General features: G+C 39.8%; 10 protein-coding genes and 1 pseudogene across 15 annotated transcripts; 6 read left to right on the top strand and 5 right to left on the bottom strand.

Moving 5' to 3' along the window:
* Positions 1–44,966: 44,966 nt before the first annotated feature.
* LOC122028035 (BAG family molecular chaperone regulator 1-like) lies at positions 44,967–46,658 on the bottom strand. Its single transcript, XM_042587059.1, has 4 exons — positions 46,182–46,658; positions 45,840–46,096; positions 45,622–45,768; positions 44,967–45,539 (listed from the first exon to the last, which is right to left on the bottom strand). Exons 1-4 carry the CDS (start codon positions 46,390–46,392, stop codon positions 45,261–45,263), a joined length of 894 nt encoding a protein of 297 aa, XP_042442993.1. The 5' UTR covers positions 46,393–46,658; the 3' UTR covers positions 44,967–45,260.
* Positions 46,659–53,295: 6,637 nt separating this feature from the next.
* Positions 53,296–62,273, bottom strand: LOC122026411 (annotated as a pseudogene).
* A 4,023-nt stretch (positions 62,274–66,296) lies between these two features.
* Positions 66,297–68,704, bottom strand: LOC122027429 (F-box protein PP2-A13-like). Of its 2 annotated transcripts, XM_042586384.1 has the most exons (4): positions 68,083–68,704; positions 67,773–67,891; positions 66,873–67,081; positions 66,297–66,750 (listed from the first exon to the last, which is right to left on the bottom strand). In XM_042586384.1, exons 1-4 carry the CDS (start codon positions 68,386–68,388, stop codon positions 66,656–66,658), a joined length of 729 nt encoding a protein of 242 aa, XP_042442318.1. In that variant the 5' UTR covers positions 68,389–68,704; the 3' UTR covers positions 66,297–66,655. The 2 variants fall into 2 exon arrangements, with proteins under 2 accessions (XP_042442318.1, XP_042442317.1); XM_042586383.1 differs by having other exon boundaries at positions 66,297–67,081; positions 68,083–68,703.
* A 4,104-nt stretch (positions 68,705–72,808) lies between these two features.
* Positions 72,809–79,438, bottom strand: LOC122027509 (protein HAPLESS 2-like). The gene is made up of 18 exons (XM_042586502.1): positions 79,178–79,438; positions 78,934–79,077; positions 78,068–78,156; positions 77,910–77,949; positions 77,719–77,776; positions 77,582–77,642; positions 77,317–77,395; positions 76,958–77,092; positions 76,262–76,456; positions 76,071–76,151; positions 75,895–75,995; positions 75,161–75,278; positions 75,011–75,043; positions 74,655–74,748; positions 74,461–74,549; positions 74,214–74,332; positions 73,425–73,525; positions 72,809–73,352 (listed from the first exon to the last, which is right to left on the bottom strand). Exons 1-18 carry the CDS (start codon positions 79,385–79,387, stop codon positions 72,931–72,933), a joined length of 2,169 nt encoding a protein of 722 aa, XP_042442436.1. The 5' UTR covers positions 79,388–79,438; the 3' UTR covers positions 72,809–72,930.
* Positions 79,439–91,107: 11,669 nt separating this feature from the next.
* On the top strand, positions 91,108–92,880 carry LOC122027722 (protein TILLER ANGLE CONTROL 1-like). Its single transcript, XM_042586728.1, has 5 exons — positions 91,108–91,245; positions 91,346–91,418; positions 91,503–92,011; positions 92,114–92,238; positions 92,749–92,880. Coding segments are annotated over exons 1-5 (714 nt in total). The 5' UTR covers positions 91,108–91,239; the 3' UTR covers positions 92,750–92,880.
* Positions 92,881–93,033: 153 nt separating this feature from the next.
* Positions 93,034–97,637, bottom strand: LOC122027721 (histone deacetylase complex subunit SAP18-like). 2 transcript variants are annotated; one of them, XM_042586726.1, is made up of 10 exons: positions 97,475–97,637; positions 97,023–97,143; positions 96,156–96,188; positions 95,864–95,974; positions 95,669–95,764; positions 95,511–95,585; positions 94,284–95,422; positions 94,080–94,224; positions 93,688–93,986; positions 93,034–93,586 (listed from the first exon to the last, which is right to left on the bottom strand). In XM_042586726.1, the coding sequence occupies exons 7-10, from the start codon at positions 94,358–94,360 to the stop codon at positions 93,055–93,057; spliced, it is 1,053 nt and encodes a 350-aa protein (XP_042442660.1). In that variant the 5' UTR covers positions 94,361–95,422; positions 95,511–95,585; positions 95,669–95,764; positions 95,864–95,974; positions 96,156–96,188; positions 97,023–97,143; positions 97,475–97,637; the 3' UTR covers positions 93,034–93,054. The 2 variants fall into 2 exon arrangements, with proteins under 2 accessions (XP_042442660.1, XP_042442661.1); XM_042586727.1 differs by lacking the exons at positions 93,034–93,586; positions 93,688–93,986; positions 94,080–94,224 and having other exon boundaries at positions 95,188–95,422; positions 97,023–97,146.
* An 8,895-nt stretch (positions 97,638–106,532) lies between these two features.
* LOC122027439 (probable inactive purple acid phosphatase 29) lies at positions 106,533–109,995 on the top strand. The gene is made up of 4 exons (XM_042586399.1): positions 106,533–106,925; positions 108,573–108,964; positions 109,198–109,651; positions 109,736–109,995. Exons 1-4 carry the CDS (start codon positions 106,571–106,573, stop codon positions 109,759–109,761), a joined length of 1,227 nt encoding a protein of 408 aa, XP_042442333.1. The 5' UTR covers positions 106,533–106,570; the 3' UTR covers positions 109,762–109,995.
* Positions 109,996–113,795: 3,800 nt separating this feature from the next.
* On the top strand, positions 113,796–116,635 carry LOC122027715. Its single transcript, XM_042586713.1, has 3 exons — positions 113,796–113,934; positions 114,196–114,989; positions 116,232–116,635. The coding sequence occupies exons 2-3, from the start codon at positions 114,199–114,201 to the stop codon at positions 116,404–116,406; spliced, it is 966 nt and encodes a 321-aa protein (XP_042442647.1). The 5' UTR covers positions 113,796–113,934; positions 114,196–114,198; the 3' UTR covers positions 116,407–116,635.
* A 4,473-nt stretch (positions 116,636–121,108) lies between these two features.
* On the top strand, positions 121,109–121,902 carry LOC122028170 (peptidyl-prolyl cis-trans isomerase-like). The gene has a single exon (XM_042587201.1). It carries the CDS (start codon positions 121,167–121,169, stop codon positions 121,683–121,685), a length of 519 nt encoding a protein of 172 aa, XP_042443135.1. The 5' UTR covers positions 121,109–121,166; the 3' UTR covers positions 121,686–121,902.
* A 1,570-nt stretch (positions 121,903–123,472) lies between these two features.
* On the top strand, positions 123,473–125,428 carry LOC122028169 (chaperone protein dnaJ 11, chloroplastic-like). Of its 2 annotated transcripts, none has more exons than XM_042587199.1 (2): positions 123,473–123,994; positions 125,130–125,428. In XM_042587199.1, exon 1 carries the CDS (start codon positions 123,532–123,534, stop codon positions 123,973–123,975), a length of 444 nt encoding a protein of 147 aa, XP_042443133.1. In that variant the 5' UTR covers positions 123,473–123,531; the 3' UTR covers positions 123,976–123,994; positions 125,130–125,428. The 2 variants fall into 2 exon arrangements, with proteins under 2 accessions (XP_042443133.1, XP_042443134.1); XM_042587200.1 differs by lacking the exon at positions 125,130–125,428 and adding an exon at positions 124,557–125,106.
* A 9,874-nt stretch (positions 125,429–135,302) lies between these two features.
* Positions 135,303–141,296, top strand: LOC122026891 (probable pre-mRNA-splicing factor ATP-dependent RNA helicase DEAH2). 3 transcript variants are annotated; one of them, XM_042585618.1, is made up of 7 exons: positions 135,303–135,736; positions 137,318–137,505; positions 138,175–139,259; positions 139,828–139,953; positions 140,032–140,270; positions 140,361–140,479; positions 140,928–141,296. In XM_042585618.1, exons 1-7 carry the CDS (start codon positions 135,449–135,451, stop codon positions 141,052–141,054), a joined length of 2,172 nt encoding a protein of 723 aa, XP_042441552.1. In that variant the 5' UTR covers positions 135,303–135,448; the 3' UTR covers positions 141,055–141,296. The 3 variants fall into 3 exon arrangements, with proteins under 3 accessions (XP_042441552.1, XP_042441553.1, XP_042441554.1); XM_042585619.1 differs by lacking the exons at positions 140,032–140,270; positions 140,361–140,479; positions 140,928–141,296 and having other exon boundaries at positions 139,793–139,857; XM_042585620.1 differs by lacking the exons at positions 140,032–140,270; positions 140,361–140,479; positions 140,928–141,296 and having other exon boundaries at positions 139,758–139,857.
* The last annotated feature ends 1,827 nt before the right edge of the window (positions 141,297–143,123 follow it).

Raw genomic sequence — 143,123 nt, 5'->3', positions numbered from 1 at the left:
GATCGGCTATAAACATCCGCGCCGACAAGCACCGTCGTTAAAAATCGAGAGCCGCGCCGATCGGCTATAAACATCCGCGCAGACGAGCACCGTCGTTAAAAATTGAGAGCCGCGCCGGCGTCTATAAACGTCCGAGCGGAAGGCCGACGAGCCCCGTCGTTAAAGATCGAGAGCCGCGCCGATCGGCTATAAATATCCGCGCCGTCGAGCTCCGACGTTAAAGATCGAGAGACGAGCCGGCGTCTATAAACGTCCGAGCGGAAGGCCGACGAGCCCCGTCGTTAAAGATCGAGAGCCGCGCCGATCGACTATAAATATCCGCGCCGTCGAGCTCCGACGTTAAAGATCGAGAGACGAGCCGGCGTCTATAAACGTCCGAGCGGAAGGCCGACGAGCCCCATCGTTAAAGATCGAGAGCCGCGCCGATCGGCTATAAATATCCGCGCCGTCGAGCTCCGACGTTAAAGATCGAGAGACGAGCCGGCGTCTATAAACGTCCGAGCGGAAGGCCGACGAGCCCCGTCGTTAAAGATCGAGAGTCGAACCCGCGACTGGGAGCTTACTGGACGAAACTAAGTACGCCAAATAACAAGCGTTCGCAAGTACTAAATTGATTAAGTCCGATCGGCCATCAGCTTGCCAATACTTCGCATTCACTGAATGCAAACAGCATAGCCAAGCGCTAAACGATGTCGAGGAAAACAAGTGAACTGATTGACCCGATCGGTCGTCTAGTGGGGAACACGTCGAGCTTAACTGACTCTACGAATAAGCACCAAATAGACAAAAGACGGCAATGAAGGGGGCAAACAAAAATACAAGGAACACAATTGTGCCGAACGGCCCGTACAAAAGTTTTACATTCGCAAAGCGGATGAATTATAGACAGTACTTAAAAGAGCTCGCCTCACTCCGGGTCCTCAAAATTAAAAAAGGCGTCCGGGATATCATCTATCATGGCCGCCAGGTCGGAAGCGGGAATGTGCATCCCTGCGGGAAGGTGGCCACCCTTCTTCAAGTACGCCATGGTGACCTTGACCGCCTCGGCAAAAGTTGAGGAAACGTTGCCGCCAAATTTTGCGCCGAACCGTTCCGAGTGGAGATATTCTTGGCGCGCTGCTGCTAGGCGACTCGACTCTCCCTCCTTATACTGTCTGAGCGCCGCCCGGGAGGCAATCAGTGAATCTTGAAGAACTTTCTGGTCCACCTCCGCTTTAGTACGTTCAGCGGAGCGCCCATCCCGTTCGGCAGCTAATTGGGCTTCCAGATTCTTAGACTGCTGATCTAGGGCTCGGACTTCGACTTTCATCTTGTCCAGATCAGCAATCGCCCGCTTCTTCCGGCTGCTGGCGCGCTTCACGTCTGCGTCGCGTGTCTTCACCAGGCCTTCAAGTCGAGTCACCTCTGTAGCCAGGTTGGCGGCCTTCTTCTGTTCGGCCTCGAGGGCTTGTTTCTCCCGCTCGGCCGTGGGACCTCCCGACACTTGGAGTTTTTCCAGGAGATCCTCCAACTCGGCTAGCCGATGGCTAGTGGCGATTTGTTCAGCCCAACGCTATAAAGAAATAATAAAATCAGGAGCCGAACGGTAACATGGCACGGGAAGAAAAATGAACGTACCTGAGTGGCTTGCTGCATGTTGTTATCGCCGAGCTGCTTGGGCGTCATGAGGGCCACTTGAATCTACGCATCCTCAAAAAGCTTGGAGAGCGGACCCGTCAAGATTATTTCGTGAACGGGGCTCGATGGCCGATCGGCGGACAGTAAATATTCCTCCGATGGGAATCGGAGGGTAGTCTTGATGGTCGGGTGGCCGGCCGGCACTTCTTCAGCTGTAGCCGCCTGGCCCGAGGACTCCCCATAGGTGAAAGTTTCGCCCAACCGTCGCAGGCGATGACGAGTCCGGGTAGGAGAGCCGGAGGGTTGTGCGGTGGGCGAAGCCACAGGGGTCCCGATCTATGATGGCGTGTGAGCAGGCGAAGTTACGCCGATCGACGCCTGTGGTTCCCCCTCTTGGGTCGGCGGAAGGCTGGAGTCTCTTCGACGTTTTCGCCGAACCTCCAATGGTGGATCCTCGACCTGGGGGACGTCCAGCTCGGCGGGGGCTGAGGAAACAGGATCCGCCTCAACCTCCGTTGAAGCGGATGGGACACTGCTTGTGGGCGATCGCGCCCCTCTCCTGCATCTGCCGGGCGGCTGGGGATGAGACCCCTCTCGGCGAGCTCTTTTTTGGTGGCCGCTTCAATTTCCACGGACTTTAATTTCAAATGAGCGGTAGCCTTGGAGCGCCACATGACTTCAGCTGCAGTAAAAGAAATTAAAATCAATTAGACAAAAAAGACTAAGAGAGTAAAGAATCCTTACTCATGCGGAAGGGGATATTTGCCCGAACGGGAGACAATCCGAAAATATACAACACCCCCTTGAGAAGCAACTGGTCGATCTTGTATCACGACCGACAACCGGCCGCATGAAGATAGGCCGGATTGTTTCCGAACTTGCCGAGCTCCTACTGAGCGCAATGGACGCGTCCGCCATTTGTTCAAATGCCGCCGCCGAAGTCGGATATAGAAGAAAAACTCCTTCCGGTGTTGAGGTCGGCATATTATCAAAAATTTAAAGCCTATTCTACTTGAAGATAAAATATCCCTCCGGTTGTTTGGGGTAGAAGAAGAAGTGGAATATTTTGGGGTCAAGAGGGATACTGTGCAGCTTGAAGAGGACGACCACCCCGCTCAGCAGCCTAAAGGAATTCGGCACAAGTTGGCCGAGTGGGATGCGAAAATAGTTACAAACCTCTAAAATAAAGGGATGGGTAGGAAATCTAAGGCCGCCCTGGAATTGGTCTAGAAAAAAACAGATGGTGCCGATCGGGGGTCATGGGGCCGATCAGACGGGTCGGCTATAACCCATACATCCGAACAAGGCGCCGAGCGCCCTCCTCATCAAATCGACTCTCCATGGTCAGGTACCAAGGACCATGAACACCAACAGCGGGTTCGGAGGAGCTTGCCATCTCGGAGAAGCAAAAAGATAGCAAGAAATCGAAGGAATGGGAACAAAAGAGGCAAAACAAGATGGGATGACCTTGTAAACGAAGGGAGAAGACTCACGGAGAAGGAAACGGACGGAAAGGATCACCGGTGAGATGGTAGCCGCCGAAAAACAGGAACTGGATCGTCAGAGGTCACAGCAGAGAAAGAGACAGAAGGACAACGCGCAAGCGAATAGGCGGCGAAGGAAGGAGACGGACGCTTTATACGGCTGAGGTCGGTCGGCCTCCGCCGTCGGATGCAGCTCACGGGAGACGAGGTCATCATCTGACAGTCCATTTCAAAGCAATCGGCGTCCCATCGTACGGATCATCATCGCCACGCAAGAGGAGCCACGTGGCGCTCTGTCACCAGGCGCAATTAAGGCGCCCATACCGCGCATGCTTCGGCTTAATGAAGAGGATTTGCGTGATTTTCGAGAAGATTTAGACAAGCAAGCATCCACGTTGAGCGACAAGACAACCAAAATGAAGGGCCGAGCGGCTAAGTTTGGCATAAGGGCCGAATGACTCAAGGGATATTATAAGCAATGGTAAGGCGGCGACCGCCCGCTCGGACACATAGTCCAGTCAGTCGGACTGATCCGGCGGTAAGAATGGGGGATCCACTTCCTGAAGGGTCTCAGCTTGAGGACAGATGGAGGGCTGACTAAGCGGTTAATGGCCGCGCCGAGCAGCTGAGTAGGTCCGAGCGGAACCAAAGATAACCCAGTCATGGACCGGGGTTTCCGACGCCAAGGCAGGAGAACCGAATGGCCGATCGGGGCGTCTGCCCGGTTGGGACCGAAGGGCCGAGTGGGTGGTCCGTTCGGCCAGGCTAAGGGCGAGGGTATGAAGGTTAGCCGAGCGGCCTATTCGTTCGGCTCAGGATATGGGGTGTCAGCAAGGGTATGTTTGATGATTACGCCGTACACAAGAGTGTACGATGGAGGATCTCGCCGTCACATCATGGAGAGGTTGATATAGTGGCGGTATGGCCTTATGGGCGTCTTTCTGACAGACCCATACCTGGACATGATCCTTCTGACAGACCCTTACCTGGGCATGGTCGAAAGCAGGTGATTGCTTTGATTGGCGTGCCCAGGCTCCTTCGAGAGGTCTATATAAGGTCTCCATTTTTTCACCGGAGGTACGCAAGTCTTCATCTGGAGGCCACCTTCTTGTTATTTCTCGCCTGACTTGAGCATCGGAGGGCCGTCGCCGGGACACCCCTCCCGGCTCGGTTTTGCTGCAGGTTCGCCGGAGCACTCGAGGATCCAGTAGGGAGCGCCACGTGCCCAGTGTCCGTTGACTCCTGGTTCGGACAGGATCACATGTTATCCACATAAGACAAATTTTAAAAAATAAAAATCCTTTTTATTTTAATTTGGGCCTGCCACACCAAGCTTGAACCCAAGCTAGGGTCGGCCACCTTGAAGCACCCATGAACCAAACTTTGGCTGGCCCTAGCTTGGTCTCCAAGCTAGCTTGGCCGGCCCCTTATGGGATGGGTAAGAAGGTGGGTATAGGTGGGTATAGTATTCTATAATTAAGAGGCTACGATAGGGACCGAGAGGAGGAATTGATTTTGGTCTCCCGATAAAATTAAGCATCCCGTGTTCGCCCCGAACACACAACTTAATTTTATCAATAATAATTCATTCCACTAAAGAACTATTATTGAACTACCGCACCAATCCCAAATTACATTTTTTTGGGCTCCTTCTTATTATGAATGTGTTAGTCTCCCTGTGTTTAAGATATCGAATGCCCACTAATTAAGTGAGTTACTGACAACTCACTTAATTAATATCTAGCTCCAAGAGTAGTACCACTCAACTTCATCGTCATGTCGGACTAAGTCCACCTGCAGGGTTTAACATGACAATCCTTATGAGCTCCTCTTGGGGACATTCTCAACCTAGATTACTAGGACACAGTTTCCTTCTATAATCAATAACACACACTATAAGTGATATCATTTCCCAACTTATCGGGCTTATTGATTCATCGAACTAAATCTCACCCATTGATAAATTAAGGAAATAAATATCAAATATATGTGCTTGTTATTATATTAGAATTAAGAGCACACACTTCCATAATAACTGAGGTCTTTGTTCCTTTATAAAGTCAGTATAAAAGAAAACGACCTCTAATGGTCCTACTCAATACACTCTTAGTGTACTAGTGTAATTATATAGTTAAAATAAACTAACACCTAATTACACTACGACCTTCCAATGGTTTGTTCCTTTCCATCATGGTCGTGAGCTACTGTTTATAATTTATAAGGTACTGATAACATGATCCTCTGTGTGTGACACTACACACCATATTATCTACAATATAAATTCCTTGAACAACTACATTTATCATAAATGTAGTCATTTGACCAATGTGATTCTTATTTCTAGATAAATGTTTATATCAAAAGTTAGGCTTTTAGTATGATATTATCTTGGTTGTCGATGGGATTGAGTCTAATATGGGGGGCTAAAACTTAAAAGAACCCTAATGATAAGCTTGTGAGTTAGAAGAAGCCGACAAGCTTCCACAAGTGTGGGGCTGAAACACAAGAAGGTATTGGAGTCCAGCTTGCAATTTAATGTCTGAAAGTCATGCAACAACAATAGGAGAATAAAGTCTCCACCAACTCCATTAGATCGTAAGACAAGCTTGTTGGGCTTGTTATAGGAATATCAATATCACAAAATGAATCATCAAAATCAGTAAAGTTGGACCACTGATGAGCTGACCTAGAATATTAATCGGAATGAAAGTTCAAAGGGGGAAGGCTTGCAAACACACAGAGAAGGGAGGGAGGCGAGTGTCAGTAAATAAGCCAGGGGCCTATGGCGTAGCCATTCCAACATTTAAGTTAGTGAGATTGAAGAGAAAAAAGATAAATGAGCAATGTAGGAATGTTGAGTTTGTTTGGATGAAAACATACCTGTGTCTGTGAGGAAGGGATCTTTTATAATACTTTATAAATTATAATCCTCGCATTAATTAGATGTTACATTTGTGATAAAAAATATATCACGTCAAAGATATCAAAGGCCTATGTCGCTCATGTCTTATACTATAAAGATCTTGTGGGGATCACACTGTGTCTGGCTGTTCACCGACCGCCGTTCTAATAATTATGATGTCGGTCAGGCGAAGGCGATCGGCGGCGATAGTTCCTTGGCTTAGTGACCGGGGCGAGACCCCGTATGTCCTCAGCGTCTCAAAGGTTTCCTCTATATCTGCACAAAGGTTGACTACTCGAACTGATTTAATAAGTATATCATCAACGTATACCTCCAGGTTTCGCCCGATCTGCTTCCGGAACACTTTGTTCATGAGCCTCTGGTATGTAGCACCCGCGTTCTTCAATTCGAACGGCATCACGTTGTAGCAATAAGTGTCGTCCGCAATTATGAAGCTTACTTTCTCATGATCATCACGGGCGAGTGGCACTTGATAGTACCCCTGATATACGTCCAGCATGCATATCAGCTCGCACCCAGCCGTCGAATCCACCATTTGATCAATCCGGAGCAGAGGGTAAAAATCCTTATAGCATGCCTTGTTCAGATCTCGGAAGTCGATGCAGACTCTCCACTTGTTACCCAGCTTGGAGACCAGCACCACATTTGCGAGTCAGCTCGGGAATTGCATTTCCCGTATATGGCCGGCTTCCAGAAGCTTCTCGACTTCCGCTCGGATGATGACATTCTGCTCCGCGCTGAAGTCCCTCTTCCTCTGCTTTACGGGCCGAGCGTCCTGTTGGACATGCAGCTCGTGCTGTGCGACGCTCGGCGAGATGCCCGGTAGCTCGTGTGTTGACCATACGAAGACGTCATTGTTGCGCTGTAGGGATCTGATCAACTCCTCCTTCGGGCCGTCTTCCAGGTCGGAAGCAACGAAGGTGGTGGCCTCCAGTCGACCCTCCTAGATCTGCACTTCTTCCTTTTCTTCATAAACTAAAGTGGGAGACTTTTCAGTTAAAGCATTTACCTAGATCCGGGGAGCCGTCTGAGCAGACCTGGACTCGGCTCAGACCATTTCCACATAGCAGCGCCGCGCTGCCTGTTGGTGCAATATCCCCTATGTCAAGGTTGACCTGGTTGACTGAGCTTAAATTGGGTCAAGCTCGAGTATTGATGTTTGGATTTCGATGTTTGACAATACATGGAGACAAGACATGGAGATTGCAGGTGCAATTGTTCATGTGGAGAGATTGTGAAGAAAAGTCAAGAGGTCAAGGTTGACTAGATACTTGACTAGAAAATCCTGGTGAGTGAAGTCAGGTGAAAAGTCCTAGTGAGTGAAGCTAGGCAGAAGGAAAATCCTGGTGAGTGAAGCCAGGTGAAAAGTCCTAGTGAGTGAAGCTAGGCCGAAGGAAAGTCCTGGTGAGTGAAGCTAGGCAGTTGTGGAAAGTCCTGGTGAGTGAAGTCAGGCAGTTGTGGAAAGTCCTAGTGAGTGAAGCTAGGCAGAAGGGAAATCCTGGTGAGTGAAGCCAGGTGAAAGTCCTAGTGAGTAAAGCTAGGCAGAAGGGAAGTTCTGGTGAGTGAATCCAGACACGGAAAAATCCAGATGGGTTAAGGTTGACCAAACATCTGATGAAAGTCCAAGTAGATCAAAGGGATTGACCGGATACTTGGCACGAGAAGAGAAAGTCCAAGTGGGTCAAAGGGATTGACCGGACACTTGGTGAGGAAGTCTTAGCAGGTCAAGGGTGACCAGACGCTAGGCATGATGGACCAACAAGTCATGGATGACCGAATGTTGGTCCAGGGGGCTTTGGACTTGATTTTGGGCGAAATCATGAGCTGGATCGATCAGCCGATCGATTGGCTCATGCTCAATCTGATCGATTGGGCGAGTCTTTGCGACAAGCCCCCTCCCAATCGATCAGTGGATCGATTGGGAGAATCGCGCGATCGTACAGAACAGTTCTGGATCGATCGGCCGATCGATCTAGAGCCTCCAATCGATCAGGTGATTGATTGGGAGGATCTGTTTCCTCGCGATAAGGGTTGGATCGATTAACCGATCGATCCAGGCATTTCTCAAGAGCACAGAGGCGCTCTGGATCGATTGGTCGATCGATCCAAACCCTCCCTGATCGATTGGGAGTAATCCAATCGATTGGGATCCGACCGTTGGCGCAGAATATAGCTGTTGGCGTGCGTTCGTCTTCGGTAGAGCTCACGATTTTCATCTCAGATCTTCACAGCGCTTCCACAGCTGCTCGATAGAGTTCTCACCATCGGTTCTTGAAGTTCTTGGAGGTTTTTCCAAGTCAAGAGGCGGATCTACAGTAAGAAGAAGAAAGTTAGGGTTAGGGTTTTTCTTGTGCAATCTTGTAAGCTTTTGCTTATATTTTGTTTCCTTTCCCTTTCTTCTTGTAGTGTGAACTTGTAGGGCTTCTCCGCCTTTGGTAGTTACCGTAAAGGAGTGTTTTATTAGTGGAGGATGTGTGAGTGTGTGGATCCTTGGATTAGTCACCTCTTCTTGAGGTGGATACCAAGTAAATCCCTAGTGTTAGCGTTGTGTATTTGTTTCTCTATATTTTCCGCTGCATTTCATCACAAGAAGCAAGCAATAACGAGCACGAGATCGCGCTGAGCTATTCACCCTGCCCCCCCCCCCCCCTCTAGCTACATTTCGGTCCCAACAAGTGGTATCAGAGCAAGGTCGCTCTTTACCGGAATCATCGCCGGAATGGGCAACAAGCTAGAGGGTGAAGAAGTTGAAGCAAATTCATCAAGTCAAAGAATTCAAAAAGGTTCAACTTCAAGATGGAATTCCAAGATGGACTTGGGTTCGATACAAGGGTGCCTCCACCATTCGCAATGATGAGTTTCGATCTTTGGAGATCAAGGATCGAGAATTTCTTAATGGTGAAGATAGAGCAATGGTTTGCTCTCATGGAAGGTTTTGAGGCTCCAAAAAATTCAAAGGGAAAAACTCTCAAGAGAAGCAAGTGGAGCCAAGATCAAATTCAAAGGAGCGAGGTAAATGACAAAGTGAAATGCTATTGGTCAATTTATTGCCAAGCAATATTTTGGCTCAAGTCGGTGAGTTCAAAGATGTCAAGGAGCTTTGGAGCAAATTAGCAACGATTCATGAGATCCCCTCCACTGTATTAATTCAAGAAGAATCCAAAGAGGGTGACTCTGTGGGTCAAGATCAAGAGGAAGTGGACTCCGAAGTTGAGAGATGCTCAACTTCCGAAGAAGAAGTCCAAGAAGCCTCATCTTCAAAGGAATGCAATGAAAAGAGCAAAGAGGGAGCATACTCTTTGTTCCATGTACAAGATGAAGATGATGAAGCTTCCACCTCTAGGATTGAGGGGGAGTGATTTTCATTGACACCGGATCAAGAAGAAAAAGAAGTCTCCACATCCGGGTCAAGAGAAGAAGAGGATGAAGAAGCTTCCACCTCCACAAGTCGAGTCAAGTCTATTGGAGGAGCATCATTGTCAAATCAAGAGGAAGCATCTTCCTCCGGATCAAAAGGAGGATCAAGTGTCATCCCTACACATGAAGGTATAACTAGTTCAATTAAAAATAAAAATCACATTATATGTTTCGAGTGTAGGGAACATGGACACTACAAGAGCAAATGCCCAAAATTGGCCAAGAAGAAGGGCCAAGTGGCACCAAAGGGCAAGGAGAAGCCCAAAGAGACTGCTCCCGGAACAAAGAAGAGCAAGGAGCACAATGTGTGCTTCTCTTGCAATCAAAAGGGACATTATCGGAGTCAATGTCCCAAGGGGAAGAAAGCGGTCAAGACTCAAGGAGAAAGCATGAGTCAAGGGGGAGCCTCCAAGGTAAAACGAAAGGTATCATTTATTGAGCCTACCCCTTTAAATAATGGTAAAAAGCATGTTAGTTCTAATTTTTATCATTTTAATGCTATTTACCATAAAAATAGAAAGCATGGTGACATTAAGAAAAAATATGTGGCTTTTCATGCTAAGACTACCACACCTAGGATTAGGAAAGTAGATAAAAATTTAGGCAAGGATTTTGTTTACAAGCCTAAAAATAAAAATGCTCAAGGAATCAATGAAAAATCAAAATCTAAGGATTTAATGATAGAAAATCAAGTTTTGACGTCAAGACTTGATAAAATGGAAAAGATCCTAAGAAGGATGGAAAATATCCTAAAAGGGCAAAATGAGCATAGTATAGGTCTAGGAGTACAAAGGTCATCCAATGGCCATAGATGTATGGGATACAAACCTAAGACTAAGAAAGATGTAATTTTTTACCATAGGGTTCCATATAGCTATGGAACCGAGTCTAGGCCTAATGGTTAAGTCAAAAATACAAGGGAAGTTATCCCTAAAAGTATTTTTGCAACAACCAATGTGACTAAGACTTCTAAGAAGTCCAAGAAAGTCATAAACAAGGTCACAAGGGAAGCTATCCCTAGGGTTGACCTAGAAAATGTGACCAAAGTTTCTAAGAAGCTTAACAAGGTCATTAAGAATGTATCCAGGGAAGTTATCCCTAGTGAATACCTAGAGCATCCAAGGAGCACCAATAGATTTTGGGTTCCTAGGAGCATTTTCTCTACCCCTTAGATGGGTTAGAGAGTATCAACTCCGATTAAAAGGGTAGTTAACCCAACTTTGATGAAGTTGACACTCGGAGAACATTTTCAAGGTTATTGTTAACCTTTGAAAAAGAAAAGGATTCTGATTTACTCTTGAAATGAGTAAAATGTGCCATGAGTTGAGAAAATTGATTTTAAAATTAAATTGACACATTTGGGAAAATCATAAGAACTACACATGTGCCAAGTTGGGATTGTGGTATGTTCTTAGGAAATTAAAGGCAGCTTAAGTTTTAACTTAAACTGGTTACTCTTGGAAGGGTAAACTGTGTCAAAATTTAAGGAATATGCTTAATTTAAATTTGTTAGCTAGAGCCCTAGAGCCAATCATTTGATGATTGTATTTTGGACTTATTATATCATATTCTATATAAATAAAGGCATTTGGTTTTTGGTTATTATACTTACTTGTATTGGTGCCAAATAAACTAAGTATAATAACGTCTTTGAGTAGACGGTTCTCACCTATATCAATCGGTTAGTTGAACCGATAGTGAGATGATATAGGGAACACTACTCTTAATCATTCCTAGTCGAGTATTAACATTCAGGGACAATGTTAATGCAATAAGACTAGCATGTAGGTCAACTCGATGACTTGATCTCACAAGTCATGGATATAGAGATATCAAGTTGACACATGGGTATGCATTGGAGAATGTATACTGAATGATCCGCCATGAGAAAGTATCATGGATCGTTATATGAGTGTCATATACTTTCTCATGTGGCTATTAGTATGACTACTAGTCCTTAGACCTGAAGTCACCATGGTTCCCTACATAAGGAGTTATGTACTTTGGTTTCGTCAAACGTCACCCGTAACTGGGTGGACTATAAAGGCGATTACTGGGTATGTAACAAATTATGCGGTGGGATGTGAGTGATGTAGATGTGATCTATCCCTCCTATATGACGGGAGAGACATCGGTATTCTTGATAGAGTGAGACCACGAAGTGCATGGCCATGCCCAAATGAGTCAATATGAGATATTGAGCTCATTTGATTGAGTGAGTCTACTTGGAGTTCAAGATTTAGATTGATTAGAGGATGACACGGTCTATGCCTCACATTGATCAATCTAGATGTCTAGGATAGAAGGACACTTGTCATATATTGTGAGGAGTCACAATTAGTAGTCACAAGGTGATGTTGGATCTCAACATTCTTATAACTTGGGTAGTAATGATGTATTGCTAGATACGGCTTGATCCGGCGGTAAGAATGGGGGATCCACTTCCTGAAGGGTCTCAGCTTGAGGACAGATGGAGGGCTGACTAAGCGGTTAATGGCCGCGCCGAGCAGCTGAGTAGGTCCGAGCGGAACCAAAGATAACTCAGTCATGGACCGGGGTTTCCGACGCCAAGGCAGGAGAACCGAATGGCCGATCGGGGCGTCTGCCCGGCTGGGACCGAAGGGCCGAGTGGGTGGTCCGTTCGGCCAGGCTAAGGGCGAGGGTATGAAGGTTAGCCGAGCGGCCTATTCGTTCGGCTCAGGATATGGGGTGTCAGCAAGGGTATGTTTGATGATTACGCCGTACACAAGAGTGTACGATGGAGGATCTCGCCGTCCCATCATGGAGAGGTTGATACAGTGGCGGTATGGCCTTATGGGCGTCTTTCTGACAGACCCATACCTGGACATGATCCTTCTGATAGACCTTTACCTGGGCATGGTCGAAAGCAGGTGATTGCTTTGATTGGCGCGCCTAGGCTCCTTCGAGAGGTCTATATAAGGTCTCCATTTCTTCACCGGAGGTACGCAAGTCTTCATCCGGAGGCCACCTTTTTGTTATTCCTCGCCTGACTTGAGCGTCGGAGGGCCGTCGCCGGGACACCCCTCCCGGCTTGGTTTTGCTGCAGGTTCGCCGGAGCACTCGAGGATTCAGTAGGGAGCGTCACGTGCCCAGTGTCCATTGACTCCTGGTTCGGACAGGATCAAATTGGCGCCGTCTGTGGGAACGCACCTTCATCCGAACAAGAACGATGGACGAGGCTGGACGACAACACACGGTGGCGCTTTCAACAGAAGAACTCGACGCTCTGGTCGAGATGAGGACCGCCAAACTTGTGGAGCAAAAACAGAAAGCAGCAGCCAAGCGGCCTGAGCAACAAGCAACATCTGCGTCAGGTGGCCAAGCGGAAGCACCTCCAGCCACCATCGCATTCCATCGAGCCTTGTTTCGCACCCCTGAAGTCGTACCAGCTCGAAGAGATAGGGGATCTTCTTCAGACGAGATGCCTAGGCGAGATGACTGAAAGGGGAAAACCCCCCGAGCGGATGCATCCCCCGAGCGGATCAATCGCCAATTCTCGGAGGCTATTCTACGAGACCCTCTGCCCAAGCACTACGTGCCTCCGACGATCGGCGAGTATAATGGAACAACAGACCCGGATGATCATCTAGGTAAGTTTGATAACACGGCTATACTCCATCAATACACAGATGGAGTAAAGTGCCGAGTCTTCCTTACCACTCTCTCGGGATCGACTCAACGGTGGTTTCGGAGGCTGCCGGACGGATCCATCACAAGTTTCAAAGACTTCCGAACGGCCTTCCTCCACCACTTCGCCAGCAGTCGGCGTTATCAGAAGGCCACCTTCGAGAGGTCTATATAAGGTCTCCAATTCTTCACCGGAGGTACGCAAGTCTTCATCTGGAGGCCACCTTCTTGTTATTCCTCGCCTGACTTGAGCGTCGGAGGGCCGTCGCCGGGACACCCCTCCCGGCTCGGTTTTGCTGCAGGTTCGCCGGAGCACTCGAGGATCCAGCAGGGAGCGCCACGTGCCCAGTGTCCGTTGACTCCTGGTTCGGACAGGATCAATTTGGCGCCGTCTGTGGGAACGCTCCTGCATCCGAACGGGAACGATGGACGAGGCTGGACGACAACATACGGTGGCGCTTTCAACAGAAGAACTCGACGCTCTGGTCGAAATGAGGGCCGCCAAACTTGTGGAGCAAAAACAGAAAGCAGCGGCCGAGCGGCCGGAGCAACAGGCAACATCTGCGTCGGGTGGCCGAGCGGAAGCACCTCAGGCCACCGTCGCATTCCATCGGGCCTTATTTCGCACCCCTGAAGCCGCATCAGCTCGAAGAGATAGAGGATCTTCTTCAGACGAGATGCCTAGGCGAGACGACAGAAAGGGAAAAGCTCCCCGGGCGGACTCATCTCCCGAGCGGATCAATCGCCAATTCTCGGAGGCTATTCTACGAGACCCTCTGCCCAAGCACTACGTGCCTCCGACGATCGGCGAGTATAATGGAACAACAGACCCGGATGATCATCTAGGTAAGTTTGATAACACGGCTACACTCCATCAATACACAGATGGAGTAAAGTGCCGAGTCTTCCTTACCACTCTCTCGGGATCGGCTCAACGGTGGTTTCGGAGGCTGCCGGACGGATCCATCACAAGTTTCAAAGACTTCCGAACGGCCTTCCTCCACCACTTCGCCAGCAATCGGCGTTATCAGAAGACAAGTGTCAGCTTGTTCGCCATCAAGCAGGAGCCGAGAGAATCACTTCGAACTTACATCCAGCAGTTCAACAAGGTGGCAATGGATATTCCAACGGCCACATCAGAGACCATGATGAATGCCTTCACACAAGGCCTAGTGGATGGGGACTTCTTCCGGTCGCTCATCCGAAAGCCGCCCCGAGATTATGATCACATGCTACACCGAGCCAATGAATACATCAACGTAGAAGAAGCGCAAGCCGCCCGGAGAAAGGAAACTCCAACCGAGAGGACGCCTATTCAGGCCGAACGGAGACAGCAGGCCGCTCATCAGCCGCCTAGAGGACCAAGGGCCGAAGCAATCCGCTCCCCTCGTGTGAGGACCCAAGTTCAAGAAGTAGCTGCCGCTCGGATCAAGCCAAAGAAGAAATTGACCCCTATGTTCTGCTCCTTCCACCAGACGGATACGCACAACACGAGGGATTGTCGAAGTCTTCCCTTCGTGGCTAATCCCGTGCCCAGGAAGGCTGAACGACGGTCTCCTTCCGTCGACCGAAGACAAAGGACCCATGAAGCCGACCGGATTCACACCGAGAGGCGACATCAGCAGACGCCCGATCGGCATCGATCTCCAAGACAGGAGAATCGCCAAGCGTCCAGAGAGCGGTCCCGGCCGTCCGCTCAGGAAGAGGAAAATAGGAGCAACACTTCCCGAGGCGAGATCAACGTTATTGCTGGTGGGCCGACCGGAGGAGACTCCAACCGAGCCAGAAAGGCGGGCGTCCGGCAGCTCCAGATCCACGCGGTCGGTTGCAGCCAGGAGCGGGCAAGTGGACCGGAAATCACCTTCGGACCCGGGGACTTAGAAGGAGTTGAAGTGCCCCACGACGATGCTCTGCTCATTAAAGCGGTAATAGCAAATTACACTATCCACCGCACATTCGTTGACACAGGGAGCTCGGTCAGCATCATATTCAAGAAGGCGTTCGATCAGCTGCAAATTGATCGAGCCGAGCTGCTACCCATGACAACCCCGCTCTATGGGTTTACGGGCAACGAAGTTCAGCCGGTCGGACAGATACGGCTGGCTACTTCGCTGGGAGAGGAGCCGCTCAGGAGGACTAGGACCATAAATTTCATGGTGGTCGACTCTCCCTCATCCTACAACGTCATTTTGGGACGACCGGCGCTCAGCGAATTCCGAGCGCTCGTCTCAACCTTCCATCAGAAGATCAAGTTCCCCGTGGAGGACAAAGTGGGAGAAGCAAGAGGAGATCAGCTAGCAGCTCGGCGATGTTACATCGAAATGGTCAGAGCAGAAGCTAATTCTGCTCGGAAAACGCCTCGGATCGAGGTAAACGCCATCACCGAAAAGCCACCCACTTTAATTTATGAGGAAAAAGAAGAAGTGCAGATTCATCCAATCCGATCAGAGGCTACAACTTTTATTGCCTCTGATCTGGATGAGAAGCAAAAGGAGGAGCTGATCCAATGCCTCCGACGAAATCATGATGTATTCATCTGGTCGACACATGAGTTGCCCGTGATTTCACCAAGCATAGCGCAGCATGAGTTGCATGTCCGACCGGACGCTCGGCCAGTGAAGCAGAGAAAAAGGGATTTCAGTGCCGAGCAGAATGCCATCATCCGGGCGGAAGTAGAGAAACTTCTGGAGGCCGGCCATATACGCGAGGTGCAGTTCCCGAGCTGGCTGGCTAACGTAGTATTGGTCTCCAAGCCGGGCGGCAAGTGGAGAGTCTGCATCGACTTTCGGGACTTAAACAAAGCATGCCCCAAAGATTTTTATCCCCTGCCCCGGATAGATCAGCTGGTGGACTCTACGGCCGGCTGCGAATTAATTTGCATGCTTGACGCCTACCAAGGATATCATCAAGTGCCGCTCTCCCGGGAAGAGCTTCGTAACGGCTGACGGCACATACTGCTATAATGTGATGCCATTCAGATTGAAGAACGCCGGGGCCACCTATCAGCGCTTGATGAACAAAGTATTCAGGGAGCAGATCGGGCGGAATCTGGAAGTCTATGTGGACGACATTCTTATCAAATCCGTCCGAGCGGCCGAGCTTTTCAAGGACATGGAAGAAACCTTCCGAACGCTGCACAAATATGGAGTCAAGCTAAATCCCCAGAAGTGCTTGTTCGGAGCGAAAGGAGGGTGTTTCTTGGGGTACATAGTGACCGAGCGGGGAATCGAAGCAAATTCCAGCAAGGTGAAAGCTCTACAAGACATGACGCCTCCAAGAAATACAAGGGAAGTACAGCGGTTGACCGGTCGGATAACCGCTTTGTCCAGATTCATCTCCAAAACTGCCGACCGGAGCCTCCCTTTTTTCAAAATTTTGCGCAAGGCTACTAAATTTCACTGGGACGAGGAGTGCGACCGGGCGTTCGAAGAATTGAAGACGTATCTTAATTCCCTGCCTATACGAGCCAAGCCGGTCGGGGGTGAGTCACTTTATGTTTACCTGTCTTCAACCGAGCATGCTGTAGGCTCAGCACTTGTGAGGGCAAGCGGCGAGGAGCAGCCAATGTATTTTCTAAGCCACATTTTAAAAGATGCTGAATCTCGTTACACCGGGCTCGAGAAGTTGACCTTTGCTTTGGTTCTAGCCGCTTGGCGACTTCGACCATATTTCTTGGCTCACACTATCATTGTCCGGACGAACAGTCCACTAGGAAGAGTACTGTTGAATCCAGAAGCGTCCGGACGGCTCATCAAGTGGACGGCAGAACTCAGTGAGTTTGACATCCAATATCAGCCCCGCTCGGCGATTAAAGCGCAATCCTTGGCTGATTTTGTGACCGAAGTGCAAAGGCCAGAGCCAGAAGCTACGTGGAGAATATATGTGGATGGTCCTCCGCTCGGCTCGGAAGTGGGATGGGAATATTGCTGATCTCACCTGAAGAAGAGAAGGTGCACCTATCCGTCCGGCTGGATTACAAAGCTACCAACAACGAAGCAGAGTATGAGGCCCTCATAGCCGGATTGCAGGCAGCCCGGCATGTGGGAGCCGGTCGGGTGACACGTTATTAACTTTCTGGCACCTTTGAAATCAACAGCGTTCGGCTTAAACTCTACGCTGAGGCCTTTGAAAAACTCAAAGCTACTTTCCGAGAGGTTCTTATACAGAAGATCCCCCGAACGGAGAACCAAGCAGCAGACGAGTTAGCCAAACTCGCGAGTTCAATAACGCAAGTTGCCATTCAGCAACCAATAGAAAAAGTACTGCTGGTGGCGCACGTCGATCGGATGCAAGGCCTCACGTTTTCAAGTGACAGGAGGGCACCTATTATAGAATTTCTCCATTCGGGCACCGCACCCTCCGATGAATATGCAGCCCGGCTCCTCAGAAGAAGAGCCGGTCGGTTTACACTCATCGGAGATCAGCTTTAGAAATGTGTAAGCTCGGAGGACTCAGCTTACATCCTCCAGGAAGTACATCAAGGATCATGCGGTGGTCATCCGGGCGGGCGCTCGTTGGCCAAGAAGATCCTCTTGGCCGGATACTTTTGGCCAACTTTACAAATAGATGTCGCTCGGACAGTATCTACCTGCCTTTCATGTCAGAAGTATCACAACTTCTCCCACCGACCGGCCGAAGAAATGAAGGCGTCAAGCGTTTCATGCCCGTTCGACCAATGGGGAATGGATATTGTCGGTCCATTTCCGATGGCGGCCGGGCAGAGGAAATCCTTACTAGTGGCGGTAGACTATTTCTCCAAGTGGGTGGAGGCCGAACCGCTAGCAAAGATCACTGAACAAATGGTTAAAAAATTCATCTGGCAACACATCATTTGTCGGTTCGGCATCCCTCGCCGACTAGTGTACGACAACGGGCGGCAGTTCACAGGGAAGATGTTAGAGGATTGGTGCAAGAGCTACGGCATTGAGCAACATTTCACGTCCGTGGCCTATCCTTAGAGCAACGGTCAAGCTGAAGTGGCCAACCGGGAAATTCTCCGTATTCTGCGCACTCGGCTCGACCATTTGGGAGGAAGTTGGCCGGATGAAGTGCCGGGCGTTTTATGGGCCATCCGGACGACTCCTAAGGAAGCAACGGGCGTCACACCTTTTCATCTGGTATACGGCGGCGAAGCAGTTATTCCGGTTGAAGTCGGCGTCGAGTCCATCCGGGTCCAATTGTATGATGAAGGCAATGCCGATCGGAGGAATGTGGAGCTGGATTTGATTGACGAGGAGCGGGCCAAGGCATCCGTTCGGCTGATGGCGTACCGTCAGCGGATGAAGCAAAACTACAACCGGCGTGTCATTCCCAGATCATTCCAGGCTGGCGATCTTGTCTGGAAGAAAGTCAAGCCGGTCGGCGACGTCGGCGACGTCGGCAAGCTTGAAGCTCCGTGGGCAGGTCCCTTCAAAATCATCGAGAAGCTCCGCTCGGGTGCGTATTATTTGGAGGATGAGGAGGGTCGGCAGCTAGATAGGCCGTGGAGTGCGAACCACCTCCAGCCTTACCGGGCAGGGTGAAAGGTGTGCCTATGTAAATCATCTTGTGTACTTTTTTCGACTGAATACTTGAAATGCAGAAACGAAAAATCAAAAGAACAAATAAGGCACCGCCAACAAAAGAACGAAGGCCCCGAGCCGCTCGACCGGAGGTAAATGGGTCGAGCCAAGCGCTCGAAAATTGAAGGCCCCGTACCATTCGGACGGAGGTATATTATCCTGGCCAAAATGCTCGACGAAGCAGACCCTGAGTCGTTCGGCCAGGAGTACGTTCTCCAAGCTAGGGAGCAAAAAGATGAAAACACATGGAGCATTCTCCGCTGAACGGCGTATGCATTTAGATTCGTAAGCAAATGACCCGTGCCGGTCGGATGGGCATAAAATTTGTTCGAGCACGGGATAAGTTATGAAGGCCAAGGTCGCTTGACCTGGTAAGGAGTTAGCCTGGAAGGCCGACGAGCACCGTCGTTAAAGATCGAGAGCCGTGCCGATCGGCTATAAATATCCGCGCCGTCGAGCTCCGACGTTAAAGATCGAGAGACGAGCCAGCGTCTATAAACGTCCGAGCGGAAGGCCGACGAGCACCGTCGTTAAAGATCGAGAGCCGCGCCGATCGGCTATAAATATCCGCGCCGTCGAGCTCCGACGTTAAAGATCGAGAGACGAGCCGACGTCTATAAACGTCCGAGCGGAAGGCCGACGAGCACCGTCGTTAAAGATCGAGAGCCGCGCCGATCGGCTATAAATATCCGCGCCGTCGAGCTCCGACGTTAAAGATCGAGAGACGAGCCGGCGTCTATAAACGTCCGAGCGGAAGGCCGACGAGCACCGTCGTTAAAGATCGAGAGCCGTGCCAATCGGCTATAAATATCCGCGCCGACGAGCACCGTCGTTAAAGATCGAGAGCCGTGCCGATCGGCTATAAATATCCGCGCCGTCGAGCTCCGACGTTAAAGATCGAGAGACGAGACGACGTCTATAAATGTCCGGGCGGAAGGCCGACGAGCACCGTCGTTAAAAATCGAGAGCCGCGCCGATCGGCTATAAATATCCGCGCCGTCGAGCTCCGACGTTAAAGATCGAGAGACGAGCCGGCGTCTATAAACGTCCGAGCGGAAGGCCGACGAGCACCATCGTTAAAGATCGAGAGCCGCGCCGATCGGCTATAAATATCCGCGCCGTCGAGCTCCGACGTTAAAGATCGAGAGACGAGCCGGCGTCTATAAACGTCCGAGCGGAAGGCCGACGAGCACCGTCGTTAAAGATCGAGAGCCGTGCCGATCGGCTATAAATATCCGCGCCGTCGAGCTCCGACGTTAAAGATCGAGAGCCGCGCCGATCGGCTATAAATATCCGCGCCGTCGAGCTCCGACGTTAAAGATCGAGAGACGAGCCGGCGTCTATAAACGTCCGAGCGGAAGGCCGTCGAGCTCCGACGTTAAAGATCGAGAGCCGCGCCGATCGGCTATAAATATCCGCGCCGTCGAGCTCCGACGTTAAAGATCGAGAGACGAGCCGGCGTCTATAAACGTCCGAGCGGAAGGCCGACGAGCACCGTCGTTAAAGATCGAGAGCCGTGCCGATCGGCTATAAATATCCGCGCCGTCGAGCTCCGACGTTAAAGATCGAGAGCCGTGCCGATCGGCTATAAATATCCGCGCCGACGAGCACCGTCGTTAAAGATCGAGAGCCGCGTCGATCGGCTATAAACATCCGGGCCGACGAGCACCGTCGTTAAAGATCGAGAGCCGCGCCGATCGGCTATAAACATCCGCGCCGACGAGCACCGTCGTTAAAGATCGAGAGCCGCGCCGATCGGCTATAAACATCCGGGCCGACGAGCACCATCGTTAAAGATCGAGAGCCGCGCCTATCGGCTATAAACATCCGGGCCGACGAGCACCGTCGTTAAAGATTGAGAGCCGCGCCGATCGGCTATAAACATCCGGGCCGACGAGCACCGTCGTTAAAGATCGAGAGCCGCGCCGATCAGCTATAAACATCCGAGCGGAAGGCCGACGAGCACCGTCGTTAAACCGTAGAGCCGCGCCGAACGGCTATAAACATCCGGGCCGACGAGCACCGTCGTTAAAAATCGAGAGCCGCGCCGATCGGCTATAAACATCCGGGCCGACGAGCACCGTCGTTTAAGATCGAGAGCCGCGCCGATCGGCTATAAACATCCGGGCCGACGAGCACCGTCGTTAAAAATCGAGAGCCGCGCCGATCGGCTATAAACATCCGCGCCGACGAGCACCGTCGTTAAAGATCGAGAGCCTCGCCGATCGGCTATCAACATCCGGGCCGACGAGCACCGTCGTTAAAAATCGAGAGCCGCGCCGATCGGCTATAAACATCCGGGCCGACGAGCACCGTCGTTAAAGATCGAGAGCCGCATTGATCGGCTATAAACATCCGGGCCGACGAGCACCGTCGTTAAAGATCGAGAGCCGCGCCGATCGGGCTATAAACATGCGTCGTTAAAGATCGAGGCTATAAACATCCGACGAGCACCGCTCGAGCGATCGGCTATAAACCGACGAGCCGCGCCGATCGGCTATAAATATCCGCGCCGGGGAGCGCCGGCGAGCACCGTCGTTAAAAATCGAGAGACGCACCGATCCGCTATAAACATCCGCGCCGACGAGCACCGCCGTTAAGATCGAGAGCCGCGCCGATCGGCTATAAATATCCGCCCCGACCGCGTCGATCGGCTATAAATATCCGAGCGGAAGACCGAAAAGATCGAGAGCCGTGCCGATCGGCTATAAATATCCGCGCCGTCGAGCTCCGACGTTAAAGATCGAGAGCCGTGCCGATCGGCTATAAATATCCACGCCGACGAGCACCGTCGTTAAAGATCGAGAGCCGCGCCGATCGGCTATAAACATCCGGGCCGACGAGCACCGTCGTTAAAGATCGAGAGTCGCGCCGATCGGCTATAAACATCTGGGCCGACGAGCACCGTCGTTAAAGATCGAGAGCCGCGCCTATCGGCTATAAACATCCGGGCCGACGAGCACCGTCGTTAAAGATTAAGAGCCGCGCCGATCGGCTATAAACATCCGGGCCGACGAGCACCGTCGTTAAAGATCGAGAGCCGCGCCGATCAGCTATAAACATCCGAGCGGAAGGCCGACGAGCACCGTCGTTAAACCGTAGAGCCGCGCCGAACGGCTATAAACATCCGGGCCGACGAGCACCGTCGTTAAAAATCGAGAGCCGCGCCGATCGGCTATAAACATCCGGGCCGACGAGCACCGTCGTTTAAGATCGAGAGCCGCGCCGATCGGCTATAAACATTCGGGCCGACGAGCACCGTCGTTAAAAATCGAGAGCCGCGCCGATCGGCTATAAACATCCGCGCCGACGCGCACCGTCGTTAAAGATCGAGAGCCTCGCCGATCGGCTATCAACATCCGCGCCGACGAGCACCGTCGTTAAAGATCGAGAGCCGCGCCGATCGGCTATAAACATCCGGGCCGACGAGCACCGTCGTTAAAGATCGAGAGCCGCATTGATCGGCTATAAACATCCGGGCCGACGAGCACCGTCGTTAAAGATCGAGAGCCGCGCCAATCGGCTATAAACATCCGGGCCGACGAGCACCGTCGTTAAAGATTGAGAGCCGCGCCGATAGGCTATAAACATCCGAGCGGAAGGCCGACGAGCACCGTCGTTAAACCGTAGAGCCGCGCCGATCGGCTATAAACAACCGGGCCGACGAGCACCGTCGTTAAAAATCGAGAGCCGCGCCGATCGGCTATAAACATCCGCGCCGACGAGCACCGTCGTTAAAGATCGATAGCCGCGCCGATCGGCTATAAATATTCGCGCCGACGAGCACCGTCGTTAAAAATCGAGAGACGCACCGATCTGCTATAAACATCCGCGCCGACGAGCACCGTCGTTAAAGATCGAGAGCCGCGCTGATCGGCTATAAACATCCGCGCCAACGAGCACCGTCGTTAAAAATCGAGACGAGCCGGCGTCTATAAACGTCCGAGCACCGTCGTTAAAGATCGAGAGCTGCGCCGATCGGCTATAAATATCCGCGCCGTCGAGCTCCGACGTTAAAGATCGAGAGACGAGCCGGCGTCTATAAACGTCCGAGCGGAAGGCCGACGAGCACCGTCGTTAAAGATCGAGAGCCGCGCCGATCGGCTATAAACATCCGAGCGGAAGGCCGACGAGCACCGTCGTTAAAAATCGAGAGCCGCGCCGATCGGCTATAAACATCTGGGCCGACGAGCACCGTCGTTAAAGATCGAGAGCCGCGCCGATCCAAACTCGCGACTGTGAACCTGGACGGAACTAAGGACGCCAAGTAACGAGCGTTCGCAAGTACTAAATTAATTAGGTCCGATCGGCCATCGGCTTGCCAATACTTCGCATTCACTGGATGCAAACAGTGTAGCCAAGCGTTAAACGATTTCGAGGAAAACGAGTCTACCGATTAACCTGATCAGTCGTTTAGTAGGAAACATGGGGAGCCCAACTGATTCTACGAATAAGCAGCAACACACTAAAAGGAGACAATGAAGGGCAAACAAATACAAGCAAAGGAACATAAGGAGGCCGAACGGCATGTACAAAAAATGTTGCATCCGCCGAGCGAATGAAATACAGAAAGCACTTGAAAGAACTCGCCTCACTCCGGGTCTTCAAAATTAAAGAAGGCGTCCGGGATATCATCAATCATGGCCGCCAGGTCGGAGGCGGGAATATGCATTCCCTCGGGAAGGTGGCCACCCTTCTTCAAATACGCCATGGTGACCTTGACCGCCTCGGCGAAAGTTGAGGAAACGTTGCCGCCGAATATTGCGCCGAACCGTTCCGAGCGGAGGTATTCTTGGCGCGCTGCTGCCAGGCGACTCGGCTCTCCCTCCTTATATTGTCTGAACGCCGCCCGGGAGGCAATCAGTGAATCTTGAAGAACTTTCTGGTCCACCTCCGATTTGGTGCGTTCAGTGGAGCGCCCATCCCGTTCGGCAGCTAATTGGGCTTCCAGATTCTTAGACTGCTGATCTAGGGCTCGGACTTCGACTTTCATCTTGTCCAGATCAGCAATCGCCCGCTTCTTCCGACTGCTGGCGCGCTTCACGTCTGCGTCGCGTGTCTTCACCAGGCCTTCAAGTCGAGCCACCTCTGTAGCCAGGTCGGCGGCCTTCTTCTGTTCGGCCTCAAGGGCTTGTTTCTCCCGCTCGGCCGTGGGACCCCCCGACACTTGAAGTTTTTCTAGGAGCTCCTCCAGCTCGGCTAGCCGATGGCTAGTGGCGATTTGCTCAGCCCAGCGCTGTAAAGGAAATAATGAAATCAGGAACCAAACAGTAGCATGGCACAGGAAGAAAAATGAATTTACCTGAGTGGCCTGCTGCATGTTGTTGTCGCCGAGCTGCTTGGGCGTCATGAGGGCCACTTGAATCTGCGCGTCCTCAAAAAGCTTGGCGAGCGGACCCGTCAAGATTATTTCGTGAACAGGGCTCGATGGCCGATCGGCGGAGAGTAAATATTCCTCCGATGGGAATCGGAGGGTAGTCTTGATGGTCGGGTGGCCGGCCGGCACTTCTTCAGTTGTAGCCGCCTGGCCCGAGGACTCTCCTATGGTGAAAGTTTCGCCCAACCGTCGCAGGCGACGATGAGTCCGGGTAGGAGAGCCAGAGGGCTGTGCGGTGGGCGAAGCCACATGGGTCCCGATCTGTGATGGCGTGCGAGCAGGCGAAGTTACGCCGATCGGCGCCTGTGGTTCCCCCTCATGGGTCGGCGGAATGCTGGAGTCTCTTCGACGTTTTCGCCGAACCTCCAATGGTGGATCCTCGACCTGGGGGACGCCCAGCTCGGCGGGGGCTGAGGAAACAGGATCCGCCTCAACCTCCGTTGAAGCGGATGGGGCAGCTTCTGTTTCAGGGGCGGACTGCGCCCCCCCCTCTCCTGCATCTGCCGGGCGGCTGGGGATGAGACCCCGCTCGGCGAGCTCTTTTTTGGTGGCCGCTTCAATTTCCACGGACTTTAATTTCAAATGAGCGGTAGCCTTGGAGCGCCACATGACTTCAGCTGCAGTAAAAGAAATTAAAATCAATTAGACAAGAAAGACTAAGAGAGTAAAGAATCCTTACTCATGCGGAATGGGAGATTTGCCCGAACGGGAGACAATCCGAAAATATACAACACCCCCTTGAGCAGCAACTGGTCGATCTTGTATCGCTGACCGGACAACCAGTTCGCCGCATGAAGATAGGCTGGATTGCTTCTGAACTTGCCGAGCTCCGGCTGAGTCGGCACAGCGGTCTGCCATTTGGTTCGGAATGCTGGCCGCTCGGGAAGTCGGATATAGAAGAAAAACTCCTTCCAGTGTTTGTTGGAGGTCAGCATATTATCAAAAAATTTAAAGCCTATTCTACTTTGGAAAATAAAAGTTCCCGGCTCGGATTGTTTGGGGTAGAAGAAGAAGTGGAATATTTTGGGGTCAAGAGGGATACTGTGCAGCTTGAAGAGGACGACCACCCCGCTCAGCAGCCTAAAGGAATTCGGCACAAGTTGGCCGAGCGGGATGCGAAAATAGTTACAAACCTCTAAAATAAAGGGATGGGTAGGAAATCTAAGGCCGCCCTGGAATTGGTCTAGAAAAAAACAAATGGTGCCGATCGGGGGGTCATGGGGCCGGTCGGTCAGGTCGGCTATAACTATTTCATAGTTATCAGGAATCCCATACGTCCGAACAAGGCGCCGAGCACCCTCCTCATCAAATCGACTCTCCATGGTCAGGTACCAAGGGCCATGAACACCAACAGCGGGTTCGGAGGAGCTTGCCATCTCGAAGAAGCAAAAAGATAGCAAGAATTCGAAGGAAGGGGAGCAAAGGAGGCAAAACAAGTTGGGAAGACCTTGTAAACGAAGGGAGAAGACTCACTGAGAAGGAAACGGACGGAAAGGATCACCGGTGAGATGGTAGCCGCCGAAAAACAAGAACTGGATCGTCGGAGGTCACGGCAGAGGAAGAGGCAGAAGGCAACGCGCAAGCGAATAGGCGGCGAAGGAAGGAGACGGAGGCTTTATACGGCTGAGGTCGATCGGCCTCCGCCGTCGGATGCAGGTCACGGGAGACGAGGTCATCATCTGACCGTCCATATCAAAGCAATCGGCGTCCCATCGTACGGATCATCATCGCCACGCAAGAGGAGCCACGTGGCGCTCTGTCACCAGGTGCAATTAAGGCGCCCATACCGCGCATGCTTCGGCTTAATGAAGAGGATTTGCGTGATTTTCGAGAAGATTTAGACAAGCAAGCAGCCACGTTGAGCGACAAGACAACCAAAACGAAGAGCCGAGCGACTAGGTTTGGCATAAGGGCCGAACGGCTCAAGGGATATTATAAGCAATGGTAAGGCGGCGACCGCCCGCTCGGACACATAGTCCAGTCAGTCGGACTCGCTGCCTCCTTCGACTAGACTTGAAGGGGAGGCAATTGATCCGGCGGTAAGAATGGGGGATCCACTTCCTGAAGGGTCTCAGCTTGAGGACAGATGGAGGGCTGACTAAGCGGTTAATGGCCGCGCCGAGCAGCTGAGTAGGTCCGAGCGGAACCAAAGATAACTCAGTCATGGACCGGGGTTTCCGACGCCAAGGCAGGAGAACCGAATGGCCGATCGGGGCGTCTGCCCGGCTGGGACCGAAGGGCCGAGTGGGTGGTCCGTTCGGCCAGGCTAAGGGCGAGGGTATGAAGGTTAGCCGAGCGGCCTATTCGTTCAGCTCAGGATATGGGGTGTCAGCAAGGGTATGTTTGATGATTACGCCGTACACAAGAGTGTACGATGGAGGATCTCGCCGTCCCATCATGGAGAGGTTGATACAGTGGCGGTATGGCCTTATGGGCGTCTTTTTGACAGACCCATACCTGGACATGATCCTTCTGACAGACCCTTACCTGGGCATGGTCGAAAGCAGGTGATTGCTTTGATTGGCGCGCCCAGGCTCCTTCGAGAGGTCTATATAAGGTCTCCATTTCTTCACCGGAGGTACGCAAGTCTTCATCTGGAGGCCACCTTTTTGTTATTCCTCGCTTGACTTGAGCGTCGGAGGGCCGTCGCCGGGACACCCCTCCCGGCTCGGTTTTGCTGCAGGTTCGCCGGAGCACTCGAGGATCCAGCAGGGAGCGCCACGTGCCCAGTGTCCGTTGACTCCTGGTTCGGACAGGACAGTTCAAGATTTAGATTGATTAGAGGATGACACGGTCTATGCCTCACATTGATCAATCTAGATGTCTAGGATAGAAGAACACTTGTCATATATTGTGAGGAGTCACAATTAGTAGTCACAAGGTGATGTTGGATCTCAACATTCTTATTACTTGGGTAGTAATGATGTATTGCTAGATACCGCTCATTACTTATGTTTCTAAATGAGTTTAGGGGCATTGTCAACGTTACAAGAACCTATTGGGTCACACACAAAGAACAAGTGGATGGAGATTAGGTTCATATGATGAACCAAGAGGATTAGATTCATTTGTTGAATCAAATTGGATTAAGAGTAATCCTAATTGGGCTAATTGAGTTGGACTCAAGTTGATTCATGTGTTCAATGAGTCTAATTTAGATTATGACTCATTGAATCAATTTAATTAAATGAATTAGATTCATTATATTAAATTGGCTTAAATTAAATGGTTGGATTAGATCAACCATGAGAGAGATTAAGTCAAGTTTGACTTGACTTGAGAGGAAGATGAAGAGTCAAGTTTGACTTGACTTTATGCCACCTCATTGGTGAGTTGGCATTAAGTGGACCAATGATGATGCTCCACATCATCATGGTTACTTAAGTGAAGTGCCACCTTATGGGAGTTACCAAGAGTTGTGACTCTTGGTATCCCATGGAGGTTACAAACCACTTAATTAGATGAAAAGAGTTTCATTTTGCAAGTGTAACTCTCATTCAAGTGATCTTCCTCCTCCTAAGCTCTCTTCTTGCTCCTTCTCTTCTCTTGGTCGTGGGTTTCAAGCAAGGGAGAAGAAAGGAGAGTGAATCTAATCCAAGAAGAAAGGTTAGTGAAAGTCACATAGAGATTTTAGAGGAGTGTGTTCTCTTCTTTTCCTTTCTTCTTCTTCCAATCCTACCCGAGAGCCCTAGAGAGTGCTAGCACACTTGTGGTGCTCTCTTCTCCATCCTTGTGTGTTAGAGAACACATCTTATTCGTGTGGATATCACTAGAGAGTTGTCTACGTTGACAACTTCGAGATCCGGCGTACCGTTGGACGAGCGGGATTTGCGAGGGCACGCTTCAAAGGTATAAAATGTTTTTCCTTTGTAGATCTACTGTAGATCATAGTTTGAAACTCGTACTCGTATTTTTCAAAAGTTTTCTTCGCACGGATCCAATGGCTAGGGGGTTTCGGGGTTTCCGCGACGCTAAAAAGCGGTTTTCGCGGCCCGAAAAGCCCAACAAAATTGTCACAAATTAGGAAAAACAAAAGAAATGTCAAAATTGGGTTTTGACATTTTCTTGGGATATAGTGGGCAATCTAGGATTTAAATTTTTAAGTTAGCTAAGGTTTAAGGATACTTAGATAGTTATTTTAGGTATTTTATTTATGCTAATTTGCCATGTTTTGTTTGCCCATCATATGAAATGACATCATATTTAGCATTCATGTTTTATTATGAAAAACACAAAAATCACATGTCATGTCATATATACATCATGTAGTCATAGGAAATTTTCTTTTGAAAATTATATATCTTTGATGTATGTCATAATACATCATGCATTGGTTTTAATTCCTTGCAAAATAAGGACAAATGACATTCATTAACAAGTAACATCCTTGGTGGATGTTCCTAATCTCAAAATGCCTAGATAGATATGCATGATCCATAGATTAAGGCAAATTCAAAGTTTACATCTCACTAAGAACTATAAGGTGACTTGTATGTGGTTTCGTACACATTAAATACAAGTGAGATGTTAGGATAATGAACAAAACTCAAGATGTTGATTTAGTGCATTTTTATGAGTTTTAGGTTCATCAAAACACATAGTTATGTATTTTCCAATCATTGGGAAAGCTAATGTACAAGTAATGTGCATTGAACCCAAAAAATATGGTTGGATATTGATTTTGAAGATGATTTTAAATATATTTTGGAAAATCTTGATGAAGGCTATCTTTTGATAGTAATCATCATTGAATATTTGAGCACAAACTTGGAAGAAAACACTAAAGTTTTTACAATTTTTGAAGTTTGTGTCAATATTTGAAAATAGGAAGTATTTTCATAGAAAACTATTTTTCCTTGATAATATATGTCCTAAGGAATATCTACATGAATTTTCATGATTTTTTGATTTTTGTAGAATTTTAGGGGAGTTTCTGAAATTCACTGAAATAAATTTTCAGTTTTTCAGAGTTCTAATCGATCACCCGATCGATTGGAGTGCCTCAATCGATCGGGCGATTGATTGAGAGGAGTTTTCCCGCGAGTAGAAGCTCGCTGGATCGATCAGCCGATCGATCCATGCAGTTTGAATCGATCAGTGGATCGATTCAGCAGGGTTCAATCGATTGGGACCCAACTCCAATCGATTGGGGATGCTGATTTTAGCTGGGAAAGCGTATTTTCATCATCTTGAATCATTTTTAGTCTATAAAACCATTCCTAACCCCTTAAAACACATTTGTATACATTTAGGGAGAGTTTTCATGATGAAAACAAGAATGGATTGATTAAGGAAGACTAAGTAGAGGTTTAGGTTGAGGTTTGGTTTCAATATTGAATTTTTGAACCTCAAAACTTCTAAATTTGGGTTTCCTAAAGGTTTAGGGATTCCAAGTCATTGTTGGTGCAATGACAGAAGTTATGTGCATGTTTTTAGGGGGAGTTACTCTTTAAGGACATGAAAATCTATTTTTCATACACCTTGGAAGGTGGTTAACCTTCTTTCGCGAAAATGCTCAAGGTTGGACATTTGAATATAATGGAGAGTGGATATCTTCATTATTCAAGTGGTGTATCCTCACGGATGAGCATTTGATGACAATGAAGGGTATGGGACCTTCATTTGAATCGTGTGTGAATATACCAAGTGGTATATGCTCAAGGATGAGCGTTGAGAATAATGAAGGGTATGGAACCTTCGTTATTATGTTGTGAACAACGAGTGAAGTTGTAAACAACGTTGGGTAACTCTTCAGGGGGAGAGTTTTTGATGTGTGCCAATAGGGGGAGAATATGTGGTTAAGTTAGACCTTCATTACCTAAGAGGGAACTTGCCCTCTAGAAAAGGAGAAGAATAAAGGAAATCATCATTCTTACATTGACATGAAGGAGAGTTGAGGCTATGAGATTAGCCTAACTTAAAGGTATTGTCAAACATCAAAAAGGGGGAGATTGTTGGTGCAATATCCCCTAGGTCAAGGTTGACCTGGTTGACTGAGCTTGAATTGGGCCAAGCTCGAGTATTGATGTTTGGATTTCGATGTTTGACAATACATGGAGACAAGACATGGAGATTGCAGGTGCAATTGTTCATGTGGGGAGATTGTGAAGAAGAGTCAAGTAGGTCAAGGTTGACTGGATACTTGATTGGAAAATCCTGGTGAGTGAAGTCGGATGAAAAGTCCTAGTGAGTGAAGCTAGGCAGAAGGAAAATCCTTGTGAGTGAAGCCAGGTGAAAAGTCCTAGTGAGTGAAGCTAGGCCGAAGGAAATGTTGGTTGCTACTCGGAAAGCCTAGAGGTTCCACTGTACAAAAATTTTGTACAAAGGTCTGAACCTTTTCCTAGCTACCATGTGTTCTTTTAAATTAAATTTTGGATCGCCTGCGGAACTTAACACGTTTGATCCAAAACTTAATCTATTTGTTCTTTTAGGTTTTGACTTGGATCTCCTGCGGAACTTAACACGTTCGACCCAAATCACCTTAAGTTATTAATTCCATTAAATATTAATTTCCATAATTGGTTCCCAGTACTGACGTGGCGAGGCACATGGCCTTCTTGGATATGGGAGCAACCACCACCGACTAGACAAAACCTTTTATAGAAATCTAATATTTAATTTCCTAAAATAACTTTAGGTTAACCGAAAAGAACAATCAAATCACAAGGAAAAATAAAACAAAAGAACACAACTTCGAAAAACATATTCGAAATACTAGAACGTAAGCCTCTTGTATTTGGTATTATTTCCATAAATAACTAGTATGATGCGGAAAAGGAAAAACTACTAGTTATACCTTCTAGAAAGACCTCTTGATCTTTTACCGTATTCCTCTTCTAACCTCAGACGTTGTGTGGGCAACGATCTTTCGAGATGAGAAAACCACCAACCACCTTCTTCTCCTCTAAGCTAGGTTCGGCCACAATAAGGAAGCTTCACCAAGGAAGAAAATCAAAACACCAACCAAGCTTCAAGAGATGCTAGCTTTCTCTCCTTCTTCTTCTTCTTCTCCAAGTAGTATCCGGCCACCACGAGAGCTCCAAGGGGAGAGAAAGGTTCGGCCACCACAAGAGGAAGAGAGGGAGAGGATGATGATGGCCGGCCACACCAAGGAACAATAGAGGGAGAGAAATAATAGAGGTTGTATCTCATGAAGGCACCCCTACCCCTTCTTTTATATTCCTTGGCTTTGTCAAATAAGGAAATTTATTTATAATAAAATTTCCTTAACTTTATTTGACAATAATTAATTAAGAAAAAATAAATAAAATTTCCTAATTAATTGAATTATGGTCGGCCACCTCATGGAGAACAAATAAGCCAATTTTAATCAACAATTAAAACTTCCTTATTTGTCTTTGAAAATTTAAAAAAAAAAATTTCTTTAAAATCCCTTCATGGTTGATAAAAAGAAATTTCTATAATTTTAATTTAACAATATGTGAATAATTTTTAAAGAGAAAATAAAATATCTCATCAATCTACAAATAAGGAAAGAGATCTAATCTCTTTCTTTAATCTTTTGTAGATCTTTTTCAAGAGAGATATTTTAATTTTAATTCTCTTTAATAAATTATATCTTCCACATAATAAAAATTAAAATTAAAATCCTTTTTAATTTAATATGGCCGGCCCACCTAGCTTGGGTTCAAGCTAGGGCTGGCCACACCAATTTATGCTTAGGCCGGTCCTAGCTTGGTTCCCAAGCTAGCTTGGTCGGCCCCTATTAGGTGGGTATAGAAAGTGGATATAGGTGGGTATAGTACTCTATAAATAAGAGGCTACGATAGGGACCGAGAGGAAGAATTGATTTTGATCTCCCGATAAAATTAAGCATCTCGTGTTCGCCCCGAACACACAACTTAATTTTATCAATAATAATTCATTCCACTAGAGAACTATTATTGAACTACCGCACCAATCCCAAATTAAATTTTTGGGCTCCTTCTTATTATGAGTGTGTTAGTCTCCCTGTGTTTAAGATATCGAATGTCCACTAATTAAGTGAGTTACTGACAACTCATTTAATTAATATCTTAGTCCAAGAGTAGTACCACTCAACCTTATCGTCATATCGGACTAAGTCCACCTGCAGGGTTTAACATGACAATCCTTATGAGCTCCTCTTGGGGACATTATCAACCTAGTATCTCTAGGACACAGTTTCCTTCTATAATCAACAACACACACTATAAGTGATATCATTTCCAAACTTATCGGGTTTATTGATTCATCGAACTAAATCTCACCCATTGATAAATTAAGGAAATAAATATCAAATATATGTGCTTGTTATTATATTAGGATTAAGAGCAGACACTTCCATAATAACTGAGGTATTTGTTCCTTTATAAAGTCAGTATAAAAGAAACAACCTCAAATGGTCCTACTCAATACACTCTAAGTGTACTAGTGTAATTATATAGTCAAGATAAACTAATTCCTAATTACACTACGACCTTCCAATGGTTTGTTCCTTTCCATTTTGGTCGTGAGTTACTGTTTATAATTTATAAGGTACTGATAACATCATCTTCTATATGTGACACCACATACTATGTTATCTACAATATAAATTAATTGAACAACTACAAACAAATGTAGATAATTTGACCAAATGTGATTCTTTATTCATAATGAATGTTTACAAAGCTTAGACTTTCAGTATACACTCCAACAGGAAAGTCCTGGTGAGTGAAGCTAGGTAGTTGTGGAAAGTCCTGGTGAGTGAAGCCAGGCAGTTGCGGAAAGTCCTAGTGTCTTAGCAGGTCAAGGGTGACCGGACGCTAGGCATGATGGACCAAAAAGTCATGGATGACCGAATGTTGGTCCAGGGGGTTTTGGACTTGATTTTGGGCGAAATCATGAGCTGGATCGATCAGCCGATCGATTGGCTCATGCCCAATCGATCAGCTGATCGATTGGGCAAGTCTTTGCGACAAGCCCCCTCCTAATCGATTAGTGGATCGATTGGGAGAATCGCACGATCGCACAGAATAGCTCTGGATTGATCAACCGATCGATCCAGAGCCTCCAATCGATCGGGTGATCGATTGGGAGGTTCTGTTTCCGTACGATAAGGGTTGGATCGATCAACCGATCGATCCAGGCATTTCTCAAGAGCACAGAGGCACTCTGGATCGATCGATCGATCGATCCAAAGCCTCCCCAATTGATTGGGAGCAATCCAATCGATTGGGATCCGACCGTTGGCACAGGATATAGCTGTTGGCGTGCGTTCGTCTTTGGTAGAGCTCACGATTTTCATCTTAGATCTTCACAGCGCTTCCACAACTGCTCGATAGAGTTCTCACCGCCGGTTCTTGAAGTTCTTGGAGGTTTTTCCAAGTCAAGAGGCGGATCTACAGCAAGAAGAAGAAAGCTAGGGTTAGGGTTTTTCTTGTGCAATCTTGTAAGCTTTTGCTTATATTTTGTTTCCTTTCCCTTTCTTCTTGTAGTGTGAACTTGTAGGGCTTCTCCGCCTTTGGTAGTTACCGTAAATGAGTGTTTTATTAGTGGAGGGTGCGTGAGTGTGGGGATCCTTGGATTAGTCACCTCTTCTTGATGTGGATACCAAGTAAATCCTTAGTGTTAGCGTTGTGTATTTGTTTCTCTGTATTTTCCGCTGCATTTCATCACAAGAAGCAAGCAACGACGAGCATGAGATCGCGCTGAGCTATTCATCCCCCCCCTCTAGCTACATTTCGGTCCCAACACTGCCAACTGATCGCCTCTAACCTCTCCCACTTGGTCCTCGACAGGGAATTTGATCTTATGATAGAATGTTGAGACGACAGCCCGAAATTCGCTTAGGGCTGGTCGGCCCAAAATGACGTTGTACGCCGAGGGCGCGTCCACTACGATGAAGTTAGTGGTCCGCGTCCTTCTGAGCGGCTCTTCTCCGAGCGAAATGGCCAATTTTATCTGGCCGACCGGTTGAACCTCGTTACCCGTGAATTCGAACAGGGGTGTTGTTATAGGCGGTAGCTCAGCCCTGTCGATCTGAAGTTGGTCGAACGTCCTCTTGAAGATGATGTTGACCAAGCTCCCTATGTCAACAAAGATGCGATGAATAGTGTAGTTCGCTATTACCGCTCGGATAATGAGGGCGTCGTCGTGAGGCATTTCAACTCCCTCGAGGTTGATAGGGCTGAAGCTGATCTCAGGCCCGTTCGCCTTCTCTCGGCTGCACCCTACGACATGGACCTCCAACCGTCGGACGTACGACTTGCGGGCTCGGTTGGAGTCTCCACCGGTTGGCCCCCCGGCAATGATGTTGATTTCCCCCCGAGCGGTGTTGCTTCTATTTTCTTCCTCCCGAGCAAACGGTCTAGCCCGTTCTTGGGAGGCTCGGGGGTTGCTTCTTGGTCGGTGTGGATGTTGCTGCTCGGGTGACTATTTAGCTGTTCGCCGTCCAGCGTTTTGATGGTTATGATGTCGGTCAGGCGAAGACGATCGGCGGCGATAGTTCCTTGGCTTAGCGACCGGGACGAGACTCCGACAATCGCGGATGTTGTGGGTTGCCGACTGATGAAGTGAGCAAAACATAGGAGTCCATACCTTTCCTCGAGGCTTAGGTCGTTCGACCTCCACATGTTGGACAGCGTGCGGTCTTGATTCCTGATGCGGCCTCATCCCCTCGGCCCGTGGTCCTCTGGGTGGTTGATGAATGACTTGAGAACGCCTCTCGGTTAGTGTTGCTAACTCTGCCGGTGTGTCCTTCTTTCGGGCCACTTGCGCTTCCTCCACGTTGATGTATTCGCTCGCCTTTTTCAACATATGGTCATAATCACGTGGCATCTTTCTGATGAGCGAGCGGAAGAAGTCGTCATCCATCAGCCCCTGGGTGAAGGCGTGCATCATGGTCTCGGATAAGATTGCGGGAATATCCAGAGCGGTCTGGTTGAATCGCTGGATGTACGCTTGGAGAGTCTCTCTGGCCCCCTGCTTTATGGAGAACAGACTGACGCTGATTTTTTGGTAGCGCCTGCTGCTCGCAAAGTGGTGGAGGAAAACCGTTCGAAAATCCTTGAAACTCCGAATCGATCCGTCCGGCAGCCTCCGGAACCAACGTTGTGCAGAACCGGACAGGGTGGTGAGGAAGACCCTTCATTTTACTCTGTCGGTGTATTGATGAAGAGTAGCGGCGTTGTCGAACTTACCGAGGTGGTCGTCCGGGTCGATTGTCCCATTATATTCTCCAATCGCTAGCGGAGCGTAATGCTTTTGAAGCGGGTCTTGTAGAATCGCCTCAGAGAACTGGCGATTGATCCGCTCGGGGGATGACTTGGATCGAGGCGCCTTTCCTTTCCTAGCATCCCGCACGGGCGCTTCATCGGATGATCCCTGGTTGGCTTGGGCCAACTCGGACGGAGTCTGGAACAGGGCCCGATGGAAGGGAATAGGGGCAGCGGGTGCCTCTCCTGGCATGTCGGTCTGCCCTCTATTCTGCGCCCAAGTAGAAAATTGCTCCGGTCGGTCTTCTAGTGTCGCTCGGCCCCCTGATGCCGAGGTGGCCTACTGTGCCAACCGCTCAGCGTGAGTCTTTTGCTGCTGCTCCACTATCTTCGCTGCTCGCGCCTGGATGAGCGCATCGAGCTCCTCTTGGGAGAGTGTCACGGTAGGTTGACGTCCAGCTTCTTCCATCTTCTCCGCTCGGATTCAGGTGCGTCCCCATAGACGACGCCAATTTGATCCTGTCCGAGTGCTGAGTTGACAGACGCTGGGGACGTGGCGCTCTCATGGACGGCGTACGATCCTCCGACTTGTGTGAGCCTCCAGTGGAAACCTGCAAGCACAAAATCGGGCGGGGAATGGGTTCCCGACGACGGCCCTCCAACGCTCAAGTCAACTCCCGCTAAAAGAGATTGAAACAATGTAACGAGACCAAGAGATACAGAAGATGAGAATGCATACCTCCGTCGAAGGTTGGGGGCCCTTATATAGGGCTTCCCGGAGGCGCGTGCATGCTCTTCGAAGCATGCACGCTCCTCAAAGCATACCTAAAAATGGCCGTGTCAGAAAAGTGCGCCTGACGTCATACCTTAACTGTCCGAGCATATCTCTGACGTGACAGTGGAAACTTCCACTGTACGATTCTCTATCCGGTCCGACCGCTAACCATACTGTTTGTCGACGACTCATGTCTCGAGAGGGATATCACCGGTTGTCCCCTTTGTCCTTTTCTACTCCTTTTTGTCTGTTCCTAGCCTGACCGGGAGAGATGCAGGGACCCACTATCGTCCGGAACAGGACGTGTACTGGTATGAGCGAGAGGGTCGCTCGGACACATGCTCGGACGGGAGTCTTCGTTGATTCGCAACTCATCCAAGCGAACAGGCCGCTCGGCACCTCAACCTTCCTAGGCGGATTCATGAGCGTCGGAAACACAGCCCGCGGCCGAGCTGTTTCTGCGCCGCATTGGGCGCGGTCGTGGCCGATTAGCAAGGTGGCCTTCCGATCGGCCACACCTTTAGGTTGACTATCTTGGTTTTTGCCTCCATGTCATTGACCTTTATCCCGCACGAGACTCCACTCTTACTACCGGATCAATATCTATTGTTTATTTCAACTTCTCTAGAGTTATTAAAATGTTATTGAAAGAATCGACCAAAATCTCTCATTAGGCTTGATATGAGTTCATATCAGGCCCAACGATCCTATATTGGGCCTGATATGAGTTTATATCAAGCCCATGCTGGGTTGATATGAGTTAATATAGGGCCCAACATAGGATTTCAATCGATTTCGGTCGAAATTCACTAATTGACCTAGAAAACTTCGATTACATCCATTTCAGGTTCTCTGGATTTCAGAAGTTGTAAGAAGTCTAAATATACCTTCCATTGTTTATTTCGACTTCTCTAGTCCAACGTGAGATTTCAGTCGATTCTTTCAATAATATTTTAACACCTCCAAAGAAGCTAAAATAAACAATGGAGAACTTACTTGGACACATTGCAACCTTCGAAATCCATAGAATCTGAAATAGCTACAATTGGAGTTTTCTAGATCAATTAATGGGTTTCGATCAAAATCGATTGAAATCCCATGTTGATCCTGATATGAGTTAATATCAAGTACAACATGGGATTTCGATCAATTTTTTAAAAAATATTTTTAACACCCCCCGGAGAAGCCAAAATAAATAATGGATAATATATTTAAATTTCTTACAATCTTATAAATTCACAAGACTTGAAATAGGTGCAATCGGAGCTCTTTAGGTCAATCAATAGGTTTCGACCAAAATTCATTAATTAACCTAGAGACCTCTGATTGCACATATTTTAAGTCTTATGGATCTTTGAGGTTGTAAGAAATTCAAATATGTTATCCATTATTTATTTTGGCTTATCTGAAAGTATTAAAATATTATTCCCATATCAGGCCCAATGTAGGATTTCATTCAATTTCGATTGAAATCTATTAATTGAATTATAAAGTTTTGATTGCATCCATTTTAGGTCGTGTGAATTTCTGAGATGGTAAGGAGTCCAACGGTTCCCTCCATTACTTATTTCGGCTTCTCCATAGATATTAAAATATTATCGAATAAATTAATTAAACTATAAATACTGAGGGTTTAATATGATTTGCATATCAGGTTCACGTTATGTATGCAAAACAAGAGAGAAGAGAGAAGAGAGAAGAGAGAAGAGAAAATAGTTTGCATGTATAGGAGAGATGAAAAAGAAGAGAAAAAAGAAGTGACAAAAGTGAAAGTGGAAGAGAAAAAGTCAGTTTTGATAGGAAAAGTAAATTGAGAAAATCATATAATTTATGTATGTTTTGGTAAGTGTCGAAATAGTGTGCACCTTTTGGTTAATTCGGAAATCTATGTATGTCTTTTAATAAATTGTCATAAATATTTTGAAGATTAACTTTTGAGTATACATAAATTGTGTTATTCTGAATATACAATAAATATTTTACAGATTAACTTTTGAGTATTATGTCATAGGTAAATCAAAAGAAGATCATCTATCTAATATCAAAAGAATACCCCTCTCCCTCTCTCTCTCTCTCTCTCTCTCTCTCTCTATATATATATATATATATATATATATATATATATTATTTCACTAGTGTGCCCATAATAACTTTGTAGATGATTAATCCTACTCTTTTAAAATACTTAAAGATGTGAACTATTAGCATCTTTATCCTAAAGTTATTCGGTATGATATTATCTTGGTTGTCGATGGGATTGAGTCTAATATGGGGGGTTAAAACTTAAAAGGACCCTAATGATAAGCTTGTGAGTTAGAAGAAGCCGACAAGCTTCCACAAGTGTGGGGCTGAAACACAAGAAGGTATTGGAGTCCAGCTTGCAATTTAATGTCTGAAAGTCATGCAACAACAATAGGAGAATAAAGTCTCCACCAACTCCATTAGATCGGAAGACAAGCTTGTTGGGCTTGTTATAGGAATATCAATATCACAAAATGAATCATCAAAATCAGTAAAGCTGGACCACTGATGAGCTGACCTAGAATATTGACCTAGAATATTAACCGGAATGAGAGTTCAAAGGGGGAAGGCTTGCAAACACACAGAGAAGGGAGGGAGGAGAGTGTCAGTAAATAAGCCAAGAGTCTATGGCGTAGCCATTCCAATATTTAAGTTAGTGAGATGGAGGAGAAAAAAAAGATAAATGAGCAATGTAGGAATGTTGAGTTTGTTTGGATGAAAACATACCTGTGTATGTGAGGAAGGGTCTTTTATAATACTTTATAAATTATAATCCTCGCATTAATTAGATGTTACATTTGTGATAAAAAAATATATCACGTCACATATATCAAAGGGTTATGTTGCTCATGTCTTATACTATAAAGATCTTATGGGGATCACACTGTCACTCATACCACTCCACGTATTTGGACAAGCTACGTGTTTAGACTGCCTATGTGTTCTGACAACCCATATGTTTTGACAATCCATATGGAGCTCATGTGCTACTTAGTCTGTCAGAATGACTGGCGGGTCTAGCGTGAAAGAATAACCGGTTGGCTCTGATGAGTCGGCCTTGGAAGATTAGCTTTGAAGATTGGCCGATCGACTTTAGCAGGTCAATCTTGGGAGATTGGGCGGTCGGCTCTAACTAGTTGACTCAGCCAAGAAAAGATGGTCGTTGACCTCCCTTGACTTTGACCCTACTTAGTATGTCGATTTGACCTGCTTTACACCCATGATAACTTTTCATACTCCCCATATCACTAATCATATTTGCTCGATTGAAAATTTCCGTGGGATCGAATGGTTCATCTCCATGATTAATTAGATGGTACATATTTATCTTTGTCTTTACCTTTGATTGGAATCACAAGGTAATCATATTTGCTCAATTGAAAACTTCCGTGGGATCGAATGGTTCATCTCCATGATTAATTAGATGGTACATATTTGTCTTTGTCTTTACCTTTGATTGGAATCACAAGGTAACAGCTAGTTGTTATGAGCTCCAACTCCACTAATTATACAATATTAGAGTAAATAATTCCATATCCAACACTAAAGGGGCGAAGTGCATTTCGAGAATCTAATATTTATAAGGGGAGATTGAGTAAGGTATGGTATTATTATCATCTTATTTTACAAAATGTCATATGTTGGCCATGTAGGACCGATGTGGCCGGCTAGAAGGGTTGGTTGAATAGCCTGTCAAAAAACAAACAACCCTTCCTCGAACGATTAAGCTAACACTTGTAAAATGAATTAAACAGATAAATAAAAGCATAAAAGAAAAGACGAGGCACCAGATGTTTACTTGGTTACAACCGATGTGGTTGTTAATCCAAGGAAGATTAAGCTCAAAAACTCCTTCAGGCGGAGAAGCCTCTTACAGCGTTTAGGCACAGAAAATAGAAGCTTAACTACAACTAAAGCATACAAGTGCTTGGAAATAGAATGAGCGTGATTGTTGAAAAGCTTCTGGACCAAGGCTATATTTATAGCCTTGGTCGGGGCGCCTGGATGGGTTCCGGGCGCCCTGGGGGGATAAAATTTATCCCCCAACGGTTGGATCGAGTCAAAGCTCGATCCTGTGAAAAAGTCCCTTCCGGGCGCCCCGGAGCCAAAAGTCAACCCAGTTGACTTTTGGTCCGTGCTCTCTTCTCTGGTTCAGCTCGCCTCTGGTCGCTCCGGCTCCGCTTGCTTGGGTGATCTCTGACATCCGAAATAGGGCTCACCCGAACCCATCTTCCGGTCTTCTCAAGCGTGCTTCCCTCCGGCTTCTCGTCCCTCGGAATTACCGTGTGTCCCTTCTCGTCCACCAGCGTACTCATCCGCAGACTTCGTCCCTCGGTCGTACCCCGTGCCGACCTTCGCGCTAGCTGCGTCTCTTGCTCCCCGAGCAATCTTCCGCTCCATCTTTCGTACCTCGGAACCACCGCGCGCACTTCCTTCTCGTCCGCCGGTGTACTCTTCCGCAGCACCTCGTCCCTCGGACGCACAGCGTGCCGTCCTTCTCGCTAGCTGTGTCTTCCGCTCGAGTACCTGTGCTCCTAAGCTCCTGCACACTTAGACACAAGGTTAGAAACAACGCAGGACCTAACTTAACTTGTTAATCACACCAAAACAACCTTGGGGTTCCAACAATCTCCCCCTTTTTGGTGTGATCAACCCAAGTTAAGCTAGGGTCAACAATAGATATGAAATTAAACAGTTTATTGCAATAACATGCAACATGATAGAAAAAATTAAATTTCAAACATTCCAAATTTTAATTTTCAATTTTTTCTACCTCCCCCTAGACTTATACTTTCCCTTCTCCCCCTTTGATCACAATAAAAATGGGGTACAAATGAAATCTAAGGGTTGACATTAAAAAAAAAATTGAAACTATATTTCAATAATTTTCAGGGAAATATTTCTAAGTCAAGACAAATTTCTAAGTCATTCGACATCAAGATTAAGAAGTTTCTAAACAGAAAGCTTTATGCAAGAAAATTTCAGAGAATAACATAAAGAGAAATTTTCTATGCATTTATTTATTTATATATTTTATGCTTTAATCAGAAGGTTTAAATTTCCATTTTAATTTATCAGAAATTCTTAAGTCACACTTTTTCAGATTTAAAGCAAAAAATATTAAACATGCAACAATTTGTATCATGTTAATTTCTATTATTTTTTGAATTTCAAGTTCACAAAAATATTTCGATAGCATAGATTCTAACTTGATAAAATTTTTCGACGCTATAAAAAATTCTTTCGACAATGTGCAAAATTCGTTTGAAAGAATATTTTGTAATTTGCAAGAATTTTTTAATAAAAATTCTAATTTGCAGGAATTTATTAATAATAGATTTCTTAATCCGAAACACTTTTTCTATGACTCATTTTCTGAATTGCAAAACTCTTTCGAGAAAGTAATTTGTAATTCGAAAAAATATTCGAAGAAAGTTTTTGACATCATTTCTAATTTGCATAATTCTTTCGAAAAAATATTTTGCAATTTACAAAAGTTTTTCGACAAAATTTCTAACTTGCAAAATTCTTTTAATAATAATTTGCAAGGCAAGTTTGACAATTGATTTTCTAATTCGAAAAATTCTTTCGATGATTCAATTTCTGATTCGAAAGACTTTTCAGGCAATTTTTCGATTGAATCATTTAATTGATCAGAGGTTCGAGTCCATACCTAACTTACCTTTTCGGTAGTTGATTCTCCCCCTGTCGAGTTGCTTTTATCCGAAGATTCTCCCCCTTCATCACTCTCGGGATGTACTTCGGCTGTTGGGGCTGTCTCGGTAATTTCTTCCATCTCAGACTGTTCTGTCGGTAGCTCGGTGTCCATCAAAGAGTCGGATTGGGCTTCAGTTGGTTCTTCGTAGAGTTTTAAGAACTTTTCCCAAAGTTCTTTTGCGCTGTTGTATTCGCCAATTCTTTTGAGATCTTCATTTGGTATCACGGTTAGGAGATGAAATTTTGCCCGTCCGTTTGCCATCGATTCGTTACGTTGCTTTTTGTTCCAGAGACGTAGATCGAGTCTTTCTCCGTTCATGTTCTTCGGTTCTTCATAACCAGATTTTAAAATTAAGGAAATACCAAGGTCTGAGTTAAGGTATACCTCCATTTGTTTCTTCCATGAAGAAAACTCCCCCTCGAATGCTGGTGGATATTCGCTAGCTCCGGCCATCGTTTTGTTGCTTCAGACGGCGGTTAGTCCTTCTGAGGCGTACTCGGCTCTGATACCACTTGTAGGACCGATGCGGCCGGCTAGAAGGGTTGGTTGAATAGCCTGTCAAAAAACAAACAACCCTTCCTCGAACGATTAAGCTAACACTTGTAAAATGAATTAAACAGATAAATAAAAGCATAAAAGAAAAGACGAGGCACCATATGTTTACTTGGTTACAACCGATGTGGTTGTTAATCCAAGGAAGATTAAGCTCAAAAACTCCTTCAGGCGGAGAAGCCTCTTACAGCGTTTAGGCACAGAAAACAGAAGCTTAACTACAACTAAAGCATACAAGTGCTTGGAAATAGAATGAGAGTGATTGTTGAAAAGCTTCTGGACCAAGGCTATATTTATAACATTGGTCGGGGCGCCTGGATGGGTTCCGGGCGCCCTGGGGGGGGATAAAATTTATCCCCCAACGGTTGGATCGAGTCAAAGCTCGATCCTGTGAAAAAGTCCCTTCCAGGCGCCCCGGATGGTTCCGAGCGCCCCGGACAGCTCCGGGCGCCCCGGACAGCTCCGGGCGCCCCGGACAGCTCCGGGCGCCCCGGATAGTTCCGAGCGCCCCGGAGCCAAAAGTCAACCCAGTTGACTTTTGGTCCGTGCTCTCTTCTCTGGTTCAGCTCGCCTCTGGTCCGGGTCTTTCTGCTCCGGCTCCGCTTGCTTGGGTGATCTCTGACATCCAGAATAGGGCTCACCCGAACCCATCTTCCGGTCTTCTCGAGCGTGCTTCCCTCCGGCTTCTCGTCCCTCGGAATTATCGCGTGTCCCTTCTCGTCCACCAGCGTACTCATCCGCAGACTTCGTCCCTCGGTCGTACCCCGTGCCGACCTTCGCGCTAGCTGCGTCTCTTGCTCCCCGAGCAATCTTCCGCTCCAGCTTTCGTACCTCGGAACCACCGCGCGCACTTCCTTCTCGTCCGCCAGTGTACTCTTCCGCAGCACCTCGTCCCTCGGACGCACAACGTGCCGTCCTTCTCGCTAGCTGCATCTTCCGCTCGAGTACATGTGCTCCTAAGCTCCTGCACACTTAGACACAAGGTTAGAAACAACGCAGGACCTAACTTAACTTGTTGATCACATCAAAACAACCTTGGGGTTCCAACAGGCCAGACGTCCTATACAACTAGCCCCATAACTATTTGTAGAAAGATAAATAATGAAACTGAGCAGTCTATCATATGGAAGGGTATTTCTCTCGATTTCATCGAGAATCAACCCTTACCTTACTTCATTCTCCTAGTGTTGTTATCATCTTATATAGCAAAAGGTGATTCGCTAGCCCTCAGTACCTCGTCAATCTGTCCCTAGGCCAACACGAATAAGATAAATCACAGGTGACTACTAGCCATTAGTGCAAATGGTTAAGACATTGAAGAAGACATACTAAGACGTACCGAGTGTTCTTATTATCTTAGCACATAGTGTTGGGGGCTTTAAAGAGAGAGAGAAATGACCTATCATGTTGTATTATCACGTCAAGTGTTGAAGATTGCTCACATTGATACCCTCATTCGATACCACTAGCTATGCAATCTACTCTATTTCGATCTCATTAACTTCTTCAAACTTAAACCCTATTGGATATATGTGAATAGATAAGAGGTGAAAAGAGGTATGAAACTCCATTAGGAATGAGACTTTAGTCCCACATTGAGAGTTTTAAGGTATTTTGGTTGGTTTATATTGATTCACATGCTTTGATGATGTGAACAAATGCATGGGAAGAGATTCTCTCTCATGCGTGGATACGCAGGGGATGCAAATTCAGGGCTTAGATTGTACTAAACCAAGTTGACTCGTGTATGACTCGTGTATGAGCATGACCCTTGCCGAATGTCAGACCGATCAAAGTAAAATAATATTTTTGCTACTTGTGTAACAGATGTTGCCCATTGGTCTGAGCTTCTATATAAGAAGACTATGACCAAGCTCTCCATCTACGTTCCCTTTTTCCTCTATCATGCATCTCTTGCTCAGCGGAGTGCCCATGATAACAGTCGAGTACCTCTCAGTTCGTTATGATCATCGGTGCTTGGTGAGAATCACGGTTCACCATTGTATCCTGAAAGGCAGACGACCCAAGAAAGCCTCAAACACAGCCGGAGGTGGGGTGAATCTGTTTCAAAAAAACTGTGTTCATCGCAGTCCTTGGTTCGCTTAGTTCACTCCCCCGACCCGACTCTAGCCAGACGCTTGCTCGGCTTGGTCGACCATTATAAAGTCTGCGTTCGGCACTTGATAGAAATCAGCCCTTGCTGGCAGCTTCAGATTACCAACTTAGGTCATTTCAACAGATAAATTAAATTTAAGTTTGTAGATTTAAATTCGACTAAATTTTCAAAATCTTCTGTAGATTATTTTGTCCAACAAACCCTAAACTCAAACATTGAAATGTGCCTTGGTGCCTCTTTGTCTCCGTGAGGCTAGAGCAAAGACGACCGGAATCACCACCTTCGCCAACATCATCATATTGCACAAGTAACAAGCTTGTATCTATGTCGATGATAAGAGTCGACATCATCGATTGGATCATTTTCATTTTACCATGACTTGTTTGTAAGCCAATAAGTAGACATTGCACAAAATTCTTCTTTCTGCCCAATGATTTCAAAACAAAATACAATAAAATTTATTATAGTAAACGATAATTACACTCATTCTAGATATCTTTTTAAAATCAGTCCCTGAATAAAGTAAAGAAAGATAAATTATCGAATTAACTTATAATCATCTGTCAAATGGCTAGAGTGTGAGAAATTTTTTCCCAGGGAATATACATCCACCCTGGGATTTGATCTCTGTACTAAGCTTAAAAAAAAATAATACAATCACACCAAATACAATGGAACTTAGTTGCTATGGCAGATCGGACATGATTACTGAGAGTTTATTATACACAAAAGAATTTTCGATAAAGAAGTCGATAAAAGTATATATATATCATCATCATCTAAACAGAATTGAAAGAGCAGCAACAAAATGCAATCACACACATCGATCATTGTTTCCATGGCAGGTCACTTCAATGGCAATGCAAGTTGAGCTCAGAATAGCTCCCAGTCGAGGCTCGCGTGAGGATTGGGCGGCGCGGAGGAGGTGGCGGCGGCGGTGACGGTGACGGTGGTGTTGGAGGCCGACGGCGTCGAGAGGGAATCGAACGTTTCCCAGTTCATTGTCATCACCACCGGCGCCTTGGGCAGCATTGGATGCTGAGATGAATGCTTGTTTCGATGTTCTTGTTTGTGCAATTGTTCAATCGAGTTGTTCTTGTTCTTCAATTTGATCGAATCGAGTGTTTCCACAAATTTCTGCACTCTCTTGATCTGTTCTCGGCAGGAACCATGAACATGAATGAAGAATGAACAGCTCGAGAATGGCGAGCCAGAGCAAAGGTGTGATTTTTACCAGCAATCTCCTGTCGGATTTCGCGTCTCCATCGCCGGCAATGGCGTCCAGCTTCACCAGCTCGTTCATCAGGGATTCAGTGAGGCTGTTGACGTCGTTGTCGGCGACCCTGCCCCCGTTCTTGGCGATCGCCTCCAGCGCCGACACCTGTTTGATGAATTGGGCGAGGAGAGAAGGAGTGCGGAGAAATGGGGGAAGGGAAGGGATTGGACGATTACTTTGGAGGCGAGGCGATCGGCCTCGAGGGCAATGGCGGAGACAGACTTGGCGGCCTTCTCCATCGTGTTGGCCTTGCGCATCTCGAGCAGGCGTTTGGCGCGCGCTGTGGGGTCTTCTTCCAGCACCACCGTCGACCTGTCCCTCACGCCGGCGACGTCGAGGAACGCCGTCGACGGGCGCGGCCGGTCCTTGTAGATAAGCTTCATGTCGAGCGGGTGGAGCCCCGTCTGAGCCGACAGAGCTTTCTTCAGCTCGCCTGCCGCCGAACACCTCGCGCTCATCGAACCAGAAGAAGAAGAAGAAGAAGAGGGAAACGGAGGTGAATCGAAGTGCTAGCTTACCGAAGGAGGCCTGGGAACTGATGTAGATGTCGAGGCGGGCGGCGCCGTGCTTGACCTTGACGCGGATGTTGGGGACGGGAGGAACGGCGGCGGCAGCCGCCGCCGACGAGGCAGCAGCGTACGGCGTCTGGACGACCATCCCGCAAGGTCGGACCTCCCACTCCGCCGACGGCGACTCCTTTACAGGAGGAAACTTCGCCGTCGCCGGCATTCTTAATGGTTCGATCTTGCTTGCGACGGCGGCAAGTCAACTCCTTTTAGATCAAATCGAGCGCAAGATGAAAACTTTAGGGCGGAGATGGCATCGCCGCCTCGCCTCCGGTTGCCTCCTTGCTGAAGCTTCGTCAATGGCGGAAGGAAGAAGAGGAGAAACAAGGGAATGATAAGGAATTGAGTAAAGAGGTCATAAACAAACAAAAATAACAAGCATCGGAGAACAAAAGTTAAAGAGTTGGTGGGCGAAGATGAAGACGAAGAGAAAGATTAATAAACAATATGTTGAATAAGTGAACTGAGAAGAAATGAGAAAAATGTTTCATTGTGAAAGGATTTTAGTTTAACATTGAAAATTCAACATTTCAAAGTATTTTTATTGATTTATATTGATTTATATATATTGAGAATGTGAATAAATATATAAGGAGAGACTCTTTTTCACGTGTGGGTATATAAGGTGGTGTAAATTTAGGGTCCGGATTACATTGAACTAAGTTGACTCGTGTGTGAGTACGATCTATGTAACGAATGTCGGACCGATCGGGGCAAAATTTGTCCAAGTGGAACAACCAACATTTGAGTGAAACGGTGGCTGTTTGATTGCTCGGCTAATAATAACCATTAAGATCATTAATTCTGACCATTGATCCGAACTCTGATCATAGGCAGATAACACACAGCAAGCACAGTCGGAGGTGGACGAATCTGTTTCAAGGAAACTGCGACTCGCAGGCCTCGGCAAGTCTCTTTGACAGTCTTACCTGTTTGCTCGACCCGACCGGCCTCTCTTTGCTCAGACGCTCTGCTCACTCAGTCACTCTGAGGTTGACACTTGGATAAAAACTAACCCTTGTTGGCAGTCTGAGATCATCTGCTTAGGTCAGCTCAACTGTAAGTTGAATTTAAATTCTGTGTAATTTTTAAATTCAACTAAGTCCCCTAAAAATCTCCGATAATAGATTATTTATATTCCAACACAAAATATATATATATTAGCAGCTATTAAATCGTAACTATTAAATCGTAACTATTATAATATAATCATGATTTATTTAATGTATTGTAACAATTATAAATTCGTAGTTACTACAATATTAAATATATTATAATAACGGTAGACTCATAGCTACTACAACATAGTCATGATCTTATTTAATTATGTTGTAACAAATACGAGTCTATAACTATTACAACATTAAATCTATTTTATAGCCGCTATCGAACCATACTTGCTACAATTTGATCAAATCAATGATTTGTTCAATCACGATGTAAAGCTACGAGTTCATAGACCATAATTACTATAATATTAAGTATGTGTTATAGTAGCTATGAAATCATAATTATTACAATATGATTATAATTTTTTAAATTATATTATAGTAATTATGAATTCGTAACTATTATTATAATATTATGCTTATATTATAACAATTATAAACTCATAACTCTTAGCATATGATTAAACAAATTAAAATTATATTATAAGAGCTATAATTCCATAGCTGTCATTCTTATAATACAATTTTTTAAAAAAAAAATGCTACCGTAAAATCACACATAGCCGTGCAGCTGGAATGACACAGCATATCAAAAATATATTATTATGATTTTCCTCCGGACAAATAAATGTCATAGAGATTAAAATTTTAGAGGCTTTTGAAATTTTAAAAAAAAAATTGAGAAAAATATAAATTTTCCTTTTTCTTGAGTTCCACCCTTGGAAGGGGGGATTCTGGAAGAATCTAAGATTAAAAAATAATAATTTGATGTGTGGACTGGACTGAGATTTGAAAATAATTGGGTGCAAATTGGCATTTACTAAAATATTAGAAGAGCATAATAATTTTTTTATAATAAATTAGACGGTATATAATAAATATTTGATGTTTTTTTAGAATCTTACGTTGACCGGAGTTATTAGTGATTAAAGTGAAATTTTTTTATAAGTAGGCAATGCCATTGTATTTGTTCTGATTTTTCTCTTCTATTTCATGAGATTGATCCATCCGAAGCTCCTTTCATCTCCATTGATCCTTTAATTATTGTTATACGTATCATTTAGAAGTAAAAAATTCTATAAATATATTATAGCCGGAGATCAAATCGAAAATACCTAGATAATAATCTAAATATCTTACCATGATACTATAATCCTGAGGACTATTTCTGATCTTCTCCTATTCCTTGTCTATATGTCGCAATACCAAGCTTTCTCAATTGGTTTCCTTTCTTTCTCCATCCTTGACATAGGTTGAGATTGATGCTTTTGGAGGAGACATTTGTTCGTTGATATTGAGGGTCGTTTCGATAAATCAATTTCTTTGTCAACCCACCAACATATCTTCCTATTGAGTTCAGATTCTCTATCCCGAAATACCTCTGTTCACGTGTCCCCTTGTCTATCAAACGGGCCAGATTATATCTCAAAGATGTCTTTCACATCACAAGGATACCACATACATCTTAAGGATGTCATGACTGTCCAATCGGAAAGGAGATATGGGGATAGAGTTATTTCGAGACAAAGGATCCGAACTACTTCGTATTTTGCTTCTTCTCGATGGGGATCTCTAACTCATTTTCCTTCCCTTAATCTTACTCTTCAATTTCTAGAGTCTCTCTTTTACATATCTTAATTTTTTTCTCAAAATAAGACACTTACCCTCTGTTTGGGAGGAGGTGAGTAAAGGGGAGGGAAGGGTAAACATGGGTAAAAAGAATTTTTACACTTGTTTGGGAGAGAGTGAGTCATGAAGGGGAAGGAGAGAGAAGGGTAAAGCTTCCCCTTACATGCTCGGGAATCAGCGAAATTTCTTACACCCCAATTTGGGGTGTAAGGAAGGAGAAGAAGAAATTATTCTAATTTTATCCTTATTTATTTTTTCACATGCAGATTTATTAAAAAAATAAGAGGATATTTTTGTAAATTTGTATATTTAACCTTCATTTCCATCCCTTTCCTCTCAAATGAATTTTCCCTCCTTTCCAAACAAGGGTAAGATAAATATATTATTTTCCCTTCCTTCTCCTCCCTTCCCCTCCCTTCTCCTTCCATTAATGAACCTTGCCTCACCCCATCCAAACAGAGGGTTATTGGACTTCTGGATCACCCATAGCGAATGCTTCTCGATTTATCCTATCTATTAATGGAAAACTTCAGTGGAATCAGATCAGTTATCCCAGATTCAATATTACTTGATTCATCATTTTATATATATAAAGAGAGATTTTTTTTTTTTTTACCCTGTGCCCTTAAATGAGCGACCATGAGCGACATCTAACGTGGCCACCTAACGTGACCAAAATCTAAATTTTTAATCCCTCTTTCATCTACATGTAACTCTCTTCTCTCTCATGTATGCAAGATGTCGTCATCATTTTCTCTCTCCTGCATGCATGGTGATGCTAATTCTTACAAATCAGCTCCAACGTGCTTGTCTTTAAAGGCCAATACTAGCACGTTGTGTAAACCAACACCACTATTGTTGCTAGTTTGCGTAAATAAGCACCAATGCTTATTTGTTATAATCAACACCATATTGGTACTGATTTACGTAAATCAACATCATGTTAATGTTAATTTATGTAAATCAACACCATGGTGGTATAAATCAGCACCACTGTTGGTTCTAATTTGCACAAGCCAACACTAATATAGTGTTAGTTTGCGAAAACTAGTACCAACTATTGTGTTAATTTGCGCAAACCAGCACCCTACCAATGTGGTGCAAATCAACACCACTGTTAGTACTAGTCTTTAAAGACTCGTACCCAGTCCCCAAGGCGTAGCACAGATGGGGAGTGCATGGTTCTGTGGCTAAAAGGTCCAGGGGTCGATCCCCGGGGTGTCACTGCCTGGGGTTAACGTCTCCGTCATGCACTTTCCACTTGTGTATCTACATTTACCTCTCTCTATATTCGTGGGACCGACTCTAGAGGGTCGTTGATGTGACGATTCCATTTTTTTTTTCTTTAAAGACTCGTACCCAGCACTAGCATGAAACCCAGCACCAACGCCGGTGTTAGTCTTTTAAGAGCGACGGGAACGCTGAGTTTACAAAACTTTAACTTCTTGGTTTTATAAATTCAATAGCATTACAATTGACGTGGATTTTGTAAATCCAAGAATCCAACGTCTAAAATTAGATAGTAGGTGTAGAATAATTTAAAAAGAAACAAATGAGTGCCAAGATAGAGGATGCTGCATGCACAAGTTAATAAATTTTAATAAGTTAATTATTAATTTAATTATGTTATGTTTTATGTTTTATGTTATTATATGTGTGATGTTTTTTTTTCTAATGTGGTAAAATATTTTCATAAAATTATATTTTTATAAACAAATTTACATATGTGAAAATTAAAATTAGAGTTAATTATTATATTAATTATTAAATTAATAATTTATTAAAAACTATTAAATAAAACTAATATATATTTTTAATAGCTTAATTAATATGTATATTATAAATATATATTTATGATAGCATATAAATCATTATAAACAAAGATAGTAAATAAAAAATTATAGATAATGATATGTGAATTAGTGAGACCCAATATAAAATTATTTTTTAGGTTTATGTTTATGGAGAGAGATCTATAAAATTGTGGAGTTTTTATTTTTGATGTGACAATAATATGACACAATAGGTCTCATAATGAAATTGAGTTTATAGGTCTAGAGTTGTGGTTACCCTAAGATCAGCACCAACGTAATACTGACTGGTGTTAAACAAACTTCATATGTTAATTCGAGAAAATTAAGGCTAAAATCTTAAGTGCCTCAAAAATAAAAATAAAAAAGTGTTGCGGCAGCACCAATGTCCCAGGGCAAATTGTTAATCGATATTTCAACCTTATTTTGCCTTTTAATTATTTAGGTAAAAATTATATGAACGTTCTTTTCCCAACCAAAAGGGGCATGCTTCCACAAGGTGATCGTCGTCGTGTTGCCTCTGCAGCTCTGTGCTGTTCCGTTGCTTGCTTCTGCACGGGCCAATGGATTTAGGCAATTCATCGAACACCTTGCTTGCGCCGACCAAAGGAAGAAGAAAGAAAAGGAGATGAGTCGGGGAGGGAGCGCTCGCCGGAGGTGGCGCTGATGCAGATCACATGGTGTCGCCGTCGTCCGTGGCCGCATTTTGCTCTTCCATTGGTGCTTCTCCCAACGGCAACGGGGGAGAAGCGTGATACCTTTTCGATCGGATCATGGATCGCGTCGATGCCGATGAGGCTCGACTCCTTTCAGGTTCAAACGCCGCAGCCATCCGCCACCGCAATCTTCTCCTTCGATCTTCGCATTCTGCTCATCGATTTAGCCCCTGATTTTTGTTCCAACAGCGACAAGTCAACTCCTTGCTCAGAGGTCAAAAGGAATCGAGTTTACAAGGTTCAAGATCAAGTTTGATTTGTTATACCTAAACTCAAACTCAGCTCGAATAGAATTTGATCTTTTAATTGTTAATTGTTAAGCTCAAACTCGGCTTGTAATTAAATTAAATAGATCATGAACACTTGAGCTCGATTTAAAAATGACTCATTTAAAAATTAAACAAACTTAATTTAAACTCTAACTCATTAATATATAATATAATATATATATATATATATATATATATATATATATATATATATATATATATATATATATATATATATATATATATATATATATATATATATTTATTTATTTATTTATTTATTTATTTTAAATATCTTGCACATCTTTATCATGCACACTCTCGAACGACCCTCAAATTTACCTCAAATTTGATTTGGTCTTTAGTTCTTAAGCTCAAACTCGGCTCATAATCAAATAAAATAGTTTATGAACGACTCGAACTCGATTTAAAAATGACTCACTTAAAAATTAAATAAGTTTAGTTTGAACTTAGCTCATTAATATATAATATTTATAATATATATATTTGATAGTCTGTACACTCTCGAACGACTCTCACCAATCCAAACACCCGGAGCCCTCTCCCGGGCGCCCCAATTCAATTTTTTGAATCGGGATGTCCGAGAGGACATTCGGACATTTGGACATGTAAGGATCACCTAAAAATATGCAAGATAAGGGTGTATAATATATATAATAAATAAACATATTCCCAAATCCCTTAATGAACATCTTCAAGATCAGTTTGATTTGTTATACCTAAGCTCAAATTCAGCTCGCTCGAATTCGATTTAATCTTTAGTCCTTAAGCTCAAACTCAATTCATAATTAAATTAAATAATTCATGAATGACTCGAGCTCAATTAGTTTAATTTGAACTCGGCTCATTATTATATAATATTTATAATTCATATATATATACAAAGTAAGTAAAATTTGATACCCTACATACTCTTATCTTGCCCACTCCCGAATGCCCCAATTTACTTTTTTAAATTGAGACGTTCAAGAGAACATTCGAGCACCCGAACATGTGAGAGTTGCTCAAGAGTGTGCAGAGTAAATAAACACACACACATACACGAGTCTCTTAACAAACATGTTTACGAACCTCTTAATGAACTAAACTCGTTTAATTTTTAAACGAGTCATTTTTGAACCAAGCTTGAGTGTTCACGACCTATTTAACTTCATTACAAGGCAAGCTCAAACTTAAGAATTAAAGCTCAAATCAACCTCAAAGCTCAAGTAAAATGAACCAAGCTCGAACCTTTTACTATTTAGCTTAGCTTGGTTCGATTACACCCCTAATAATTGGGAATCAAATTATGAGTGCTTGAAAACTACTGAAATGTCATGTTGCCGCTGAACTAGCTCGGGGCTTTAATATCTACCATAATCTTAAATTTACTTTAACAGGACATTCACACTAATTAATCAAGAACAATCACAATTTACATCTCAAAACTTAAACAAACAAGAGTAATCCACTTGAAAAACCTGTGAATAACAATAATAATAATAACCTAACAAAATTGAACATTCATAAGAATTACCTCACACTAGGAAAAAAAACACAGTTTTAATGGTGAAAGACTCAACTGAAAATAAACAAAATAAGTTAGCCTGTTTGTAAGATTGTAAGAGAGGCTACTAAAATAATTGCATGTGAAAACTGCCAAAAAAATTAATGGAGATGTCTGCCTTGCCCATGTGGATTTTCCAGGTCTTATAAAGAGCACAAAAGCTGTGAGATTCCCACAGTGGAAGCATTCAATGGAAGTTTCTGTCCAATAAGTGCTTGAGATTCTTCCTGTTCCTGTTTGGTGATGCAGCAAAAGCAAAAGAAAAAAAGGTGTGCAAAATGTGGTTGAGAGGTCTAAATCATTCATTGCTTTCAGATCTTGATCAACAACTAGTGATGTAAATCAATCAGCTAATTGAGAAGGAAATGAAAAAACTCAGAGAGAAGTATGAAGAAGAGGGGGTAATTCTCTAGTTCATCCATATTTACCTTCTCTTGTAGGAACAATGGCCTCTTGAATGAGACATCATATGAGACAGAGAAGCAAGAAACTTAGGTTAGTTTATTCAACTCAGATCTGATCTGATCTAATCGAACTGAAACTAAAAGAATTCATAAGAAAATAAGCACATATATATTAGAAAAGAATGTCCCACTGCTCATTGAATAGATTCTTCCAAAAAGTTAGCAGCCAAGTGAAAAGAGTAAAACTGGTTTCATCTTTTGACTTGTCAATAAATGATAGAGTAAAACTGCTCAAGGATCTAACAAAATTTACAGAAATCATTGATAAATTGGCAAAAGGAAGAGAGAATTTTCATAGTTTCTACCAAAATAATAAAATTGGAGGCGAGATTTTGTCTTCTACCTTCGACAAGTTGGCCATGGTAGCAAGTCAACTCTAGTTGAGGAGAAAATAATAGCACAACTACTAATCCAGGTGTGCATTTAAGAACCTTAAATACAATAAATTGAGTGTTAAAACAAAATTGAAGTGAGAAAAACATGAACTCAGCAAGAATTTACCACAAGTACGAAAGCTAATTTTTCAAATACATGTTAGAATGGATCGAAGTAACACAAAGCCCAGGGAAATGAAATAAAAGTTACAAGAAGGGTGGGTGGTTTTTTGGGACGCAAAGGAGGGTTCTTTAGTGGAGTACATGAAGAGTAGAAGTGATGCAACATTAAATTTTGAACAAATTCAGGCAGAGTTTTGATATCGAATTGATGCAGCTTGAGGATATAATCACAAGGAGATGAAATCTATATATATATATATATATATATATATATATATATATATTATAACTCAAAAGATTTATGATACAGTTTTAAGGTCTTCTCTTAGAATGGCCTGATCTTCTTAACTAGTTCTCTCATACACATAAACCTAATTTACCATAATAAATATAACAATTTTTTTAAAAACTTAACTTCTAAAAAAACTTTTAATCTAATCCTCCTAATTTTAGACTGCATCGGTCTCTTTGTCCACGGACAATATTTTAGCATTATAGAGCAATCAGGCTTTACCATACATTCATATGAAATCACAGAATCTGATGATGGGATCATGCCGCTTTACTGATCATACCAAAATGATTAATCAAGCGTCAAAGGGGGAAAATGCTAAATAAAGTAGCAGAGATCAGCTGACGAATGCCTCAAGCTGACTGTTGAGACAAACTAGAAAAGAAAGGAGGAAAATTGGTACTGCACATGGCTTTTACCAGCTCTAGAAAATAGGATTTATTCAGGTAAACTCTAAAAGAGACAGGAAATTTGCTAAATTCCTTCACTTCTTTTGCCAGCACAGAAAAATGAGGGTCTTCCTCACTGGGTTTTCTGAGTCTTGCAGGTCTTGCGGGTTTAATAATGTAACTGAGCAGGATAACCACAATGGGAACAATGGCTCCAACAAAACACAGACTCCGGTAGGATGCAAGAGTCTCCTTGGAGCTCAGAATCTACGGAATAAGGAAAACGTCAGATAAACAAATCTTACAGATGATAGAAAATTCCAGCCATAAGTATCTTTAGGTATATGATCTCATGTTCCCTAATGCAAAATAAACTTGACAGTTCTAAATATATTGTCAAGGATTTTACGAGATCATGCCCACCCTTGATAATGAGAATTGATCAAGTGTGCCCTCATGATGGGTTTTTACCAAAGAGACCTAATATTCCACTCTTAACATAAAGCATTTCAGCTTCATTTTTCCTGTCCTAGATTTGTTATTTCCCTGAGAGTAATATCAGGTTTACAGTTTTGCTAATTTGCAAACCAGCTTGCACTGTGAAAATGGGCAAAAAAAAAAATTATTTGTGGGCACATGGATGCCTGATATGTTAAACCAGGAGTCTCAAAATGCAGTATTATATAATGATGTGATTTAGGGATAACAAGCTGATGCTGCTTTAAAAAACAGACATGCATTGACTGTAAGTTGATTTGCAAATTAGCTTGCAACTGTCTTTCACTGTTTAGAATGGCAACTGAAGCAAAAATGTAAATATGGAAATGTGATATGTTCAATTTGGGGTGTCTCAAAGTTCAGAATGGTATAAATCTATGAACTTGGTAGTGCAAGCTGATTTGCTAATCAATTAGGGTGTCTCAAAGTTAAGAATAGTATAGATCTATGATTTTGGTAGCATGAATCAAATCAGCTTGCAGTCAACTGGATTCAGTTGCAGGGAAATAATAAACCTAAGGGTATTTTGGACAAAAAAGAAGTTAGAGAGCAGTGCTTTTTGGTTAAAAATGAACATTAAAGTACCTTTTGGCCAACTCTCATTGTTAAGGGTTTGTTTTGATAAAATGTTATATACTGTCCATGTTTATTGTTCGAAACAAAAAGGAAGCCCAAGTTTCTTGTTAGATTAAGCAAAACATCATCCATTATGGAAAGGATACTGCTGGCCAAGAATATTAAAGCTAAGAAAGGACCAGATTCGATAAACAGACACTATAATGATTGCTAACCAATTATGAAAAGTTTAATATGCTAACCAAGAAACCAATGCAGGAATAATTGAGGACAAGAAGAGTGCAGGCAAAGTTTGTATGCGTGAGCATCTTTCTCAGCAAATAATACTTTGGGTTGACAGCTTGTTGCCATCTGTAGATAACTGTTTAATGTAAAGAAAGGGCAACATTAGAAAAAAAAAAACATCAAAAACTTTAGTTAAATTTTATGAACACAAGAACATAAAATCATACGCAAGTTTAGATTAGTTTTCATAATTCCTTACCCGTGAACCTGCAATCATCAATGCCAACTGAACGAAGAATATAATATAGCCAGGATATAATCCCTGTGTAAATTGGAAAGATCTCATCAGTACTGAGAGAAAAGTTTGGTCCACAATTACTCTTCTTTATATTCACTAACATGAATCTTTATTTTGTATATATCATTTAGTCAAAATTTTGGATTTTATTGATATAAAAGGTCTATTTTAAGAGATTCATTATGTAGGTAGAAATAGGAATTCATTGCATATACGGACTATTGTTGATGTTATAGGTTCCTAGAAGCTAACTTCAATAAAGAACATACTTAAATCTATGTATTTATCCTAAACAGATTAAAAAGGCCCTAGAAAAGTATACCTCTTTGTTAGCCTAGAATCTATTCTTCAAGCAAATATTGCAGCAAGGAGACATAGAACAACAAGTCCCTACAGAATTATAAGAGCAGACTTCGTGAATAACTTACATGCCAAACAGCACTAATTGTCTGTGTAGCCAGCAGCTGAAAGAATCGAGGTTTCTTCCCTTTCTGAATAAGCCTTTCATACACATCTGCAACAACATAGCCTCTCAGATTACACGCTCCACTCAAATATCATTACAATCAAAGCATATTGATCATTATAATCTAGTGAAGTTGAGGAAGGACTCGAAGTTAATAAAAGAAAGAGTATCATGATAAACTACAGAGTTGCATAAAATGAATGTTTCAGGTTAGTCTTGGCCGCAAGCAATGTCAATTGGTGGAACTCACTTCACTGGCTTAACTTTACTTTAGAAGGTATCCACCATACCTAAACTTATATATTTTGGCAAGACTATCCTTCATGACAAATTGAAACTTCTGAAGTCATGGAACATTCTGTTAGATGACACCTGTTCGTTTCATTCATCCTCATTTGCTTTTTCAGTTGTGAAATTATTATATATGGATGGAAGCAACTTCATGAAGCACACTACAAAACTTCTCACCATCAAATATAAGTTATATCTATTGGATTATCATCTAACTAACAAGGATAATTGATGGAATCACATGGGCCTGTTCTGAAGTCATTTGGCATCAACTTAGAGATAGGATATTTCATAATGTTTGTAAAACTGACGCGTCTTATTTTCTCCTTCTGCATTGGTAGTGGATTCTACATGTAATGTCCTAATATCTACAAACAGAGAAATGGTGCTTGAATGGATATGTAATCCAATCCTTCCTATGAAACTTTTTCTCTTGTTAATTTATTTCTCATGCAATTTGCACTTAAGGCTTTCAGTTTAAGAAAAAAAAAATGCAAGAGCAAGTAAAACAGTGCCAGTTAAATTGAGAATTTTAACACCAAGCAACCATAATAAATACACGTGACATGTGTATGATATCTCAGCACACTAGCCATTTATCAACACAAGAAAGTACAAGCCCAACAACCATAATATTGCTCAATACACTAGACGATGATGGAGAATTGGTATTCGTAATTGCCGAATTGAGGTGGAGCACATTCCACCCCAAAATAACTAGTCAATAGAAGGAGGTCACTCTCTTACTATAAAATCAATAGACTGCCACACTATCTATGTGGGACTAATGAGTGTGGAGTATCCTAACTTCAGCATACCCTCCTTGCGCCCTTATAACTTAGAGGTATGCACTTGACTCTAATACCATGTTGAATTAAGGCAGAGCTCATTTCATTCTAAAACGACTAGTCATTTACGAGGGCACATTTTACATTATATAGAAATGAATGGCAAGTTCTGTGCTTTTCAATACAATTAATAAACACAGTATCAAATTCCATAAGAAACCAAAGTTTATGAACTCACAGTGACATAGCCAAGTGCTGACTTGTATGTTCCATACGAGTGGCAATTGAACGGTGCTTAGTTGCAAACTCCACACCAAGAACATCAACATTTTTAGCACGGTCCCACAGTGGTCTAGGCGGAGAGGAAACTGACCATCCACTGAAACCCAGACCAGATATGATAATTGCTGCCTCTGAAATTGACCAGATAAAGTAGTACTTCCACCGAGCTGTAAATCCAGACATGTATTGGTAGAACAACTTTTGCCAGAAACCCCAATTCTGGTATATGGGTTCATTGAACTGAGAAAGAGGAAATTTTGGCACCAATTGCAAGTCCAAACCCATATGTATGGCAGCTTGTAGTAAAGCATGCAAGGTTGCACCAAGAAGTGATGGCAATGGACTGTCATGAGGAGACCAAGTCTGCCAAAAATTAAAATATGATCAACTGGAAAAAAAATAATCTAATGAAGATACATTTGGTCTCCACAGAACATATATATAAAATAAAATATAGTCCTCACCCCTCTGCGTTTTGTCCATTCAAGATAATCTTTCATTTCAAATACAGGCCCCGCAAAATGGCTTCCACAGCAGAGACAATAACCAATATATTCAATCAAGGAAGGACAACATATTAATCGATGCTTTTTTTGAACCTCACTAAGGTTTTCATCCTTAAGTAGCCGATCACTGCAATTCATTGCACATGAAATAACTTTACGAGTTAACACCATTAGGGATCCTACAATGAAGACAGTTGTGTGATTTAATAAAGCCAAATATAGATAATAAGCACAAAAATTCTCATCAAGTTCCATATAACAACAGGCAAACTGTTTATACTCCGGAAGTAAGATGCCTTTAAATGTGAATTGATTATATGGACATTAGTATTAAGATGACTAACGGAGTAAAACGTGATATTGCTCACCCCAAACGACCTAGTATCATCAACCCCACGACAAGTTACAGACAATTAAATTATGGGAGGCATTGTGCCCTACCACAGCGGCCCTTTGCACGTCAGTATTCTTTTCGTGCCCCAAGTAGAATTGAATATAATTGAGAAGAAGAAAGAGAAGCATGTGTCAATGCTTCCAGCGTTACACATAATGTTAAAGATGGTATTTCAACATCTTCATACATCCATTACAGAGAAAGTTGTCTTTACCAATACCAAGACTAGAAAAGGTGGATAGTGAAGAGACAAGGGTTCCTAAGGAGGTTGAGCAAGAAGAGCTAAGGGAGTGGGTACATTCTAACGAGGAAAATGGGCTATCCTTCCATCTTTATTTCCTTTCTCGTCCTATTTCCTTCTTTTCTATTTTTATCCTAATTATACCTAGGGGTGCAAATGAGCCAAGATGCTCATGAGCCGCTTACAAGCGGCTCGGTCAAAACTTGACTTGAAGTCAAAGTTGACCAAGTTAGAGCCGGCTTGATTAGAAATTGAGTTGAGCTCGAGCCTAATTATTACTGACTCAGTGGTTCGTCGAGCCAAACGAGCCAGTAATAATATATATTTTTATAATATATAATATATAATATATAAATTTATTTATTAAAAAAAATTGAGCTCAAGCCCAACTCTACAGGCTCGAGCGAGCTCAAGCAAGCTCGAGTCGAGTCGAGCCCAAGCTTGAGCCCGAGCCGAGCTCGAGTTGAGCTCGAGCCTAGGCTGGCTCGAGCTCGGCTCGTTTACAACCCTAATTATACATGATGCATATCAATGGCATTTCCTTGTTGACTGACAAGAAGATAAAAATTTTGGTATTATATTCGTGTAAATGCTAGTTTGCTTTTGTGTATCCTGGAATTTTCTCTGAAGAAGATGACACATGTAAACCCAGTTGAGTTTTCTACCTGATAAACTATTTCACTAAGCATTTGCAAATTGATCATGATACTAACCACATGAAATCACATTCAGTTGAGAAAATGTAAAACTGCCAGATACCGGGATGCTTAGTTTAGAGTTCTTGTCTTAATCTAACATTGCACCAATAGCTCAGGTTTTTATTGCATATTTGCCTATGCAAGTAAGAAAGCATGTTGACTGCCTAAAATGACTATGGACAGTAACAACTGACCTCTCTACGAAATCTTGACTTAGGATGGTATATAACTAAGTTGGTGAGTTTCAGACTTTTGTTCACAATAACTTAACATAGTAACGATGTGATGACAATATCTCTGTATAATAACAAAACGCAGTTAATATAGTGATATAGTTAGCAATACTAACAAATTTATTTTTAGCAAGAAAATGCTACACCATTTATTCCAAATGAAAACGAGGAGAAGGGCAAACAGACACATGAACAGTGGTCAAGCAATTATTGTTGCATGTGCTGTAAATTTTTATGCTTCCAAGAAGGAATCACCAAACTCCAAAGTATACTTCCAGAGATAGAAAGCTCATTGATCAGTATTACAATATTTCAAGAGGATAAAAAGCAACATAAAAGCTAACTTCTAAGATGTTAGATATTCTTGCATTTGTCATTGATAAAGTAGCCATATTGAGCCAAAAGTCAAAGGCACTGTCGGCAACTGTTGTTGCATGAAAGATTTAGTTTATTAGTATAAAGGTTCCACATAGGGGTCTTACATAAGTTAAGTTTCATATATTATTGGCTCTCTACCCCCCCACTGTCCGTCTCCAATCAAATGGTAAAGTATCGTAAATCAGTTACTTATGGCTGATTGTTCTGTATATTATTTGAATTGGCATAAAACACAAACAACCAATATCAGAAAAGTTAATAACTGTTACTTCTTACCACCTTCATTAAAATAGCTGAAGAGTATATCTATTTCCAAAGAGAGACTAATATCTACTTCCAAAAAGAGCCTATCTTCGCTAAGGGAAACATTTATTTTCAAGGCCAAAAGGCAATGAAATGAGTATGGTTCAGCACTTAGAGAATTTTCTAAAGCAAAAGGCAATGAAATGAGTATGGTTCAGCACTTAGAGAATTTTCTGGAGCATAAAGAAGAAATATCAAACCGAAAAACAAGATGTCTTAAGATAAAAATCAATACTTTATAGAGAAATGTAGTATTTAATTTGGATTTAAAAGGCAACTCATTGTAGCGTAAAATAATACTCATATAACTAATGATTGATACGTGAAGCGCCAAACTAAATTCAAATAAGAAATCATTACCAGTTACATCAATCCTTCCTTCCTTCCACGCATCGCCACTCATATAATATACATGGCTGTAAAGGAAATGAGAAAAAAATTAACATCCTCAAAAAAAACAGATCGTAAATTAATAATTCGGATCATTACATTCAGTACGATGCCAAGAACAACAAGGAAAATAGTTTTTTTTATCCTTTCTAGAAGATTGTTTAGAAGAGACCTTTCGTGAAATCAAATCACCTCAAATTCCCCAATCATTCAAATTTCCATCGGTAAAAGGAAAACAACAGATCCTGAAGTAAAATTGAGAACGCATCTGGAACCATTCGGTTCGAGGGCTAACCATCTGATGAGGTAAGCGAAGCCGGAGAAGAAAGTGGTGACGCCGGCGTATGGCCGGAAGAGAAGCATAAAGGAGTACCCCATGGCCATCGGGATGAAAAAGTGGAGGCTGGAGGAGGCTCCGAACGAGAGGTACGAGAGGACTGCCCCAGAGAGCGCGGCGTGGAGGTGGCGCGTGCGCACCCTGGGAATCAGCTGCCAGAGGAGGTCATCGGAATGGTAGACACGAAGCAGAGGAGGAACCGGAAGACAGAACGGAGAGTCCAATTTCCGCTGCCATGGTCGCCATCTCCACCGCCATGATCGTCGCCGGCCGTCGACGAAGGCGCAGAGTAAAAAGGCAAGGGTTTCGCTCGCAGGACGACACGACTCACCACGCACCCGTGGCCGATTTCTCGGTCAATTCGGATTTATTGTCACTAAAAAAACAGTTGGATGAAAACCAACATTTTTCATGGAACTCCTATAAATATCGAATAATTAAATTTGCTCCACCTTGGTACGGTTGCCGACTCCAAGTTTATTGTTATATTTACAACCATGAATTTTAAAAAGGAATGCAGGGCTACATGGCTGCTGGACTGGCTATCGTGTGTGTTTTGTAATTTATTCTGATGATCGATAGAAAATTTTGATAGAGCCGAGCTGATCATCATAGAGATAATCAATAAAATTAATTGGGATTATCATTTTTTATAAGTGACAATTATATGATCCCTCAGGACAATGCGATGCGGTGGTTGAAGTGAGCATTACCATATTAGGTCAAGGGATTGAAAGTTGGCACATTTGAGCATGTCCTCTCTCATGCTTTGACCACTGCATTAATGGTTAGTAGTCATCCGTAATTTATCTTTTTTGTATTGGCCTAGGGACGAGTTGACAGGGATATTGAGGTGAACAAATTACTTTTTTTTACCACATAAGTGACAATTATAGGTCCTAGACTAATCAATTAGTTAAAGGATGATAAATTTAATATAATAGATAAGACATCAATTTTTGACATACATATGTCTTAAAAAAAATATTCTCATCCCCTAATTAAGTAGTCGACTATAAATTAATTTCATGATTTATACATAATTATTTTTTATTATAATAAATGATAATTATTATCCGGGATACGGTACGATGATTAATGCCCTCTAATTGTTAATCTAATATTTAAGGTTCACTATTCAACAGCGACATACTCTAAAAAGAAATTATGGGAAGAACATTGACCATTTAAATGGACTATCAGCCTACCACAATCCATTTTGATTTATCCTAATGACTCCAAAAAATTTTGTATGAGGTCACACAAGTCACCTCGAGGATTAATAAATAAAGTGACGATAGGATTACTTTAAAAAAAAGTGACAATTATGATTTAATATGACACAATGTGATGGTAAAAGGCAAAGATGATTTCTATGTAACAAAGTTTGAATTTCACATTAGATATTTTTAAGTACTCGTGGAGTTTGAACTATTGATGATAAAAGGTGAATATGTTTGTCTTTAGTCTCTTCGTCAATTTATCCCAGGATCAACACAGAAGAGGTAAATTACGGACGACTACTAGCCTTTGGAATAGTGACTAACACATAAGGAAGATATTTATCTTAACTTTATCGAGATTCGAACCTCAGACCTCATTGATGACAACATCTCATGTACTAGTCACTAGATCCATCCGAGAGGACCATAGAATTTGAACTATGAATGAAGTTGGAGTTTCATGATAAGACTCACTTGTACTTTCTGAATTTTCCTGATAATTAATCTATGAGATCAGAATTAATAAGATCGAAGGTTTGATATCTAAATTAATAAAAAAATAAATGAATGAAAATTATTATTTAACATAAATCAATTTATCTTTTAGAATTATTTATTATAGTTTTATTTTTTAAAAAAAAATATCGATAAAAAAATCTTTTTTATATATATTAACACTATTGCAACTATTCCAAAAATGTGACTTTGGTAATTGTAAAATTACGATTCGTCAGAATTTAATTGACTGATACAACGAAATTAATATAGTAAATTTAACAATTGAGTGGCATCCACATATGTATCAATTACGGATGAAGGATTTCACGTAATATGAAAATTAGGGGTAAACAAGTCAAGCCACTCGTGAGATATTTAGATATCGATTAAAAAAAAAGTTCGTTCGATTAAGTTAACGAGCCGAGTTCGAGTTTGATTTCGAGTTCGAAAATATTATTGAGCTGAGATCGAGTTTAATAATATTTAGTTTATGAACTCGCGAACATGTTCATTTAGAGACTTACCAACGTATTCGTTAAGAGACTTTTATATATATATAATCAAATATCACATAAATAAAAAATATAATAATATATTATTAATTATTATAGTTAATTGTCTTAAACAAGTTCAAACTAAGCTTATTAAATTTTTAAACGTGTTGTTTTTAGCCCAACTCAAACTATTCAATTTTATTACGAGTTGAGATCGAGCTTAAGAACTAAAACTCGAATCGAACTCGAGTCAAACTCGAACTTAGGGATAATGAATCGAGCCTAAGCTTGAGTCTTTTCTTGTTTGGTACAACCGGACTTAGGGATGACAATAGGGCCGGTTCAAATCCGACCCCCATAATAAACCCGTCTCGCGCTTAAACGGGTCTAAGGCGGGTCCGGGACGGGTACTGAGTTTAACCGGACCCGTCAAAACCCGTCCCGGGCCCATATATCTATAAATAAAATATATAGTTTATTAATATAATTAATTATAATTTTTCTTATATTTAATAATTAAAATTTTATTTTATAATATTTTAATATTAAAATAAATATATTTTAAATATGACGGGTCTAACCCAGACCCGCCCCGTCAGGTTCGCGGGACAGAGCGGGTCCAAAGAGAGACGGGGCGGGTTCCAGATTTGGTCAAACCCGTCCGAATCCATTGTCATCCTTAACTAGACTAGTTTACCGTCCTAATGAAAATGAACTATGAAAGGAGTATAGGATGGATGAACTATTTTTTATTATAATTATTAATGAAGGAATCTCTCGTAATGATGTAGTGGCAGCCCTTAGAGCAACCGCAATGCCACGTTAATACCTCGTTATAATATTACTGTGCATTTAACGTGGCGTTGCAGTTGTGTGGATCTCTTTCTACGGAACAAATCATAAAAGAACAAATTATAAAACGTAGCCATAACTTCCTATATATATAAAAAATTTCAAAATTATATTTATATATAGAATATAGAAATTATATATATATATATATATATATATATAGTGTCTCCATTACTTACAAAAATAATCTTGTGAGGATTAGTATAAATGATCTTTCCCTCGTATTCGGCTATAGCGGAAACCCCCAAATCTAGAGCCGTTTGACGTTCCAGTCCAGTTCCAACAATGCACCTCTCGGACTGAGAAAGTGGAACTGCTTGGCGCTGCATATTAGAACTCATTAAAGCCCGATTCGCATCATTATGCTCGATAAAAGGAATGAGAGAAGCTCCAATAGAAAAATATTGGAAGGGAAAAATACTTCTAAGATGAATCTGTTCCCATGCAATAGTCAGGAAATATCCATCAATATATACACATATTTTCATTCAATAATTTTGTCTTTCACAAACATCTATTTTATTTAATAAATATATTAAAAAAGTAATATTATTTTTGAAAATTAATAAAATTATATTTTAAAAGTAAGATTATTATTAAAAATAGTAATAATAATTTAAATATTTTAAAATATATTTATTTAATATGTTATAATTTTAAAATAATTAAGTGGATTGTGGGACCCACAAATAATGAGTGTTAATGTTAAAAGAAATGTATGTGAAAGAAAAATGTTGTTATAATGAATATGTGACAGTGGACCTCATATGTTTTTGATGAGATAATAAATATTATAATAAGATAGTGGATGTCCTTAGAATATAGTGAGTTTTGGAATGATGAAATGACATAAAACCTTTTCAATTTATAAGTATTTAAAAACTTGAGTTTCAATTTTTAATAAATTAATAAATTAACAGATATATTTTTTAAAATGAACGATTAACTTAAAAATATTAAATTAATAAATCATCCTGTGAGCATTCTGTGAGCATTTTCTGATCAAACTGCATCCCTGAGATTTGCGACATAAATTAAATACATTATACTAATTAAAAAAAATTATTAACGAAGGAACAATTGACTACATATAATTCGATTATTCAATGATTAATTTTAAATTGATTCAATTTGTGACAAACTTAGATCAATTCGATTTATTTTTAAAAATTAAATTAATTCGATTCAATTTTAACCAAATGCAAAATGACTCCTGTTTTTTTTTTTGAAATCCTAAATAATCAAAAGTAAATCTCCTCAATGGAGTCAAGAAACCCTACAACACCCACCACACAATAAAGATGCACTTCATTCCCTGTCACTTATCATACATAAAAGCTAGCAAGATCTACAATTACTATATAAATGTCAAAATATTTTCTTCTAAAAGATGTTCATCTTCCACAATAAAACAAATATATCACAAGGGGATAAAGAATATGTACATAGTTCTGTATCAAACAATTCATGCTCCTATGCTGTGCTAAAAGTGATGGGATCGAAGGCTGGTCGCGAAATCGTAACCGATAGCAAGAAACACTACATTCGATTGTTCTGTATCGAACGAATCATGCTCATAGATGGTGTGATCAAAGGCTGGTTCAAAATCCTTGGGCAAGAAACACTACATTCTGTTGTTCTCCTATGCTGTGCTAAAAGTGACAGGATCGAAGCCCGGTCGAAAGCCCTTGGGCAAAATTGAAACTGAGTCGACACATAGGCCGCCTTTTGTGTGAGTACAATCGATCTGAATCATAGAGAACTTGATATTAATTGGTATATTGCAGCTTCTACTTATAAAATCGCCTACATGGTAATGGATCCAGCTTCCGGGTTCATCTAAATAACACTTGGATTGAGCAAACTGACCGTCCGATGTCGACAGTTGAAACTTTACGGGCTTTTTATCCCATCCATGTATGTGCTCAGGGCTACAAACCCGACGGCCAAGTCGTTTGGCGGCCCGACCTAAATGAAGTCGGAAAAATAGGCTGTACATGCCTTCAGGAAAGCAAAATTCTAATTCCCCACGCGCCTCTAGCCACCATGTTTGCTGAAGGTATGCAACCATGCGAAACCTAGCCGGCAAAGAAATAACAATGTCAATCCCCTTCTTCACCATCATAATTTACATTTTGCATAATTGTTTCCAATTGTAGCATGTGTTCTTCTATTACACCAAAAACTACAGATAAAACATACTTCTACAATGACTTCCTATCAATCCCAACACTTAACCGTTTGCAACTAAACTAGTTTTCATATAATTGAATCAATCTTCTATTCAGACACATGGATGAACATGAGAAACAGATACAAGCAGTTAACCATAAGAATATCCTGAAGCAAAGAAAGACATACGATGTGTTTGAGTGAATGGAAGAAGGAAAGGCGAAAAAAAGGGGACAAGAAACAGAATCATTAGCTTCACTTGTTTACTTGTAAAGAAGTTTCTAGGAAGAAGGAATATAGTTAAGTTCAATTCCACTATTTTATTTCAAACCCAAATCTGAGGGAATAGAGGGAGATGAAGTTAAAGTATCTAGCAAACACACATACTAAATATTATTTCCTTCGATTCGATCCTTCCAAGTATAGAAAAAGAATGGATAACAAGTTGAAACAATTTCATTTCCATCCAACTTCCTATCCTCCAAGTAAGCACAACACTGAATAAGTTTGACAAGAATTAAGAACATAAGATAACAAAGCAAGTATATAACAAGTTGAAGCAAACAATAAAAAAAGGTGAGGTAGGTAGGCATTTACCTAGATTCAGGAGTAGGAATAAAGTTCCAGTGTCTCCTATCATTGATTCCCGTAATTAACAATTCCTTTGAAGAAATTGATATACAAATCAAACATCTGTTTTTCTCCAGGAAAAACTCCTACACATCCCACCAAAACCAAAAAAAATTCCAATGCATATCAGATAAATGGCAGAGGAACACAAAATACAACTTGCACATGAAGAAGCGGATAGAACAAAATCTCCCCCTTTCAATTTTTTTTCCCTAATTTTAAACTGAAATTAAGATTTAAAAAAAAAAGGGAAAGCAAAGAGATGAAATTTTCGTACCGTGTTTGATCCGTTGAAGGCATTGCGACGACAAAGCAAAGCAAAGATCTCTTTTTTGCTGAGCTTCCTTCCCCGAGAATTCTCGTTCTCCAGTAGCTTCCCTAACAAGTACCTATAATTGCCCGGCAACTTGGCCTCCCAAACAAGGTCAGCTGACGCCGCGCCACGGAAGGTGCGGCAGAGCCTCGCCAGCCGGCAGATCTCCGGTGGTTCAAGCCGGAGCATGATCTCCGCCAAGCAGCCCTCCGGTAAGTCCCCGAGTCCCGTCTCCCCGCTAATCCCCTCCCTAGAAACCTCGGCCCCCATCGAGGAACATAAAAAAAAACCCTAACCCTAGCCGCGCATCTGAATCGGCCGGGCGGCGAGTAAAGAAGCGAGCTTTCGGAAGCTAATAGTGGCAAAAGGGGTAGAGGGTGAGCGATTTGGAGGAGAGTAGGAGGTCTTCGCCTGGAGACTTGGCGGAGGGCGGCAAACTCAGGAAGCGGAGGAGGAAGAGGAGGAGTCGGCGGTCACCATCCATTCGAGAGCAGGCGAGGTCGCTGGCGTCGCCGTTGGATTCGCAGAAGTGGCTTCAAACACCGCGTTTTTCACATTTTCTGCGGACGCTTCCTCCTCCTCTATTTATCGGCGGTGTATTAAGCAGTTTTATAGGATAATTAATGAAAATGTTTTAATTAATTCACATATTTATTTGTTTTTATTGATAATGTAGGTATAAAAGCTTTTTATCCGATTAATAAAGTATAAGGATATGCTACATATCAAAATTTACTTATATTTTATATTTTATATTAAAAAAATCTTTCCATCAAGCAACAACCTTTATTCTTCCTCTAAATATTAAAATATTATTTAATTTAAAAAAATAAAAGAAATATATTAAGTAATGAAAAATAAATATTAGAAAAAAATAATGAAAGAAAAAATAAAATAATAAAAAATAAAGATAATAGAAATTTTAAAATAGTTAATATAATGTGTAGTGAAAAATGATTGACTAAATTTATTGAATGATTTATTTTAAATTTTAGAGATGGTATAAAGAAATTGATGTGAATAAGAAAGACATCCTTTCCTTAATTTATCCAATGGATAAATCAATGTAGGAGTGCAAGCCATTCCTGACATGGCTGCCCAACATTACTAGAAGTTCAAGCATCGAGGATGTTTGATGTGTTATATGTCCTAGAAAAAAAAATCAAACCTCATTGCAACTTGCAAGAATTAACCACTATATTGTGACAACCAACACTCTGGTGACTCGCATTTACGTCCCCTATTTATTTTATTTTTTAAGTTGACATCAAATATTTATCTTACACTGATTAATTATGGGATAATCGGCTCAGCCATAGGTAAGTTTTTCATCAATCATCAGGCTCGTAGCAGACGACCTATCAACCCAGCATTTTTAGGTTAATCGTCTATTAAGAAAAATTTATCCGTTAATTCATCACAATTATGACTCAATCCTCATATACCTAGGAATAAAGTTTTAGCATTCTCTCTAAAAAACCCCGTATTTTTTGGAAGGACATAAATTATAATAAATAGTTATCCTAACATAACACCTTTTACATGGGGAGGTGCACCTATTTATTATAGCAAAGGTAATTATGCTCCTCTTAAATATCCTTCATAATTCGTGATTATATGTCTAGTGACTAGTACATGAGATGTTATTATCATGATGTTTGGAGTTTGAATCTCGGCAAAGTTGAGATAAATGTCTTTCTTATGTACTAATTACTATTTCAAAGGCTATTAGTCGTCCGTGATTTACTTCCTCCGTAGTGGTCTGGAACGAATTAGCGGGGGGCGCTGGGACGAGTATATTCCCCTTTTACCCTTTTTGCCTCTCTTTATTTAAGATGATTTCAGCATTATGAAAAATATGTTTAAAGAGAGGATAAACGATGGAAGGATTCTAGTTTGTTTGGCACAAATAATGGAATGGAACGTTGCATTTGGCTACATTATATTACACAACATGACAACGTTCTAAAGTTTCTTTTGTTTTTATTTTATTTTATATTAAATAAAAATTGGTTTTGATGTCTTTTAGCAAAAGAATAGAACGAGAGTGCGTGGATCCGAGTCAAGCCCTGGCCCACTCTGGTGGCCAATATGGAAGAAAGCAAGAAGAGTACAAGGGAAAGAGCTAAACGTAGTGAAATCAATTTGTAGCATCAGAGATGACAGGATTGATATGGTTTTGTAGCTAGAGATATGCGTGCTTAGTTGTTGAGATAAGTGATAGAATATCATAAATTCATAGCATAATTTGTTCATTTACTCTACTAATCTACTTGACCACATCTCTATCGTCGTCTTACTTGTTCCACTAGCTCACACATGCTACTTAAGTCTATTCGTACCTCCTTATACAATAATATTTACTCATTATGATGACTCTGACATTGAGCTAGCTAGCCAGGTCCGTAATCAGGTCAAGCAGATTACTACGGACCGCTCTCACGGATCTGCCATGTCACATTTTTCTTTATTTTTTAAATATATTTTTTTCTCTTACGTTTTTGTTCCACGTTCTCCTCTCCTCGCCGAAATACGTCACCCGTGCCGTCGGTGTGCCAATCGTGCCTACCTCACCGCTGGTCAAGGATAGAGCCAAGAATTTTATATCCAAGGGCGAAATGTATGTGTTTGTGTTTACAATGATCGGATCAGATCATGGCTAGAATCCATGTCGCAATCCCCAATGATTCACCTTTCCTTCTGTCTATAGTTAGAGTGAGTCCAGGCAACCAGAGGCCGTCGGTGGTCAGACAAGTGGCCGACGGGTGAGGAGGCACGATGAACAATTTTGGCTAGAACGAAAGAAAACAAAAATTATATTTAAAAAATAAAAAATTGTCATGGACTTGCTAAAAGGGCAGTCCGTAGTAACATTTACGAAATAGTCATATAACAATTTTATTTATATATATATTTTTTATTTTGTCGAGACTTTAACAGGATCTCTTAAAAAAAAACCCTAGTATTTTAACCCAGCTATAAAGGATTGATATTTTAATGTATTAATTAATTATTTAATGATTAATTAATAAATGTTTTTATGTCACTATTGTTAATAGTTAAAAAAAAAGTAAGAGAAGAAAAAAAATAATTGTTTTTTCAAATCTATAATAGTTTATTTAGATTAGTGTGATTTAAAATTCAGAGAAAAAGAATAACAGTAAGTTTCATTGATAGAGAGAGAAGATTTTTTATTTTTTAAAAAACAATTCTTACTGATGGTGATTGAGAGTATTCTTATAAAATCATAGAGCATAGGTAAGCAACTTAGGTGCAAATCCTTCTTCATATTTTTTTTTTATAAATTTATAATTTTTAAATATTTTTTAAAATACTAATAATCTTGAACCATAGTAAATTATAAACTAATAGTTTCGAATAGTGAATCATAACTGTTTTAACAAGTTAAGGATTGACCTATTATGAACCGTCGAACAGACAATTCCGAATCATCAAACTGAAATTCCAAGTTATGATTGGGTCTACTCTTAAACCCTAGCCAACGTCTTAGCACTCACAAACACTAAATTTCATACTCGTGCAGCCTCCCAAGCATTTACGATTCAATTCTTAACTATGATGTACTATAGGATATTTCCTCTTATCGGATGATAAATCTAAAATGTTAAGCTGTTGAATCATCCATTGCAAGTATTTACAGATTTAATGATTAGTAAAAAAATTTCATAAACTAAATCAATCATCAATAGAATTGGTCGGCTCAAAAGGTGGGATACCTGGTGTTGGTTAAAAAAACTGATCAAGTGGATTGACCAAAAGAAATTTATAAGTCAAGTTGGTAGGATCAGTTAAGACGAGTTAGCCAAGGCAAACAGGCAAATTGGCTGAAGGAGACAGCAGGTCAAACTAATCGATCAGGCCAAACAAATCCAATGACCGAAGGAGCAATTGGGTTAACTAACTCCATCATGCCAAACTAGAATCACTTAAGGGAACAAATAAAAGAATAAGAGTTTGAATGGATGAATATTCTAAAAGTTGACCTCTAAATACACCTAAGTTGGGTTCCGGATATACTTTGAAGATGAACTGGAGATTAAAAGCCTGGACACCTAGATTATTTTTTTAAAAAAAAAATAACTAAAGGTAAAACGACTAACTTAAATTAAAGATAATCTACTCATCATCTCCTTTTATACAGTGTGCAGCAGAATTTGACAATCTATTTATATCAAGAAGTGATTGGAAATCCAATAGATGATGAGAAGGTAGAACAAGGTGCAAGCAGATAGTATAATTACAAATTAATCTATTTCTATCAAGAATGTATGTGCAATCCAGTAAGCAATGAGAAGATAAGATGAAAGAGCTAGATACATGGTACAATGACAACACTATCATTTCTAAGACATCAAGAAGTGTGGTGCAAACCTTAACATGTCAAAGCAGGAGCTGATTCCAATTGTGACTTTTGGCCCGTAGTGTGCTCATGATTGCTTCCAAAGAGTACCTGCAGGAGTTGATAGACAAAGAGTTGCATAACAAAGAAGAGTTCGTCTCCAACTAGGACACTGGTGTACACCTGGCTTTGTCAACGAGGAACAAATCTATAATATGACAAGAATCTGACTTTGAATACTGAACCATTTTAATCACGTTCTGACTGGTGTCCTAAAGAGTTTTTGTTAGATGAAAAGGACTTACCGATTGCATAAGCGAGAATTTGGATCACAAGAACAGAAATCTTCTTTATTCACAGATAAATACTTCCTTCAGTATTAACTTACAAGAAATGGAAAAGCATCTCTACCAATAACACAGCTGAAATTGCAACATCCATATCATTTACAGTCATATGTTACTGATTTTACTCAGGTTTTCTTCATTACGATGAGGATGAGGATGATGGTGATGGTGATGGTGGTGGTGGTGAACACGTTTGTCTCTCAATTCTTTCATATCGTTCATCTCAATCGACAGGTGACTTCTACTATGTTTATGTTTGTGGTTTACCTTGTGAAGATGAATCTGATTGTCATCTGGAAGCTGATAGTGGTGGTTTTTATGTTTGTGAACAGTTTGTCGCTTCTGTGAAACATGCAAAGGTTTCAGCCTGTGCTTGTAGTGCAGATCGAGGTCTTTTGATTTGTGATGTCTGGCATTCTTTGAGTATTCATTTCTATGATTTGTGCCACCTCCAAAGTGTGCATTAAACCAATCGTAAGCTGGATCAAAGAATCCTTTCTGATGCAGAAGCCAGAGGAGCACAGCAACTGCAACTCCAGAGATGTTACTCGTCCAGTATGTTCATAGTGGACTCGAAACTAAATGTATAGGACACATACCTGTTGGAAGTGATGCTATAAGCAGTCCAAACATCAATATCCAACTCACACATACATATTGTATGTGGCAACTGAAATCAAAGAAGCCTCGGCATTTACTTCTGCACAAAAGGAAATAATTCAAGAGTAATACTTAACAGACACTGGAGGCATTAGGCAGGTTAATACATATAAGCCAAGTAACCATAGGTTCAATAGATCATAAAATGAGAGAAAATATATTAAGCAGTTCATGGATAATAACGATTACAACAACCAAGTCTTATTCCACTAGAAAAATATATTAAGCAGTTCATGGATAAGGACGACAACTAAGTCTTATTCCATTATGTAGGATCAATTATATGGATCCTTCTACGTCATTGTACTCTTCCCCTACTATATCATCATTCATATTTAAATAAATTTTATCTTGTTTTATTTTGTTATTAATCAAGTCTTTTTTCTTATCTTCCTCGTTTGATGTGTACATTTATCATAATTTCACATTGTCTAACTAGAACATTTATCAGTCATCTAAGTAGATGTCCATACCATTTTAAACATATCTTTTGGAGTTTTCTCCCAATAGGTATAATCTTAACTTTCTCTCTAATATTTTTATTTCTTATCTTGTTCATCCTTGTATGTGTACATCGACTTTAATATCCTCATCTCTACAACTCTTATTTTTTTCCTCATATATTTGAGTCATAACCCAACATTTATCTTCATATAATATAACAGGTCTAACTATCGTTTTATAAAACTTAGAAGTACTTTACGATCACAAAATTGCAAGATGCATACCTACAAGTTTTCCCTGTAAAGAAATCCATCAACCCATTCCATATCATGCTCCAGGCGCCCTTAACAGCATCAAGGAAACCATTAACACCGGGCTTCTTTGGTTGGTTGAAAGGAACAATCTGCAATATTAAGAACTAAGCTGAAAGAAAGTGGATAAAGTGTAATGACTAAATGTGATACTAAAGGGAAAAATCAAAAGCAACTTCACACCAAACAGAATTCAACTTAACTTGTGAAATCTGATTACCTGAGATCCATTATCAAGAACAGTAGCTGTGGTAGTAAACTGGCATTCTGCTCGATCGAGTACACTAAAATCAGAACCCTTCAAGATAGCTGCCCAGGAGCAATAAGTTGATTGGAAGTCATGAATACAATGAGAATGCTAGGGGAAAGTAGTAACTAAGCAAATCCCAAACAAAATTTCCTTTCAGATTGAACCTGCACATTGATATTTTGCAGCTTGGTCTGTTGTTGGATAGAGATAAAATGACCGAGTAACCTCCTCGTCTGCTTTCATTATAAAAAATTGCTCCTGCATCCGTTGGACTCCACAATTTAAGTCACGCAAAAAGAATCATCTAAGAAAATACAAAGTAAGCCTCAAATAGAATGTCATAGTAATCAAGAATGATTCACATTTTCAAATACAACAACAAGAAGCAAGCAATTTTCCTTCCAGTCTTAGAGTACTTTACGATCATAAAGAACATCTGGCACTCTCCTCCATTATAACAAAGTACATATACACAATAACTTCATTAGCAAATAGCAGGGAAGAAAAGAAATAGGTTTACCTCCATGAAACTTACGCCACTGAGACAGTCAAACTGCACAAAAAAAATTGGTCAAAAAATGAGATACTAATTTATAGTATGGTCAAATGTCATGAATATTTGTTAATGGTAACTGCAGGATACCAGAAAGGTGAGACACATAATACATACCGTTAAGCTATAAGATGCTTCTAGTTTACCGGTATTCTTAGCTGCTATTCTTGCAGTGCCAAATTGTGATAAGGCTTCAAAGGTAGGGATCATTATATTCAAGATCTTTCCAGGGCTCCTGAAAGAAAGAAAAAGGTATTTTAGTATTGCTAACCAACCATATTAAAGGCTGATGTTCAGCAAAAAATAATTAGATTCACAGACAAAGATAATACAGTGTTTTAAAAAGACATTGACACATAGTTTAAGATAATGTTCCTTATCAGTCGACTTCCCTATGGTTTCTACAACAACAATATCACTTGTAGAGCCTACTGTAAGTTTTTGGAGGACTATCTAACCTTATTGAAGAGAAAGCTACTTCCATGGCTCTAAACTAGGTCTCAGGATCATTGTGAAGAAGCAACCTTACTATTGTCAAAGGTAACTGAAACACCAATCATCACAATAATTCATCAGTTTCACCATGCAAACCAGATTATTGTTCACTTCTAGCACTGTGAATCACAAAGTTTAGCAGCATTTAAAATGTACAAAGAGATCTATAACACAATACAGGCATTAATAGGTTTTTCAATGACCGCAAATGAACAGAGTGAGTTTGCGTACTTGATAGTAGCTAATGATTTATGCAAGAATAATCAATGACTAGAAGAAATATAAATTCTCTTTCTAGGTTTACTCATGGAAGTGAGACACAACAAATGAATGAGCAGTCCACAGTCAGAAGATACCTTTGATAGACATATTCTATATCATCAGCACTAAGCTCTATTAATAAATTAGAATTAAGGACTTCAGTAATCCCAACTGAGAACGTATGACTCCCAGCATTCTGAAAACAATAAATTGTAGAGGTTCAAGATCTGTTGTATCCAAAGAGAAAATGATAGTGTTTCCTGAACCTAACTGGGTGTTGATTGATCCTTTCGAATCTCCTCTCAACCATATATTGAGGTGGTTGACTCCTTCTTATTCTGTTTTGATCAGCCTGTTCATAAGATAACCATCGATACAAGATTAACTAAAATCCGAATGTGACAATTTTGTATAAATTAATATAAATGAAAAAGAACAAGCCTTATCTTCAAGATTACTTACTTCCCAAAAATGCCATGGTTGATTATGCAAGCAACTCCAAAATGGGGAAGAGCAGAAATTTGGCTGGGACCTGTATGCTTCATAACTGATGCCGATTTTATTGCACTCCAAACCATCTAGTGAGAACCTCACTCTTTCCAACAACATCCATCTTGAAAAATTCTGCCCAAGAATTTCTGGTTGACCTCCTGGACCCTAGCAATATGGGGAAAAAAAGACAAACATAACAGTAGGATCAGATATTGACTTTCTATGCACAAAATTTTAAGAACATTGATAGTAAAGGGACCATAGTTCAAGTTCCTGAATTCCTATATTAATATGTTACGAGAAAAGAAGCAGAGTCATCTACATAGATGTTAAGGTTATTTCAAAAGTACAAAACAGCATAATTTGTGATTCATTCCTAAAATATTTCCTCAAGAATAACAGTCATACATGTCCTTGTAAAAGCTGAAACAAGGAAATGGACTAAAGCATTTTCCATTGGCAATTCCAAGCTTAGGAAGATCCAGACATGCAACCAAAATTCCATTTTCATGTATTTTACTCCTTCCAACTAGTGATAGACACCCTATTAGGAAGCAAGAAATACTTGAAGTGATAGTTTTGCTTTGAAAAATTGCCTCGATTTCTTTTTCAAAAACTATCTGTGGGCTTTCTCAAGAAGTACACAGTGAAGTCCTGTAAACATACCGATCTTGGTGTCACCAAATAGAAGTCCTCAAAAGACGGCAAACTTGTGTATCCAACAAAATCGCCAATTAAATTGACTCTTAAGAACTTGTCATTTGATAACACTGTTCTATTTTCAGGACCAACAACAACTTCCTGCAAAAACACTAAGACTAATAAATAAGATAAACTTAATCCCCTAAATCAAAGAAGATTATAAAGAACTTATTCAGAATATGCATTAAGAATGTTGAGTCAGGAAATGATCAAATTTCCCTTATGATGATTTCCTTTCCAAACTTTACGAGAGTTAAAACTATTGAAGATTAATCAAACATTTCAAAAACACTATACGTGATCAGTGACATCAGAAAACCCACCGAAAGTGAAGATCCTTTCTTGACTTTGATATGGACACTAAACCCAAGTGACCTCTTTCCAATACCAAATACGTGAAACCTTGCAAGAAATATAGGAAATCAAGAATTAGACTAACTTTTGATTATGATTGAAGATATCAAAACTTATGCAACTTTCACATACTTGATTGAAAAGGAAAGAAAAAAAAGTAGTTAATAGAGAACACCCAAGTTCAACAACAAACAACCTAGTTTGAAAAAAAAGAAAGGTAATTGATGGGCATACCAATCACCTGGAAATCGAAGACAATGAGCAGTATTTGCCTTCCCTTTCATCAATTTATCAACTGTTCAAACACATCAAAGCATCACTTATAGGAACCAGAAGCACAATGTAAGAGGAGACATAATTTTCATGCTTACATAAGTTCCCACAGGAAGATGGAACACGATGTCTCGGTCCACATGGACAGCAAATTGGCTAGAACAAAAAGGAATAAAAAATATTATTAAACACTTTTACTCAAGTTTCAAGTTTAATGACAACTTTCTCTTAGCTTACTTTTAAGAAAATAATGCTAATGCATAATGCTTTCAAGGAGATGAAAGACAACCTGTGTATTCTCAATAACATTACCATCTTGATCCCTCAACCTAGCAAAAATTGCCAACAAGAATCACTAATGTTGTATTAAAAAATATTGATAAACTTGAGAAGTGAATATGCACCTATAGAGGAGTAGAACAAACTTCAAAGAGTTATAATGATCACCTTTCACAAATTTTAACAACTTCTGCACTTGCATCTGGTTTGCATTTTCTTGTTTTGACATAAAATTCTTCTGGTTTATATGAAACATCCTAGAAGAAAAAAAAACAAGTTACATTTATATGTTATCTAAATGCAATTAGAAAAAACATTCAGTTGCAGAAATTTTGTTATGGATGATGATAGCAACATCCTTACATGAGAACTTCCTATGAACAGTCTTGCATATTAAACATCCCAGAAATGTATACATGCCGTTCGTTTATTTCTTGAGGACAAGCACATTCAAGATACTTAAAAACATACAAGAAAAAAAATATACAAGCAGAGTACTTCCTGTCTAGAAGAACAAATGGCAGAAGACAAACATTAAGGGTTGAAAATGAATGAGCTATATTTGTGCAAAGTGTGCCACATAAATTGATATTAGAAAACCTCTCAATAGAAATGATGAACTATTAACTTAATGAGAAAAAAATGGGATGAGAAAATAACGAAGAAGTTGAATTTTTCAAAAGTAAACTTGTTCGCATAACAAAAATAAAGGAATCTACAAGTAGCTAAAGCCTAGAAACAATATGTAAGACAATAAGAAAAAGGAAAAGAAGAACATGATGGATATATTCTTCATTACCTAACCACAGAAGAAAACTTCTTGCAGTTCAAATCAGGTATTTTCTGTCTTGCTAGATATTAGAATTTGTTGACTTAAACTTCTTGCAGTTCAAAAAATATTCCAACTTTCAGCCACAAAAATAGAAAAATGCAGTCCTTTCAAATTCCTAAATATCAGTACAATATTATGCTCGTTCAAAAGTAATAGCTATCGATACCCTTATCTACAGAGTTAGCGATGCGCAAGTCCATACCCTTATGTACATTAGTTCATAGATTGCATATGCTGCAGACTTGGTGATCGTGATGATCGGAGGCAACCTAATCGTCTGCATATTTTGCGTCTCGTTCTCCTGGACTTCCACTAATTCCGCGACGATGGAGGCCTCCCCTCCACTCTGCCATTCGCAAGACAATCACAAATTAGGGTTCATCGCGAGAAGTGCGATGAAGAAATTGTGACGAGGAAAGAGAAAAGAAGAGACGGGGCTTCACTACCGATCCACTGGGAACAGCCAAGTTGAGGACGATCTTCTTCGCGCAGTCGAGATTATCAGATTCGGAGTCCCTAGCGCAACTCTGGAGCTTCGATTTGGAGAGAACCTCGAGCGCCACAGCCGCGGGAGTGAAGACGATGACGAGGAAGAAAGCGAAAGGAAGGGGAGAGCAGAGAAGCATATCCGCTGTAGATCGCCGCCGGCGACGCATTGCGACGTGGTGGAGAGAAAGAGAGAAAGGGGGAAACAGAGAGAGATGATAACCGGCGCTCATGGCGGGAAAAGAAAATGAGAATTAAAACAGATTTATCACTAATCCTAAATTAAAACAAAAATTTATTTTTATTTAAATTGAGTCGAATTATCCTTCAGTAATAAATTCAACTATTTGACCGGTCCGTCTCCTTAAAACAGTACTGATTGAGATACAGGATATTATCATATGAGAATTTAGGATCAAAATTTAACGTACTTCTTATCTTGACCACGTGTACTAATAACTAATAATCATTCATGATTTAACTCCTCTGTATTAATCTAGGGATTAATTGACAAGACGCTGGGAGTGAACGAATCATATATCACATAAAATTAAATCTTCCAATAATAAATTAGAGACATAAGTTCTAGATTGAGAATTCAATCTCTCACATTCATTCATATTTTTATTTTTATTCTACAATTTTAATAAAAAATTATAATATAAATATAAAATAAGATTAATAAAAAAAACTTTGAAAAATGCCTTTTATTTGTTTTTTATTATTTAATATTTAATTACAAGAAAATAAGTAAAAAATGAAATAAAATTTTTATAAAAAAAATTTAAAAATGAGATAAAAACTTAGCTTTTTTATTTTATCAAATCTTTAATATAAAAATCATTAATAACTTTAAAAATCCAAATAACCTTCTTAATTTTATTTATATAATTTTAAAAAAAATTAAATTCATCATAAAATTTTATCAAAAAACAACTCAATTTTAATCTAAATTTATATCATTACTTTCATGGTAGTTCTCTAAATTTATCCATATTTTTATTTTCAATTTAGAATCTTAATAAAAAAAATAAAATTTAAAAAATGTTAAATAAAAACTATTTTTATTTTTAAATTTTATATCTTTTTTAATAGCTAATTACAAGAATGAAAAAAAAGCGAAACAAAATTTTTAAAAATTTTAAAATTAGGCGCGCCATTTTAAAAATAAATAAATTTTAATTCTCTAAATTTAAAAAGTATATATATAAAATTAAGATGCTTAAACTTTTTAAAAAAATAATTTAATACATTATTTTTTTATCACTTGCATTTAAATTTAACCTTCTTAAAAAATACATTATTATAAATTTAAAATAAAATTAAATCAGATTCATCCCCCGGGAATCTTCTTCCAAACATACGTGGCTCCTCCTGCATTACTCCAAACCGATTCTTCTCCTCTGGACTTGCTACCGAAAATATCAACTAATTGATTCAAATAATTAATTATACAAAAATTACAAATTTAAATATTTTTTATTTACTTATTTTACATGCATGCATTCGAGCTCCCTGCATGAGCCATGCACGTACGTCCACGGCTTCCCTATATATCAGAATTGATCCGTTGTAATGCGGCCGCGTGTATCTGAGGCCAACTGTCCACGTTAAGTATCATTTAACATTGTTATATGAACAGCTGTCCTTAGAGCTGTAAATGAACCAAACGTTCGTGAATAAGTTTGGTGTTCGATTTGATAAGAGTTTATTTATGTTCGTTCAATATAATAAGATTAATTAAACAAATAAGCTTGAACAGCTCGTTAAGCTAAACAAACAAGCTTGAACACATAAGTGTTCAGCTCGTTAACGTTCGTGAACAACGTTCGTGAACAATGTTCACGAACCATATTTATTAATAAAACCCTTCCAATATGCTAAATAAATAATAAAATAAAATAAATAAATTTAAATTATCAATCTTAATAACTAATCAAACAATTAAAAGTTTCAAACAATTAAACAAGCTTGAATTGAGAGCTTGATAACATCTAAACAAACCAAGCTCAAACCAAGCTCAAACCAAGCTCGAACCAAGCCCAAGCCAAGCTTGAATTGAGAGCTTGATAATATCTAAACGAACCAAGCTCAAGCCAAGCTTCAAACAACCTCAAGCTCATAAAAAATAAACCAAGCCAAGCTTGAACACTCATTTCAAAAGCTTGGTTCATTTTAAGCTCGGCTCGGCTCGACTCGATTATCTTATCAAACAAGCTTGAACACCCCAAAGCTCGGGTTGGCTCGGCTCGTTTACAGCCCTACTCGAGTGCACATAAGAGGAAGCATCCCAGCTCCATCTTATAGAATTTGGGAAGAAATAGTAAAATTATTTAATTATTATCAGTCGATTGGTTCTTACATCAGTTGACTGGTATTTGGCCAACGACTCTTTACCAATAGACTGGTGTCAACATTAGTCGATTGATCCCTACCGTTTAGGCATAGAATCTCTTTATACTCACCTCCAGTCGACTGGCACAACCATAAACCTAGGGTTTCCCTTCCCGAGATTTCTCTCTCACTCGGACCCTCACGATTCACTTGACTCTTTTTCACAGCTTTGACATCTTGCCTTCAAGCCTACTTCTTTTGGCTCTCGTCTCTTGGATGCATTCAAGCCTGCGGCTCGTCCCCAATATCATCCTTCGCGTATGACTCAAAATCGCTTCCCTCGACCCTTGTCCTTGCTGCCTTGTCAACGGCCCCTCGGATGCTCCATTCTTCATTGGACCCGAAGTCATCAAGCTGAGTCGTATGTGTATCCTGCAAACCTACACACTCACATACACATATCAAATACGGGGGTGAATCTAACTTAAACTCTTTGCCCAAACACCAAAACACATGGTCGCACGGACCATTGGGATTGCTCCAACAATCTCTTTTTTTTTTTATGTTTTGCAATATGTTTAAGTTAGAAAAAACATAATAGCAAAACAATATGTTAATAACAAATGGACTTACGTTGCCAAAACTACACAGTTGGACTTACACCGCCGAATGGACTTAAGTTGTCAAGGCTACACACTTGAACTTACACTGCCGAATGGAAAATGCAAACATACATTGGAACATATCACAAGTCTCCCCCTACACCTAAGCTCCCTATTGAGATAGGATTTTTACCACAAGGATATTTAAGAACCTATCACAAGACTCCCCCTATGCAAAGACACTTAAGGTTTTCCCAACTAAACCTTCTCCCCATTTACCTAACATTAAAAAGCTTCTAACAATATCCCAATTGTCGAAAACTTGATCATCAAACTGACCCTAAACTCATGTATATATCCCCTATGGATCTCATATACCTATATGAGTTGACTTAGTCAAAATTAGTGCCGAAAAATAGTTTCAGGCTGATATCAGTAGACTGCCTTCAACATCAGTTGACTGCCCTCTTCAACACAACCTCACAGAAAAATTATGTGGTCGAAAAATACTGTTACCAGTCGACTGGTACCATTTTCCAACCCAATTCAACATTCTGAACCCGATTTCATATATGCACCAATAATTCCATAGATATCAAAAAAATCCCTAAATTTTATGGAGAGGTCTGTTTTACTCGTGTCTATTTGGAAAAAAAATATATTTAAAAATATACATATCTCGGATCCCAAGATTGATATAAAATAAAAAATTATCTAAATGGTTCAATTGAACCTTGACCCAAAGTTCTAGTTTTGGCTTTCTTTTGATATATTTGTCCATACTAAACCACAATGCATCCCTAGTATTGGTTTATATGGCATATATATATCCAAAACCAATTATCATGTAATATGACCCCAATGTCATATTTCCAAGCATAAAACATAACCCATGTGTGTCAAATCTCTAGGTTTGAGACTTAAGCTCATCTCCAAACCACTTAGCGCATTTCATGACCCATCTAAAATCCCAAGTAATATCCACTTGAGATCCATTGACCATAGGTCCCAAATTGACTCTTTGAGTTTCCTCTAGAGCTTTTAATCTTAGTCACCTCCCAAGGTGACTCATCCACAATTGCTATGCCACATCGGTGCACCTCTGGTGATACTTGGCCTATAAACTTAACCTTTTTAACCTTAGACACTTTGTCCTTGGTTAAATTATCCTTACCTTCAAATGACTTCTCCTTGTTATTTCTTGACTTCTCCTTGTTATAGTCATATGCAACCCTAGCATAAGACTTTCCCTTAGCATTTGAGCCATTAGATTGGTATCTCAAACATGATCTATCATTGTTAGATCTTTGACTACCTAACGCCATACTTAAACTCTTAGATCTAACATTGAATCTATCTAGGATTTTTTTCAAACTATCAAGCTTTGCTTTCAAAGCTTGATTTTTCCTTTCTAGGTTCCTAAACCTATAGTCAACATGTCCACCTTGAACATTCCTAGACCTACCCTTCCTAGGCATGTATCTCCCCTTTTTGGGATTAATGTATTGGTTTTTCATTATCTTATTCTCCTTAGGTAATGAGAATTTAACTTGTCTAGGTCTATTATGCATAAGTCTCCTAGGGTTATGATCTACATTGGCCATATTTCTATCATGATATCTAAAGCTAAAATTTTACATGGGCATACAATGATTATCAAAATTATTTCTCCTAGCATACATGAAAGAATGAAAATTTGAATTATAATTCGAATTAGGGTATACCTCCCTCATCCTTGAAGCTCCCCCTTGACTTTTGTTTATCTTATTCTCCCATTTCTTCAAATGCTCCAACTTCTTGAGCTCTCCCTTCCTTGGGCATTTGGTGCAGTAGTGTTCTCTTTTACCACACATGAAACATCTAATGTGCTTCTTCTCCTTTTTCTTCCTATAACTCAAATTAGATTCTAAATGAATTGAATTAAGTTTAGGAGTTGCCTCTTTCTTACCCAATGGACACCTACTCTTGTAGTATCCATTCTCATTGCACCTGAAGCAAGTGATGTGGTCTTTTGATTTCACTTCGGTGGAGATGCTCATTAGGTTGACCACTTCTGAGACCTCTTCTTCATCTGTCTTGGCTTCTTCAACCTTTCAGGATATTGATGATGCTTCCTCATCCACACTTGCGGATGACATTTCTTCATCCTTCTCCTCCTCGGATGTTAAACATTGCTCAACTTCCGGTTGCTCCTCCTCTACTTGAGCAATTAAATCCATCTCCTTGGATTACTCTTCTTCTTGTGTAGGCATAAGTTCTTTTCCTAGAACCTTCTTCACTTTGATTCACAATTCGTGAGCATTATCTTATTTGCCTACACAACTCATCACATTAGAAGGCAACATATCTATTAAGATTATATTACCTTATATATCATTTGCATTCGATCGTGAGGTTTGCTTCTCCGTCCAATACCGTGGTCGAAGTCTCTTCCCTTTCTTATCTCTTGGGACTTCGAACGACTCTTTGACCATCATCATGGTGTCCCAATCTATGTCGAAAAAGACTTCCATCTTCATCATCCAATAGGTGATGTCCCATAAGACTCATCCTTCAAACTTCGGAGGTTCAATCAAGTCGGTCATCTTCTTAAAGTTGCTCTTCTCGGCGATTAGTCCGATGAAGTGCGACCTTGCTCTAATACCAATTGTTGAGGATCTTGTGGCCAGCTAGAAGGGGGGTTGAATATGTGGTGCCCTCAAATCGATTGCTTCTCCCTACGATGTTAGTTTGCGCAGCAGAAATATAAAATAATACAAACACAAGTATGAAAGCTAAAGACTAAGAAAGAAATGCAAATCGCTAACAAACTCGTATACGTGGTTCGGAAATAACTTGCTTTTACTCCTCGACTGCCCGTAAGATGGACGATCCCTGTGATCCTTCAGTGGATCAAGCCCCGGAACTCCAGCTAGCGCGAACTCCTTCTCGGTGGAGTAAACCTCGTACAACCTTGATCAATACACCGCACTCCAATCATAGCTCAAGGTAGACTACTAATAGGGGATTAACCACCTCTATTTCGTCACCTTGGCTAGCCATCCCAAGCTCCATCTTATAGAGCACGGGGAGAAACAGCAAGACTATTTTACCGTTACCAATCAACTAGTCCTTACACCTGTCGACTAGTGGCTGGCCAACGACTCTCTAACGATTCTTTATCAGTCGTCTGGTATCAACACTAGTCGATTGATCCCTGCCGTTCGGGCATAGAACCTCTTTGTTCTCACCTCCAGTCGATTGGTCCCAGTACCAGTCGACTGACACAACCCTAAACTTAGGGTTTCCCTTCCCAAGTATATTTCTCTTGCACTCAGACCCTCACGACTCACTTGACTCTTCTTCGCAGCTTTGACCTCTTGCCTTCAAGCCTACTTCCTTTGGCTCTCGTCCCTCATATGTATTCAAGCCCGCGGCTCATCCCGAATGCCCGAATGTCATCCTTCGCTTATGTCTCAAAGTTGCTTCCCTTGGCCCTTGTCATTGCTGCTTTGTCAACGGTCCCTCGGATGTTTCATTCTTCACTGGATCCGAAACCATCAAGCTGAGTCATATGTGTATCCTGTAAATCTGCACATTTACATACACATATCAAATATAAGGGTGAATTTAACTTAAATCCTTTGTCCAAACATCAAAACATATAGTCGACAAATTGACGGAGTAAATCATCTTATGCCACATAAGATTAAATCTTTCAGTAAAAAATTAGAGACCTAAATTCTAGTTTGAGATTTTTTTTCTCCTTAGGTTACTACAATCTCTTAAATTCATTCATATTTTTATTTTTATTACTAAAATTTTAATAAAAAAACTAAAATATAAATATAAAAGAAGATTAATAAAAAAATCTTTAAAAAATATTTTTATTTGTTTTTTATTATTTAATATTTAATTACAAGAAAATAAGTAAAAATGAAATAAAATTAAAAAAAAAAAGTAAAATGAGATAAAAACTTAGCTTTTTATTTTATCAAAACTTAATATAAAAATCATTAATAACTTTAAAAATCCGAATAATTAACCTTCTTAATTTTATTTATATAATTTTTAAAAAATTTTAAATTCATCATAAATTTTTATCAAAAGTCATGAATAGCTAAAAACAACTCAATTTTAATCTAAATTTATATCATTACTTTCATGGTAAGTACTCTAAATTTATCCATATTTTTATTTTCAATTTAGAATCTTAATAAAAAAATAAAAAAATATATATAATTAAAAAAATATATATAATTAAAAATTGTTAAATAAAAACTATTCTTATTTTTAAATTTTATACCTTTTTTATAGCTAATTACAAGAATTAAAAAAAAAGTGAAACAAAATTTTAAAAATTAAAAAATTACTTTGGTGCGCCATTTTAAAAATAAATAAATTTTAATTCTCTAAATTTAAAAATATATTTAAAAATTAAGATGCTTAAACTTTTTAAAAATTTAATTTAATACAATATTTTTTTATCACTTGCATTTAAATTTAACCTTCTTAAAAAATACATTATTATAAATTTAAAATAAAATTAAATCAGATTCATCCCCCCTGAATCTTCTTCCAAGCATACGTGGCTCCTCCTGCATTACTCCAAACCGATTCTTCTCCTCTGGACTTGCTAACGAAAATATCAACTAATTGGTTCAATTAATTAATTATACAAAAATTACAAATTTAAATATTTTTTATTTACTTAAGATACATTACATCCTTAAAATGTGTGTTGTATCTTCGTGATATGTAATGTATTCTTGAAATATAATCTGATTCATCCGATCGATAAGAAGATATGAGGGATAGAGAAATTTTGGAACAAAAAATCCGAACTACTTCTACACACCTACGTGTATATTAGGGCAACTGTCTACGTAGTAAATATCAATAACATTGTTACCCGACTGTCTTAAGTGATAAAAAGATGATTTACTCATCTCAATATTCCTATAAAAAGATGATTTACATGCCCACGTGTATCTGAGGATAAATTAAATGTCTACATAGCTATATCAATCAACATTGTTATATAGACTGTTATCCTTGAGTAGAGTGGCAAAAGGCTGATTCACTCGCCCTTAAGCATATACAAGAGAAAGTGCAATGGATTAGAGATGATAATTTTCCTCATGGATTTGGGATCCCGTGGAGAAAATTCGAAATGAGGACAGAGATCCTCGATTTATTCAAGGATGGGTTTGGAGATTTTTTTAGGGATGGAACGAGTTCGGGATGAGTATGAAGATATTGTCCTCATCTCCGAACCCTCTCTGAAAATAATAATAATATAATATTTTTTTAAAATAATAATAATAATAATAATAATAATATTTAAAAATGTTAAAATATTAATAATAAAACTATTATTAATACTGATATTAATATTAATAATAAAATAATATTATTATTAAATTAATTTAGGAATGAAAGTGAGTATGGGGTCAGGGATGGGGATTTGATCCCCGATGGTTCGAATTCAGGGATTCTCCAGATCCAAAAAAATGGATATGGGGATGAGGACGGAGACGGGGATGAAATTCAGAGGTGAAAATGAGGATGACAAATCCGTTCTCGTCCCACCCTAATGTCATTCCTACCATAGATCAAACCTTTCTCTCTATATAGAAAGGGGACAGATACTCTAGCTGCTCACCCCGCTGCTCACAGGGATGGCTCCATTAAGGTATTCGGGGTTGCTTCCTAAATATTTTGATATAAAATAATATAATATTACAATAATATAGTTTATAGCGGGATCAATTCAAGTCTATTTAAGGCCGTAGGCAGTACAAGAAATTTAGGTTTTTTAAAAAAAAATTCTCACCTTTTTTCATTGATACTTGGGATAAAAATATGGATGAAATTTTTTTAACAAATTAAAATATTATTTTTTATAAAATTGAATTTTCTCACTTTTTTAAATGCAAAATTATTAATTAAATTTTTATATTCATATTTTGATAAACTAATTCAGAGAAATATAAATTTTACTATATTAAACAAAGTATTATTATTAGATATAATAATATACCTCAAGTTGATAATAAGTTTACTATTTATTTAACTAAAACAATAAATATATTCAAAATTATTTAAAAAAATAAAGAAAGATAAAAATATGTCGAATTACTTAAATGAAAGATGGAGAGAATAACCCTTACAAAAGGAATAAAATCGAGGAAATAAGAACAATGAAATAGGATAACAATAGAAAAAAAAGAAAAAAAAATCATACTCACGTTCTCAACTCATCATCATTGGCAAAGCACAAAAAAAATAAATAAATAAAAAATACATGTACAAAATGATAAAACTCAATACACTCATGATATAAATATATATATATATATATATATATATATATATATATATATATATATATATATATATATATATATATATATATATATATATAGAGTTTTGATCTCCTGCGCGCTCGCACAGTGCGCGACTGTGCGCGCGCGCAGGAGATCGGTCAATTTTTTTTTATTTTTTTAATTTTTTTAATATTTTAAATTTAAAAAATTAATTAAAAAATTTAACATTTCCTTATATAAATTTTTAATACCTTAATATATCCCCTTAACATATTACAATACTCAATAAAAGCTTAAATAAAAGCTATTTTAATTTTTTTTTAAAACCAAACACTATAACCTAATTGAAAAGCCTAAACCCCAAAGGTAAAATCTAAAAAAAAAAATAACTTTAACACTATACCCAAAGCCTGAACCCTAAAAATAAAATTTTTAAAAAATTTTTTAATTATTTTTTTTTAATTCAAAAATTAAAAAAAAAAATAAAAAACAAATTAAAATCACTGATATCCTGCGCGCGCGCACAGTCGCGCACTGTGCGACGCGCAGGATATCAAAACCGTATATATATATATATATATATATATATATATATAACTGACTCTTTGTCATCCTCTTGATAAAGTTTATAGGTTCGCCCCTAGCTACACACCCCACATATATGCATGACTAATAAGGGATAACCACGTGACATTATTGATTGCTGACTGCACATTGGCACGCCCTTCTCAGTGACGTGCAAGGGCATGCATATGGGGTGAGCAATATATCACCCTTGTGTGTGTAACAATATTTGTACGAGAGAGTTAAGCAAACAAAACTTTGCATGCAGGGAGTAGAAATAAAATTTTATTTCTACTTCCTGCATGCAAAGTTTTGTTTGCTTAACTCCCTCATCCCTCATATTTTTTAGGTACAAAAAGTTTAAAAATAAGTAAAATTCTTTTTAGCACTTTAAACTAAAATCAAGTATATTTTCTATCAAAATTGTCCCTAAAAAAATAGGTTAAAAAATCTAAAAATAAGTATAATTTCTGTTAAAGTCAGTACTTTAAATTAGAATTGAGTATATTTTCTAGTAAATTGAGCACGACTTTATTACTACTTAATATAATTCCTTCTAAATTCAGCATCATTTAAATAAAATTTAGTATATTTTCTATCTAATTAAATACTATTCAATGAGAATCTAGTATATTTTTCATTTAAATGAGATGAAAAAATATTATAAAACATGCTAGATTTAGTTTAATGTACTAAATTTAAATAAAATTATACTCCTTTTTTGAATTTTTTAAACTAAAATTACGAGGAATAATTAGATAAATTAATATCTATTATATTTAATTAGGAAGCGAAAATAAAATTTTTTACATAAGTCCTACATATAAAATTTAAATTTTAATTGGGGACTGAATCTAAAATTTCTCATATATATTCACACGCACATGCATGCACGTGCCACGTAGCAGAGTCCAGAGGTGCATATATACTGTCTGAACCACTCCCTCCTCACTGCATGAGCCATGCACGTACATCCAACGTATACGTGTACATGCATGCATGTAGCCACCTTCAATTATTGATATTTATACTGAGGCCCTGCATGATCCATGCACGTACGTCCAAACCCTCTCCTTTCTTCATTATTTCGATATCTCACTTTAGGTTTTCTTTCTTTCTTTCTTTCCATAATTGGACGAGTACTGATCAGCAGGTGAGTGCAATGGTCACCTGTGCCTTGCAACTGACAGGCCAAATGACACTCCTTCTTTGCCCTAATTCTGCTAAATGCCATGGCTTCAGCTAACCAGATTGGACCTGTGAATCCACACAAGTATCATGGATCTAAGACCTAACTGCATTTCTAGTAGTGTATCCATGTGGGGAAAAAAACTTTCTTTCCATGTCGACGCTCAATTAGTTCAGTTTTGAATCGACTATACACGCCTGAGGAACAGGACAGTTGAACTAAATTTTTGAACTTTACACTCCAACAATGTGTTGAAGAACTTTATGCAACAATATTTTTGGCCGGGTCATTTTCAAGTAATTTATGAAATATCGAATTAGATGAGGTTGATGTAGGAGTTTGAGTTAGAGTCGGACCTACCTAATCACATGGCTCCAGCACCTGATCAGTCATCTCGCCATATATCGAAATCGAATCTTGCCGGTTCAATCGAGCCAAACCGGAGCCAACCAAAAGGGTAGGGGCCACCCTTCCCATGGACCCCCCCAACCCTAATTGCCTCCTCCATTCACTCCATACCATTACTTTTTTATGTACTTTCCAACACCCTAATAATTCACCATTATTTTATTTATTTTAATTATTTTTTATTTTATTTTTGGGCTGGACAAAGTACAATGTACGATGACTCTCATGAAGTTGCATTATAAACGAAGTGAAATAAAACCTTATAAATTATTTATTTTATATTATATATATATATATATAATAAATAATTTATCTAATTTGCCTTACTCTATGGTGATTTAATAGTCTAACTATGATTATTTGACTATTCGGTTTGTATGGTCTCCTTCCTTTTAATTCTCATGCGAGAGATTTAACTTCATTGTTCCTAAACTATCACTTGATCAAAGACTAGAAAAAGCGATCAACTCAATGATTAACTGATCGAATCATATTTCGCCGCCTACCCGACCACATTCTTCTTTAAAGAGCCCCTACAACTTTGGACCCCCTCCAAGACTCAAGCACAATCTCAACTACACTCCTAGCTATTAGTTCCTCTTCCTCCACCCTCGCCGATGAAGGTAATTAACAATCCTTTCTTGTAATTCATAAATTATTATTTTTAAAAAAAAATTATTAACAATTTCTCCCATTTTGATATGTAAACACATGAATGAACAGATCTTCCTCGACTGGATGCACCGTAAATTGCACCCAACGGGCATCAAATACTCCCAAGTCCTCCAAAAGAAAGGTTAGTTTCTCGATCACTCGATCGTCCTTCACCTTTGTTTGCTCTAGCGATGATGCTAACTTATCTAGATCGGTCGATGTTTAGGTCAAGAGGCCGAAGAGATGACTGAAATGGTGGCCGAGGAGAAGGAAGCTTTGCTTCTCCACGACATGCTTAGCGGCATTCTCACCATTGGCACACTCGGCCAATACCGAGACCCCTTTCTTCCGAGCCTGACTTTCAAAGAAGAAAAAGAAGAAGAATCACCACTAATTGTGGCCGTAGAAGAAAAAGAAGAAGATAAGACAACTATCACACTTGAGAAACAAGAGATAATTGTAGAAATAGAAACAAAGCAACTGCAAGAGGACTTGCCTCTCCTGAAGGAGGATAAGGAAAGCAGGGAGAGAGTGAGGACCACGCTGGCCGATCTCTTCGCCGCCGATCCGGCGGCGAGGGAGGATGCCAATGTCGACAAAGGCATCAAGAACACTAGTAACGATAGCAACAAGCAGTCGAACAAGATGAAGAAGAAGAAAAAGGCGAAAGATACTATGAAATTTGGCACTAACGGCAAAAACAGCAGCAGCAGCAGCAGCAATAAGCTACAGAAAGTATGCATGTCTATAAATGATTGAATTTCAGATTATTTTTTGGGGGATTAATTTTGGTATTATTTTTGATTAATTTTGGGTGAATTATTTATTTATGGGTAGCTGATGACGAGAATGCTGAAGAAGAAGATTCACCCGGAGAGCATTGCGTCAGCGGAGACACCAGCAGCGTCTATAAAGAGTATTAATAAGAATGATGACGTCATCAAGACCGGCTTGGTCTACTGGTAAATATAAATATTTATTTAAAAAAATTAGAATGGAAGGGGCTGAGGGAGAGTGGGGCCCGGGGGGTTCGGTGCTCCGCATCGGATGCCGGTGTGGGCCACCACATGCTGATTGGACAGCTCGGCGCGGAAGCGCGTGGGCAACAAGGTGGTGGCCCACTTGGCTTGCTTTCTTACGATGTTTTTTTTATACATTTTGTGCGCTTTTATAAAAGTTCATTTACGTTCGGGTCCACTTATTTTTGTTAATTACAGAAATTAAGTGTTTTATAGATTATTATTAGGTATGAATTCCATATCTAATATCTATTCCCATCCCCACTAAAATTTAAATATCTTCTATATTAATAATTTTTTTTTCTTTTCATCTATCTATACTCCCTTATTTAGACCTGATATCAAATTTTCTATTGAAAAAAATTACTCATTTATTTCTTGATTTGAAATGGTTTCTTAGTATTATCTTCTGTTTGTTGTTTTATCTTCATGCCTGTTTTCATTATTCTGCAGATTTGGAGGACTATTTCGGCTTTAAATGATGTATTTAGCATGGCTATTGTGTAATAAACTATCTTCATGTATGTTTTCGTTATGTTTATCTACCTTTAATGAATTATATTTCCCTCAAAATATACATCAAAAAAATGGACCTTCGCAATAAATAATTAGATTTGGTGACGTGTAAATTTGGTAACTATTTTTTTCTTTTTCGAAATCATGAATTAAAAAAATAGGGAAAAATATTATGTGTGAAATTAATTTATTATGTAAAGTTTATAATTTTCACACACAATTCACCAATTTGTATGAAATCAATCACCTTCTAGCCGGTGTCGCCGGCGCCGGTGACACCGTCTCCGCCCTGCGGTTGAGTATATCCACCACCTCCTTCATCGTCGGCCGCTTCTCCGGTCGTCCCTCTACGCACCTCATCGCGAGGGTGACGACGTTACGGAGCTCCTCCCGATCGAACCTCCCAGAGAGCCTGGGATCGGCGATGCGTTCCCACGCGCCCCGGGCGGCGTATGGGGCTGCCCACTGCACGATGTCGCGCCTGACTCCGGTGGGCAGCTTCTCGATCGGCCGCCGCGCGCTGACGATCTCAAGTAGCAGCACCCCGAAGCTATAGACGTCGCAGTGGTCGGAGACCTTCCCCCACATCGCGTACTCCGGCGCCAGGTACCCCAGCGTCCCCTTCACTCTCGTCGTCAGCTGGCTCACCCCCTCCGGCATCAGCTTCGCGAACCCGAAATCTGCCACCTTCGCGTTCCACTCGCCGTCCAACAACACGTTGCTCGCCTTGATATCCCGGTGAACTATGTGCGGACTCGCCTCGTGATGCAAATACCTAATCGATCAATCAATTAATTTCTACAGGAAGCATCAGAATCCAATCTTATCCACATAGGAAAAATCAAAATTCAATCTTGACGCTCTTTCGCCACTTACGCGATTCCTTCCGCGGCGCCAACGACGATCTGCATCCGCCTGGGCCAGTCAAGTGGAGGGGATTGGGAGGAGGAGGAGGAGGACGAGGAGGAGGGGTGGGGGCGGCGGTGGCGGTGGAGGTGGCTCTGTAGGCTGCAATTGGGCATGTAATCGTAGACGATGAGTCTTTCATCATTGGAGGCGCAAAATCCCCGTAGATTCAACAGATTCTTGTGCCGTACCCTTCCAAGTATCTCCACTTCCATGGCGAACTCCATCTCCCCCTTCTCCGACAGGGCCTTCAGCCGCTTCACCGCGATCTAAAGGATGAATTAGAAGCGGGAAACAAATTTTAAATTATTATTATTATTATTATTATTATTATTATTATTTTCAATTGTAATTTTCTTTGCCTCGGTTCCTTTCTTTGTCCGGCCCCAATAGACCGTGCCAAAGCCGCCTTCTCCGAGCTTGTTCTCTTCGTGAAAGTTTCTCGTCGCACGGATGAGATCTTTCACCAAGTACATTCTCCAAGGATGAGGAGGACGATCATGACTCCTGTAAAAGCATCGATGAAGTTGAAGACTTAAAAACTTTATAGAATGATATAGGTATACCTTTCGTCGTCTTCTTCTTCGCGGTCGGAGCTGGACATTTGGAGGCAACTACAAGCGCATGATCTGTAAAGCAGCATGGCTGAATCGCCAGAGAGTAGAGTCGGAGCAGAAGCTTATGGAGTGGAAGGCAGGAGAAAGAAGACAAGTAGTTGTCTATTTCTTATGGCATAGAGGAACTCTGATATACCAAGGAAAGCCCTTGTTCTTGGCTCTCCTTGGGAAAAAATATACCATTCATTTGTTTGGATTTTTGCTGCTTGACTCAATTACTTTTTAAAAATTATAATGATGACCCCCTAATGCCGGGATAAAATGAAATACAAGTAGTAAAATGAAAATAATTAAATTACCGGGGGCATTTTGAGAAGATCATGTGTTAACCCTTCTCTTCACGCAAGAGTAGGAGAGATGGCGTGCTTGGAATATGTCCAATTGTTTTTGTCAATTGGAGTGAGTTGGCATTGATTCCTCCACGAGAGATTAATGGTGAGTTGAATTATGAACAATGATAGTGATGGAATGAGATTTGAGAGCAAGATTAATGGAGACGAAAACTCTACGAGTTGTGTGAGTAGATTTAGTCATAGACGCTCCGTCCATGGATGTTCGATCGGTTTTAGATTAGCTCATGTAGGATCATGTATGAATGGCCAAGATTAGGTCAACCTGGCATGATCGGTGCGAAACCCTTATAGTAGTTCGTATGGCATAGGCATAGGCACTTGACTATGAATGATCACAATTTCGGTCAAATTGTGCCACTGTTTGGAGATACTAGAGCTCATGCATCTTTGGTCTACTTGTGGCTCGTGAGACCAGAGGCGAATGCGAGGCAGTGAGGCCGGAGATCTGTGCTTACTTTCGATGCTTCATGCATAATAGTTAACCTATCGACGCAAGATTCTAGCATCTTAAGTGTAAACAAGATGTCTTTACGACGAATGATACAGAAGAACATTTCATTAAAAGGTCTAGAAGAACATGAGAAGTCCATCTGCTAACAAAGCTAATTTTTCCAAGAGCTTAGTTCGATACCTGGCATGGCACGAAAAGCAATCACATGAGGATCATCAGTACAACTTTGCATTCAGGGAACACAATATCCTCTAAAGGATTGCAACACTCAGGTAGTCTCCAATCTTCGAAACAAGAAAAATTAGAGAAACAATGGATTAGCGATAGCGAAATGATCGCATATAGCATTGAATTGCCTATGGATTAACCAACCTGAAAGCCAAGTTCAGCGAGAGTCTTTGGATCGTCCAGTCGCTGACCGCTCCCGTGAGAGTATGTCATGCCCACCTTCAATGAAAAAACAAACACCGTCGAAAATTTAAAGATATCAATGATCGACAGTAGAAGGTAGGTGGAATTGATTTTCCTACCGGTCGCACCACGAATCTGCCATTTTTGTCAGGATACACGAAAGCAAACGAGAGCTTGGCGTCTCTTTTCCTTGCTTCTTGTGAAACCTCTTTGACCTAAGAAATTATACGTAAGCAAATTGATCAAACTGTTAAGTATCTGAATTGGAATCAATAACCAAACAAATGGCTGGAAATATCGGAAGAATTCAATACAAGGTCAGTGAGTTCTCGGAGATTTGCATCCTTCCATGTATAAATCTGAACCTCATCTTTTGGCTCCTTTCCTCTCACAGCAAATTCTTCAGCCGGATGGTGACCACCACTCTGCCAGAACCATTAGTGTAATCCAAAGCATTCAACAGAAAGATCTCGATACAAAAATTTTCAATATGTAAATGCCAAATGTAAGAACAAAGATAAAATCACGCTTTTAAAAAACTGCTCATCACCACCAAATATCCTTTACCTATTGAGATGTTTCAACTAAAAAGGATAATTCAGGTACCTTGGTGAACACTCGAAGCAAGAGAGGACATGTCTGCAATAAAGAGAAGGCGGGAAAATTTCTCAGTTGAGCACTTAAACAAGAACAAACTTGGATATGAATCTATATTCTTCAAAGTAGATATATTAGTATTTTGGAATCTAATAACAAAGTCAGATTCAACAATCAATTACAATCAAAATCCTCTTCTTTTTTTTTTTCTTTCAACAATTTTTCTGATAAATGAAAGATTATATAGTTTATACATTGCAAAGAAATCCTTAGAAAAGGTAGAGAATCTGAGGCATTTCCCTAAGCTCTCAATATTGAAGAAATTTTGAACAAATAGAAGAGACTGTAGGTTTATACATTGCAAAGAAATCCTTAGAAAAGGTAGAGAATCTGAGGCATTTCCCTAAGCTCTCAATATCGAAGATATTCTGAACTAATAGAAGCGACCGTACATTTATACATTGCAAAGAAATCCTTATAAAAGGTAGAGACTAGAGAATCTGAGGCATATCCCTAAGCTCTCAATATTGAAGAAATCTAAACAAATAGAAGAGACAGTACATTTATACATTGCAAAGAAAACCTTAGAAAAGGTATAGAATCTGAGGCATTTCCCTAAGCTCTCAACATCAAAGATATTCTGAACTAATAGAAGCGACTGTACATTTATACATTGCAAAGAAATCCTTAGAAAAGGTAGAGACTAGAGAATATGAGGCATTTCCCTAAGCTCTCAATATTGAAGAAATCTAAACAAATAGAAGAGACTGTACGTTTATACATTGCAAAGAAATCCTTAGAAAAGGTAGAGAATCTGAGGCATTTCCCTAAGCCCTCAATATTGAAGAAATTCTGAACAAATAGAAGAGACTGTACCTTCTCACGGTCTACAGGCTCCCGAAAGCGAGCTAATGAGGGAGGACCTCTGGGTTGAGTAGGAAGCGCAGGTCTGCCTTGCCTATTCTGGGTTTCAACCAATCCAGACATATTTCAATATCTACTACAGAATCAGAAGAAAAGGTTAGTGCATAGAGGTGCTTGAAGGTGCAAATCATCAGAGGAAAGCTGATGAAAAAATTAGAGAGGAAATAACATAAATAAGACGGCAATTGCTGCTCAGTTTTACTATAAATTTATCAGATATAGCAGTATCCACATTAAATATCTCTCAATCTGCAGTTGACTGGTTCGATCCGTATGTCTAGGGCAAGCGAAGAGAGGGGAAAAGAGAAGAAAAATGAAGGTCGCGTGATCCGATGAGTTTGAGATGGGTAAGGAGGTGAGAGAGGATGGGATAGAGGGAAAGAGGAAGAGAGCGAGAAAGGTACCTCTGCTTATACGGATGTGCAGTCGAAGATGGACGGAGATCGATCGCCGGCGGAAGGATCGCAGCGGCGAAGTATCACTGCTGAGGGAGAAGGCGTTATTAGGGCACGCGTGAGGACACGAGGCGTCTCGATTCGAGCGTACTGAATTGTTAGCGAGTTGGGCCGGTCCATTAACTCAAACAAAGCAGTATGTATTTATTCAGGGTTACAAATTTTAAGATTTCACTAAGATTTGTTTTTTTTAGGATTTAGATTTTCCTTTTATATTATAGTATTTAAAATTAAAATTTTTAGATACTTATAAGATATATTATATATTTAAAATTTAAGATTTTAAAATTTAGGAATTCGATCATAATAAATATAAATTAATAAGATTTTTTTTTTGACCTTCAGATTTTCCTCTTAAGTTATAGTATTAAAAATAAAAGATTTTAAATGCTCACAAAGTATAATTTTCTTTGAAGAGATGTTGATTTAAAAAAAAAAAGTTAATGAATCCAGGTACCTAGAGAGTGGCCCAGGCACCATAACCACTGTCGTGCACGAATGCAGAGTGTACGGTATGCAGCAGAGTTTATAAATATATATTAGTTTTGCTCCATTGCGGAACAAAACCTGCGGATTGCCATGGACTGTCCTCGTGGCAAATCCGTGACACGTTTTTTTTTTCCTTAAACCAAAATCTTCTCACAACGCCTGAATGACTCCTCCCTCCTCGCCAAAACCCTAGCTAGCGATTCTCCTCGCCACAACCGCCCTCTCTCACGATTCTCCTCGCTGCACCCTCTCTTGCGATTTTTCGACGGTGCCTATGAGAGCTTGTCGCAGTGAGTGAGGCGCGACAAGGGACGACCTTCCACGAGGATGGCTGATAAATTCTACGGCAAGAGAGGGCGAGGCAATTCTGCGGACCGCTATGAACTCTAGCTTTGACGACGCCTGTGAGAGCTTGTTGCGGAGAGGGAGGGCGTGTTGGGGAGAATCACAAGCGAGGGCAGCTATGAGAGCGAGGTGAGGTAGGGTGTGATGAGGAGAATCATGAGCGAGGGCGGTTGTGGCGAGGAGAATCACAAGCTAGGGCTTCAACAAGGAGGGAGGAGTGATTCAGGCATTTCCTGACGAGAAGATTTTGGTTTAAGGAAAAAAAAGCATGACACCTCCCTTACTTAATTGTCTCGCTGAGTCGAGGGTTTCTCGTGCCTCCCTCGTCGTGACGAAGCTAGCTTGACCCTTGCTGAGCTAAAAGCTCATTTTTAGAAATTGATTTATGATGCCTTCTTGTCTGAGTATCCTTTATGTTATGGTTACTCGAATAAGTATGCAAATCATAAGGCACAACTCTGCACTTTGCAAGAAGTCGAGGAAACCTATGAAAGAGCTATCCTAGCGATGCCATATTCTGGGTCAAATACTGTAGCTTTGGTGTCTTAACATATGAGGATCCTATGGACATTCAGAGGTACAAGTTTTTATTGATGTAGCATTCTATTGTTGCTGATTCATGCCAAATTAGACAAAATTTAGGAAATTTCTAATTAAACATTAGTTTTTTAGATTGGATTGCTGTTGTTGCTGATTCATGCATACTTACTCTTACTTTGCTTCTGTGTTTTGAATCCGTTGCAAATTTCAAAATGTGGTTTGAATCTCTTATATTGCTCTTGTGTTATATTGTTAGCTACGATGGTTTAATTTTTGTATGAATGTATCTCAGAAAAGTTTTTTGAACATGTTCATTAGTGGGAAGTCCACATTATTTTTATCAATTAAGTTGCTTGCAGCTTTGAGTTTATAAGAAATAAGTTATAATTTTTATTTATTTATTTATTTATTCATCAATTATATATATTGTCAATTATGTTTTTCATATCATTAGTGGGATACTAAGTCCTAAACTTTATTTCTTTCAAATTAGATCAGTTCTTCTTATATGACTATAATCTAGTCTGGGTCGGTAAGAATTCTTCTATTATTTTGGATTCAATCTTAAAAATTAAGACTAATTTGACTTAGGTTTATGAAGATAATCTAGTTTGAACTCTCATATCTGGATCACCTATTATTTGGTCAACTATATGGTCTGGGCTAACTTTCATTATTCTAGACTCAATTTGTATTTGTTGATTTTCTTCTAGGTGAGTTAGTTCATTTTCTTGTTCTTTTATTTAATTTAGGGTTTCATTCTCTCCCCTTTGATCAGAGCTAGAGTTGACAAAGTCTATTGGTTTAAATTGGGTTTGACTTTGGTTAGGTTCTTTACAGTTAGAGTTTTCATCAAATTTTACATTTATTATTTCCTCAATTCTTAGGGTACTTTTGTTGTATACTTGGTAAACTTTACTATTTTGAGAGTACCCTACAAAGATTCTATTTCCAATTTTTTATGTAAATTTTCCTAAGTATTCCCTTGTATTAAGAATATAGATATTACATCTAAATATCTTAAGATAATTAATGTTAGGTTTCTTATCATTATAAATTTCATAGAAAGTTTTATTATGTGTTTATGAAGTTTGATCAACTTTTGCCAGAGATCCTTTGCACTATTGAATGGTCCAACTCGATTCAGCTCATCTTTGATTAGTCCGCATTGTAGGGCTTGAGTTGCCATTGCATCAGCCTCTATCTTTTTTATCAGGTGTGTGTCCCAGTTTTCGCATAACACAAGTGCTCCGGTGCTGTTGACTGGTAGGGAGAAGCATGTTTGAATGATGATCCACATCTCTACCTCTATCTTCAGATAGTACTCTATTCAGCCTTTCCAGTAGCCGAAGTCTTCACCGGAGAAAAAAGAGTCGACGAGCTGTGTTATAGCCTTCTTGGTGGGCCATTAAAAAGGAGAAATCTCGCACACAATAAGAAAAATAACGAATGTTCCAAGACTTGATCTTGGATTAGTAGTGTAAGAGAAAATAAAATATTTCACTAATTTTGAAAATAAATAAATAAAATATTTAAAAAATATTATTATGAATTTTGGTAAATGTGATATTTTGATAATACTGACCAATGGTGAAAAAATGAGAATGAATTTTTCAAAAATAAATTTGGAGGGAAAAATGAAATGCGTAAGAATCTTTTTTAAGTAAAAACGGTATATAATTTTATTTTTCAAAGAAGAACCCCCTTGCTCAATTGGTGGTTTCACCAAATTAGAGCGGCCTAGCTCTGATATCAATTGTAGGACCAATGACGTGCTAGGGGGATGAATAACACTTGTGGCTAATTCATTCGTTTATCGAAAAACTCAGAATAATGCAACGGAATAATTAACGAAGGAGAACAAGAGCAATGCTAACATAATTTTCCTTTACTTGGTTTAGAGCCTGTGACGACTTCTACTCCAAAGCCCGCGATCGTTGATCGTTTTCGATGGGTAATCACTAGTAGTTCAGAAATCTTTTACAAGTAAGCAATTACAAGTATTGAAAAAACAAAGTATACCGATAATAAGGAATTAGGAATTTGTTCGTCGGTTGTCGGAGCAGCGTTGAAAAGAGTAGCAGTTGTTCGTTCTTGATCTCGATAATTGTGTTGTTGAAGCAACTGGTCGAGCCCTCTTTAAATAGTCAAGCGAAGCCTGATCCGGATGCACTAATATCGCGATCAGGTTTGACTCGTCATTGATCGGTCGACCGATCCTACCTGAATCGATCTTCTCGTCCAGATTCAGTTTCAGATGAGTCTTCGTTCGATCGACCGATCTTGCCATTACGTCTGTCGATCCCACTATTCTCGCTGGCTTATCTGGTCTAATCAGATCAATCCAGCCTGACTCGGTCACCGTATATTCACTATTCAGTCGACCAAACCCAGGTTTGGCCACCCGATCCTTTTGTCAAACCCGTTCATCTGGCTGGAAATCTATCTGTTTGCTTTGGAGGTTCGGTCGATCGCTCCCCGATTCGCTCGACCGATCAAGGCCGAAACTAACCCTGTACAATTGTTAGTTTCCTACAAAACAAAATTAGACAAAATAGCAAATGATATATAAATTAATAACTTGACAGCTTTCGAACTGTTCGGTTCTGTCTTTGGATTTCCTCTGGAAACCCTAGGTCGAACCGATGCCTACTGTTCACTCACCGGGGAGCGCGTCCTCACCTACTCTTCTTAGGAGAAGTTACCTGTTGTCATACCGGTCCTCCAGACCGATTGGACTTTCCACTTAGGATTACCACCCCCTAAGAACTAGCGTTACCTCCTCCTAGGATTTTTCATAAGATAGTGTTACAACCCCCTAAGACCTAGGGTTATCTCCCCCTAGGGTTTTCCATAACCTTGGATTACTGCCCTTAGGACCTAGGGTTACCTCCCCCTAGGGTTTTCCATAACCTAGGGTTACCACCCGCTAGGGTTTTCCACCTGCTTAATCGCAACTTGGACTTTCCATCACCTAGGGTTGCCACCCCTAGGACGTAGGATTATCTCCCACTTGGGTTTTCCACCTGCCTAGAATCAACTAGGACTTTTGACTAAAATAACTTAGAACTTCCCTGCAAGCTCAATCAACCTTGTTAGATCATAATACAATTTAACTTTAGACCCTTTGACATAATCAAAATTCATGTTCGATCGTCTGGTGCTTCCTGCACCAACAACGACTCGCTTGACTCTTCCTTATAGACCTGACCTCTTGCCTTCAAGCCTTCTTCTTTTGGCTCTCTTCCCTCGGATGCATTCAAGCCCGCTGTTTGCCCCAATGTCATCTTTCGCGTATGTCTCAAAGTGTATTTCCTTTGGTTTGTCTTTGCTGCCTTATTTATGTTGGTTGCTACTCGGAAAACCTAGAGGTTCCACTGTACAAAAATTTTGTACAAAGGTCTGAACCTTTTCCTAGCTACCATGTGTTCTTTTAAATTAAATTTTGAATCGCATGCGGAACTTAACACGTTTGATCCAAAACTTAATCTATTTGTTCTTTAAGGTTTAGACTTGGATCTCCTGCGGAACTTAACACGTTTGATCCAAATCACCTAAGTTATTAATTCCATTAAATATTAATTTCCATAATTGGTTCCCAGTACTGACGTGACGAGGCACATGGCCTTCTTGGATATGGGAACAACCACCACCGACTAGACAAAACCTTTTATGGAAAGTTAATATTTAATTTCCTAAAATAACTTTAGGTCAACCAAAAAGAACAATCAAATCACAAGAAAAAGAAAAATAAAAGAACACAACTTCGAAAAACATATTCGAAATACTATAATCGTAAGCCTCTTGTATTTGGTATTATTTCCATAAATAACTAGCATGATGCGGAAAGGAAAAATTACTAGTTATACCTTCTAAAAAGACCTCTTGATCTTCTACCGTATTCCTCTTCTAACCTCGGACGTTGTGTGGACAACGATCTTCCGAGATGAGATCCACCAAGCACCTTCTTCTTCCTTACAAGTTTCGGCCACCACAATTCTCCAAGAGAAGTAGAGGTCCGGCCACCACCACCAAGCTCCAAGGGATGCAAGAAACAAAACCACCTTTCTCTCCTTCTTCTCCTAGCTAGAACCGGCCACCATCAAGAGCTCCAAGAGAGGTTGCCGCCGGCCATAAGAAGAAGAGAAGAGGAAGAAGCTAGGGTCGACCACCAAGGAGGAAAAGAGAGGAGAAGAATAATAGAGTTGATCACCCGTGAAGGCACTTCTACCCCCTCTTTTATAATCCTTGGTCTTGACAAATAAGGAAATTTTAATAAAAAATTCCTTAATTCTTTTGTCATAAAAAATAAAAATTATTTTAATTAAAAAACAATTTTCTTCTTTTAATAATAATGGTCGGCCACTTCTAATTCCCCAAAACAAGGAAAATTTAATTCACACAAGAATTAAAACTTCCTAATTTGTTTCTAGAAATTTATAAAAATTTCTCCAATAATTTTTATCCCTTCATGATTGGTTAGTAAAAGGAAATTTTATAAATTAAAATTCTTCTTCTAAACATGTGGATAATTTCCAAAAGGAAAGTTATCTCTAAAAATTAAAATCTCTTTTCAATCTACAAATAAGGAAAGATATCAAATCTTTTCTTAATCTTTTGTAGAAACTAATAAAAGAGAATATTTAATTTTTAAACTTCTCTTTTAAATTATTATCATGGTCAAAAAGGAAAGTTTTTCTTAAAAATAAAATCTCTTTTCAATCTACAAATAAGGAAAGATTTCAAATCTTTTCTTAATCTTTTGTAGAAAGCTTTAAAAGGAAAGATTTAATTTTAAAACTCTCTTTTAAAACTATGATATCCACATAAGAAATAATTTTAATAAAAAATCCTTTTTAATATGATGTGGCCGGCCACCTAAACTTGGGCTCCAAGCTATTGGCCGGCCACCTTAAGGCCAACCTTTAGGCTTGGCCGGCCCTAAGCTTGAGCTTCAAGCTTAGCTTGGCCGGCCCCTATTGGTTGGGTAAGAAGGTGGGTATGTGGTGGGTATAAATCTCTATATACAAGAGGCTACGATAGGGACCGAGAGGAGGAATTGGTTTTGGTCTCCCGATGAAATTAAGCTTCCCGTGTTCGCCCCGAACACACAACTTAATTCCATCAATAATAATTCATTCCACTAAAGAACTATTATTGAACTACCGCACCAATCCCAAATTACATTTTGGGCTCCTTCTTATTATGAGTGTGTTAGTCTCCCTGTGTTTAAAATGTCAAATGTCCACTAATTAAGCGAGTTACTGACAACTCATTTAATTAATATCTTAGTCCAAGAGTAGTACCACTCAACCTTATCGTCATGTCGGACTAAGTCCACCTGCAGGGTTTAACATGACAATCCTTATGAGCTCCTCTTGGGGACATTATCAACCTAGATCACTAGGACACAGTTTCCTTCTATAATCAACAATACACACTATAAGTGATATCATTTCCCAACTTATCGGGCTTATTGATTTATCGAACTAAATCTCACCCATTGATAAATTAAAGAAATAAATATCAAATATATGTGCTTGTTATTATATTAGGATTAAGAGCACACACTTCCATAATAACTGAGGTCTTTGTTTCTTTATAAAGTCAGTATAAAAGAAACGACCTCTAATGGTCATACTCAATACACTCTAAGTGTACTAGTGTAATTATATAGTTAAGATAAACTAATACCTAATTACACTACGACCTTCCAATGGTTTGTTCCTTTCCATTATGGTCGTGAGTTACTGTTTATAATTTATAAGGTACTGATAACATGATCCTCTGTGTGTGACACCACACACCATGTTATCTACAATATAAATTAATTGAACAACTACATTTATCATAAATGTAGACATTTGACCAATGTGATTCTTATTTCTAGATAAATGTTTATACCAAAAGCTAGGCTTTTAGTATACACTCTAACAATTTACGATCCCTCGAATGCTCAATCTTTCATCGGATCTGAAGTCATCAAACTAAGGGGGCGTTTAGTTTAGGGGAATAGGAGTGGGGAATGAGAATGAGAATCATTGATTGTCATTGTTAATGTTTGGATTATAGGAATAGGAATGCAAATAAGGGAATGAATCCTTGAAATTGGGTAATAACTCATTTCCATGTACCTCCTCTTCAATGAGTTATTACCCTATTTTCATTAATCAAAATATTCCCTTATTCCAAAAATACCCTTGAGCTAAAACTAAAATTTTCTCCCTTAATATCAAATATCAAAATATATATATTTTTTTTTCTTTCATATCACTTCTCTCTCCTTGTTCTCTCTCATCATATTTTCTCTCTCATCATTTTATCACACATTTTCTCTCTCTTATCACACTCTCTTTCCTTTTTTTCTCATTACACTTTCTCTCTCATCGTACTTTATCTCTTCTCAATCTCTTCCATCGTACTATCTTCCTTTTTTTCATCATATTTTCTCTCTCATCATACTTTCTCTCTCCTCAATCTCTTTTGTCACACTCTCTCCTTTTTTCCCTCAACACACTTTCTCTCTCATCATATTTTCTCTCTCCTCAATCTCTCACATCACATGCAATGTTCTCTTTTTTCATCACACTTTCTCTCTTATCATACTTTATCTCTCACCATACTTTCTCTCTCCTCAATCTCTCTCATCACACACTCTCTCCTCATTTTTTTCTCATTACATTTTCTCTCTCTTCATCCTCTCCCATCGTACTTTCTCTCACATCATATTTTCTCTCTCATCTTCTCTCATCATGCTTTCTCCTATTACACTATCTTTTATCATTTTCTCTCATCACACTTTCTCTCTCTTCATTCTTTCACATCGCACTTTCTCTCTTTTCATTCTTTCTCATCACACTTTCTTTCTCATCATACTTTCTCTCTCATCATTCTCTTTCATCATATTTTTCTCTCACATTCATCTTTCTCTTATGTCTAATTTTTTCTCTTATTTTCCTTTAAGGGTAAAAAAGAAAATTTTGATTTATTCCGATAGAAAATATGCAACTAACCAAACATTACTTTTAAGAGTGATATCCATGCTCATACCCATTCTCATTCCACAATACAATTATTCCTAACAAAGAACCAAATACCCCCTAAATCATATATGTATCTTGTAAACTTGTAGGACTCAAATACACATATTAAATATAAGAATAAATCTAACTTAAACACTTTATCCAAAAATTAAAATTTATGATTACACCGGACCTTCGAAATTACTTCCAACAGGATAGGGTGTCTTTGATTTTAAAAAAAAAATTTAAAATAAGACACATGAATTGGTAACGAATGTCTTTCTGATATTTACCCCTATAATTTTTATTTTATTTTTAATGCATGTATCTAATTTTCGAATAGACTAATTTCGGAGATAATTTATCCAATTCTATTAAAATTTTCCATTCATCATCAACAAAATTTAGAAAGTGCTCGCTTAAAATTATTATCCCACAATTCGATCCTTCGATGCGTGGTAGAATTTTTATCATACAGCAGAGTATACTAGGAGGGCCGTATAATTTTTCTCATTTATAATATATATCCTTGACTAAATGTAATATATAAATTATGAAGGAGCTAATTGACATTGAAACAAGGGTCAAACTGAAAAATCTTCCTATTTAAGTACGGTAGAAGACGAGGCCTCCCGTTTCATCGCGCGAAATGGCTCGCTCCTGCTTCTGCTCCGCTTTCATCCTCGCTGTTCTTCTCCCGATCCTTGCAATAGTCGCCGGAAATCTCGCCGTAGAGGCTCGAGAAGCGCGATCCACTCTTCAGAGAAGGAACGGAGATCGATCCGGCGCTTCCCCTGATGCTCCGGCCCGGCTCCAATTCAAGGCGAGGCAACCGGGGGAGTTCAAGATACTTCAGGTGGCGGACATGCACTACGCCGACGGTAGATCTACCGGATGCCTCGACGTGTTCCCCAATCAGACCGCCGCTTGCTCCGATCTCAACACCACTGCCTTCATCCACCGCGTCATCCGAGACGAGCACCCCGATCTCGTCGTTTTCACCGGTGCGTCCCCCAAACCCTCATTTACCTTAGTATTGAGAAATAGATCGAGAGTTCGATTGAGATTTCCCCCTTTTGTCCTGCGCCTCGTAATCAAGTGTTTGGGCGATCGAGGAATATCCCGCTTCCGTTTTGGTGATTGCGTCGGCCGGCTAGAATTGTACTCTAGCTAGAAAAATCCCAATCCGCTAAGTTGAATGGTTCCCTAGAGTCCATGCTGCCAGCTTGGTCCACCTCCTTGGCCTATTAATTGACTTCATTAAAGACTGGCAAATGCAAGAAAACGCGGAGTTCCCTGTTCACATCAAGATTGAAAAAGAAAGGAAATTGACCAATTGATAGTAACCCTCATTATTTCATATGCCCCATGACCACTAAACAAACAGCAACAACAAGATTTTTGGAATTTAGTTATCGAACAAGATATATCTATATATATATTATTTAAATAAATTATGGGCCAAGTAGATAAGTTCTGTCTCAACTAACATGCATATGAATGCGAGAAACTTGGTCCACAGCCCTGCAGCCTGCATCATGTTAAGAAGCGTTTTCTGCTGTTATTAATGTTGAGTACATGAGTAGTTGGCAGATTGGTTGTTGGATGGTCTTGAATGCGTTTGGGCATTTGATGGATTGGTATGTTTAACTCAGTTACAAAATGGTTAGGAACAAAACTAAATGAAAATGTTGAGTTAAACTGTTTGAATATGACAATGTGTTCCATGTTTGGTTTGTGTAAACGAGTCTGGTCGTTGATAGATAATCTATATGTCAATTTTGGAGAAGGCAGCTTGTTGAATCATTTTAGGTAGGAATATCAAGTACTGTCAGATGATGTAAAATTAATTATAGTTTAAAAAACACAAATGCACTGGATATAAGTTATAACAGAGTCTTATATATATATATAAAAGTTTCTTGGAAGTCTCTCTGAATCTTAACTTCTATCGACTTTATAAGAGAAGCATCAAGGCCAACTAGAGTAAGGACATTTTGATATTTTTACAAGGCTTTAGCTGGTCAGGATGACTTAAGTAGATAATATTTGATGCAGCATTCCAGATAATGAGCACAAGGAGTTCTGGTTTTCTTAATGATGATAGGTAGTTGTCTAAATTTAGTTGAAAGATCTAATTATTATAAAATTATAGTGACCAAAGCTACTAACAGTGCCTTCTTCATACTTGGGTTAGTCATATATAAGCCTCTAGTGTTAAAAAAATGTTTGGATTATATCTGTACAATCTATCTTAGACATATTTGTTGTGTTAGGTAGGTGGCACATTCTAACTCTCCTCATATTCCACTTGATCTATGTGAAAGAGTATATCTAGCTATTTTGTTCTTATATAATATCTATTTCTTTTCTTCCTTGATGCTTCAAGCCATGTAGGATGGATATTCTTCTCCTTCACGCCATGTAGGATTGATATTTCTATCAAACTTCAGAATTCTAGTAGAAATAGCTGTGGGTTGTAATCAAAACTAACTGGCAATCTAGAAGGTAGTAGCACTTTTGTTCATCCTTCTGCTAGTAACAAGAATGGATGAAAAAGGTTGCAACCTTATGACATTGTTTACTTTAATCCAAAAAAATAAGTCATCCACTTTGTTCAAATGGTCGAATGTATCAACTTTGTTGGACAGGTGATAACATATATGGCTTCGATGCTACTGATGCTGCCAAGTCTCTTGACATGGCATTTGGGCCGACAGTCGCCCTCAAGCTCCCCTGGGCTGCTGTCCTGGGTAACCATGACCAAGAGTCTACCCTATCCAGGGAGGGTGTTATGCGCCACATTGTCGGCATGCCCTACACTCTCTCGAGGCTCAATCCAGATAACACTGATATTGATGGCTTTGGCAACTACAATTTGGAGGTTTTCGGAGCTGAGGGTTCCTCACTCGCCAACAAATCAATACTCAATCTATACTTTCTCGACAGCGGTGATTACTCCACCGTCCCCTCAATCCCTGGGTATGGTTGGATCAAAGCCTCCCAACAACTTTGGTTTAAGCAAACGTCTTCACGCTTGCAGGTACATAAACAACTCCTCACTTTGTATTTCACAATGCATGCCTAGTAAAGCACCAAATACATTAAGAATCCATTTCTTTCAAAGGATGAAAAAGCGACAATAAATGGATGGATCTTCTTATTGGAATTTTACTTATTGTTCTTCATGCTTGATGTGATCAATGAATCAGTTAAGGATCTTTGAAATTGTACAAGAAACTACACATGCATTTAGGACACTAAAATGTATTGCAGAAAGAGTACATGAGCAAGCCAAATGGACAGAAGGAGGCAGCACCTGGCCTTGCCTACTTCCACATCCCCTTGCCGGAATACAGCAGCTTCGACCCATCCAACTTTACGGGGGTGAAACGGGACCCCATCAGCTCTGCATCAATCAATTCAGGGTTTTTCGCGACAATGGTAGACGCCAGGGATGTCAAAGCTGTTTTCACAGGGCATGATCACCTGAATGACTTTTGTGGGAATCTAACAGCCATTCACCTCTGCTATGCCGGCGGGTTCGGTTACCATGCTTACGGATTGGCCGGGTGGTCAAGAAGAGCAAGGGTGGTGTCAGCATACTTAGAGAAGAATCCTGCAAATGGCGAGTGGGGTGGAGTGAGATCCATCAAGACATGGAAACGCTTAGACGATCAGTATCTTTCGACCATCGATTCCCAAGTCCTTTGGAGCAAGGGAACTAATGGTGAGCTCCTCTTTCTCTACAGCTCTACTGATAGTGCTGCCATTGAAAGAGATCCAATGCCACATTTTTTGTTTTTTTGTTCAGGTAGGCGCAGGAGAAGTAGACATTGAAGAAGTGTGGTGCTTGCAAGGTTATAGCAGGAGAGGATGAACACAGCCTACAAACGAAGTCTTTGAAAACTGAAGAGACAGGTTTGTAACTATCTATATTCCTACTTTTCTTCATGAACGTTAGTCCATAGATAAAATAAGGAGAAGCATAATAAACAGTTAATGTTACCTTACAGAATTATCTATTTGGGTGAAATTTGATAAAAGAAAAAAAAAAGTTAGCATTTTGATTCTCCTTTGGTCTTCTATATCGATTTACTGATGCAGAATTTATGGTGATTAACTTCTGTTTTTTCCTCAAAAAATTTGAAGTTTATTTTTGTCAATATTTCTTTTTTCAAAAAATAAAAAGGCTTTTTCCTACCGGGGTGCCACGTGGCACCCGAAGGAGATGCAACGTGGCATGGAATTGAGAGTTGCCTATTATCCTGAATTCATTTCTCAAGTTCATAATATTTACCAATTTGACACCTCATCATAAAGTTTTCAAACTCATATTGCAATTAACACCTCTCCCAATTTCATATTTTCTTTCTAATTTTTTTTTAATATTCCTTTTTTAAAAATGGATTTTTTTTTTAAAAAAGAAATAGCATGTATCACCAATTTTTTTAAAAATCATGTGATAAGGGGAGATGGTTTATGAGTTAATAGTCGGGTTCAAGTATTGATCCAATCCGACCAAATGGTACTGAATGAGGACTGAGGAGGCCTTGAAGGCCTGTTAAAGACGAAGATAAGTTCAACGATATGGGGTAGGGATGTAATGGAATTAAGTTGAGATGAATAGTAAGCGATTTGAGCTCCACTAGGTTGGTTTATCCCTAAGCTTACGTTCGATTCATAATGAAATTAAATTGTTTACGAATGACTCGAGTTTAATTCTAAAATAGCTCATTTAAAATTTAAATGAGCTTGGTTCAAGTATAGCTCGTTAATATATGATTGTAAAATCATTAAACACGTGCGAATTGTAACTCGTCAGATACTAGCAAGAGTTATATGCATATTCTTACCTTGCACACCTGGATATATGAGGGGTGCCTAAGAATGTGCAAGATAAGAATGTGTAGGGTATCAAATCTCTCTCTCGCGCTCTCTCTCTCTCTATATATATAGTGATTTCAGACGTCTTGAGTTGTCTCAGTCAAGCAAATGCAACGCAGACGATGAATCGGGGAATATATATGGGGTATGGTTGCACACCGTACATCTCGTGAGCACTTAATGTAATTTTTTTATTTGAAGTTTTTTAAACTTAATACTATATTCTAACTCCTAAACCACAAAGTAAAAAACCCTAAATGGCTAAATCTCAAGCTAAAAAAATCAAAACAAAAATAAAAAAAATGATGCGCATCGTGCAATTGCACACAAGTGCACATTACGCAGTGCGCAACATAACAAAATTGTGTTTGTGTATAAGTGATTTGCTGAGTGCACATGGGGAGCCCAAAACATTTTTGGGCGCCCCACTTGCACTCAGGCTTGGGCGCCCCATTTAGGCGCCAGTGTGTGCGACTAAGTGCACGTGGGTAGCTTGAATTTGTTTCGAGTGTCCTATGTGTTCTCAATCGTGCATATGTCGGGGTGCACCGCGTAGTGCGCGCTTGTGTGCAACCTTTTTTTTTTTTAAGCTTTGGGTTTAGCTATTTTGAGTTTTGACTTTAAGGTTTAGGGTATAGTATTAAGTCTAAAAAATTCAAATAAAAAATTACATCAATATAACATTCCTCTCTCTATATATACACACACATACATAAGCTTCTTAACAAACATGTTCGCAAGTTTACGAACCAGATACTATTAAGTTAGAGCTTGGCTTGATAATATTTTTGAGTTCGAAATCAAACTCGAGTTCGATCTCAGTTCGTTAACTTAATCAAATAATTTTTTTAACTACGATCTAAATAATTTCTGAGCGGCTTGACTTACACCCCTAACAAGGGATGACTCGAGAAGATAATTAACAAGGGATGACTTGAGAAGTATTATCTACCTAATGAGTTTAAGAGCATCCACCGCGGATAGACCCCGTTGAGAGCTCCTTCGTTGTCACGTCTGCGCCACATCAAAAGTTAAAAATTTCATACCTCCTTCCACTATCAAAAAATCTCTCAACAACTCCCTCATGGGTCCCACACTTTTCATTATATATAATTCTCATTTCGCCTTCATATTTTACATTATACACCATTAATTTTTTTATAAAATTTAAATTTATAAATTGATAACATGAAACAACATTAATAATTAAAAAAAATACATAAATATTACAGTGCATCAAATAAAAAGACATAAATTATAATAATAGTCCTAAAAATAAACGTAAACTCATCTACACCAATTCATGTCTCTGTTTAATTTTTTCCACCATTTTCTCATGTAAATAAAGTTGTCCTGGTGTCATCTCACTAGTATTCTTCATAAGAATTTCATAATCCTTATAAAAGATCTCGGCTTCCCGCAAAATCATTTTTTGGATTTGATATTCTTTAATATCTTGTTATTCTTTGTCGATGCTATGTTCCATTGTGTCGCCCTTTCTGGCTTTAGATTTGCCCTTTCTCTTCGCTGCCTTTTGCCCTATAGGACGAATGCGGACTTCAGAGTCATCTAAATCAACACTTGTATCTAGATTTGATGTTGAAGTGTTTTCCCCTGATTCGGATGTCCTTGCCTTCTTATTAGAGTAATGAGCAACTGATTGTGGAGTATATTTCTCATATTCTTTGAGAACCCTCCACACATGCATATACTTAAAATCCTTGCATTTGTTGTTGGCTTTCCACATATTCAATGCATTCTCCAATACATTCTCGTCACTCCAACTGCTTTGTCGATGAGTATAAAAATTATTATAAGTTGCAGAAAATTCATTTACCATCGGTGCAAACCTATAATAATGTGATTTCAGCCGCTGATAACTTCTCGTCATAGATCCAGTGGGGCGATGTTTGTTGTAGTAATCAGCTATACGTTTTCAAAAAGCTTGATCCTTCTGGTCATTACTAATGATTGCATCAGTGTTTATAGTTGCCCATGACTTCGCAAGGACCACATCTTCATCGAGAGACCAAAATCTTCATTTCGATTCATTTTCCTCCAGCTCAACTTCACGCTCCTCTTGTAATGAGTGTGGTGGCAACTGAGTTGCAGGAACAGATGATGATGTTAGAGATTCTTTGTCGCTGATAGATGGATCAATAATTGCCCTTCTTGATTCATTCGAATGTATAACAGGTGGTTGAGTAGCAGAAAATACGTAAGGATAAGACATCCCAAGTTGGCTACCCATTGCTGACCAATCTTGGGATGGATACATACCAAATGGAGCTGGGGCGGCGTTACTTGGATTCCACGTCTGCAAAAAATTTTTGAGAACTTTAGGAATTTGGAAAATTTGGAGAATATTGTGGAACATATGAAATATTTTGAACATTTGGAGGATATTGTGGGTGAGAGAAAATATGAGGATATTGGATATTTGGAGGAGTGCGAGTATTTTGAGAAGATGTATTTCGTTCTGTATTTGAATAATTCAAAAGATTCGTAAAGGAAGTATTGAGATTTTCATCCATCTCGAATACAAATAGGGAATGAAAGGAAGAAATGAGTTGAGAGCAAAGATTCTAATGGAATGAATGAAATTAATCTCATATTTATAGATTTTTTATATATATTAAATAATGAAATTAAAGTATTGAACAACGGTTAAAAATTAGTCATTGTTCAACGACATGCAATCTGTAAATTAACCGTTGCTCTCTTGTCCTTTTTTTTAATTATTAAAAAAATATATATATATAAAAAAAAAATTAAAACCCACGAAGAAGCGGCTTATAACGACAGAGCACTTCTTCGTGCGAGTGAAAAACCTCCCTCTATGTAAACCTCCCTCTATGGGAGGGAGATTTCTCATTTATGTCACGTCACAGTGTGGATACTCCATGGTTTTGTTGGGCCTAATTCATCAATCAACAATGCCCGAAATAGTAGAAGCCGGCCCAGCCTTTTTGACAAGGTCCAGGAGCCCTCGAGCGTTGACTATGGTCGTTGCCGACGGGGGCAGCCATCGACCAAGACTAATCGAGAGGGAAGGAGGCGAGAGGAGAAGGCGACGGAGAACGGTGATCTGCCCCCTTCCCCCTTCTTCTCCCGGAGATTAAAAAGGTACCTTTTTCTGTTCTTAAATCTAGCCTAGTTTTCGATCTTTGGGGTCCGGAAGCTAGGGTTTCGAGAATCATGCATTGTGATGTGCCCTCCGGATTAGGGATTTGTCGTCGCGCTCTGAACTGGGATCGCTTGAAAGATTGGTGATTCATGATGAACTAGGGAATCGAGAACTTTTCCGCTTTCGCCTCATTTTGCCTCTCCGTTTCCCCAATTCTTAACGCCTTCTGTAGCTAAGGCCTTCTTCGTTACTTGCATCAGGCTATGGATGACAGGAATGCAGAGGGTTACCATGAAGAGAAGCTAATGGAAGAGAAGCTAATGGAGTTAAAGGTTACCATGAAGTGCACAGAAGGTGACTCCCTGGAGCTGAAGCTTCTCCGGCATAGGGTCAAAACTACTGCCGCGTTGCTCGCCTACCTGAAATCGAAAGCAAGAATCATGGCATCTCCAAATTTAGCCAGTAAGTCATTTGGAATTGAGAACAAGGAGGGTATAGGGTTTGCAGACAAGCATGGCATTCCATTGTCTGAATGGTCAAAAGAGGTCAATTATCCTTCTCTCAGAAATCCAGACATGGAATCCAAACAAGATAGTGATCTTAAGCTTGGATCTTTTGCGGCTAATGATGCTAAATACATTGATGAAATACTCAAGTCGACTCATATTGTAACAGATGCTATGGAATCGCTTGTCATGCGAGCCATCAAGGCGGAAAGTGAAGCGGCTAATGAGAGAGTAAAAGTGAAGTTAGGTTTAGAAGAAAACGAAAGAAAGACACTTCAAGTCCTAAGCATGACTGTAAGGGTTGAAGAAATGGAAAAGTTTGCACTGAGTACAAATGCACTTTTGAATGAAATGAGGCAGAAGGTTGAAGACATGGTCGAAGAGTCATCAAGACAGAGACAACGGGCCACAGAGAATGAGCAGGAGCTTTGTCGTGTAAAGCAGGACTTCGATTCTCTGCGCTCGTTTGTCGGCAATATCATCAGCATCAGTGAATCTCTTCTTTCATCAGAGAGTCAATTTCAGACTATTCAAAAACTTCTAGACAGGTAACACCCAATAGTTCGCTTGCCAAATGGCTATTGTTGTGCATTCCTCTCCTTACTTTCCTTATAGAATCTAAGTTGATATATATTTTTCCCCTCCTCTTCTGAACTATTTCATAAATTGCTAAACTGAATATTAGTTACTGGGTTAACCGTGTCTCACATCTACTAATAGTTTCTTAAGCATGCATTCAAATAAATTGCTTCATATCTTTACGAACCTACTTTAACTATCAGTTTCTATGTCTCACTATTAGTTTCCGAGAACTCAAATAAGTCTCCTTTAGGTCAGCCAACTATGTATCTGTATGCATGTCTTTATAATGGATTACAAAACCCACCAAGTCTATGAAACATCTTAAAGATGGAAGGAGTCAAAAGAAGCTAAGCTTAACTAGATTCGAGCTGCTTGTTCTTCTTCAAAGAGTTATGCTTTGTAATAACATGTTAATATCATAGGAAGATTTCATATTGTGTTATATTGACTACTTGTGTGTGGCAATGTTGAAGTCAGTGCTATAGGTTAAGATTGCCGGTCCAATTGCATAATCTTTAATATTAGAATACTTTATTCTGTTAGTGTATTCATTTTTTTTTCCCTTCACATGGTCATCTTGCTTAGTTGTGCATCAAACCATAAGCATATATGTTCCTCCAATCTTTTCAGATAATGTGTATAGAATGTTGCCATTAGTTTCCCTTAGTTCCTTTTGTAGAATGCTTATGTATAAAAATGTTTAAGATCGCCGCTTGTGTACTCTAACAATAACAACTTGGTTTAGTCATTTTTATTTTGTTTGCTGAGCTCTGTTAGTTTTAAATTCATCCAAATCAAATTATTCTCGATCTAAACTAATTTAATTTTCCTTCTTTCATAGCCAATTGTTTTGGTTGATTCCTTAGTTTTGTCTTTGGCTAATAGTATGACTGTCAGTCCTTATATTGTTTGGCATAGCCAATCATCACCTGATGTTTACCAGGAAATGAGTACTATTGTTTAGCGAAGCTATTCTCTAATTAACACTCATATATAAGCACTAGCACTATTGTACCTGGAAATGAGTTTGGTTACTAGTGAATTCACAGCCATAAACATCTAAAATCTAGATGTTAGATAACCTTCATGAACATCATTTTTGTACTTGACCATGCTTATGCATAAACACAAGCAAAATAGAAATGCTATTACTAAGATTTTAGAACATTATAGACTCTTGTTGTAACAATAATACTTTAATTCTGCAGGTTAGTCACTGAGACTGCTCACCTTGAGGACGAGAAGGCGCAAAAGGAGGCTGAAGTTCAGAAGCTCATGGAGGAAAATGTGAGGCTAAGGGCTTTGTTGGACAACAAAGAGTCACAATTGCTTGCAATGAATGAACAATACAAGTGGATGCTCCTCAACAACCCTGGCATTTAGTTCCCTGGCATGCAACTAACAACTGTGTTTCTATATCTGCTTTGGTGATTAAGATGATTTTGTGGTTTGAGTTTGATTGAACTTAAAACTCAGTCACGTAGCCTCAAAGAGAATTACTGATGTTATTCTGGCTGTGATGTGTAGTTCTAAGTTTTGATCTTGATTATGTAAACCCAAATGATGACATTCAGATAATAAACATCAAACAATTGTTTTGTCTTTTTTTTTATATTTACCAAAAGGTGTATTAGATTTTCAAATTTACTAAAAAGTACATGTTACTTTGATATTTACTAAAGGATCATCTTTTTATAGTATTCTTCTCATTCTATTCTCTTGATAAATTTGAATATTTTTTATTTTTCTCTTCTCTATCATTTCTCTCTCTTCTCTTTCTTATCATGCAACATTTCTTTTCTTTCATCTCCTGTTCTTTTTCCTCTATGATAACTAAACTTAATAAGTTTTCTGAGAAGTTGGTTTTTCTAAAAATAATCGTTTGATTCCTTGCAATCTAGAATCCATAGGATTTGAAATGAGTCAAATAAGACATGTCTAGATCAATTAGTGAGTTTTAAACGAAATTCACTGATGGACCTATACAAGTTCGATTAGATTCATATTAGGTCCTATGAATTTTTGAGGCTATAAGGAGTCAAATGATGTTATCCATTACTTATTTTGGTTTCTCAGTAGTGTTAAAATATTTTTAGAAGAATCAATTAAAAAAATTTCATATCATGCCCATATTGGGTCTGATATGGATATGATTTTATATCAGGCTCACGTTGCACCTAATATAGAATCATATCAGGTCCACCGTCCACATTAGGCCTGATATGATTCTATATCAGGCCCACATTGAGATTTTTTTGCCGATTGTTCTATTAATATTTAACACATTCCAAGAAGCTGAAATAAGCAATGGATAATACCTTTTGACTCCTTACAGTCTCAGAAATTTACAATATCTGAAATGGGTCTAATCGGACCTATCTAGGTTCATTAGTAGATTTCGATTCGATTGGACCAATTTTATGTCAAAATCCAATGATTGAGTTAGAAAGGCCCAATTGAATCCATTATTATTTTCGACATTCCTAGTGGTAGTTCAAAAGTTTAAAAAAATTCTCTAATTTTTCTTCTTTTTTATTTTTTTTTTCTCAAACTTGTTATGGGAGATCGGGCCCATGTTGAACATAATATCTTCCTATATCAAGCCCAATAAAAAGGAAAAAAATAATAACGGAGTTTAAGCTATTATGGAAGAATCTAATCTATAGATTTATAGTTTAACAAAAACATAAACAAAAAAAATCAACAATGCTGGTGATCCTATCCGAGAGCAAGTAAACGAACGTTGGGGAGACGGTGCTCACGTTGACTGGATGTCGACCTAAGATGACGTGAACATCTGATGAGCTGAGTCTGCAACCACAAGTCGTTAGTATCGAGCCAGGGAGGGATTTCCCGGCGATGACCCTCCGACGCTCAAGTCAATCATCGGCAGTAGGAGAATGAAAAATGAATTAGAGAAGAAAGAAGCGGCATAACTGTAGTTATAGTGATCCCAGCATACCTCCGTCGAAGTCTGAGGGTCCTTATATAGGGCTCCTAAGAGGTGCGTGCACGCTTCCCAAGGTGTGCACGCTTCTCAAAACATACCTGGAAAGGATGTGTCAGAAAAGCGTGTCTGACGTCATACCTTAACAGCCCGGGCATATCCCTGACGTGACAATGGAAGCTTCCACCATACGATTCTCTGTCTGACCATACCGCCGACCACGTCGCCTGTCAATGACACTGATCCCCAGGAAGATATTACCAACTGCTCCCTTTTTCTGTTATTGGGCCGAGCAGGAGAGTCGCTCGGCTAGTCAGCCGTTCGGGCGATGCAACGGGCGGGCCGAGCGTTCACTCGGCCGATGAGCTGCTGCCGGCTACACACCGTCGAGCGAAGGAGTCCTGCCTGTCGGGTCAAGGCTGCATCCACTGTTTGGGCGAACGAGATAGGTGCTCGGCCTTCGTGCCTCCCTGGTTGAGCTTCATGAGCGTCGGAAGCTCGGTGTCTAACCGAGTTGTCGAAGTGTCGGGCCGGCTACTCTTACTGTTGACCATGGAGATAATTTACCCAATCGAACGCCCGTCTAACGTTGACCATTTTAACCTCCTGTCAACCGGGCCCTGGCTTACCACCGGATCAACTGGTTAATTTTATTCCAAGCATCAATCAATAGAGCTTCTATAGAAGGTAATCAAAATTCGCTCAAACCTAAAAATAAGGAAATCATGAAAAACCAAGCAACAACTTACTCTTTCCTTAAGTGTTGCACAATTGCATCAATTACCCCCTTGATTTTTATTAGTTATGATGTAGTTTTAGGATGGGGTCCCTGCATGTAAATATTGAACAATATAAAGTACAAAGGCTAATGAATGAACAAAAATTCATAGTAAACAACAATCTTGAGATGATACTGAAATGCAGATGGACATGTAAATAACACCTGTAAATAAAATTATGATACTCACAGGGAACACACAAATTTTTAGTTCTTGCTAAATCCTATAAAAAATTTTGAGAGTAAATTTTTAATAGATAGTTACAAGAGACTGTCAGATTTTATAAAAAGTAAGAATCATCTCTTCTATAGGACTACATGATACTGAATTTGCAAAAATTTACTCAGGGCAAATATATTTATATAAATATATATTATATTATCTATAACTAATGAAATATTTTATAATGAAACATTTCAACTTAATAAAACTGAAGGATGCAACCTGAAGGAGATTCATAATGCTCATGCAGTCCCCTCGGATGGGTATAATGGTTAACGCATGAGGTGTTGTCACAATGAGGTCTGGGTTCAAATCTCGGTAAAGCTGAGGTAAATACCTCCTTTATGTGCTAATTATTATTTCAAAGGCTAGTAGCCGCTCGTGATTTATCTCCTCTGTGTTGGGCCTGAAACGGATTGATGGGGGCGCTGAGGACGAGCATATTCATCTTTTTTTTTACCACAATAATGCTCATGCAACTGTGCAAGTAAAATATTCCTCAGCTCTTCTCCTTCACAGGCAACATTTCCCAAAGCTCAAGCACATTGCTTAGCAATGGGCAACAAACTCTACCCTACCAGATAAACAGTTTAGGTTTACTGATCAGGTCTGTTTTTGCTTTTCTTTCCTTTTTATTGGGCCTGATCTCCAGACAGGTTTGAGAAACAAAATTTAATAAAAAAAGAGATTTTTTTTTCAAAATTTGTGAATCATCACTAGAAATGTCAAAAATGGTAATGGGTCCAATCAGACCTTTCTAACTCCATCAGTGGATTCGATATAAAATTAGTCTAATCGGATCGAAACTCATTAATGGACCTAAATAAGTCTAATTGGACCCATTTCAGATATTATAGATTTCTGAGGTAGTAAGAAATCAAAAGATGTTATCTATTACTTGTTTTGACTTCTCGGAAGGTGTTAAATATTAATGGAATAATTGATCAAAAATTCCAATGTGAGTCTGATATAGAACATATCAGGTCTACATTGAAACGATTCTATATCAGACCTAACGTAGGGCCTGATGTAGGTCTGATATAATTCCATATCAAGCCCAACGTGAGCATAATATGAGATTTTTTAGTTGATTCTTCTAACAATATTTTAACACCACTGAGAAGTTAAAATGAACAATGGATAGCATCGTTTAACTCCTTGCAGTCTCAGAAATCCATAGAACCTGAAATAAGTTCAATCAGACCAGTGTAAGCCCATCAGTGGATTTCGGTCAAAATTCACTGATAGACTTATACATGTCCTATTGGACACATTTCAGATCCTATGCATTTCTGAGGTTGCAAGGAGTCAAACGGTGTTATCCATTGTTTATTTTAATTTCTTAGGAGTGTTAAAATATTTTTAGAAAAATCGATTAAAGAATCAACTCTGCGTCTCTTGATAAATATAAAAAAGGGTAGAATGAAAAAAAAAAAGATTATGCAAGTTGGGTAACGTCGAGCCTGGGGTGATCGATCCGTCCCTACAGAAATTTCTCACCGACCACTAGGGTAAATCAAGAAGCTCTCGCAACGAACAGTCCAGAAACCCAGCATCCTTTAGTTGCGTGCCTCATTTAAAAAAAAATCCTACAAATTCATCATAACTAAAGATCGAATCACGGATACCTGAATAATAATACGAGAAGAGCACTATAAAAGATATTCCCTTTGATAAATATTAAAATAACATACATATTTTGATTAATTTAAAATTTTAAATAAGCCTCTTTTTTTTTTTGGTAAACTATCATTTTTTATTTACGTGTTATCAATTATTTTTGCACATTTAGAGTCAAATTTTAGAATATTCATAATATTAGAGATTATTATATGTCCATGACGTACATAATTCACTAATTAGTTCATGGGGTTATTAATCACAATCGAAATTGATGCAGTGGGCCACAACGGAAATACCCAATTAACATTCGAGTACACGCAGGGGTAAGATTCAAGGTCTGCGTCGCTGCTCATATGCAACACGGTACACGTGCTCTTAATCCAACCAGGTTCCTTAACCTCACATGTGGTTAGTTAACCATTCTCCACCTACTATGTCTCAGATCAAGACACGTGTACGTTTTGAACGTTAGGGATTCTACCTACGACTGTTTAAGATCGGGCTCAAACAGAGCGGAAACGAAGACAGCGACCTGAAACCCTAATCGAGAGAGCGATTGATCGATCGGAGAGATGGCGTCGAACCCTCGCGTGTTCTTCGACATGACCGTGGGGGGATCGCCGGCGGGGAGGATCGTGATGGAGCTCTACGCCGACGTGGTGCCGCGGACGGCGGAGAACTTTCGCGCGCTGTGCACGGGCGAGAAGGGCACGGGCCGCTCCGGGAAGCCGCTTCATTACAAGGGCTCGAGCTTCCACAGAGTGATCCCTGGGTTCATGTGCCAGGGCGGCGACTTCACCCGAGGCAACGGCACCGGCGGCGAGTCGATCTACGGCGACAAGTTCGCCGACGAGAACTTCTCGAAGAAACACACAGGCACCGGGGTGCTGTCGATGGCGAACTCCGGGCCCAACACCAACGGCTCGCAGTTCTTCATCTGCACGGCGGAGACGGCGTGGCTGGACGGGAAGCACGTGGTGTTCGGCCGCGTGGTGGAGGGGATGGAGGTGGTGAAGGCGATCGAGGCGGTGGGGTCTCAGGGCGGCGCCACCAAGAAGCCCGTCGTCATCGCCGACTGCGGCCAGCTCTGAGGGCGGGACTTCTCCTGCCACTCATGGCCGGCACCCTTCCTCGCCATTTCATCTAAATAATCGTCGGATCGAGCGTTTCTGGCCGTCGATCTCGATTTGCTTACCATCCTCGCCGTAGCTGTGGTGGCCCTTTTTTGATCAATAATCTTAGATTTCTCTGATATTTTCTCTCTTGTTTTTTCACATTTTGAAAATTTTATATTTAATTGCTAAACAATACTATAATTAAATGAGGAATTAAATACTAAATATCACATTTCCTTATTTTTTTCTTATTATAACTAAAACAAACTATTGAAAACAACATAGTAAATTCAAATATGACACATTCAGAGTTACTAAATCATATTACATTTAATTAAACGAGTCATTTAATGAATTTAAGGATGACACCATAAGCACCAATTCCAATTATAAAGTTCACATTTCATATTTAACTTTATATTGGAGTTTGTGTTATTTGTAAGAATTTATTTAAAATGTCAACGTCGATTTAATACAATTTGTTTTGTTATGCTCGAATGTCAACCATTCTCATCATATTCTCAATTTAGGTCGTTATTATTTTTCTATTGCGGCAAATAATATGTCTTTTTTTCAAAGTATTAATTTTTTTATGGTCTCATTAATTTATTATCATTGACCCATTCCGCGTGGTTATAGCGTTTAAGTCCAGCGGAACTTTCATTTTCCCCTGAAATTTATCTCTATTTTCATATGCATCCGAAGTTTCAAAATCTAGAAGGTCTAAATAGATGTTCAAAGTCCTATATGCACTTATATTTTTTTACAAGTTTCTTTTATATTCATCTCTTCTATTTCAAAATATGATGAATCATATATGTCATAATTAGTATCTTGCTTGCCCTTGTTAAAATTAAAGTGTTTATTGTTACTTAAAGATTGAGAGGGTGTTTGGTTGATGAGTTTGAGAATGAGAGAATGGAGTTGATGAGTTTGAGAATGAGAGAATAGAATGATAGTAAAAGATAGTGTTTGGTTTGTGGGTTTCGGAATGATAATTTGGAAATAATTTTTAGATTTTTGGGAATTAACAAAATCCATGTAACTAGGTAGGTTTCATTTCTATTCTCATTCCTATTCCACTTTACTATCAAACCTATACTCATAATCATTCCCATCATTTAACCAAACACCACTTTAATACTTTTTAGTAGATAGTCATCTCTTGTTACATGTGAAATTAATTTCGGATCTTCCTCATAATAATTCTATAATGGAGCACTTGTTCTAAGATATATGAGCCAACAGTCAAACAATGAAGGCATGATTAGGTTGAACATACGACTTCTATAAAATTTTGTACTAAATTCGATCCTTGTAATTTTACATATTTGGATGAATCAGATTGTATCTTTGAAAGTTTACTGGATGCTGTTATGATTGACCATTAGTATTTCATTTTTTTATGAGCATAAACTTCTTAATCAACGACGAGTCTATATATTTCATATGTCAAGTCCATAGGCATGAAACATGCCTTTAATCTTTCAATTATAGATTGTTAAACAAAGATATATAACAAATAGATGCATTAGGGGACAAATAAAAAAAAATTATAAGATTTGGGGTTTTATTCAAAATAAGATAATATAGATTATAAGGGTGAAAATGAAAATTTCCTTTCATTCTGTGGCTCCAACCCACCGGATCTCCCCCGGCACCATGACGAAACCAAGATCGAATCCGAACCGTCCATGATCCATCACGATAAGCACAAGCGGCCCCTAAATTCCATCGCCGCCGCACACCGTTCCTTCTTTCCTGTCGTCTATATACGCCGAGTTCGCGTTCGTCCGTCGCACAAAAAATCCCGATCTCGCCGATGCTATCGACTTCGCAATCCCTCGCCGTCCCCAGATCCTCCCTCTTCCTACTTCCCCCCTCCGCTCGTCGCCGGCTTCACGTCCGCGCCGCCTTTTCGGTGCCCTCGGCTTCACCCTCCGCCCCCGACACGCTGTACGACGTGCTCGGCGTCGCCGCCGCCGCATCGGGGCTCGAGATCAAGGCGGCTTACCGGAGGCTCGCCCGCGCGTGCCACCCGGACGCGGTGGTCGCGGCGGACCGGAAGACCGCGTCGGCCGACGAGTTCATGCGGATCCACGCGGCCTACGAGACGCTCTCCGACCCGGAGAAGCGCGCCGAGTATGATCGAGGGGTCGTCGTCGCCGATCGGAGATGGAGGCCGTTCCATACCTCCCGATCGTCGTATTCCTTCTACGCCGGCCGACGCCAGCCGCGGACGTGGGAGACGGACCAGTGCTGGTAACTAACAAGATGCATCAAAGGTGTTCGATTAAATGCCGATCTCAAATTTTCCACCCCCAATTGGTTTATTGCTGTTCTTTGTACATGTTCACAGATGGAATAATCTTTGATCTCGCCAAACAACCTCTTCCTTTTTTCCGATTTCAATTTTGTTTTCCCTTTTCCTTAGGCAATCGTATTAATCTAAGATTGCAATCAAAACTAAAGAAAACCTTTGACTTCATGTTCTGTTTGCTTTAAAAGCATGAAGTTCTAAGATTTCTTGGATCTCTATTTGATCTGTGACTTGATGAGCAACTCTTTGGTTTTTTCAAGAAAGGTTTTTGCTCAAGTTGCTGCAATTAATTCATAGATGCAAATGGAGGAAGCATTTGATTGTGATGGTTTCACTTCACCTTCCTTTAGAGGAACAGCTGAACAACTTTGTAACAAATGGATAAGCTTTTTCATCTCATCTAACCTTAAAAAGTGTACCAGCTTCCTACTTCCTTGAGTTAGGCATGCTTTCTTCTTTGATGAATTGGTCATCATTGCTTTCATTTACGTGTTCATATTTTGTTGAAATTTATGTTTTTGTTGCAGTGATGATTAATGGAAAGCTCCTATCAATAATGGGAAGCTTCTGTGATGAATTGTTCATCTCTGTGACTTCTAGGTTAGACTGCAGCAACTTTATCATTGATCAAGACTCCAAACAGAAATCGTGGGTAGAAGATTGTCCAATGAGATCGCGGGTTCGAATCACAAGATAGTCAAGGCGTAAATCCCTGATCCCCGTGTCTCTTTTCCCACTGCGCACTAGCTTCTTTGATTACCGTGATTAACCTTCCTCGTGATGGCCTTGGGTAAGGTACGGCAGGGGCGTTAGGGGCGAGCGTTATCATCTTTTGCCCAAAACTTCAAACAGAAATGGAAAGGATATGGGAAGGTTGAGCAAAAAAAAAATTATCTTTGACCTCGCGTAACTCTTCTAACCAATGGATGGTTTTAAGCATTATCCTTTGACCTATCGTAACTCTTCTAACTAATGGATGATTTTAAGTGTCTCAGTAGAAATTGTTAATAGATTTTAGTCGATGCTATGTTGATCCTCTTTGTAATCTATGTTTCTATTCTTTTGCATTCGACTTAATGGAAGTTGTATGCTTATTTTAGGGATATGATAATGATCAATAGTAGGTGGCCCAGGGATGGAGTCAGGAATTTCATATCGAGAAGGTGAAATGTATGTGTTTATATTGAGGGGAGGTGATTATGTTGTTGCCTCCCATTTACCTCTCTTTCACCCTCCCCTATTCTTATACCTCATACATTTCTTATACTTAAAAATTGAAGGGGGCGGCTGCCACCATTGCCCCCCTTTAGCTCCGTCCCTGGTAGATGCTAGATGTGTAATCGATTACTCAGTGCATCTGAGCATATTTTTATCTATGTCTTGATCACTTGTACTAATGATTAATAGTTATTCGTGATTATCTCTTTTGTATTAGTATAGAGACGTATTGACAGGAGCGCTGGGATAAATAAATCGTCTTTTGTGACATAAATGTGTGATTGACTCACTATCATTAGATTTTCATCCTTGTTTTTTAAAAAGTTGAGTTAATTTTATAAGAGGAGATGACTCGATCGCGATATAAGGAGTCAGTGACAATGAGCGTAAGGTATGTCTCGCCTAGGTTTTGTTTGGAAAAAATTATATTAAAAAAATATATATATAATTTTATTAAACATATTTAATTTTTTAAAAAAATATTATTTCTAACAGAACAGGTTGATTGTCCAATCGTCCTTAATTCCAATATACAAAAGTCATACTTTTCTCAAAGGTCAAAAAAGTTGACTTTCATTCCCACGACTTTCTTTCTTTTCCTTTTTTAATTTTAGTTTTCTTTGGTTGTTAATTAGTTGCCATCCTCCTTACTCAATTTAATTGGGTCGGCATGTTGACTTTTCAACTTCTGATTTCTAATTTTTTATATGAAAAATTAATTAATAAATACGAGGACGCCGGTCCGAACCAAGTTCCCTCGAATTAAATATTTGAAGTTAGAAACTCCGGTTTATCTGAAAATTAATTCAAACTGTTTTCATTTTTATTTTTTAAAATATTTTTTATAATATAAATCAGCAGATATGTAATCTTATACAAAGTTTGAATAATCCAAAATTGACGATGATAACGATGTCATCGAATTGAATTGTATTTTTTTTTTAAAAAAAATCAATTTGTTATTATAAGTTAATTTGTGATATGATGTCTTAATAAAAAAAAAATTTCTTAGTTCAATTTTTATTAATAGAGGTATTCAGCTTTTGCTAGTCTTTGATGTAAAAACATCATAACGCTCGCATCAAAATCATACGTTGTATGATCAAAATTGTTTCATCATACGTTCTACGATGAGATGTAGTGAAGTAAATTAGTAGCTTTTACTATCTTACTAATATTAGAGGTGGATGGTCTGATTTTACTAATCGACTGTTAGGTAAATCTGTACATATGGATCCTGATATTGCGACTTAGTATCACAAGTAGTTCATGTTAGTATTAATCCTAGTATCGATTATGAGATATTGACAATAAGATTTTTTTAATCATATTTTATTAATTAATAAAAGGTAAAGTTGATTATTATATTTACTTCAATTCAGTGTAAATGAATAAGTATAATAATGTCTTAGGATAGTAGATTCTAATCTATAATATATCATTGGTTGAATTGATTGTGGAATATTGTAAATATATATATAACACCATTCTTAACTATTCTTAGGCACACATTAATATATAAGGATAATATTAATGCGTTGAGACTAATATGTAGGTCAATGAATGACTTAATCTCACAAGACATATATATATATATATATAGAGAGAGAGAGAGAGAGAGAGAGAGAAAATTTTTGTGCTGCGGTGCTTATGGTGCGGCGCTGTGCGGTGTCGTCCACGTCAGCTGAGGTGAAATGAAAATGAACGAAAAAAGCAGCGCGTGAGAAAAAAAGAAAAAGCAGCGCGTGAGAAAAAAAACAAAAAAACGCGAGCCACCTCCTCAACCCTAGCGCTACTCTCTCCCGTCCCCGAGATCCACTCTCCTCTCTTCCCTTGTGTACGAGATCAGAATGTTGAATTGGCAAATTCAATAGGCGCTGCTCATAGGAATGGAAAACAAGCTGAGCCAAGACAAGCATGGTTGTATTCAAAAACAGTCTATCTTTAACCAAGGAATAAGGATTCCCCTGTGTAAGAGATCAGAATGTTGAATTGGCAAATTCAATAGACCTGCTCATAAGCGAGACTAGAGAAGAACAATAAAATAACTTATGACAAACTTTCACATCAACAAAAACTAGAGAAAACGATCACAATTCGAACGGAGCTATAATTAGAAAAATGATACGAAGTACAACTGAAAAAAATAAAAAGAAGAACTACTACTCGCTTAGGCAGGAGGGGACTCGCGGCAGCGGCAGGAGAGGGGAGAGAGCAGTGCTCTGCGATGGAGAGAGCAGAGCTCGGCGATGGAGAGAGTTGAGCTTTGCGAGGGAGAGAGCAGCGCTCGGCGAGGGAGAGAGCAGCAGATCTCAAATCTCGGTGAGGGCGAGAGCTGGCGAGGGAGAGAGCAGCAGATCTCAGATCTCGGCGAGGGAGAGAGCAGCAGATCTCAGATCTCGGCGAGGGCGAGAGCTAGCGAGGGAGAGAGCAGCAGATCTCAGATCTTGGCGAGGGAGAGAGCGGAGAGAGCAGCGATCGGCGATGGAGAGAGCATATCTCGAGGACGGGAGAGAGCAGCGTTAGGGTTGAGGAGGTGGCTCGCATTTTTTTTGTTTTTTTCTCACGCGCTGTTTTTTTTTCTCACACGCTGCTTTTTTTCGTTCATTTTCATTTCACCGCAGCTGACGTGGATGACACCGCACGTCGCCGCACCATAAGCACCGCAGCACACAAATTCTATATATATATATATATATATAGAGAGAGAGAGAGAGAGAGAGAGAATATGTACTGAATGACCTGCTATGAGAATGTTTCATAAATTGTTATATGAGTATCATAAATATTCTCATAGTGACTATTAGTATGAATAGTCCTTACACCTGAAGTCACTACGGTTCCTATATAAGAAGTTGTGTACTTTGATATTGACAAACGTCACCTGTAACAAGATAGATTATAAAGTCGATTACTGGTATGTAATAAGTTATACGGAGGGATGTGAGTGATGTAGATAAGATCTATCTCTTTCATATGACGACGAAAGCGATATATGTGGGTCCCTTGATTAGTAGAACACAAGAATGCATAACCATGCTCAAATGAATCAATATTGGATATTGAGTATATTTGATTGAGTGTGTTTACTAAGAGATCAAGGAACACAAATATTGATAAAAGAATGACATGGTCTATATCTTATTGATCAATCTAGATATCAAGGATAGAAGTATTGAGTCATATAAGATAATAGACATGGAAAGGTTAGGTCAGATCTCGATATTTTCGTCACTTGGGTAGCAATGATGTCTTGCTATATGTCATTCATTACTTATATATTTGAAATAGTTTTAGAGACATTATTAATGTTACTAGAGCCTATTGGGCTGCATACATAAAAATTATATTAATTTAGAAATGAATTCATATGATGGATCATTGAATTAAGTCTAATCCAAATTAGACACATTGAGTTAGACTCAATTAGATCCAACTATTGCATTGAGTCCAATTCGAATTAGACTCATTGAGTCAATTTAGATTGATGAGAATTAATGAGTTAAACTTATTGAGTGACTTGATAAATTTAAATTCATCAAAGAAGATGAGTATTCGATTTATAATTGATCATGCATTGGATAAAGAGCAAAAAAGTGGCTAATTTGAGTTGATTATGCATTGGATGAAGGTAAATACTAATGTAAGGCAACTGGCATTAAGACATTTAATTGAATAAGTACAAAAGAGGTTTTGATTCATTTTCATGAAAGAGATTTGTGTTCTTACTCTTTGTCACGCCCTGGGGGAGTCCCTGTCCGAAGAAAATTTCGGCAGCACCTCCCCTGTACAGCTGACAATCTGAAGCATTTCTACAGACACAATATACATCAGCCACATGCGGCTGGAATATATACACAACCACGCAGTTAATAATCTCAGCCTACATGGCTGGACAAATATAACAACAACCACGCAGTTATATATATTTTTATCAGCCCACTCGGCTGAAATCAAAACCAACACAGCGGAAAAACATAAATACAAGCCCATACAAAATAAAACAAAACACTGCTAGCCGGCTAGGCTTACACCACACAACAACATAGCACTATGTAAATAAAATCGGAACACAAAGCCAAATACACAAATTTCGTATAGCAAAACAAAATAAACACAAGCGGAGACAGGTCTTCTGATGTGACGCGGGGACCAGCAGATAGGATACTCCAAGCGATTCCATAAACAACCTGGTACCTGGAAAAGATAGTGTCCACGGGGGTGAGTTCAACAACTCAACGAATACCAATAGACATGTCTAGTAAGATATATCTAACAGTAATAAACATGGAATACAACTTCCTAATCATATATAGGAAAAATGCAAAACTAAAAGGTAACTGAGGAAGCTGTACTCGCCAGGAACTCCTATCCAGAACAAAAGGGTCGTCAAACCGAGAGTGTCATAAATCCTGTATGCATGTCAAACATATGCATCCAACCAAATGCAGCAAATAAATGCAGCAAGCACAAGCAATAAATGCATCAATGCGTATGATGCCAATGACATGGTCACCCCTGACGCCAGTCAGTCATGTCACACACAATTGTGAGACCGAGTGGGTAGGGCTGTGACAACCGTGCACTCTGATGTCACTACTCCTGATGAGTGACCGAGTGGACGGGATGCTGTCGAAGTACACCTGTCCTCCTACTCCAAATCATAAGTGGGGGAGCGCAATGCTCTCATCTCTCGGTATATCATGACGGGGAGGGATCCCTGACGTGCTACCACGCTGCGTCACACTACCCATGAGCGGACCAACGGAGCACTGACAGAGCCAAACTGACGTGTTACCACGCTGCGTCACGCTACCCATGAGCGGACCAACGGAGCACCGACAGTGATGTAAGTGGCGATGTGCTCAACAATAATGGAGCAGACTATCGCGCAACATGCAATCATGCGAATGGTGCATGATACTAAGCATGACAATATCCTGAACCAATCTATATATATATATATATATATATATATATATATATATATATATATATATATATATATATATATATATATATATATATATATATATAAATGTTTACCCTAGTACCAGTAAGTCAAATCCACATATCTAGGGTGTACAGATCCTCTATGGTATAACAATCTAGGTCCTGAACATATCCACCTCCATAAAATATGTACCAACAATATACATGGATCAACGCAAAAGGGTCTAGGTACACATATCAGATATGATATAAAAATATAGGTACACATGCTAGATAATAAAAATCCAGAATCTAGTCCTAAACTCAGTAAAGCATGGTATGTCACTTACTCTAGGAACTAAGGTACTCATGGCAATAATCACGAGGTATAAACATGGATACATAACAAGCGACAAAACAGAACATGCTATGGGTATCAAACCGTGACATACCAAAGGCAAACATGATCATTACTTGTAGCTATAAAATACTATGCATATCCAATTGACAATATCATAAAAGATAAGTCAAGAGGTACTCGCCTCCAATAGAAAGGTCCAATTCAGTCAAATCCAACGTTGAGATACTCGTCTCGGTCAAAGTCCTGTAGTACATGGTATCCAAATTTAGCTAATTACATATAAATAAATTAGCTAAATCAAATCCTCGAGAAGCTAATATAAATCCAGATCCAAATATAAACCCTAATTGAATCATTTAACTCCTCAATTGTTTCTAACTAATCCATTCGAATTAGGACTTGCAATAAGCATGGTTAATCATAGCATCTTACCCGATTTAGCCCTAATTCAATACATGTACCTAGGTTAACATTAGTTATTAACCCATCCATCAATCATCGACAACATGATCAAAATAAAACCCTATACCTTACCTAAATTCACATCCGCTGTGTGAATCCACAACCGGAGACAACTTGTAGCCAATAAACCTGACTGAAGCGAGGTAAATGGTGCTGTCCTCTAAATCAAATACCCTACATTTTAGTGTCCGGATTAAAATGGAACTCAAAAATCATTACAGTAGTCTAAACAACATAGAATCTACAACAAGGATAAAATTCTCTACTCCTTACCTCACTACCTAGCCACTGTTGGCGCTGGAACAAGATGCTGCAGGATGGGGTTGCTGCCGGAATCAAAAACACCCTACAAGACACAAAACCTCACCAATCCGTGACCTAGGTTAGCGGCAAGGAGATGATCAAGTTCATGAGTGGAGATTACTGCCCAACAATAACCTAATTCCAACCAAAACTTACCTCCAAGATCAAATAGGGCACGCGGCTGGAGGCTAGGGCAGAGGCAAGGGATCAGCGGTGTCGCGAGCTCAAAGAGGAGGAGGAGTCAGCCGGTGTTAGGACAAAGGGTGCGGCGGTGCTGCTCGGGTCGAGAGTCGGCGGCCAGTGCTCGGGATCTCCATGGCTAGGGCGACGGGCGCCGGTGGCTAGGGCTCAGCGTCGACTGTGATCGACGTCGGTGCTGCTCCGTGCGGCGGACTACAGAGATGTTAGGGCAGAGCTTCGGAAGCAGAAGAAGGATATGCCAACTCTCGGTCACGCTTAAATCGCGAGGGAGAAGGAAACCGTCGCGGTTAGGGCACGGTGGAGATGGCGTCGGGCGAGGAAGTCTCGGGCACGCAGGGGAGGAGGCAGAGAAACGAATGAAAGAAATCAAATAAAATAAAAGGAAAAGAAAATAGGAAAAGAAAAATAAAAACTTTTCCTCGCTTAAATGGGTAGCCTAAACAGGCTTTCCCGAACCCCGTTTTTATCCCCATAAACTCGTCCATACGAGTTCCGAAAAATTCTCGAAAAATTTCCAAAAATTCTGAAAAATTCTCCTTATTATTATCTGTTCTTTTTCCGGTATTTTACACTCTTCTTCTTCCACCTTTGGATGAAACTCCCTAAGAAGGTTGCTAGCACAACCTTAGGTGATTTTCTTCTCCAAATTTATGAGTTCGTGAGACGGACGGAATGCGTTTGTGTGGATACTAAAAGAGGTATGAACATTTATTCTTGCTGAGTTCCAACTTGGACAAAGTTGTTGTCGGGAGTTCGTATTTACGTAATAAAAGTATAACTCTCATCACAACTAATATGCGATTTCCTTCACATGGATCTTCTGGAAGGGTCTCGAAAATTATATTTTCCTATGATTGTGTTTGTTTTGCGGTAGAGATCCTAACAATTAGAACACCATGAGCATTTGATATGTCTTGCAAGAGAATTAAATCATTATTGCATGGTTGTCCCGTGCCTCTTACCATCCCACCACTTACCTTAAGGTAAGTTTTAGTGTAACGGTAAAGTTGATAGAGTTGATACAGTGTGATCTAGAGGTCACAAGTTCAAGTCTTAAAAATATTTTTTTACAAAATAGAATAAAATTGGATATAATAAATCTTTTTTATGAAAATTTTAGGTGTCTTGTTATTTATTTATTTATTTTTGTTAATCTATGGAAAAAAAATCTTAGGGGGTGTATTCAATGTTGGACTTTTAATTACTTTAAATGACTTTTGTGGATTTTAAAAGTCTAGGTGTATTCAATCTAGACTTTTATAAACTTTATAGAAATCTAATGATATCCAAATTAGATTTTTTATAGAATTTTAAAGTCATATGGTATTCAAACTCGACTTTTTAAAACTCTATGAAAATATTTTGGTATCCAAAATTTTAATAGATTTTCATGGATTCTTTTATAATTCCTTGGATATAAATTTTAACCAATGAGAACTCTCTAAAATACTTGGTACAAGTTTAAATATAAAATAAAAAGTTTTCTCCTCATCCTTGAGATTTCTATAGACTTCAAATCATTTTAATTTTTTTCGAATAAATCCTTTCTTTTTCCGCTCCTCGATTTTGATTATTTCTTGAGCCCCGTCCAGAGCCTACCAATACAATAGTACATAGTCCAACTTGATACATATTCAACCAAGAATCTTCATCACCTTGATTAAATTTAATATTGTTCTTGATGTTATTTCTTCGCCACCTTGATCATGTCGACAATCTAACATAGAGATTATTTTAGAGGTGTGTTACCCTCTGTTACAAAACTAATTATACAGGTTTTTTTTTGAATTGTATGATTTTCTCTATTTTTTTTGTTTTTAAAGTTTACGTTTTTTTTTTGAAATTTATGTTTTTTTTAAAGTTTAGATTTTTTTTAAAAGTTTTTACTTTACGTTTTTTGGTTTATGATTTTTGAATTTTTACGTTTTTTACTTGACGTTTTTTAGTTTAAGTATTTTTTTAAAGTTTATGTTTTTTCTTTAATTTTTTTTAAAGTTTACGTTTTTGTTTAGTTTACCATTTTTTTTAATTTATGTTTTTTTTATTTACCATTTTTTATTTTTTTTAAAAGTTTACCGTCTTTTTTAAAATAAAATTTTTATTATAAAAAATTTGGATGGTGCCGGATTGCATAATTCTCTTCGCAAGAAGTGTCATTCTGATGAATTTATAGTTGAACCAGATAATGAAACTTCATCATCCTTACCACAACAAATTCATGGCGTCGATTGCTTTGATCAATTATCTGATACTCAAGAATAACAACGAGCAAATGTCAATGCTTGGAGAGATACAATAGCGAATCGAATGAGGAGCGATGTTTACATATTGGCAATAACGAAATAAATTTTTCTTTCTCATAAATCTACAAATTTCCATAAAAAAATTTATAAATGTCTGTAAAAGTCTTGTAAAAAAGTCTATAAAACTACATAGAATTCTTTTCACAATTGTGCAAGATTCTGGTAAATAAAAATCAATCAACTCTACATAAATTTATCATTAAAAAAAAATCAATTGAAATCATTCAATCTCTTGATTGAATACACCCTTAGTTGATTAAGAAGGGAATTAGAACAAAATAAATTTGTTGATGAATTCCTTATAAAATACTAATTCCAAATAGTCCATCATTTTTATTTTTTTATTTATCAATTTTTTTAAAAAAATCTTTTTTATTTTCATGAAGAGAAAACATTGTTCTCTAAAAAAAAATAGATTTATTGTCAGCGATCCTGTCCGAATAGCTGAATCAACGGACGTTGGGCACGTGGCGCTCTCCTTGTCGCTGACGTAGATCTCCGGGCGGTCGCACGGTGCTTCGGCAAACCTGCAAAGAAGTCGGGCCGGGAAGAGGTTCCCGGCGACGACCCTCCGACGCTCAAGTCAGGCAAGTGGGCAGCAAAGAAGTGACTCCGAATCTCTCAGAATACATACCTCCGACGAAGTATAAGACTCCTTATATAGAGCAATGAAGGTGCTCACGCACGCCTACCGAGGCAACTACGTGTCCTTAGTCCACACCTCGGTATGTGCTTGTCAGACAAGCTTACCTGACACCATACTGCTACTGTCTAAGCACGTCTATGATGTGATAAGGGAACCCGCTATCATAAGATCCTGCGTATGGTTTAATCGTTGAACATGCTCGCTGTCAGAATATGCTTCTGTCCTTTTGTATCTTATGTTCCTGCACCGAGCGTCCTACCGGTCGGCAGTCATGGGCATCGTCCGACCGGTCATTCGTACTGGTCCACTTGGAGCTTCCCGGTAATGTGCTTTGAGACTGTTGTCATCTTTGGTTCAGCTGTGACCCCGTTCGGCCGACCGGTCTCCGCTTCTCCGGTCGAACGTAGGATACTTTGACCTCCCCGTGGCGTTGACTTCCCAAAAAGGGGGTCCCCCGTTCTTACCACCGGATCAGTCAGTAATAAATAATAAGTTTTATTTTATTTTTTAATCTTTTTGAGCTATAAACTTTATTAAGAAAATAAAAAAATCAATTCCAACCTTGCAAGTTAAGTTGTGTGGAAAAAATATTTTTTTATCCAAAATGCCATATTAAAATCTTATTTGGAATTCATTGTAATAGAAAGTAAAAGTAAATTGACTTTGAAAATGAAAATAAATTTAGGGTGAAAATAGGAAATTTTCCAATATTAAATTATAATAATTTATCTGGCTAAGAAAAGGGACCTTTTCGTGAATTTATATAATTACGGGTAGCTAAACAAACTTCTTCACTTATGATCCAGCGGGTATATATTAGAGTTCGATCCGTCGGCTCAATTCCCCAAATTCTAGGGTTTCCCTTTGAAAACCCTAAGCTCTTGCTCCGCCCGCTCTCGATCTGGAGCTCTCGATCTCTGTTCGAGGCGATCGGAGTGGTTGTCGATCTTTCGGTAAGGTTTCTGGTTTTGATTGGGGGAGCAGGAGCTCGTAATGTCCACGGAGAGAAAGAGGAAGGTGAGCTTGTTTGACGTCATGGACGAGGCATCCGTATCGGAGAAGCTGGCCAAGGTGAATGGTGCCTTCTCCTCCAGGCCGGCGGCGGTTCCGACCGGGATCAACCGGTGGAACGGTCGGCCCTACTCGCAGAGGTATTACGAGATCCTGGAGAAGAGGAAGACCCTCCCCGTGTGGCAGCAGAAAGAAGAGTTTTTGCAAGTTTTGAAGGCCAATCAGACTCTGATTTTGGTCGGAGAGACTGGCAGTGGTAAAACAACTCAGGTTTGTTCTACACTACTTGAAGGTTTGATCTTCGATTTTAATTCTGCAACTATTACGTGTATGATTTTGAACCTTGAAGTAGTTTGTAATGCCTCGTTATGTCATTCTATGTGCTCCTGGATAAACTTCGTAGCAAGGTTTAAAGTAACGACCCCATTTAGGAGTTTCTGCCAGAGACCAGAACGAGAACAGTATTGCTCTGGTTCAGTGTGTGCCTGTTGCAGTGAGGAGGATGGGAAAGAATAAGAAGAGTGGGTTTTGATCAGTGCAGGTCGTTCCAAAGAGGATGAGGGGAAAGAAGTGAGGGTGGAGCAAGAAGAGGATAAAAAGGAGCTTGCTTAGCGACTTTGGCAACTTTGAATGAAGTAACAAAGGCTCATCTTTTGGCATGGCTTGGGCAGAGGAAGAAGATGCAGGCGATGTCAATGACGAAGGAAGATGGAACAAATTAGATAAAAGCTTACCTTGAAGAAGTTTCATTGCAGAACCAAAACTCTAGTCTTATTCATTTGCGTGATGCTCGCAAGGGATGAAGCTAGTTGTGCTTCATTCAATTGTTGACACTCACAATGGAGGAAGTAGTATAGTATAAGTATTTAAGGCTAAAGTTTGCACCTTAGTGATTAGACAATCAACTTCTGGAGTTTATGCACAAATGCAGCAGCTGTCTATTTGTCTTATGAAAATTCAGTGATTTCCTTCATGGTATTATGCGAAGGCCTAAGCTTATGCGGTTACACCTAAGCAAAAGACAAGTCTGAGGCTACTCCAAAAAGAGAATCCTCCTTAGCAAGCCAAATTTGCATGTGACCAAGCTTTTTTCTCCCAATCAAGTCATCTTTCTTCCCTCGGAGGATCATGGCTGTCAAGGTCTACAAGGAAAGATACACTTGGGTTTTGGAGCTTCCCTAGTGCGCTTCCATGAAGCTCAAGTCATCCTCTCTTAAATGCATGAAAATAGGAAACAAGTACCTCTTCCACAGTGAAGTTAGATTTTGCAGGATGATGTAACAAGCACTTTCAATTGTTGTTTACCAGTTGGTCCTGACAGTGCTGCCCTTTTTAACCTTTTTTCTTCCTTTTATAGACACATGAACGATTCCTTTTGGCTGATTGACTTTTGACTGAATTTTTCACTATCATTCTTCTTTGTAGGAGCATTATGAGTCATGATCATTGTTCTCATTAATTGGTCTATCCTTATTTTTTTTTTTGTTGCTCTGGGTCTAGAGTATGCAATCCTAGGACTGAATGCATAAACCATTGCCAATTAGTGCCCTTTTATGTATCTGTTGATAAACTGGCCTTCCCTTTTAAGGTTTTCTTTCTTATTCTTCTTGTTTCTGTGGCTTGGCATGGATATTCAGTGGTCGTTGCACTCTTTTAACCTTTTGTCAAGTATCTGACAAGTATCTGGTGATTTCAGTTGACATTTTTGAATATGCATATTGTTTATTTCCTATTCATTTGGATTCTCTTGTGTGACTTTATTTATCTGTTTTCTTTATCAGATAGGATTAATGTTTCTTTTTTTTATATTGCATGTGTTACTTTTAAAATGAATAATGTATCTTTTAACAGATTCCACAATTTGTATTGGAATATGAGGACTTGGGCAAGCGTTCCATGGTTGCTTGCACTCAACCTCGACGAGTTGCTGCTATGTCTGTTTCTCGCCGAGTTGCTGAAGAGATGGATGTAACAATAGGTGATGAAGTTGGTTATAGCATTAGGTTTGAAGATTGCAGTAATCACAAGACTATATTGAAGTAAGTCCACTTTTGCTGCTTCTCCTGACTTTGATTTTCTGCAATGGTGGCAATTTCAGTAATTATCTTTATTATATATATTTTATGAATCCTAATGACCTTTATTGGTATGTATTTTCACCAAACAGCAAGATTTGTTAGCAAACATTAAAACAAACTATGTTATAAAGATTGATGGGTTCCAATCATTACGATAATGGTTTTTTTTTTTTTAAAAGGACACATGGGATGTGATTACTAACTCTCCTACGATTTGATGGTTAAACATTGTTACTATACTGTTAATCAAATATTATTGGTAGCTTTTATGCATCTTCCTTTGGGAGTTGATTTCTGAAGAATATTTGATTGTCTCCTTCAGAATAGCATGCTGACAATATTGTTCGCATGATTTTTTTCTATTGAAATAATGACCTCAATATAAAAAACTAAACAGTTCAGAAATTTTGTTTTAGATTATCTTGTAAAGTAATGTGTTTTGAAATTTGTTACTTCTGTAGGTGGGTAGAATGTATGCTGGGGTGATATTTTATATGGATACATTCACCATCTTTTTTTTTTAAGATTGCCACACACTAAAGCAAGATTAATAGACACTCATAATCAGAACAAATTGATGATATAAACCTTTGTCTGATTTTCTGCCCCACTGTCACCATATGATGCCAGATATTTAACTGATGGTATGCTGTTAAGAGAAGCAATGGCTGATCCATTATTGGAGAGATACAAGGTGGTAATTCTCGATGAGGCTCATGAACGTACCTTGGCGACAGATGTCTTATTTGGGCTTCTGAAAGAAGTACTAAAAAATAGACCTGATTTGAAGTTGGTTGTGATGAGTGCTACTCTTGAGGCTGAGAAATTCCAGGGTTACTTTAATGGGGCACCTTTAATGAAGGTACCTGGTAGATTGCATCCAGTTGAAATTTTCTACACACAAGATCCTGAAAGGGATTACTTGGAAGCTGCTTTACGAACCGTTGTACAGATACACATGTGTGAACCTCAGGGTGACATACTTGTTTTCCTTACCGGAGAGGAAGAAATAGAAGATGCATGTAAGAAAATAACAAAGGAAATTAATAATTTGGGTGACCAAGTGGGCCCTGTGAAAGTGGTGCCTTTATATTCCACCTTACCTCCTTTATTGCAGCAAAGAATATTTGAGCCTGCTCCAGCACCATTGGAGGAAGGTGGCCCACCCGGAAGGAAGATTGTGGTGTCAACTAACGTTGCAGAAACTTCATTGACTATTGATGGTATTGTTTATGTGATAGATCCTGGTTTCTCCAAACAAAAGGTTTATAATCCACGAATACGTGTGGAATCTTTGCTTGTCTCTCCAATTTCCAAGGCTAGTGCACATCAAAGGGCAGGACGTGCCGGTAGAACACAACCTGGGAAATGTTTTAGACTTTACACTGAGAAAAGTTTCAAGGGTGACTTGCAAGAACAAACCTATCCCGAGATTCTCCGCTCTAACTTAGCAAATACAGTCCTTACTTTGAAGAAACTGGGAATTGATGATCTGGTCCATTTTGATTTTATGGACCCTCCTGCTCCTGAAACACTAATGCGAGCACTTGAGATCTTAAATTACCTAGGTGCTTTGGATGACGATGGCAATTTGACTAAGCTAGGTGAACTCATGAGTGAGTTTCCCTTAGACCCTCAGATGTCAAAGATGTTGGTTGTCAGTCCAGAGTTCAACTGCTCCAATGAGATCCTATCAATGTGTGCAATGCTTTCAGGTTAGCATAAACTTTCTTTTTTAACTTTTCTTGTTTCTTCTTTTGCTTGATATATATATATATATATATATATACATGCTTGAAATTTACGGACTCTGCATGCTTGCTCACAGTTTTGCACTGTGGGCATTTAGACTTCCACCAGAGTAGCATTTCATATTGTATAAGTTTTCTAAGTTATTCTATTATGTATTTCTCACCTGTACACCTTTTCATAACATTGTCAGCAATTAGCAATGTCAATCACAATATATTCACATAGAATTTGAGTCGCAAGCATGCAGCTTTTCCTTCACAACTAGTCCTTGTTCAAAGTATAAAGGAATAGGATGCGGTGCCTTTGATGGCTTCTGTTGCTGGATCATATCGATAGGTGTGATGGCTGCTATGTTGATTAGACTTTAGCATCTAATGATCAATCTAGTGTGGTCTTATTAACCAGTGTTTTAGGACTCCTCTAGATAGTTTCAGTTTCTCAAATAGTTGCTTATGAAGCAGTTTCGTGTTGACTCCATGCATACGCTGACCTTCAGTGGGCCTCCTCTGTGATTACAAATTATATTTCTAGTACCCAATTGCTTTCTCCGGCCTAGGGAGGCCCAGAAAGCGGCAGATGAAGCTAAAGCTCGGTTCAGCCATATCGACGGAGATCACCTGACGTTGTTAAATGTATATCATGCATACAAGCAAAATGGTAAGTGCTTAATATACTACTTTGCCAAATGCATTGTTTGCAATAGTTTGGTTATTTAAATCTGCCTTGTTATCACAGCTGAGGACTCTTCTTGGTGCTATGAGAATTTTATAAACAGTAGGACTATGAAGGCTGCTGACAATGTGAGGCAACAGCTTGTGCGGATCATGGCTAGGTTCAACCTCAAGCTATGCAGCACCGACTTCAACAGTCGGGATTATTATGTGAACATCAGAAAATCCATGCTTGCTGGGTACTTCATGCAGGTGGCCCATCTTGAGAGAACAGGACACTACCTCACAGTGAAGGACAATCAGGTTTTTCTTTTTGCTGCTTTTCCTCTTTGATTCTCAATTGTTTCCTCATCCAAGCTTTTGATGAACTATATCCACATGGTGTGATTCTAGGTTGTTCATCTTCATCCATCAACCTGCTTGGATCACAAGCCAGAATGGGTCATTTATAATGAGTATGTTTTGACCAGCAGGAATTTCATCCGCACGGTAACAGATGTTAAAGGAGAGTGGTAAGTTCAAAAAACTTCTACTTATCAGTAATGATAGTTTGTGACAAAGCAATGCTGAATAAATGTTGCATCCCCATGTGCATTTTTTGGTGTTAAATCTCAACTGTTTCTTGATTTGTTGGAATAAAATCTCCATGCATTTGATTAGATAATACAGCATCAGCATGGATATCTATATCATGTTAAACTCTGTTTGCTCGATCGCCGATCAATGAAATCAAATCCATTTTTTATTTAATCATGGATCACTGTGACTTCTTGTTGAATGTAAGATTCAGTATCATGTCAAAATTACATTCAAACTTTATGATGGGATTTTGCACATGAATGCATTTAGTCATCATGTTTACGGATTAAAAACGGATGCCTCTTCGATGTTATTAAATCGTCTTTTCCTGTGTCATTTTCTTAACATCCCAAATCTCTCAACTATAATTTCTATTTGCAGGATGATCGACATAGCTCCACACTATTTTGATCTGAGCAACTTCCCTTCATGCGAGGCCAAACGAGTGCTCGAGAGATTGTACAATAAGCGGACGAAGGAAAAGGGCGAGAGCAAAGCTAGAAAGTAGAAACAAAAATTGCCTTTTGTTCGCACGCACACAATTTGACTTGCCAATACATAAATATTGCTCATAAGCAAGATTGCCTGAACACCTAAAAAGATCAACACCTCAAAGTTGAGACAAGTTTATCATCGAGATTCATGTTTCTCTTATATGTTTTGCTTACAAGTAAACATCTATTTTCTCTATGTTGTGTCGAACGCATGCTTTCTTTTAATGTTATTGACAATATGGTTAGACCTTGAATATGTGCCAATGATCTTTGTGCTTTGAAGGCTACAAAACAATGCTTTTAGTTTGATAGTATAGAACCTTACTGATCAATTGGCAAACTGAGCTGTGGTATCCTACCTTTTTACAAATAATTCCCATCAAAATATCCTGCGTAGCATGAAAATCTTATTTTACTCCAGTTAGTAACACGATGATGTTCATGTAATATTTGCAGGTGGAAATAAGGAGCATAGATCTTCTTAATCATTTTTTTTTTGATCCAGGGGATATGTCATTCGCATTTGCGATTGGATTACGATCATGATCCGGTCGCAAATGGTTGCGATCTCTTTCTGGATTCATCGTCCCTATCAGGTTATAATTTGTGTTCGGAGCGGACGGTCGGAGATCGTCCGAAGCCCTCTGGTGGTGGATAAGTGGTTAGGTTATTGGGCGTTGAGTGAGGGTGTTTTCCAGGCGGCTTCTGGTCGTCCGTTTCTAATAAAAATTATAACCTGGTGGGGACGGTAAATCAATGAAGGGATCACAATCATTTGTGATCGGATCACGATCGTGATTCGATCATAAATGCGAGTGATATATTCCTTGGATTACAAAAAATGGTCCAGGAGATTTTGCCGTGGAAATAAGGTTTTTTTTTAATAATATAAACTATGTTTTTTTTTTTTTTTTTTTTTTTTGGAACCTCTTTGATTTGATCCAGCTAAAGCCATCTCTTTAGGGGTGAAAAGGAACCAAATCAAGTCGAATTCTATAAAAATATTGATATATAAAAATATTGATATTAGAATTTGAGTTTAAAAAATATGTATGATAGTTGAATTTGATTCAAATTTGAAATATAACTAATTTTGATCGTGTTCAATTTGAAATGAAATTTAAATTCTGGTTTGGTTTTTGTTATTCAAATTCTAATTTGAACATATATCAATTGATATTGTATAAAAAAACATAAAATTCAGATTGAATCTGATTGTAAATATTATGAATTATGAATTTGATTTGAAAAAAACATTATCAAATATGCTTGAGTTTGAATACGAATTAAATATGCTAATTTAAAATGTGAATTAAATATTTTTTGAGCAATTCGAAATGCATGTGAACTGCATGGAGCTCGACAAGGACAACACAGAGGTGCATTTACTAATTCAATTTCCTCCCATTAATTTGTCATAAAATCTGGATGGCTTTGACTGTTTTATATTTATGACCTAATCCATAAGGATAGGTTATTATATGTGAATTTGATTTTTATTTTTTATAATTAAATATTTAATTCTTTAAATCGATTAATTTTTATATTTACATTAAGTGCGGTCTAGGAATACGTTGAACAATACTGACGGTTAAGGGTTAGCAGTCGTCCGTGATTTACCTCTTCCATGATGGTCCTGAGGACACTGGAGACGAACATATTCGTCTTTTGTCACCAATACTAATTATTAAGGATTGCGCAAGGGAGATTTATTTACTTTCTTGTTCTGATTCTTCCATCGATCTTAAATTCACGAACTAAACTATCATTAGCGAGAAAGAAAAAAAAAACAAAAATTAAGAAGAAGAAGAAGAAAGATGTAAGTTATTAGTTTTGGGTAGGTGGAGAATCTGCAAGTATTTATTCACAGGACAAATAATAAATATTTATATTATTATTTTTCATTTATGACTTATGAGGATGCCTTATGAACTATCTCTTTCTTCCTTAATAGCACAACTACTCCTTGTTTAATTTATTACCATTCCGCGTGCTCGCAAAAGATGACTTGAACCCGATTATACGAAACAAACAAAATGGTTCGACTCATAGTTTTACATATTTGGATTCGAGTTAAATGGGC

The sequence above is a fragment of the Zingiber officinale genome, chromosome 10A (genome assembly GCF_018446385.1).
Source record: "Zingiber officinale cultivar Zhangliang chromosome 10A, Zo_v1.1, whole genome shotgun sequence".
NCBI lineage: Eukaryota > Viridiplantae > Streptophyta > Magnoliopsida > Zingiberales > Zingiberaceae > Zingiber > Zingiber officinale.
The sequence above is the reverse complement of the archived record's forward strand: the minus strand, read 5'-3'. Positions and strand labels throughout refer to the sequence as shown.

Bases quoted from the DNA above. Each gene is read 5' to 3' on its own strand.
- LOC122027429 (XM_042586383.1), bottom strand. From the start codon at position 68,388: ATGGGGGCCGAGGTTTCTAGGGAGGGGATTAGCGGGGAGACGGGACTC. The intron at 67,892-68,082 runs GTACGAAAATTT...TGGGATGTGTAG, and splicing joins CCTTCAACGGATCAAACACG to GAGTTTTTCCTGGAGAAAAA. The intron at 67,082-67,772 runs GTAAATGCCTAC...TTTGCCGGCTAG, and splicing joins ATTCCTACTCCTGAATCTAG to GTTTCGCATGGTTGCATACC.
- LOC122028169 (XM_042587199.1), top strand. From the start codon at position 123,532: ATGCTATCGACTTCGCAATCCCTCGCCGTCCCCAGATCCTCCCTCTTC.
- LOC122027509 (XM_042586502.1), bottom strand. From the start codon at position 79,387: ATGCGTCGCCGGCGGCGATCTACAGCGGATATGCTTCTCTGCTCTCCC. The intron at 74,550-74,654 runs GTTCAATCTGAA...GCTCCTGGGCAG, and splicing joins TGCAAAATATCAATGTGCAG to CTATCTTGAAGGGTTCTGAT. The intron at 73,353-73,424 runs GTATGTGTCCTA...CTGGAGTTGCAG, and splicing joins TATAGCATCACTTCCAACAG to TTGCTGTGCTCCTCTGGCTT.
- LOC122026891 (XM_042585618.1), top strand. From the start codon at position 135,449: ATGTCCACGGAGAGAAAGAGGAAGGTGAGCTTGTTTGACGTCATGGAC. The intron at 139,954-140,031 runs GTAAGTGCTTAA...TTGTTATCACAG, and splicing joins TCATGCATACAAGCAAAATG to CTGAGGACTCTTCTTGGTGC. The intron at 140,271-140,360 runs GTTTTTCTTTTT...GTGTGATTCTAG, and splicing joins TCACAGTGAAGGACAATCAG to GTTGTTCATCTTCATCCATC.
- LOC122027439 (XM_042586399.1), top strand. From the start codon at position 106,571: ATGGCTCGCTCCTGCTTCTGCTCCGCTTTCATCCTCGCTGTTCTTCTC. The intron at 108,965-109,197 runs GTACATAAACAA...AATGTATTGCAG, and splicing joins AAACGTCTTCACGCTTGCAG to AAAGAGTACATGAGCAAGCC. The intron at 109,652-109,735 runs GTGAGCTCCTCT...TTTTTTGTTCAG, and splicing joins TTGGAGCAAGGGAACTAATG to GTAGGCGCAGGAGAAGTAGA.
- LOC122027722 (XM_042586728.1), top strand. The intron at 91,419-91,502 runs GTTAGTTTCTCG...GTCGATGTTTAG, and splicing joins CCAAGTCCTCCAAAAGAAAG to GTCAAGAGGCCGAAGAGATG. The intron at 92,012-92,113 runs GTATGCATGTCT...ATTTATGGGTAG, and splicing joins GCAGCAATAAGCTACAGAAA to CTGATGACGAGAATGCTGAA.
- LOC122027715 (XM_042586713.1), top strand. From the start codon at position 114,199: ATGGATGACAGGAATGCAGAGGGTTACCATGAAGAGAAGCTAATGGAA. The intron at 114,990-116,231 runs GTAACACCCAAT...TTAATTCTGCAG, and splicing joins ATTCAAAAACTTCTAGACAG to GTTAGTCACTGAGACTGCTC.
- LOC122028170 (XM_042587201.1), top strand. From the start codon at position 121,167: ATGGCGTCGAACCCTCGCGTGTTCTTCGACATGACCGTGGGGGGATCG.
- LOC122028035 (XM_042587059.1), bottom strand. From the start codon at position 46,392: ATGCCGGCGACGGCGAAGTTTCCTCCTGTAAAGGAGTCGCCGTCGGCG. The intron at 45,769-45,839 runs GTAATCGTCCAA...TTCATCAAACAG, and splicing joins CCGATCGCCTCGCCTCCAAA to GTGTCGGCGCTGGAGGCGAT. The intron at 45,540-45,621 runs GTAAAAATCACA...TGCCGAGAACAG, and splicing joins AATCCGACAGGAGATTGCTG to ATCAAGAGAGTGCAGAAATT.
- LOC122027721 (XM_042586726.1), bottom strand. From the start codon at position 94,360: ATGCTGCTTTACAGATCATGCGCTTGTAGTTGCCTCCAAATGTCCAGC. The intron at 94,225-94,283 runs GTATACCTATAT...ATGCTTTTACAG, and splicing joins GAAGAAGAAGACGACGAAAG to GAGTCATGATCGTCCTCCTC. The intron at 93,987-94,079 runs GCAAAGAAAATT...TTCATCCTTTAG, and splicing joins GGACAAAGAAAGGAACCGAG to ATCGCGGTGAAGCGGCTGAA.